Consider the following 138,407-nt stretch of genomic DNA (forward strand, 5'->3'; position numbering starts at 1 on the left):
TATCATGCTGAATTCGTGATAAAGTACAAGCAGGAGTTTGAGCGTGATCTTGATCCACAGACCTACCAGGTTTTCTACAGAAACAAAAGGCTAGCCAGTGAGGTTGTTCAGAAGACCTGCCCATACAATTTTTGAACTTCCCATTAAAGATTAAAGAGCATGACAGCATGTGAAAGTGGCATCAAGGTCTTCGTCTGTTAATGCATTTTTTAATAATACTTTTGCGCCATTTCAACTGCTGAAATTTTGTGAAAATCAGGTCCTGCCATCAAGGTCCATTGCCATCTGTTTTGAAGTTGCAACTTTTCCTAATTCGAAATCCGAGCTCGAGGAGGAGATTCTGCCTCTAGAGCAGATGAAAATGGAACCTATTACAAGTAGTTAAATGGAATCCGAATATCTATATCAGGTCAAATACAATCAGGAGCATTTATATGATACTATAGGAGCATTTTTATAAAGAACAATATGTTTAACATCATAAGGGTTTTGCTGGATTAGGTAAGAACCATCGGTCAGAGAAAATGAGGACAAAATAAATTTGATTGATGACCGAGTAATCTTTATGCATTTTATACTGTTTGATAAAAAAGATATTTTATAAATAAATCCATCAATTATACATCTATTCATTCTTTTATTTTATCATGTTGGGAAAATATTAATTTAAAATTTGATAAATAAATATGTTTATATTTAAATAATGAAATATTTTATATTTAATTTACTATAATTTTTTGTAATGTTATTCAAGATACGAGGTGGTGGTGTTAGGCCCAAAAAACTTTAATTATATTATAATTATAATTACTATTTTTTGTATATTTTCTTTTTATGTTAAAATTTTATGAAGCAATATTATAAATATTTTAAAGCGAATAAAGATGACAAAAATTTAGATGTTTTATATTGTAAGAGGAGGAAAATCTAAAAATATATATACGTCTTACATGTCCAATGCAATTTTTTTAAGTGAGCATTTATAAAATTAATTCATAATTTATTTTGTTAATTATTGCTAACGTATCTGATATACAATTTTGTAAATACATTAACTATTTTTTCAAGATTCATTTATTATTCATGTTGCTTTATAAATATGATGTGATGGAAAATTTTATTTCACCTATTTCATTGTGAATATTATATATGTTTTTTGAAATGTCTGATATTAATACTTGATTTTTTTAAATAATATATTTTTTTTGGTTCGATATTTAATCATTTTGGATAACTCGAGTACACAACAAGCCCAACTAAATATTGTTTTTAAAATTCAATAAAAATATATATTTTATTGTAATAATTTAACACTGTGAATATTTAAGAATAATTTATAATAAATTTTAATTATATTATTCAAGATACACGACGCGACGCCGAGAAACTTTAATTATATAATGATATTACTGTTTTAATCTTTTTTCTTATTATTTTAAAATTTTATAAAGTAATATAATAAATATTTAAAAATAAATTTAGTTAATATTTATTATTATCTTAACTGTACAAAATAATGATTTAATAGTAGATTCATAAAATTATAATTTCAGTTCCACACATGAAATGTCATTGTTAGATTAAATTATTTTATATTTGTCAATTTAATTTTGAGCAGAATATCAATTATTATTATATCTTTTTGTAAAAAATTCAATGAAAATAATAAAATATTATTCACATGTGAAACTCCAAAAATTCCGATGAATATATTGTAACATCAAAATTTATGTTGAAATGTAGCAATTTATTTACTGAAAATATGTGCAAAGGGTTTTGCGATTTGCAGTAAACTTTATCTAGGATTCGAGTGAGTTAGATACATTACTAGCAGACGTCTTTCGGATTTGTTTTTCGGTCTTTAGAGGTAGATTTCCTGCGCTATGAATTCTTAGTAGTCGGTCATAGCTTAACTGACTGGTTTCCAGTACTGGTGTTCAAGAAACCATAACGGACAGTGACAAGGAAAAAATGCTACCAAACTATGTGTCAACTGTCATGCTCCAGGTCACTTACTATTACAACCATCGACAAGACAGTAAATACGTTTACTTGCTGTGCAAAATAGGGTTGTTAACGAAACGAATATTTAATGAAATATTCGGTATTCGAATTCGTTTAGTATTATTCGTGTTCGTTTATTAACAAATACAAATACGAATTCAAATCTTAAAAAATATTCGGTTCATTAACAAATACGAATTCGAATAGATAAATATTCGTATTCGCTATTCGCTTAATTATTCAGAAATTAAATATTATATATATATATTATTTTATATTATATATAAAAATATTATATTTCTTATTTAATAGGATTATAGATTATTTTGGAACCAGATATTAAATTAAACCAGCCCTGTCCATATACTAAAAGGTTGAGCCAGTGAAAGTTATGTTGCATGATCTTAGAGTCTGTATGATTAGTATTTTATAGTTTGCTTGAATTGGTGTAGTATGAGAGTTTATTACTTTTGTCACGAGCTAGCACTTCAGTTATTTAGTTCCTTTTTGTTTTAAATGAGTATCTTAAACGAATATGAATAGTTCGTGAATCTAACCGAATCCGAATACGAAAACAAATAATTATTCGGATAATAAACGAATACAAATCCGAATATATGTATTTAAACCGAATACAAATACGAAAATTAAGATATTCGTTTCGAATTCGTTTCGTTAACAGCCCTAGTGCAAAATGCATTATGAAGAACTGATTTATGCAGGCACTTAAAGATAATCAAGGATCAGTTTTACTGTATGTGCGGCCAATGATTTATGGTTATGATTCTCCAATTTCAAGATTAATGCTCTCACCGTCTATAACAATACAGCCAATGAATTATGATCATTATTCTCCAATTTCAAGATTAACGTCGTCTGATATTAAATTCTGACAAATGAATAAAACATCACCGAGAGATTAATATTAGATTGTGGGTTAAAGAATAGTATTTGTGATTCATAGCACCATGAACATCATTTGGTAATTTAAACACTGTTTGTTATAATTAAAAACACATTACAATCAATTAATTAAATATTAAAATTCAAGCGTTACCCGTGGCGAAGCACGGGCCAAATTGCTAGTTAAAAATAGGCTGCCAAATTTGTCGAAACAAAAGACCCGACCCGATTTAATAAACAGCAACCCGGAAGAAGCTCACACTTATCACTTCATTCACATAGTGAGTATCGAAAAAACATACTCTCTCTATCCATTTTCTCTCTCTAGACTTGTGCCCCTCTCTCTCTAGAACCTGTGTATTTGTGTGAGTAGGACGATCTTAACGAGGCTACTACGCCTCTCCATACTCGCTCATTAAATTATATATACATACAACTATACATACACTATTTTATATGGGCTCTATCTCCCCTTGTCACTCTCATTCCAAACCCATATAAATATCTCTTCATTTGGTGATCAGGAGCTGTTTTTAGTGATTCTCTAGCTGTTTCTTGATTGCCCAGATTCGATTTTGCCTCACATTTCAATCCTAGGGTATGTAATTGTGAAATTTTCAGGATTTTAATGTTAAAGATTGTGTTTTTTTGGATTGGTCCTTTTGGGTGTTTTTTAATTTGTGTTTTGTGGTTTGGCATGTTTTAAAAATTGAATCTTGATTGTTGTTTTAGTGGGTTTAGTTTTGTTGTGTTGATTAAATTTTGGGTAAAATTGTAGTAGTTGAGTTTGGGGTTTAAGATTATAGAAGTACTTGTACTAGTGAAATTGTGTTGAGAATTGTGTAAATAATCGTAGCAAAGAGTTATTTTTAAGCATTTGCACTCTTTCTATGTTGCTTTGTGCTAAAGTGCTGAACACAAATTTGAACTTGGCCGTTCTTAAAATGATCTATATGTTTGGTAAATCTTATAATTGTGAATTATGAACATTATGTATATGCTCAGGATCATATGGAATCTTTACTTATATATTTAGTGAATCATGGATGCGTGCATTTAATGAATCCAGAGTTTTTAGGCTAAAATGGTTCTTTATGGAAAATGAAAAAAATACTGGTATTAATGTGTTTTATTGTGTATATATTTTGTGAATTTCCGAGGTTTATAGAGTTTATAGGGTAAAATGGTTTTGTTGTGGAAAATGACTATTTAGTTATATGATGGTATGGGAAGATTGGTGCTTTATAGTTTCTGCAGTTCAAAAATGATATTTGGGTCTTTTTTGATTGTAGGTTGATAATTCGGAGTGATTGTAATCTGAATTGGGAGAATGGCTTCGGTTTTGCATCCTCCGGTTACTGGAAATTTGGTTTCAGGAACTTCGGCTTCAGACCTGCTGCAAAGCTCAAGTAATGGTGTAAGTGGTGTGCCTTTGAGAGCCCTAGGAAGAGCACGATTGGGCATGAGTAAGAGGGAATTTGTTATCATTGCAAAGGTAAGGAAGGGGAAGAAACATGACTATCCCTGGCCCGATAATGCGGATGAAAATGTAAAAGGTGGAGTTCTAAGTCATCTATCGCCTTTCAAGCCTTTAAAAGAAAAACCAAAGCCAGTTACTTTGGATTTTGAGAAACCTCTTATGGACCTACAAAAGAAAATCATCGATGTATGTTTTCTGTTGATTCGATTTCTCTCTAATCTGTTGTGCCCTTGACTGATCAGAATTCAGAAGTATATCATACTTTTGTTTAAGACATGTTTTGCTTTGGGTATAGGTGCAAAAGATGGCCAATGAAACAGGTCTCGACTTCACAGAGCAAATTATCTCTCTAGAAAACAAGTATCAACAGGTATTATTAATCTGTACATTGCACCCACCTCGTACATATTGCTAGATGAGTTAACAATATATGAAGTACTACACTTAATTTAAGGTAATTTAAAGATCTTGCGTTATATATTAATATGTTAATATTTGTGTCTCTGTGTGTGTGTGTCTCTGTGTGAGTGTGTGTGTTTGTGTTTCTATACGAGCCTCATGGTATTTTAAGCTCATTTATTTAGGGTTATATTGTCCACTTGTAGCTCAGTAGCAGCAAAGATTATAACTTTAATTGAGCGACAAAGAAAATGGTAGTTTAATTTTTATTTATTTTTATTGAATGAATGTCAGACATGAGTGCATAAAGTTGTGTAAACCAAAAACACCAGTAGTATTGGATATTATTATAGATATGGCAAATTGTCAATTGTGTGTCAACAGGTTGTACGTTTGGTTATTCTTAATGCAAGTAGTAATTTTTTATTACTTGTTAGGCTTATTTGTTGCTGCCTCTTAAATTATAATAAGATAGGAGTCAGGCTAGTGAAACTTCGTGTCTTGATGTTGAGTTTCTCAATATGAACCAACCTTATTACTTAATCAGTAATGTGTAAATAGCTGCAATGAAACATGTCGTGTACAAGTTTTGCAAGATATGCTCTTCTAGATGTTGATATTAATGAGAATTTGTTGTTAGACTTATAATGCAATACTTTGTTTCGACAAACATTTCTCTTTCAACACTTCTCAGTTTGATATATAAAATGCAGGCTCTGAAAGATCTCTACACACATTTGACTCCAATACAGCGTGTAAATATTGCACGTCATCCTAATAGGCCAACGTGTCTTGACCACATCTTTAATATTACTGAGAAGGTATTGCTAAAGGGTTTATGAATTTTAATGCTTATATTTTTTCTTTAGTTAGACTAAAAATGATATGCTAAAAGACCTCTTAGTATGTTATTTCATATCTTTTCAGTTTGTAGAGCTCCATGGTGATCGAGCAGGGTATGATGATCCTGCAATTGTCACGGGTCTTGGATCTATAAATGGAAGAAGCTACATGTTTATTGGTCAACAGAAGGGTAGAAACACAAAGGAGAACATCATGCGCAACTTTGGAATGCCTACTCCCCATGGGTATGTATATATGGAGGTGACATGGTTATCTCTTTGTTCAGTGTATTATGATCTGAATGTTGGCTGCTATTGGTGAAGAGAAGTCCTTAACTCTATCTTCATAGACAGCAAGGAGAGTAAAATATATGGGTAGCACGATTACAGGATATTCAGATATAATTTCTACTTCGAACTTCCGGTGAGGTTCTTGTTAGAATTTGATTCTGAAAGAAAACGTTCTGTTTTCAACAGCTACAGGAAGGCTCTGCGCATGATGTATTATGCAGATCACCATGGATTCCCTATTGTTACTTTTATCGACACTCCAGGAGCATATGCTGATCTTAAATCCGAGGAACTGGGCCAAGTATGTGTACACTCATATTCTAATGAGTAGTTCTGTGATGTACATCGCTCTGAGCTTGATTGCACCAATTGTGTTTTCAATTTTCTTACAGGGTGAAGCTATCGCTCACAATCTGAGGACCATGTTTGGTCTGAAAGTGCCCATTGTTTCCATTGTCATGGGAGAAGGTGGGTCTGGTGGTGCTCTGGCCATTGGATGTTGCAATAAAATGTTGATGCTTGAAAATGCTGTCTTCTATGTTGCCAGGTACATGGAGAACATGCAATTGCTAGATTTAATGTTCTCTTTATTGGTCCATTAGTGCCAGATTAATAATCTTAATAGTAGACTTTGCTTAACTTATTACATTTACATGGACTATTTTAAATCAGTGTGGATACTCTTTGTTTAATAACCATTTTGTGGTTTTCTCTGAACTCAGAGACGCCTTTGCATCTTTTTCAAACAATTTTGCAAATACATAGTCCCTATCAGCAAACCAGCTGTCACGGTCTCCTATTCAGGAAAAAGTATCTTATTGAGTTATTTTCTTGACCAACTCGTCATCTATATAATTTTTACTTGCTAGGCTGCAGTGTTGTTGATTTCATATTTCAAACTGATATCCTCAAAATAGTATATATATCATGGCTGTCCAAATTAAAAGGGATATTCCAAAGCTTTTAACCTACTAAACCAAGAGCTTGACATGTGATTGACAGTACCCTTTGTGAATGGTGGTTAGTAGTGTGATCTTGAAGTATTTCTGCTGTGTCTGTTAGTTTCTGTTCCTCTTTCTACATCCGCTGTCATAAGAACTAACATTCATACTTTTCATTTATAAATTGAAGTTTTGAATCTTTTGATTATTCATGAAAAGGCAATTTTTTCAAAAGTAATTCGAAAAATTTGGAAAAAATTATAATGCAACTCCTTTTCTATGTTAAGCTAAGGGACAAGGCAAGTGGTATACCACGAGCTAACTCATGTTTAAGTACATTTCAAAAGAAAAACGTCATGTAATTGGACAAGGAAAAGGTAAAATTTATCCTTCAATTTTCCTAGTATTTTTATCAACGTGTATGTTATATCCTGATTGTGAAGTGTTTAGCAGAAATTTAGTAATGGTAACCTGTTTTAGCCAGATGAATACAGTTGTTTTTATTACCTTGAAAGATACCTCCAGAATCCAGATCTAGTGTATAATATTGATGATGTTATCTTTTGTCTTCATATCCGTTACAGTCCTGAAGCATGTGCAGCAATCTTGTGGAAGACTGCCAAAGCATCTCCAAAGGTTTTAAGAACACTTTAAGTTTCAAATATTGGCTAGTTTGACTGACATGGATTAATTTGCTAAAGCATAGTTTACTTTTTTATTATGCAGGCAGCTGAGAAGCTTAAGATAACTGCTACTGAATTGACTAAGCTGCAAATTTCTGATGGCATTATCCCGGTAATGCTCTATTCTATCAAAATATCTTATCTAGATTCTGTATCTTGCCCTCTCCCCCAAACACATGCAGACATACAGGCCCTTGCCCACTCCCACACATGCAGAGACTCTTCACTTATAATAATTGTTATATACAACTGAAGACTCAGTATTCAGAACTGTGATGGGAGAATTAGAAAATGTGCTACTATAGTGACTTGGATTATAGATCATGACAAAATGTTCATGAATAGCCCTAGTAATGTCTTATAACACAATTCACGAAATATTTACTGCTCCGCATATTGAAGTTGATTATGCAACCAGTTACTCTCGTTTTGATTAATGAAATAAGCATATAAATTTAATATTGAAAGAATCCTGTAAACTGAAATTATTCAGCAAGAAACCAGTCTTTCAATTATATAAGTTGGAGGGCAGTCTTACGGTTTTACCCTCTTTCTCCTGTTTATTCTTCCAAGGGTTAGAATCCTTGTTTCCTCGTATGTTTTGTGAAGTTAAATTCTATTTATTTCTCTCACGCAATCTTGCTGCTTCTATACTACTCTGGATCTGCAGTTCTGCACTGGTTAAATGTAATGAAATTATTTAGACTCTTCCTCTTCTTGTATCAGGAATTGTTTTACTCTCCCTTTAGGTTTCACATATTTCAATTACTATGTTTTTTAATAAATTGCAGGAGCCACTTGGTGGTGCACATGCAGATCCATATTGGACTTCACAACAGATAAAAGCTGCAATTGTTGAATCAATGGATGTGAGTACATTCGACTTGGATTATCTGCAAGATTACTATAATCCCCCCCTAATCTGTGTTTAATTTATGGCTGTGTAGGAACTTTTGAAGATGGATAAAGAAGAATTATTGAAGCATCGGATGCTAAAGTACCGTAAACTTGGTGGTTTTCAAGAAGGAATTCCACAAGATCCCATAAAGAAAGCGCATATGAAGAAAAGAACAGAACCCAGTACTCCCAGGCCTGGAAACTTAGAGTTAGAGAGCGAGGTTGAAAAATTGAAAGAGCAAATTCTAAAAGCAAAGGAATCATCTGCTGCTCCTCCAGACTTGGGTATGAATGAGATGATCGAAAAACTGAAAAATGAAATTGATTATGAATATTCAGAGGCAGCTAAAAGCTTGGGATTGTCGGATAAATTTGTGGTGTTACAAGAAGAATTTACAAAAGCAAGGAATTCAAAAGACCAGTTGATACAACCAGCTCTACTGGACAAATTGCAGGAGCTCAAGGATGAGTTTAACCAAAAGCTGCATACCGCTCCCAACTACAAAAGCCTAGAAACTAAGCTCGACATGTTAAAGGAAGTATCTACAGCCAAGAGTATATCCGAAAAGAACAAGGGAGCATCTCCTCTTCAGTTAGAAATCCAAAAGAAGTACAAAGAAATCTTGGATCAGCCTGCCATAAAGCAGAAATTGGAGGCATTAAAGGCTGAAATTAAAAATACAGGTTCATCTGGGATTGAGGGCTTGGACCAGGACTTGAAGGAGAAAATTGGGCAGGTGCGGAAAGATATTGAATCAGAACTTGCTGATGCTCTTGAGCCTTTGGGATTGCGTCTTAACAAAGTCCCTGTGCCAGTTAAAGAAAAAGTGGATGAACTCAATAAAGAAAGTATCAAGATAATTGAAGATGTTATCAGTACCTCATCAGATTTGAAGCGCAAAATCGAACTATTGAAGATAGAGGTGGCCATTTCCGGAAAGACACCTAGTACAGAATCAAAAAGTAAGATACAAGCTTTAGAGCAAGAAATAAAACAAGGAGTTGAGAAGGCTATTAGTTCGTCAGCTCTGAAAGAGAAGTTCGAGAGGCTAAAGGCGGAGATTGCTGAAGTTACATCTTCTGAAGGAAAGGATGGGAGCGTACTTCCAGGGTCGACTCCTGAAATTAACTATGAAGCTAACCGCAGCTATTCTTGAGGTAAATTTTTTATTATCATTCATCGACACTAAATTTTACCTATCCTCAGCCTTCTGTGTGGCTGTTTATAGTGAAGGACCCCTGTATATACTGACTGAAATTTGCACCGTCTGCATGTAACTGGAAATATCTAGTTGAAAAGTACTAAAACTAATCACTATTTGTGATTATGTCAACACATGGGAATGTTTTTTTTTAATATATTATGTTTTTTTGTTTTGTTTAGCAGACAGGTGAGAGTTGAGGAATGAATCACACCGGTTGATGAATCTGTCGAAATCAAACTACATAAAGGCTTACATACGACAGAGCTTTCTTATATCTCAACTCGTGAGCAGGCCCTAGTTTTCATTCAGTGGAAATTTAGATTATATTACAAAGTAGATAATTATTCAACAAACTTCCCCTTTTGGTTGAGATTCTGACTTTTTGTTCTTTTACATAGTAAAATTTTAAGCGTTTTTATGTTATCGACATGGATAGAAAATAATGTATAAATTATGCTGTAGTGACGGTTTAGAGAAACCTCAAGTTGTGTTGTGTGATTGGTCTTCTCTGCACCCTTTGTCATTGTCTTGTATTATTTGCATCTGGAAAGTTCTTTATTAGCATATCAAAATGTTGTAATCTCATATCAAAATGTTGTAATCTCCTGGTTTGCAATGTCTGGGTGTTTGTTATCAGGTTGGCAACATAGAAACTGTAGTTTGGAAAAGAATATACATGGTACATGTATATATGCAAATTTGAATGAAATGAGTTGAATATGCATGAAACCTCAAAGTAGTTGGTTTCTTGATTAATATGAAAGTATGTGTTATTACAAAAATATTTAGTGATGACCTTTTTATGGTTTATATTTTCTTACAGCAATTTTATCCAATTAGAATAGTAATTATTACTCCCTCCGAGCCAACAGTGTATAATATACATTGGGTTTGGGCATGGAGGTTTAAAAAAAATGTAATTTAGTGGAGAAAAGTGAAAAATGTAGTGGAAGTGGTCGAACTGATCAATATTTAATATATACAGTGAGTGTATTGAAAGAATTGAGTGTGACATTCATATAAGAAAAGTGTATATAAATGAATGTGACCGAGAGAATATTTTAGAGCAATTTAGTTGATCGATTCCGATCGAACAATATAGTTCTCATAAAAATATTTGTGTAATGGTCATATTTTTAGGAATTAGGATAGTTAATTTGATTAATTTTGATTGGACTTGATTATCGTCGACAATATATCGAGGATTTAGATTATGGACATGTTATAAGTCCCGGCAATAATATGACACTAAGTGCTTGTTTGGTTGACATCTAGATATGTGGGGAGTAGAAATTCCTAGGAAATAGTATTTGATGAAATTGTTTGGTTAACATTAACTGGGGAAGTGTAAGTTGGAATTTTAAATGCCTACAAAACATAGGAAGTTATTGACCTAGACAACTTGCACTTCCTGTAGGAAGTTAAAACCTATCTATCAACCAAACACAAATTTTAACTTCCCTTTTATTATAATTTCCATAATAATTTCAAATTACATAGGATTTAACTTCCTATTGGTAACCAAACAAGAACTAAATAATGTGACAAACTTATCTCTTGATTATGTTCATAAACCAAACACAAATTTTAACTTCCCTTTTATTATAATTTCCATAATAATTTCAAATTACATAGGATTTAACTTCCTATTGGTAACCAAACAAGAACTAAATAATGTGACAAACTTATCTTTTGATTATGTTCGATTACCTATTATTACCTATCAGGCTATTACTATTTTGTTAGAACTCATTTTAGTAATTTTTTCTTTTTTTTTGCTAATTGATTAGCACACACACGTGGAGAATCGAACTCTCGACCTCCCACAAGGGGTATAAGAGCTCTATCACCACACCAACACTTTGTTGGCTCATTTTAGTAATCTTGTTAGAACTCATTTTAGTAATCTTTTCCTCCAAAGAGGAGCTGACAAAACTATCTTCGTACAACCTCCAAGATTATTAACACCTTTTCTTTCTTTTTTTTTGTGTGTGAATAAGTGCATGGCCATACACCATACTTATTCTTATTCATAAGCATTCACTCAACTTGCCAATGAAACACTATACATGAAAACGAAAAACAACAAACAAAAGCTTCGTATTATAATCATTTTTGTCATTCATCAAACACTATTCTTTTGTCAATACACAAACGGAATCACAGCTTTTCTCTTCTTCGGATAATCCTCCCCGAACTTCTCCAAATACCACCTATGATTAGCACCTGCTCTTGGCACTAAATTAGCACAAGTATAAGCAAAAAACCCGAACCCGACCCGAGACCCGCTCATCATAGCCCACCCGGCCCATTCCACAATCTCCCCAAAATAATTAGGACAACTGACCCACTCAAACAACCCACCCCTGGGTATTTTATACCCACCCCCCTCACTCTTCAACCCCAACAAAACCATATCTGACCGTACATTCACCGCCATACCGCTCACAAAAACCACCAACCCGCCGGCAAACCGCCACCAAAACCACTCATCCCCCTCAAACTCAGCATAATGAGAAACCCATCTCGCCTGCAAATACGCATTCAACACATTAAACCCAAACGCCATCCCCGCCACACTCACCGGAAAACCACTGGCGGTTTTCCGGCGCCGGATTTTCAAGTATTGTCTTAAAGGGTAAATTACAGTGCGGTGAAAATAGTGAAACAGAAAGGGTGAAATGAGGATATGGGCTTTTGGGTCATGGTAATTTTTGCCAAACGGGAAGATAAAGAGAGTGAGCCAGAGAGTTGGGCTTTCCATGAGGAACCAGGCCAGCGGTGGAGAGATGGTGGGGCCCCAGCCCTTACGGTGGTGTTTGCCATATGGGGCAGTGAGGAATTGGCAGGCTATGAAAGTGGGTGGGCCCATGATGAAGAGAGTGAGGAGAGAGGCGTTGAAAAGAGACTCATCGGAAAACTCCATTGATTTGTTGGTTTGCAGTGAAAAGTGTGTACTACAAACGATCTATATATACAAAATGGAGGGGGTTTTTTTTCACATCTTCCTTTCATTCCTTCGTTACTTTTAAGTTAGGGAATTTGATTTTTACGCGTAATTTTTTCAATTTTTTTCTAAATTAGTGTTTATAATTTATATTGTTGTTTATAAAAAAATTTAAAAATAATAAGTGAAGTATGTTTTTTAATCGTCTTAAATTACATGCAAAAAGTTAAAGTGACAAATAAAAAGTTTAGATTTATCTAATTTTTAAAAAATATAATCAAAAACTAAGAACTAAGACAATTATAAATCTAAAAAGTCAAAGTTAAGTTTACAAATCTATTTTTTAAATTATTTTTTGATAATATTTTCTGGAAATTGTTTTTAATATTTGAGCTGAACATTATATTATTTTTTGAAAAATGTTTCTGTTTTTTAATTTTCACAAATAGAAAATACTTTTTAGTTATGAAGTTGAAGGTTAATTGTGTAATCAGAAAATGATTTTTAAAATCAGGAAATATGAAAATATTGTTGAGAAAGAAAACAATGTCTCATATTCATTAGTTACACTTATAAATTTATGAAAAAAAATAATTTTTTTTAATGATCACAAGTTTGTGTATTGTAGATGCCATGCAATAATAGAAGAATGTGCAGAATTTTATAAAATATAACATCTAAAATAAGAAATTTATAATATAAATATGGTGAAGAGCGATTTTTGCAATATTTTTGATTAATATAATTTTTTATAAATTTTTAAAAGTAAAAACCAGAAAAACATACTACTCCCTCCGTTCTTGAATATCCGTCTTTTGACTTTTCTGCACACATTTTAAGGTGCTTGACCCTTCCGTTCTTGAATATCTGTTTTTTGACTTTTCTACACACATTTTAAGGTGTTTTGACCAATGTTATTTTCAAGTATTTTTTTTATGAATAAAAATGTTGATATAATATTTTTATTTGGAAAAAAAATTTCAAAAATAATATCTTTAACTGTATAGTCAAAAACACTTTAAGAAGTATTTAAGAACGGAGGGACTTTAAGATAAGAAAGAGGCCCATAGCCCCAGCCATCGAGATGTGTTTCAGCGGATCCGGACATACTCATGAAGGGAATATCTAGGAAGTTAGAAAGGGTTGTCTTGTTCTGCTTTCCGTGGTATGGTTTGGCCGACAAGTTATTTATAAATTAAAAAGTATAAATTTTAATTTATATATTTATATATTTTTTGATATTTATAATTTGTTATTAATAAAAATAATTAATATAAAAATAAAATATTTAAAATTATATTTTCAAATTAAAGTTTTTTCTGAAAATGAGATATTAAACTAGCTAAGGATTTTAGAATTACAACTTTTTTAACATCCGCAACAGGAGTCAAATGATCCTCAATTATGAGTGAAGAGCTCCTGTTTGCTTGCACAAAATATTTCCAGCATCACACAATGTTATTTTTGTTTTTGTCCTAAAAGGTAAATTTGATATTTGTTTTAATTCACTGGAAATTTATAATATCTATGTACATTATGTTTCAGATTTTCAGTATATTTTTTGTATAAATGGAGTCCGGAGCTCAACTTTTCTGGATAATTTAATATACAGACTGAGAAAAAGTCAGAAGCATTTCTCTAACTTGCAGGAGGAAAGCCCAAATCTCTTAGACTTTTGGGCTGCCCAAACCCCTATTTTGGGTTAGCTTGCAATGGTTCCACTGTCGAACTCAATAGTCAATAATGGTGGTGTTTGTTTGCAATGCTTGTTGTTTCTGCTTTTCTTGACCCGTCTGTGTAAAGAAGTAGAAGCACTTTTAAGAAGTTGAGAATGCTAGATTCTCTCTCACAGTTCTTCTTTTCCAAACACTTCATTAACTTATTTACTTCTCATTTCTACTTAACTTCTCTACTATGAGCAAGAAGTCACTTCTTTTAAACTAACCCAAACGGCTCCAATAATTAGTTACTTATTTCATCCCATATTAGTAATGCTATACCATACTATACATACTCAGTATTTCCACTTAGAGCAGGGTTATGATTAATATGACTTATGATTAATACTCCCTCCGTCCCACCCATTTCTTTACACTTCCTTTTTGGGATGTCCCACCCAATTCTTTACATTTCAAAACTTACCAAAAATAGTCAATGGGTCCCACCACTTCTCCACTTTTCTTTCCTTTTCACACTACTTTTACTCCACTATCTTCTTTTTATACATTAAAAATCAATGGGTCCCACCACTTTACCCACTTTTCTTCCTCTTTTCCACTACTTTATACATATTCCTTAACCTCTGTGCCCAACCCATTTGATAAGAAATGGGTGGGACGGAGGGAGTAATCTTTTAAGACAAGCATAATCATCCTATGTTGATCCCATATTAGTAATCTCTTTTGAAAAATAAGGTATATTTAAAAAATTTACTTTAATTGCATATTTTAAATATTACTTATATTTATTATATTAGTTTCACATATAAATATAATCAATTTATATTGGAAATGATAAAAGTAAGAGAATAAAAATAAAAAAATTAAATACAAATTTGTATTAGATGCAGAGATATACAAGTATTATAGGATAAAATATTTTTCAAAAGAGGAGGGGGACGAAGAGAGCGTAAATTATAATCCTCGAATACAAAAGCTGAATCCTACTCATGTAAGAATATTATTCATAAAACCAAGTAAATAATAAAAACTATCAAATCACATTGTAAAAATTAGGAAAAGAGAAGAATCTTTGAATGTGTAAACCCTCTCTTTTCCTAAAATTTTCACAAAACACACACTTTTCTAACAGCTCAATGGGTCATTCCACTTTACCATAAAGAAACAAAAGCAGAGGAAAGCAAATGAGCATGGTTGCTTTTTTCTTATCATTTCACCTTTGAAAACTTCAATTCATCTGATGATTTTCATGCAATTCCATTATAAAAGAATAACTCTAATTTTAGGGAGAAGCTCTTTTTCTTTGAAAACTCAAGGCCTGTCAGTGAGGAGTGAATGCTAGTGGGAGTATGTTACTCACACTCTAGAAACATTTAGTATAGCAAGCTAAAGATCTGGTTGGAATATTTGTAAATCCCTAAGAAGGTATCCCTAGAAAAATCATGTTCTTGTTTGCTTCTATAAATGCCTCTATCTTGCTTTACTAACATGCCAAACTCTACATTCTTCCTTGGGATTCATTCACTCTCAAAGTATGTTTTTAATCATGTCATGAAGATAATCCAGTTATTATATAGCCCTATATGTGTGGATGAAGTAGCTATGTATATCCCACTAATCAAGTAAGACGATGATCTAAAAAGTGTGAATCATACTTAATCAGACTTAATCGAATCAATCAATGATTAATCAGATAATAATCAGATAATCATATATTTAATTATTTTTGTGAGATAAGAAATAAAATTAGTTGATGATTAATTGAGATTAATCACCTAATTTTAGAATGCGATATAATATATAGTATAAGTTTATAATTAGGATTAGTATATATGATAAATTTCTGAACATGAAATTGTCCAATATAATTTCAGGTCGAATTAGATATTTCAATATTAGTATTGGGTTTGAACTTGTTTAACTCGATTAAATTAATTTTCATGTTAAAATTTATAATTTATTAAAATGTTCGACTTGATCTCAGTATAAAATGTTGGGAAACAAACTGGTCGAGAAAAACAAAAACTTGTCATATTAAGAAGTGGGAAAATGTGATTAGACATGGGGAAATTCAAATTTCGAACTCGTGTAGTAATCAAAACTCGTCTCGACTAGTTGGCTAAAACTTGACTAGGTTCAACTCTCTATAATCGTGGCTTTCGGGGACAATCTCTGTGTATAAATATTATTCTTGACAATAGAGCTAGGAAGTATTATTTTGCATAGGGACAAAGATTACAACTTTTGAGAATGCACATCAAACACATGCAGCTCAAGATAGGAATACTCGAGCTTACTAAGCTATACCTACACGGAAAACTCCATGATTGCTCTCATCCTTTCACTTGTAATACAAACTCACATTTTAATATTCGTCAAAGTTACTTGGAATTGTGTAATTCTGAGTCTTACAAAAGATTTCAGGGTTTTTCTAGTGTATGTCCATTAATACATACGAAGCACGAAATTTGATATGTTCTGGAGATTTTAATTGGTGTGGACGTGTGGTTGTTGTATTTGCAGGGACAGGGAGGATCCATCATTATTAAAATATGATTTGCAGGGAGCCAATCAAAATCTCTCAAATTTATAAAATTTCGCGCTTAGTATGTGCCAATGGGCACACACTAGAAAAACCGAAGATTTTATATTTCACCTGCTTCTAATTACATCTCCAATTTTGAAAAAATTATATTTGATTAAATTAATTCAATTTTTGCTGAATTTTATGAATTACTTATGTTTTAAACTTGATCGGAAAAAATACAAAATAAGACATATAATTTGAAACGGACAGAGTAAAAAGAAGCTATTTGCAAAGCTGTTTATTTTTAAATTCGGCCACAACAAACAAACAATAATAACAATTATTCAGAACTGCTCTGCAATTGCAGCAAATTAGTGAGTTCTCGCCACATACAAAAACGTTGCGACAAAATAAATTAATTTCAGCTCTGAATTCTGATCAGCTCTGCTAAAGCCTAAATGTTTACGTATAAAACTGATAATATTGGTTGTGTTAGATTAGGAGATTACATGGCGTTAGGTCCCAGAAGAATTATGCATAACGATTCTGTCAGTAGTTATATGCACCAGGGAATTTCTTTCTGTTTGTAATGCATTATGCTATGGCCTATGCATGCAGGCCAGGGAGCTGCCATGGCAGCCACAGAATAATGTACATAAACATGTCAGCTGCTCGGACGAGAACTAAAATGAATCACCAAATTTATATGATTGTTTCGAATTGGTGGAACTCGAATGTAAAATTTCTTAATTTCCCTCTGGAAGTGTATCTAAGTTGTAGAAAGTATTAATTGTTGACAAAAGAGTCAAGTTTCGATCCCTGCAGGTATGGAAAATATTTTATTTTCGTTATGATTGTCAGGAAATTACACAATTTTACCAAAATTTATTAGTTCGTCTTTTTCAGCCGTTCATTTACAAATGATCGGTTGTACATCAAATTTAAGAAAAATAAATAAATAATGGGAAATATAAGAGATAAAATGATGGAATTAATTGACATGTAAAGAGGCATTACAGTGAAGCACACTAGCAGATATAATTAAAATTTTATTATTTTTAATAGATGTCGAAATGCAAAACGTTTAAAAATCATCAAGATAAAAAAAATATAAAAAAATGATTGAGATTGAAAAAGTAATTTATAAGAACTAAATTTGCCTAACGACAAATGGATTCAATAAATTTTGGAGTCGGACCAAAAATTTAAACTAATTTAGTCGCTTCGATTCCGACTGCTACGTACTGTCTCATCGAATTATTAAATACCATGCTGGCGTTGATGGAATAATGGGCTGTGTGGAGAGCAGAAGTTGTTTCTGATTTATATTTTTTCTGACTCGTTTGTCTAAATAAGCAGAAATATTTCTAAAAAATTGAGAGTGCTAGATTCTCTCTCAAAATTTGTGCTTTTTTTCAAATACTTTATTAATTTATTTACTTTTCACTTTTATAATTTTTTTATTTTAAATAAAAATTCATTTTTTTAAATTTTCCCAAACGACCCAATGTATTTTGTCTCGAGGATGCGATGCCTAACAATTTCTCTGTAGGCATGTGGAAACAAAATAAAGACTTTTATATAGTGGGTTATGATTAAATAATGAGTTCTTTATTTCAAAAGCTGTGCTCGCACAAACACAAATACAGAGGTGTGTCTGCGTATGCATGTGCGTTAAAGCCCCTTGTTTCGATCATCCTTTCGCATTTTCTGTGATTGCTACTCCCTTCTCACTTCTCATATATGATGAGTAATTATATTTTCTTACAGCTTCGTGGCAAAATTAGTTATTATGAAATGATTCTACACATTTTATTACTTCTGCAGGCACGGTTTAGAAATTGTTTCCCGATCTGTATCAGTGTATGGGTGCACATAATTTACTCATAATTATTGCTGAGTAGAAGTGAAGAATGTTCAAGCCTTTTTTTGGGTTCTTCTGAAAACGTAAATCTAAAATTACGCATTTTGACAACGACGGAGATTCGAAGTTGGGACCGAATATCTGATGAAAATTTTTGTTTCAGATTTTCGGAGTTTTTAGAGCCTGAAATTTAAAGGAAAATGCCTGAAATTATTTAAATTTGGAAATAAAATTGTCATTTTTTGATGTAATCACTATTATTTGCAAATATGGTAATCATGGAGCTTATAGTGTGATCCAGGCAGTGTTCTAAAAATCGGTCTAGGCGGCCGCCTAGGCGGTGCCTAGGCGCTAGGCGGCCCCGAAACGCCCCGATTCGGTGCTAGGCGGTGAATTAGGCGTTTTTTTACAAAAATCGGTCCTAGGCGGTCCACATACCGCCTAGGCGGTCCAGGCGGCCAATAACAAAAAAAAAAGATTTTTAATAAATAAAATCGAAAATTATGATTTTATTATAAAAAATTAAGTATTTACTTGTACTTAACTTAATATCCTATAAAACAAGTAAAATGATTAATTTTATTTAATATTTCTTACATTATTTATAAGATAGTGGTTGGTATATATTTGTTTAATCAATGATTTTGTATTACATGTATCAAGTATTTAATTTCAATATATGATATTATATTGTTTACCGGCTAGTAGTGAAAAGTAGATAAAATCATTAAATTATGTTTAATTATAATAATTTAAAAATAATATATGTCCGATTAATGCTCCGATTAATCTTTCCGATTAATCCCCGATTTCCCGATTAATCGCTAGAAGGTACCCCGACCGCCCTGGGACGCCTAGCGATTTCTGGAACATTGGATCCAGGGCATTATGATGGACAACATTATGTTCTATAATTGCTTGCAAAATTTAGTGGAACTTATATGCAGGCGTGCATGTTGCTTTTTATTCATTTCTAAGAGATGTTAACCTATGTTTAAATCATCATGAGAAATGAGAAATAAGAGTTTGTTTAATTGAGTTTAAAATTATAATGCGAAGAGTTGGGATTTTAAATAATTTGTTTGGATAATTTTGATTTTACTAATAATTCATGAGTTACTAAAAATATAATAATGAAAATAAGAGTGATTTACACTAATTTGGGATTATGGATAACTTTTATCCAAAAAAAGGTTTTGGAAAATTAATCATGATCTCAAATTTCCGTCTTTTAGCCAGTCTGTTAATTATTTATGATCTTAAGTTCACCTCTAACTTACTCCCTTCATTCCAAAATAATAGTCGCTTTGACTTTGTACACGTATTTTGGGGTGTAAAAAAACGTATCTTTACACATTATTTTTAAAAAATTCTTTTTCTGAATAAAAATAGAGATGTTAAATTTTTATTCAGAAAAAAAAATTCAAAAATAATGTGTGGAAGTATGTTTTTTTGACACCTCAAAATACGTGCACAAAGTCAAAACGACTATTATTTTGGAATGGAGGGAGTATTACACAAACAATATTTTTCAGCATAAATCGAAAATGACTTAAAACTCGGATTTTAAGTGCAAACAAAGACCACCAGGATGGTAATTTTTCAAATTCGGAATATCCGAGGCTGGTGTATCGTTATGTTAAGCCAACAATTCATCGTTATGTCATCGATAATAGTATTGTAATATTGAGGACAGTTATAGCTCCTATAAAAGTTTGAAAATAACAAAATCTAGGTAGGGAAACATCTCTGCGCAGAAATCTGGACGTCAGAAATAAAAAAATTAGTTGTGTGCTTCTGATCCTATTCACATGAATCGTGGAGTTTTCACTAAAGAACAGATCTGGTATTTGAAAAACAAAAGCCACAGAATCCCTCAAAACTGCCATACACATAATCTTCTGCTTTGCATGCTTGTTGCAGTGTTTGTTTATTGTCATATTTATTTATTATAACCACTATATACGATAAATCGTGAATTGAAAATAACATGACACGTTCAGCTGGATTCAGCAGTTACCTCTTTCAACAGCTTTGGTCTGCATTCAGACAGATGGTCCACACTTTCACTTTTTCCATAGTCACTCTTGTGTTGTGTCATGACTCATGTGTACTAAACATGCATGCATGTATGAAGCCTGAAGAATTGTTTTTGCACAGACAAATAGACCGCACCAGTGCTGCACGGAGGTTTACATGGAATATATATACGCATACAGGGTTCTACTTCAGTACAAACTACTGAAATATAAATCAATGCGAATTAAGTAGAATGGTAAGGATTTTGGGACCGGAAATGAACCCCGAAACGGGCCTAGACGGGGTCTAAGTGAGCCAAGTAGGGTCGGGGCGGGGACTAGTGGGACAATGATGGGGTTAAGTTTTGACTATTAAGGTTGTCTAGAGCCTGTCCAGAACCTTTACGGAGCTTTGGCGAGGCCCTATATGGGTGAGGGTGGGCCGTAGATGGATGATGACATATAAGCGGTGCCGTGGTGGATAATGTCATTTAGGCCATCTCCAGCAGTGGTGATCTAAAAATCCAAATTTAGATCACCAACAGATCCAAATCCTGATCCAAATTTCTGATCCAATCCAGCAGTGTGATCCGAATTTTGATCCAAATTATTATTTTCATATTATATTACATGAATATATATTATATTAAACTATTTATTCTTAAGTTTAATATTTAATAATTTGTAACTATTTATATTATAATTGTCAATTTTATTTTATGGATTTAATGTACTTTTATTTAAATTTTAATGAAATATTTTTTTGCATATTATTATAAGATATATTCTAAATATAATGTTATTAATTATTAATTACATATTATATTAATTAGATAATTAAAATAGCACAAATCAATTTTAAATTCAATAAATTGAAATTATACAAATAACAAAATCATTATTATATTATTAAACCAAGTGATCCAAATTTGGATCAGTGAACAGTGGTGATCCAAATTTGGATCAGTACTATTCACTGATCCAAATTGGGGCAGGATTTGGATCACTGCTGCAGCAGAATTTGGGGTAATCTGCCCCAAATTTGGATCTTTGGATCACTGCTGGGTTTGCCCTTAGGTATAGTTTGTCTTGGATTAGTATTCTGGTTTTTTATTTTAATGGTTTTTATTTGAGTAATTGCTTACACATATAATGTATCAAGACTAAAATTTCGAGATAGCGGATGTTTTGTCGATATCTGTTGAAATATAGTATAAGATTTATAAAAAAAATTCTAACATTTTAAGATTTGAAATAAACTGACAATTTTGAACGGGCATTGGTGCAAGTATTTTGATTTGCATGGACCACGGCTCACACATAGAAGAGAGTATTTTGAGTAATAGGCCAGCTTAATATATATGAGCAATTGAGCATCAGTGCATGGTGCAGTGTTGTTGAGGTTCTCTTAAAGTTGGGACTTGGGAGGTTCAATTATTTCATGCATCAATCATACAAGGACGAATTCAGGAGGGAAAGAGACAAACCAGGAGCCTTCCCTGTTGCTTGCATTCGGTAGCCTTCGAAATTCTGGAGCGTGCGCTAAATTATATTCGCCTCCGTTTTAGATTAATTTTTTTTTAACTTCTCACTTCTTTCGGAGAAACTTCTTAAAATTATTCCATTTTGTTTACGTAAATAGGTTAAGAGAATCGGAAGTTCGTTTTTTTATTAAAAAAAATCGCCGGCTCCTTTCACCCAAACAGTTGCACCGATTTTTAGTGGCAACAATTCATCTTAAACTTGTAAATAGTGAATAATTATTTGAAGCTGTAAAATTGATCGTCTGCTAGCTCGAAACGATGATCCCTACCGACCAAAATATATTCCTTAAAAGAAAATCTCGTCGTAGTCATGTGAGTTAAAAGGAAGTAAATGGGCCCTCGTGAATTACGACAGAAGAAGTGGGTCCGACAGGCCGACTAACTCGGTCCGAGTCCGGCGTGCTTTTTATCTCGTGACCCACCGCCGAGTCTTATCGTCTCTCGGAAACCCCGTCAATTCTTCTTCATTTATTGTTTGGACTTTGGTACACTGCAAATATTTTTAAATATTTAATATCATCAGTTATTCACAGATGATGCTGAGTGCTTCCATTATTATAACCTTCAACAAATCAGGATAAAAATTAATAATTCATCTGCATGATTTTTACTTATATTATTTTTATAAAATGAATATTTTATTCAAATTAAGATATAATTAATAAAATTATAAAATATTTTTTAGTTAAAATCAGAGATTAATCAAATTATTTTTAATAAATACAGAATGTTTAATATTATAATTATAACTCGATAAAACTCTCTTATTAGATTAAAAGTTTTAATTTAAGTTTCTGTTACCGTATCCCTGCAGTAGTTGGTTGGGAACGATGTAGAATTTGGCTTCCTACATTAAAACTGTTTTCTGATTTAAAATAGATAAATAATTTTAACAAAATTAGATATGATGTTTGATCCTATCTTCGAAAATATTCTTTATAATGTATGAGAAAAATACTTTTTTCATACTATTTTATACCTTCTTTTAATGTCAGTGTCCAACTCGGTGTAAAGGTTCGGCATCACTATTATTTACTTAGGACGTTTGGCTACGGCTTAAAAGTCCGGCTCCTGAATTTATAAATTAAAAGCACTTATTTCATACTGTTTGTGTAAAAAGTCAAAAAACACTTATAAAAAACTGTGAATACTTTGTTTCATGATTTTTACTTATTTCCTAAACACTTTAATCACTTATCAATCATAAATTGCTTGTGGTTTCTACTTCACTTCTAATTTTAAACAAAAAAACACTTACATTAAATTAACCTAAACTGCCCTCAGACTAATGTAACTTCTTCTAACCAAATTTTGGCTAATGTAAATGAGAGTACAATAAATAATGGGAATGACATGTCATTTCGTTATCTCGCCGACTCCGACACAAATAAGACTTACCTGACCTGGGATCTCTTTTTCTTTTCCCAGCAAGACTACACGTACTACATATAGTATCATTAACACACACACTTTGTGTATGTGTGTCCTAGCCACTGCTCATTTTCCTCGGGGCAATAGTGTGGACTCTGCATATATCATCTCCTTTTCATTCATTTGGCAAGGGAGACACAAATTTGAACATTTTTTCTAAAATAAAGCATAGCTATTTCCGGAATCTACATTATATACCAATGGATTTGCAATTTGCTGACAAATACATGTTTTCAGTTTCATTGATGGCTTAGCTTTGTTGCGGAAAAAACATGCCACGGAGCCTGACCCACTGGCTTTAGCCGCTATATTTTCGGCTAGGTGCGGAAAATATATGAGCCGCTCTGGCCCCTCTCGGGGCTGGGTAAAAAAAAATCTGAAATTATGTGCGAATTTTAAATTAACATCCTTCGCTTAACATTTTAATATAATTCAATATATATATATTATTAGAATTAAATACGAGTATGATTGAATAACTCGAGTGATTAAAACTCCATCGTCTAGTTGCCCCGGTGTTGGATTCAACTTTGACTCATATTGAAAATTTCTAAAAACAGATGCTCAAGACTATAAATCATATTAATTAAAAAATTACAAAATAAAGTCTGTCAAATTTACTTATATATCTTTGCTCCTCTCACATTCTTATAATCCAATTGATAAAACTGTGATTCTACACCGCATCAAGTAATGATCAAGAACACAACACAGATTTAGAGCAGAAAACTAAATTGCTTGAAGAAGAAGAAGACATTGTTTATACACAATTGTTTGTAGGCAAAGGTTAAGTTGTTAGAAATAAAAGTGGCACTCTCCCTATCACAATGATGTTACAGTATAAAGTAGTGGAACTAACAAACTAGTAACTAACTTGCTGAGCTGTCAACATGACATGGACAGCTGGAACTATCCAAAAGGTTCTAAATGCTGAGCATCAGCTTCAACAGCTTCTCTCAAGTTAGGGTGGGATGAAGAAGAAACTTCTAGCTCGTGTAGTAAAGATTTAAAGTGTGATGAAGGAGATACTTTAGTAAATATGTCAGCCAGCTGAGACTTGGTGGGAAGATAAGTCAATTGAAGCAATCCTTCTAACACTTTGTCTCGAGTGAAGTGACAATCAAGCTCAATATGCTTGATTCTCTCATGAAAAACAGGGTTCTTGGCAATGTATAAGGCACTCTGATTATCACAATTAAAGGTGACAGGTTTAAGATTAGTAATGCCAAGATCCTCCAGCAATATAACAGCCCAAGATACTTCAGAAGCTGCAGTAGCCATTGCTCTATACTCAACTTCTGAGGAAGACTTTGAAACAGTAGGATGTTTCTTTGATTTCCATGTGACATAAGAATTCTCAAACAGTAATACATAACCAGCAATGTACCTTTTTGAATCAGGATAAGAAGTCCAATCTCCATCTGAAAATGCTTGCAAAGTAAGGGTCTGTTTGGGAGTGCTGTTAAAAATTGTTGTGCTGGTAAGATAAGTGCTGTTGTAGAAATCAGATAACTGTTTGGTAATTTTTTGATATTTACTTATTTTGAGTTATAATATAAAATAATAATAATGTTTTGGGTGAGGTTTTATAATGAAATCTATAACAGCATTCTGCAAAAGCTGAAAAGCAGCTTTTTCCAAAAGCATGGGAGGACCTGCTTTTCTAACAGCAGCTTTTCAGCTAAAAGCTGCTGTTCGGAAAAGCTGCTTTTCGATTTACCAAACAGTTTTTCACCCGCTTTTCAGCAAAAAGCTGCTGTTGCTGTCTGCAACAACAACCCTAAAAAGTACCTAAGATTGTCTGAGAAATTGAGGAGAATTCCTTGATCATTCTGTCCTACGGTTGTTACATTTACCTTCGAGCTATCTTGTTCAGATGGCATCACATGTCCCTGTTTAGACTTGTGTTGTTCTTGAATCGAGATGTCAAGCATAAGGTTGGTGCAGGTGATGTCTCCTTTCTGTCTTTTCAGGGAGAGAGCGAACTCTTCCCAAGACTTCGGGAGCTTTTAAATCACGCTCATAACCTTGAACTTTTCAAGGAGGTCCATGTTGGACTCCTTCAAAGCATGCACAATCATCTCGAATTCATGCACCTACTCCGTCATGGACTTGTTGTCCACCAACTTGAAATCAAGGAACCTCGCCACAGAATACTTTTCCAACCCTGAGAGTCAGTATTGTGCGTGAGGTCCAGCTTCTCCCATAAGAGCTTAGCATTGTAGGCATCCGATGAATAAACATCGAATAGAGTGTTCGTTAAGGTTGCCAAAATGGCCGCCCTAGCCACCCCCATCCTTATCAGCCCACATTGCATAAGCCTTAATAGTTTCAGCTTTAGCTTGATCCACAATCGGTTTCTCATACTCCACAACAAGCCACAGACCCTTCATCGTCAACCACAACTTCATCTTTTTCTGCCAGCGAGCAAAGCCAACACCACCATTGAATTTCTCAAGCAAGCCTGTTAGTTCAATGGGTTGTGGGAAACGATAAGTGGTCCAATCAATGACCGCATCAGATCCACCAGAACCACCAGTAACGGTAATAATAGATTCATCAACCATTATGTTAAATATTATATAACAAATTATCTCTTTAAGAATGTTGGAAGTAATCAGTATTACAACAACATGGAAGCAGTTATATAAAATATTTAACATGCCAAGGCCAAGTCCAATATTAACGAAACAAAACACGAAGGTATATAACATGCATATCAGTATATAAAATGACAAAGATAAGACAGAAGACATACTTGTCAGCATAGTTATCACTATGTACAGAACAAAGGAAAATAACAGCTAAGTCGTCAGGCCTTGCACTAACTCATGAATGTTCTTGAAGAGATAATTTCCCCACTTACACTATGTTGGGATGCCTGCAATTTCCCACTTACACTATGTTGGGAGTTTGGGGAGTTGCTTAATTTCTGATGGATTGAAGGGGGGAAGTGAGTTGGGGTCGTAGGGTGTTAACGACGGGAGGTGGCTGGAGTAGCGAAACGCTGCCGCGGCGGAGGTGGCTTCGCTGCTGTTGCAGTGGCGCCAGAGGAAGAATGGAGAGGAGAGGTTTTTGTTGGGGCACCACCTCTAACGGTGGTGACGCGGCAGCGAGGGAGAGAGGTGGTGAGAACTAGAGAGAGGGAGAGACGAGGATGGAGAGTTGCGAGGGTGGAGAGAAACTAGAGAGAATGAAGGGATGAACGAAGGAGATGAAAGAGAGAAGTGCGGGGGAGGTCGCCGGATTTTGGCCGGAAACTGGGGTAGAGGCCGATTTTCTCAAATCCGTCTTGGCGGATGTACAGATCGGGCCTCTACGAGTCTAGCCATGGTGGTTATGCAAGCATTAGGGTGTCGCCAGAATTTGGCCGGACGGTGGTGGCCACCGGCAACAGCCATTGAAGGTGAAGCTTGGTGAGGAAGATGGTGAAGGAAGGAGGTGAGGGTGAATATCTCACAAATAATTTAATGAATAATTAAAAGAAATAGTAAAAGAGAGATAATAAGATGTTAAAATATAGTATATATATAAAAGCTGTTGAAAAACTGATTAAGCATGTTAATTACAATTTAATCTAACGCCGTCACGCTTTATTTGACGATTGTACACTAACTATTAAACATTTTAAAGTGTTGTATTTCATCTGTAGGATATGGAAGTGCAGTATTGAAAATGTTGGAACGATTAAAGCAGGTACACATAGTGCACTTTTCTCATAAAAAAATAAAAACGTGTGTAACGTCTCAATAATATTCAAAACATTCACAAAACGTCTGATTCATCTTTAAGATATAAAATCATAATTGTTTTATCTCATATTTATCCACTACTGATATACTACTTTTAGTTAAATGTATTTATTATTTATCAGTGTTACTGTCTAGATTCAATAACTCTGTTAGATAGTACACACTGTCAAGACAACAACTTTTAATGAATCCGTATGACAGTACAGGACCATGCTATCAGACAACAATTTTCAAGTGCTATCATAGTTACGTGACAACAACTTTCAAATCTACTGTCAGCTGACAATAACTTGGACTCTAGAGTTACTACTGATAAATTAATTCATTAAAACAGCAATATATACACCACAGACAGAGAATAAAATTCCTCGCTAGGCCGTCTCGCGTACGTAAGACGCCGAGACATTCGCCCAAATCGCCCTTCGACTGTCCGGTGCGGTATGTGGCGAGGCGGCGGCGCGGGTAAAGCACATAGCAACACCATACACCATTACACACCTTAGTAGTTGTACACTACCCTTGTGTGTTCTATATAAAGCCATCAGCCTACCTTATTCTCTTCTATGTGAGACAAATAACCCATTCTCATTTGAAGCTCTTTCAAGCTACCAACTTCAACTCTATTTCTCTATGGATTTCATTAAGAAAAATTCTTAACTCCATACATAAAAATTTAAGTTCTCACAAACAACTTTCAATCATTAAATTTTGAAATTAACATTAAGAATATAATAAATTATATCCTTAAAATCCCAATTTTTTCAACATATTCTTATATTTTAAATTTCATACACATAATATCCTTTTGTGCCTTAGATGTTAGTCAAAAATTAAATTATAACGTGCCACTATATGAAGTCAAAAAATATTGATATTTATTTCGAAAAGTTAATAACATATAAATATAATAGAGAATATTTTTTGAATATTTGTAGATGTTTTAAATTACATTTTGTTCATATATTTTTAAACATAATTGTTATGAGCATTGAAAGCGCGAAAAATTGAAACTTGATTGATTAGTTAAGTCATTCACATAAATTTTAATATTTAGTTAACGATATGTTATACGTGAAATTTAGAATATAAAAACACCATCCTGGTCATAAATAAAAGAATATCAAACAAAAAATATTAAAAATATAAGATTATCGGTGAGAATATCCAAAATAAAAATAAAAATGACATTAGCTTGGGTGGCCACAATAATACATCCAAAACTCGGAGATATCATTGTCTGCATAATTTGAGAAAATTATATAATCGACTATTGATGACTTGATGTACTAAAAGAAAAAGAAAAAGGTAAGCCAAACAAAAAGAAACAGCAAGCCGGAGCAAGAAAAAAAGCGAGGGGCCAAAATTAAAGTAAAAACAGCGAAACGAGCCTGTTTTGTGTACTTAAGCGAGAGTGAAAACAACGAAAGATTACTGATTCCTAATTCCATGTCTGACTATCCGGAAAAATCTTAAATTTTTATTGTATTAGATCCAAAAGTTATTTACATCTGTGACTGTGTCTAGTATTTTAAAAACGAATTTTCTATGGTGTTCCCAAGGGCACACAATAGTCACTAACTCACATGAGAATTTTAGCTTTTCATTGGTGGATGGACAATAAATGTAAATGGCCCCCCTTTATTCACATCAATTCCACCAATCAAAACAAGCTATTTTCATGAAAGTTGGTACTTATTGTGTGCCCTTGAGCACACATTAGAAAGACCGTTTTAAAAAAATCGTAGTTAAGGACCAATTTATAATCCTGCGAAACCTATCTGTCATATTTAAGATTTTTGAGTACAAAAAATATATCCTTACGATAATAAATAAATAGTTTGATGGTGAAGCTTCCAAATTCTGCATAACAAAAGCCCCACAAATGAAATTAGAGGTGCTGTTAGAGTAAATTTTAAAAAAGTGCTTTTTATTTAAAAATAAAGAACTAGACTAGAAATGAGAAGTAAATTAAGATTTATAAGTGATTAAATTGTTTGGTAAAAATATAGAAGTACTAAAATAAAAACTAACATTTTTAACTTTTTATAAACGAAATTTTTATAAGTATTTTTGTTTTTGACACAAATGAGTCAACAGAAATAGAAGTCGGCTTTTTTGACAAAAAAAAGCTAGACGCAAGGGTTGCCAAAGAGTCACAGAATATAGGGAAATTATTGTTGGTTAATATATTTATAAACATGCTAATTAATAAAAAAAACAATTTTGCAAAGGAAGAAAAGAAAAGGAGAGACCCCAGCTTCCCCTTTCACTTTGGCGATGGCGTGAATTACTTTACCTTTTTTCTCGACAGGAATCTTTGAAAATCCAAATCCCCTCTACACAAAACAAATTTTAAAATTTTGCAAGAAAGCGTATTAAAGTTTCTTGCTTTTGATTTTGCCACTATGTCCACAGTTAGCCTAACCAAGTTCACATTGTTCTTCCGCGAGACCGTTTGTTTGGGCTTGGTTTTAATCTATAAAATGTTTGTTTGCGTAATAAGTTAGGAGTTTATCTAAAATCAAAATTAAGTCAAAAATTGATTTATAACTAAAAGCTAGTTTGAGATATTTTTTAATAATTTATTTTTTATTTTTATTTTTGATAAAACTACCCATAAGACATAATTTACTCATAAATTATTTTTATTATTATTATTATTATTAACTCATAATTCACTAATAACTCAAAAATTAACCAAACATGTATTTTAAATCCCCTACTTATCATATTAATCATAGTCATGTTAAGTTATCTTAAGTTATAAATCATGTTAAATTATAAGTTATAAGTTTAGCGGACGCACTCTCTCTCGCCTTGCAAACCCAATCTAATCCATACTCTAGGAATTAAATAAATTAACAAATATTTTTTTCATTTCAATCATTTTAAATTTTTTTTTATATTGTTTGAGTTGTAAAAAAATATATTTTCACATATAATTTTAAAAAATTTATTTTCCTTAGTAAAAATATAGATGTTATATTTTTATTCAAAAAAAATCTAAAAAATAATGTTCTTCCACCTCAATTTACAAGTAAAAATCATATTTGTTTTTGAAACAATGTAAAAACTTAAAACGATTATTATTTTAGAATGATGGGGTATATTGTTTTTATACTTCATAAGAGCATTTCCAACGGCGTTAACCATAATAGTTGGCTAAATTGGACATGTAATACATTATGTAAAATTTGTTGAATCTGTAAGATATTGTGCTTCGATGGTATTGGGTACATGAGTTGGCTATAATTTAAAAATAATATGTTATTAAAATTTAGATCGTTATAAATAGAATATATCGGTTTGATATGGTAATAAACGACATGTAATCTTCTTACAAATCTGTAAAGGTTCGACAAATTTACTTATTCACAGGATGTTAACTATAATTATACACAAGGGATTGATATAGTTGGAGTGTCGTTTTTGACTATAATTTTTTATTATTAATATAATAATTAAATTTTTAGTTAAGGGCTTCTCAGGTTGGTGATGCTTTTTTTTTTGTCCTTTTTGAATATGAATCCAGATTTTATTGATCATGAAAATCAAACAAAATACAATCTATAATTATAATCTATAACTATGATCAGAATAAAACTTCTGTCAAAAACACGATCAGGATACACACGTGACGCTTTAAACCTATGTAATATCAATAATTTTGTAGATAATGTCATAATTGAAGTTAACAATGCCATTTTGAATTTACAATTAGAACGGAAAGTAGAATGTAATTTATCAAGTCACAAAAGACACTTTTGGTTTTTAGCATCTCTACCTAATTCTCGGTCTATATTGTGAAGCAAAGCTTAAAAACAAAACTAAATGAAACAAAAAACAAAACAAAATAATTTATCCCTGCCTTTTTTCCACATCCCTCTCTCTCTCCTTTTCTCTCAGTCTCTCTCGAAACACACTCACACTCTCTCTCTAGAAAACTGTCCGTTGGAATTCAAGAACCCAAGAACATCTCTCTCTCCCTCTCTCTCCCAATCTCTCTCTCTCTGAGTTCACACACTAAAGACACACTAATACATATATATGATGATCACATTGTACCACCGGCCCTAATGAATCCCACCACCGACCCACCTGTTGCTCAGCCACCGCGCTCCTCCTTCAGCTGCGACGCCCACCCACAAGAGCAATTCACTGGCTTCTGCCCCTCTTGCCTGTGCGAGCGACTCCACACTCTTGACCAAAACGACGTCGCTTTGCCATCTTCCTCCACTTCGCGCCGCCCCTCCTTTTCTTCCATCAAATCCATCCTCAAACTCACCACCAACAACAATTATAATAACAATGACACCTCCAAGAATGTGAAGCCGGCGAAACCCAGCTCCGGTTTCTTCCCGGAGCTGAGAAGATCCAAGTCTTTTTCGGCTTCTAAGAATGAGAAGTTCTCGGGGGTGTTTGAACCCCAACGCCATTCTTGTGACGTTCGGGGTAGAAACACTCTTTGGACTCTCTTTAGCCTCGACGACGAGGCGAAAGTCGTTGAGGCTAAAGAAGGTCATAGCCTCATTTCCGGGGAAATGAAAGGTTCATTTCCCGAAGAGAATGAGGGACGGGTAGAAGAGAATGAGGGGATTGAGGAGGAGGATGATGGAATTGAGGAGATTACGGAGATTAGGGCTATACGAGAGCCGGTGATTTGTGAGAATGTGATTGAGGAGGGTTTTAGTAATGAGGGGTTAGTGAAGATTAAAGATCATTTGGATCTTGAGAATGATTCTCAGGTGAAGAAGGGGTCGAGTGGGATGAATTTCTGGTCAGCGGCTTCGGGGTTTAGTAAAAAATGGCAGAAATGGGTGAAACAGAAGAGGGTTAAGAAGTCGAACCGGAGTGGTGGTGGTTCTGGTTTGGCTACATTGCCTGTTGAGAAGCCGATTTCTAGGCAATTTCGCGAGACTCAGTCGGAGATTGCTGATTATGGGTTTGGGAGGAGATCTTGTGATACTGATCCGAGGTTTTCGCTTGATGCAGGTAGGATGTCTTTCGATGATGGTAGGTATTCGTTTGATGAGCCGAGAGCCAGTTGGGACGGGTATTTGCTTGGGAGGAGCTTTTCTAGGCTTCCGCCTATGGTGGAGGATGTTGCTGTGGTTCATGTTCCGAGGATAGATGCTAATATTCCGGTTGTGGAAGAGGATACTTCGAGGTCTAGTGGTGGTAATGGTGTAGATGAAAATGTTCCAGGGGGTTCGGTTCAGACTAGAGATTATTATTTGGATTCTTCGTGTAAGCGTAGGAAGAGTCTTGATAGGTCGAGTTCAATAAGAAAGACTGCGGCTTCTGTGGTGGCAGAGATTGAAGATATGAAGGTGGTTTCTAATGCTAAAGTATCGCCTGCGACTATAGATTATGTTTGTGGGGGTAAGGTGGTGAATGGTGATAGAGATTTGAGGGATTCCAACTCTAATTCGCTGAGAGATGACTGCTCAGAGACCTTTGAACTAGGTGCTTCTGTTATTGAGAATAATGGGGAGGCAAAAGGGTCAAAGAAGTCACGGAGGTGGAGTTGGAATATTTGGGGGTTTATACAGCGGCGTGGTGGAGGAAATAAGTATGAGGATGAAGAGAGGTATAATGGTAGAGGAAATGGTGTTGAGAGGTCATTTTCAGAATCGTGGAGGGAAAATAATAGAGGGGGTAGAGGGAGTTTTAATCGGAAGGTCTTTCGAAGTAATAGTAGTGTGAGCTGGAGGAACTCAAATGGTAGTATGAGGAAGTCGACTGTGGAGTCGAATGTTAATGGGAAGAAGAAGAAAGAAGAGGTTGTGTTGGAGAGAAATCGCAGTGCAAGGTACTCGCCGCCAAACCATATTGATAATGGCCTCTTGAGGTTTTACTTGACACCGCTGAGAAATAGCAGAAGAGGTAAATTTGGGAAGAGTAGGTCCAATAATTCCCATTCTATGGCAAGAAGTGTTCTGCGGCTCTACTAAGATCAAAGGTCCTTACCCTATGCCTTATTTCGTTGTTTTACCGTGCTATTGCATTTGTTGTGCAAGATTACATGGTGTATTCGGAGCGTCTTTTATTGCATAATTTGTTTACTTGCATTCTCTTTATCATGCTTCCTAAATAGTGATGTAATAAGAAAATAATGATATTAAATTTTCCTTTCTAACAGAAACCGGGTGTTTGATTATATGGTTACATGTATGACCTTATCTTGCAAGTCTATGCGGTGCTGGTTGTTACAACTTACCAAAATTAAAATACCCGGCCTATGTTTCCTTTTGTAATTGAACTTAAATACTATGTTGTCTCTTTATGTTGTCCTGATAGCCTGATATAGACTTCACTTATGCTTATTCCCTGTTTGTCGTAGCTTGATTGCGTTAAAATGGCAAATAATTATAGGAAACTTTAGGTAATAAGTTCTTGGCATTTATTTTGCACTACTTTTTTTCTTCTTTTTTTTTGATTATATTTGTAAATCATCTTGATATTTTGCCTTACTATTTACTGTTACAATCCTTAAATTTATATATCCTGCCTCGTCACTTTTTGTATATTTTTTCTGTTTAGATGTATGTGAAGAATTCACTTTTTCTACTTCAATAATGTCCCAGAAAAGTTTGAAATTACTAGGGGTAACAAGTATGAAAGTGCTAGGGGTAGTTTGCCTCTCATAATTGTATACGAGAATTATATAAATAGCAAAACATTGTAGCATTAGAAAAAGCAGATAATGTTGGGAGTGGACAAAATGGTTTGAGCATAATGAGCGGACAAAATGTTTCCTGTATGCAATTTGATTATTAGTACTAAAACTGACACGTTGAGCGGACTAAACTTTTGAAATTTAGGCTGATGATGTACGTCATGACTATTTCAGTATTTCTAATCTTTGCTAATGTTTTTTCTGTTTCCTTTGTATCTTCCCCTATGGTGCAGAGTTTTAGGTTCTTCAGTCCTCCACATAGCAGAAAACCGAAGCTGAATTTTTCAGTATCTGAAATAATGGGAACTTTTGAGCTTCACATACTACAGGGAAAGGGGAGAAGGAATAATCACGGACTCAATTACAAATAGAGGTATTGTGACCGTGCTTTTGAGGAACACATGCTTTCGTTTGCTTCAGCAACAGATCTAAGTAATTATATAAACGCTTCAGCTCTGGCTACAGAAGGTGCAATTGTAGTGTAAGTTGTACAAAAGGTTACCGAGTAAAATGTCTGCAATCCAGTCAATTCCAGTTGTTTGTAGGATGAGTTAAATTCCATTTTACCGTATTTTGTACTTTCTTTTATTGGGGAGGTCTGTAATTTGTTGTGTTAATTGGTTTATTATAAGTTATGAATTAATGGAATGGTCACTCATTGGTTTTGGTTTATCTGTCTTGCTGTACAGTTGGTAATAGAATGATTATATGTTTATTTCATGTAGTATCTGTTGACTGTTGTCTAAAATATGTTACGTCGTGTATAAATGAATGCTTAGAACTCATGTCTATAAATTATGACAAGACTTGGCTTATTTAAACTAGTTTTTGGATAAAAAAATGAATTTTGGTTGGGAAAAAAGCTTGGTTTGATCGAGGAGAAGGTAGGAGTCAAGATAGCCTCATTTGGTCGGAGTCGGAGTCGGAGTCGATATAGGCTTCCAAGATGAAGATTTGTATGGTTGGAGTCGGAGGTCTGGAGAAGCTTTGTACCATACGAGGTGAAACGGATTTGTTGGCTGGAGACTTTGCTTGGCTGGTCGGAACAAATAGAAATAAGTTTGATTGCCAAGGAGATTATATGTGTTGAAACAATTTGATAAAGCACAGATAAGAAAATGTACTGATGGCAAAGACTTGACACAACACCGGGCTTTGAGCCAACTTTGATCTCTTTTCCTTTTCATCTTTATCACTGTATTTCTAAAATGGAACAGCAAGTTGGAGGTGTTTTTGTGTCACTTTTGACTTTATTAGCCACAATGTTTTGATCATAGAGCTTTTACATGGACACAACTTGGTGAAATTCTTCTTTGGTAACTACCAAGTATGTGAATTAGTACCAAATGTTTCATTCTTTTATGGTGATTAAATCATTGCTGCTTCTTTGTTTTCTTTGCTGGCCCAATGGGATTTGAGCCACAAGCTAATTAGAACATGATTTGTTTTTTTGGCTTTTTTCTGGTCAAAAAGTCCTTTGCCCTAGCACATTTTTATAGCACTTTAATTTAATTGTACTTTCTGGTTTTTACTCCATGAATTCACATTGAGTTGGAAGTCTTTATCATACTTTCATAGTTTCATTATTTATTCCACTTGTATTATCATATATTGAAGGTTCTGATTTCATAGGAAACTGTTTTACTGAAAAATATGGACAACATTTTTTGCTTCGCAAAATTATAACATTTTTTTAATAGAAAGGTCCTATGTGCTATTAAGTTAAAACGCATTTTTGACATTATAAATGTGATATCAGCGACAAAAAGTATACAAAACATATATTTTTTATACGAAATATATCTTTATTTGTTGTCAGGGTGTTAGTCTATAAGAGCAAATCCGACACTAAAGTTAAAATAGATGTAGTTATTGCTATAATATGAAATCTCCGACACTAAAGTTAAAATAGATGTAGTTATTGCTATAATATGAAATCAACAAGTACATTTTGATGCTAAAAAAATTTCATACTCAATACATGATTTCTTGAAATCATTGTTCGATTAATCTCCAATCAATTTAATTAATCTTTGATTAATCATTGTTCCATAATTTCACCGATTAAGTCTGATTCCTCAGTTTTACAACACCGTACATGAATAAGAATATGATGATAATTTTTCTATCAATTTCAAGAAAAGTAGTGTAAAATATTAAAGAACAAATTAGTTCTCTCCAGCTGAGTAGAGCCTTTATCTTATAAATAAAAAACTCGGTACCAAATAATGGGCTGATTTCTGGTGCAAAACCCAAATTGAATCAAAGCCCAAAACGAATCCAAAACTCCTGCTTTCGCCTGGGGTCCTGGATCACTTTTTCACACTCGCAGTGTGGGTAAAAATTGAGCTCATCTCCCGCGGTAAAAAGGTACACATACAGTTATGCTTAAATGTTAATTCGTGTTCTTGTTTATGTCTTGTTAATTTTGTACTCAAAGTATTTGTTTGTGTTTAGGATGTTGACAGCAAAGCTCGTCGTTTTTCTTGTAGAGTTTAAGTTTCTTATGTGTACTAGTTATTTAAGCTTAGTGCACTGATATGAATATTGTGTGGACTACAAAGATATTCTCTCATTTTTCTTTTTAATAAAAATTTGATGTTTAGGTTTTTATAAAAAAAGAAAAATTTTAAAAATAAGTTATAGAACTATATTTTATATACGTCTTAAAATGCGTGTCGATCAGTGTGAAAAAACTGTAAAGAAATTAGAGGGACAGAGGAAGTAATACTTTTGTATTATCATAAGCTTGTTGCGGACGCAGAGAATTTCGCAATTCTCTAATTTTGTCAAAAATCTCGAAAACAAGTATTTATATAAACCAGTAACCACTAGACAAAGAAAAAGTTGGACCAAATGGAATTAATAGGTCAGTATTGTTTAAATTTTATTTTATTTATTATAATGGCCACTATTGCTACATGTTATTTATGTTTCGCTCGTTTTTTGTTTCAGTTGGCCTAACCGGGACTAAAGTTGACAGGATCTGAATAGGTTTTGGTACCTTGATGGAGGTGTAAGACTCTTTTTTATCATCATTGTTATGATCAGAAATACAGTCAGTTGCATAATGTAGTAAGCATCATATTGCATGCATTTGTCATGAACCAGTATTGCGGGATTGTTTTGAACATATTGACTCAGGTTCTTGTGTGACCATGAATGCAATTGCTAACTAATATTCTTCTCAAACTACCATGTTATGTTTTGATATTCCAGAGTTCGTTATTGCCAGAAAAATTAGGTTTTAGCATGTTCTGAATTCATGCTTCCACAGTTTCTTTATGAAAAGGCAGTGAAATGTTGTAGTAACTAAATTTGACTAAATGCCTGCTGAATCAGTCTCCAAACAAGCAACTGGTGAAATGCAAATTCTTAGTGAACCAAATTTACCAAAAATGTAAACTCGATTTATATTCCCATAGTGGGCATATGGTTTAGCAAATTTTTTCTGGGTTTCTGGGTGAGTGGGACTTGCCTCTGGGCGTCACTCATCGACCTACTAAAAAGATCAATGCATAGATTTGTTTCGAGATAGTTGGAGAAGGTTCAAGTTCATTTATTTTATCATATTTAATCAGTTGTACATTTTGCCTATCGATTTTTTTTCCTCGATTAGCTAGGCAAATATTAGGCGCCAGTTTCTGAAGTTCTATTTTCTTTGTACGCCTTACTTAGCTTGCATCTTAAAATTTTGCTCTAGTTAATTTTAACTTTTCTGCTTTGCAGGTATAGCTTCTTTTGTGAAGAAAGTTATTTTTAGTGATGACCATTTTCATGCATCAAATTTAGTTTCGTATGACCTTGGCATGGAATGTGAGCAATGGGCTCAAGTTTGTGCTAAAACAATCACTTTGGATGGGTTAGGTTTTTGTGCTAGATGGCTTAAGTTTTTCTGGCTATAACATGGAACTGCAGAAGGATGAATGGCGGAAGATATAGAAGTAGCAATTGATTTGTGAACATGCTTTTCTATATAATTAGTGCCCATTTTCCTTTAACAACCAAGTTTTGATTCATGTGCTTGAACGCAAATTATGCAACTTGAACATCTGTTTCTTTTTGCACCCTTAACATTTCTTTTTACGCTAGCAAAGTAATTTTCTGACGATTGTTGATGATAGCACCACTTTATAGTTGTGTTTTGCGTGTAAACATCACTAACTTTTAGTACCTAGAGTTATTCATCCTGATTGGCTGCATAAGAAGGTTCGGGAGAAAGAGGATAAATTTCGCCAAAGAAAATTGGTTGACATATTTAGTTCGAAGAACAAAAATGATGCTAAAGGACAGAGAGCTGTTGCTGATTCGGATAATCATGGAATAGGTGGACAGAACATAGAAGATATGGAAGACTTCAAGACCACTGAAAAAGTTTCTGCTAAAGGACCTCGACCCATTGTTCGGTGTTATAAAGTTAATAATGGGAAACATTCAGTTAAGAGTACCCAAGTGAACTCTTCTAATCAACACACAAATTATAACCAGAGCGTACATGAACTGTTAAGAACACAGCAAGAAAATGAAATCTGCATGAAAGATATAGACAGAAATCGGATTACCAAGGATGGCTTGATTTGAAGAAGAGGAAATGGAAAGAGGCCCGCGAGAAATGGAAGCGGCGAAGGTACCTATCTGACTTGCATTTTAAAAAAATGTCTTTTTTTTAACAAGAAAACTAGACTTTTGTTTCATTTCAAATTTATTGTAACAGCTCTTCATTAATTGGTGCCCATTATAAAGGGTTTGGCATAGAATACTTGCATAGTTTTGCAATATCAAGATTCGTACCATCTCAATATCTTAGTTAATCTAGGCGGTATATCTAGTAATTTGTCAAGAGCTTCTTTTAGTGTTCTAATGTAAGCTACAAAAGTGTAAAATCATCTTCATAGAAATGCATTGTTAATTGTTCAAAATTATGGCCCATGAGATTCATCTTAAGAAATTAACAGAGATCTTGATATGGTTTCCCCTTGAAGTTCTTATACTGAATCTACTGTTATGTTTAGTAAATTCTTCCTATTGCAATGTGAACAGATACTTCTTACTTAATAGGTTTAGTAGCAGTAGTTTGTTTGCATGTTGCAATGAATTATGCATTTTAATACAAATGGAAAATAGTTTGCATTGGATTGCCTCTGTTGTGCAGGTTGGACAATGCAAAAGATCCGCACCACACTTCTCAAGTCGCTGGACCATCAGCTGGAGTCAATCAGAAGCAAACTCGGGGAAAATCTGGGGTCAGTTTATACTTTGAGAAACAGGAATTGGCTCTAACGTGATCCCACTGGCAGGTGATTTGGCCTAAAACATTTTATCAACTCTTGTCTGGAATAAATCAATGCAGAAGAAATCGTGAAATAACACAACTTTATTATATACTTGCAACAATGCCATTGAAATATATTACCTACTTGGATAAGTCCCTCAAGTACGTAATTAGGGGCATTTTTTATATATTTTAAAAATCAATGCAGAAGAAGCTTAATTTTGGAACTCCTTTTAATATTGTAAAGAATGTAAAGGCTGTATTTGGAAAGGACAATAAAATGCAGCCATCAACATATAAGCAGAAACCAGAGGAGAAAATCACTAATGCTTGGGATGGATGGTATCACAAATACGTAGCTGTTTACGCTTTACAAAAAGCAGCAGTTGAGGTAGAGCTGTTTCTTTCTCACCAACGTCATACTAATGCTTATGTTTCTGAGATGTAATATCCTTGGGGTGTGCTTGGACTATACAACTTACAAAATTCTCCCAAAATATGCAATTCTCGTCTACAAGTTTATTATTATTGATTAAAATTGTAAATGGGTTGTATACTTCTTTCTACCAAACTTATTAGGACTTGATTTGATTACCAGGATGTAACGTAGTATTATCTGTTTAGAGTTTCTTTACGTAAGCTACCTAGAACTATAACACTTCGTATCAATTAATGATGGAACTTCTACATGAATTTAACCATTTTGTTCAATCATATTCTGTAGCTTATACCCAACATGAAGTTCTTTTGAGGAGCGCATAGAAGAATAGCTAAACTCAAGGAAACTGATCCATGGATTATGCAGAAGGTTAATTTTCAGAATTTCTGCACAGATGTCAACTTCATGATTCGGTGATCTTTCACAGTATATGATTATACCTCCCAAAACTATGAGATGTCGTTTCGTAATACGGTAGTCAAGATAATCTAACAATTTATAAAATTCTACACAGAAAGCAATTCAATAACTTTACGAGCTCAAAAAAAGAAAAAAGAGTATACCTCTTGCCAGTAGTCAGCTTTTTCTTCGATCTGACGAGATACTATTTTTCATACATATGATCCACGAGAGGATTAGGCTTAGAACAATGCCCAATCAAAAGTAAAAAGACTTGGGATCAGCAGTGTCCATACCTGGTTCTTTAATAGAACGATAAATTCTCTGAACAATCGGAATTATGTACTTGTGTCGGCTTCGCCCTATCTCCTGATCATCGTTAGTTTCTCCCTTAGCAGTGTTGCAGGTATCATTCTGGTAATATGTTGGTGTGTTGAAGTAAAAAGTTGGGTTCTAGGCATCTTTCCTGTCCTTCACACTTTGAAAAATACCGGTACAACTTAAGAACTTGTCATATGCACTATTTTCTGTGGGTAAGCTGCATTACTTGGCCAGTGAAGCTGGTTTCAAAGAGGAATTATTGTTGCATTTTCGTACATAATTCTTCCTTGTAAAAACATTGAAACTATCTGCAGCATTTTACAGAGAGTGTAATTTCAGGCAAACAAGTATCCTGTCAGTTGGTCGTTCCTGAGTCAATATTTATCGGGCTTCTTTACTGTTAGTGGAGGAATATATCATCTGAGCAAACAATTAAGTCTTGTCAAGATATCTAATATCTAGAATCTGACATGTTCGTTAAAATGTTGGGGTTAACATTTATTAGGCAACATCAATATCACCGGAACGAGTAATCATCGGAACATACGCAACACTTAGAGCATCTCCAGCAGCATCTTAGCCCATTCCTTAAATATAATATAAAATATTGGATCCTAGTGACTTAGGACAAGATTTTGTATTTCAACTCCAACAATGATCCTTATAATTCATTCCTTATTATTATTATAATAATAAATTTGGAAAGAGATTGATAAAAGATGGAAGGAAGAGAGAGAAAATAAGTTACAATAAGAGAGAGAAATGATTTTTTTATTAAAGAAATCAAATAAGGCATGGCTAGTGGGCCTTATTAATAAGGCATGGAAGGGGGATCCTAGTGATTTAAGTCACCTCTAAGACACTGCAGGAGCACTAATTTATGTCACATTCCTTATAATTGGACTTAGGACATGAAATAGGGAAGCTGCTGGAGTTGCTCTAAGCAGGAGTAGTATGCTTCCTTGTCTCTTCCTTTTTTCACCAAATAATGCTAAGACTTTGCATGGCCTATGTATTTAGCTTGACAAGAGTTGCAAATTCAAATCTGGTTTATATATTTCAGCATTACCACAAGAAAAAACCAAATTCACAACATTTTTAATTGTTAAAGAATCATATATATCTTAAGTAAAAGAAGAAGATGATGAATGGTGAAGGGAGCTACATCAAGTTGATCTAATGATAGTACAGAAGATGATGACAATATCAGAAGGAAACTATGCAGTAACCGATGCTAATGGTAACATCATGTTCAAAGTTAAGAGCAAAGTTCTGAGCCCTCGCGATCTTCATGTCTTGCTTGATGCTGCTGGTAATCTCGTAGTCTCTTTTCAGAAAAAGGTACGATATTTGTTCTTTCTTTTCTTTCTTCTAGGACTAATATTTGTAATGTAGTAGGTTTATATGAAACCAAATTGACACTTCTCTTTCAGATTATGAGTATGCTTAGTACCTGGAAAGTTTATAGAGGAGATAGCAGTGACTCCAAAGATTTAGTTTTCACAGTAAGGAAGTCATCTTTCTTTCAATTCAAGACTCAACTGGATGTCTTCTTAGCTTCTAACACTTCAAAAGATAACCGCGACTTCAAAATCAAAGGCAGCTGGTTTGAAAAATCATGTACTACCATTTATGCCGAAAAATCTCAACTGTCATTGCCCAGGTAACCTCTGCTAATCAACTACTTGTCTCGAAAATGCTTCACTATGTATAGAACTCTTATTTGGTTCACGAGGCCCCTGTTGCTATTTTATACAGTAACAAGTTTAATTTAACTTTGGTTACCTAATTAGGCTTCCTTTGTTTGGCGTAAAATACAAATTTCTTTATGGAATTGGTAAAAGAATAAGCACAGCAGCTATCTCACTACCAGTCAAATATCCTGTGTCTTTAATTAAACACTTACCTCATGAATTGATAAAGTATTAAATTTGAGCAGATGCACAAGAAGCATAAGAGTTAGTAGCATTGTGCTTGGAAAGGACAAATTTGCAGTTACTGTCTACCCGCATATTGACTATGCCTTCATCGTTGCTCTAGTTGTGATCCTGGAAGAAATCAATGAAGAAGGCAAAAATGGCGGCAGTGGCAGACTTCAGCGGTGCCAGTACCCGTTCTGTTGGCGGTTGTGGTGCTAGCTAACTTTTTAGTATGATGTTTTTCGAGTCATTTTGTGCCTATGTGGAGGACTTCCTCATAGGCCAAAGTATGTCCAAGTCCACCCTAAAAAACTGGGTCATCTTGATTGAATTCATTCTCTAGTCATTGTGCTTAGTTTTTAGTATGGTTTCCTAGTCATATACTAGGCTACCTGTACTTGCTATTTTCGGGCCTGTTTGGTGATATTTCATTTCAGTTTAGTTTATTTGTTAGCTCAGAACATTAGTGTCATTTGAGAGGGATGACTCTGCAGGTGAATGTATTTTGATTTTTACCAATGAAAATCATAATGCTTGCCACTTAACCATTCAGATTCAACTTTATAATGTAAGTACGTTCAAGAATTTATGGGGCAGGTTTCTATACAACGGTGAGTGCCGGGCAAAAAAATTACAGAACACTACAACTTACTGCATGTTGTTATCATTATTCAATCTTTTAATCTTCATTGAACTCATCAAATTGTAGCTTATGAGTTTGAACTATTCTCTTCTTATCAGAACCTTCCACGAAGTTTTTTATTCTGCAAAGTCTTAGTCTGTGTTTGGGTAAGGTTGCTTATGGCTTTTTCTGATAAGGAGCTGAATTCTACTTTTCTTGACCTGTTTGTGTAAAAAGCCAGAAACACTTATAAAAAGCTGAGAATGCTCGCTTTTGTTTCAGGACTTCTACTTTTTCCCATATAGTTTAATCACTTATAAGTCTCAATTTACTTCTCACTTCTGGTCCATTTTTTTTTTACTTTAAGCAAGAAGTAATTTTTCCTAATCTTATCCAAAAGGCCCTTTTAATTTTCAGAAATAGATGATGTCTAACCAGGTACAGGTAAACGGCTACACGCTTCTTGATCTAAGAATTGACCTATCATTGGTTAATCTCCTCTGTAATATAGTAATCAAACTACCAAGGCCAAGTCAAAAAGATTACAAACCAATTACCAACACATTATAGTCTTACAATCGGCTCAAAGATAATGTAAATAAAGAATTTATCTGAGGTCATCCGCCGAGTAGTATCAGAAAATCAAAAGAATACGCAACAGCATGACTGCATGGCCTATATATATTTAGTCCTAGCTTAAATGGACTTGCACAGTTATACCTGATTTCATTCGCGGAAGAAGACGAGTATGATGACGGGTCAAGGGAGCTACATGGCACCGGCTGAAGGAAATCCTGCAGTCGCTGTGGTGGGGCAACATTTTATGGTACCATATCCAGTTGATCTTACTATTGTACGCAAGATGTTGACGATATCAGAAGGTAACTTCGGGGTAACAGATGCTAATGGTAACATCATGTTTCAAGTTAAGGGCAAATTACTTAGTTTCCGTGATCGTCGTATTTTGCTTGATGCTGCTGGTAACCCTGTCCTCTCTCTCCAGCAAAAGGTATATTTTTTCTGTCAACTCTCTGTTATTAGAAGCAAGACTTTTGATTTTGTCCCCTGTTTTTCAGATGATCAGTCTACATAATAGATGGGAAGTTTACAGAGGGGATAGCAAAGACTCCAGAGATTTCCTTTTTACTGTAAAGAAGTCATCTCTCCTCCAAGTCAAGACTCAACTGGATGTCTTCTTGGCATCTAACACTTCTGAGCATAACTGTGACTTCAAAATCAAAGGCAGCTGGTTCGAGAGATCATGTACCATTTATGCCGGAACTACTTCAACTGTCATAGCTCAGGTATCGTGTAATCAATTAGAACATACTTCCATAATCAACTTCTACTTCGTTATATGGAGACCCTTTGTTTATGACATGATAAAGGACCAAAAAAAACAATTCATTTATAACTAAAACTTATTTGAGCACCAGACAAATGTTCTAGTGCCTGTTTGGTGAGAGGTACTTCCATTTTTTTTTTTTATAAAAAGCCGGCTTCTACTTTTCTTGATCCGTTTGTATAAAAAGCCAGAAACACATATAAAAAGTTGAGAATGCTAGCTTTTGTTTTAGGATTTCTACTTCTTTCCCAAACAGTTTAATCACTTACAAGTCTTAAATTATTTCTCATTTCTAGTTCACTTCTTTACTTTAAGCCATAAGCACTTTTTTAAGCTAACCAAATGGCCCCTAGTTCTTTTTATTTACAGCTTTTCTAATGAATTGATAATTATTAAATTTGAGCAGATGCACAAGAAGCATAGCGTTAGCAGCATTGTGCTTGGAAAGGACAAATTTGCAGTGACTGTGTACCCGCATGTTGATTATGCCTTCATTGTTGCCCTCATAGTGATTCTGGAAGAAATCAATGAAGCCCGCAGTAATGAAGGCTCCTCAGGTTATATAGAAAACCACCAATCCGATGTGGGACTTGGGTTGGAATTTTGATTCAAAATTGTAGCTGAAATATTAATTAGTTGAGTTTGTTTTAATGTTGGTTGATTGTAGAAATATTTGTAATTGATTAGGCTATATGAGTGGCACTATTCATGCTTATTTGTTGGATGTAAACTCTATATAAAGATTATTATGATGAATAAAAGAATAAGCTTCCACCTAATATTATATCTATCTCCCTCTTAATTGTATCTTAAAACCTACAATTTTAAGCAAAAAATCACTTTTTCTTTTAAGTTTGTCCAAGCGGCCCCAAATTTATCTGCAAGAAACAAAAGCCAAAATGTTAGAGTTAAAATTTTATAATAAAGACAAAGAAGACGAGTATGATGATGGGTCAAGGGAGCTACATGGCGCCGGCTGGAGGAAATCCAGCAGTAGCTAGCTGCAGTGGGGCAACAGTTCATGGTACCATACCCGGTTGATCTAACGATAGTAAGGAAAATGATGATGATATCAGAAGGTAACTTTGGTGCAACTGATGCTAATGGAAACATCATTTTCATGTTCAAAGTTAAGGGTAAATTCTTGAACCTTCGTGATCGTCGTATTTTGCTTGATGCCGCTGGTAACCCCATCCTTTCTTTCCAACAAAAGGTAATATCTTCTTGTACTCTTCTGTTACTATAACAAGATTTCTGAGTTTTGGGTTTCGGCAGTAGTTTGTTTGCATGTTGCAATGAATTACGCAATTTAATACAAATGGTTTGATAGTTTGCATTGGACTGCCTCTGTTGTGCAGGTTGGACAATGCAAAAGATGTGCACCACACTTTTCAAGTCGCTGGCCAGACTTTGAGAAACAGGAATTGGCCCTAACGCGATCCCACTGGCAGGTGATGGCCTAAAACATATTATCAACTCTTGTCTGGAATGAATCAATGCAGAAGAAATCGTGAAATTACACAACTATATCATATACTTGCAACAATGCCATTGAAATATATTACCTACTTGGATAAGTCCCTGAAGTATGAAATTGTTTACGCTTTACAAAAAGCAGCAATTGAGGTGGAGCTGTTTCTTTCTCACCAATGTCATACTAATGCTTATGTTTTTGAGATGTAATATCCTTGGGGTGTGCTTGGACTATACAACTTACAAAATTCTCCCAAAATATGCAATTCTCGTCTAAAAGTTTATTATTAGGCTTAATGACCTTTTAGCCCTCGAAGTATGGGTGAAAGTTCCGATGCGGCCTCGAAGTTTAAAAACGTACTTTTCGACCCTCAAAGTATCTTTGTCGTACCTTTTAGTCCTTTTTAAAAATACCGGTATAAATCGAGGGGATAAAATTGACAATTCATATTCGGGGTAAAGTTTGGGCGTACCTTTTAACCCTTAAAGTATACATCTCGTTCCTTTTAACCCCTAAAAAATACATTAAAATACATGAGATGTTCCTTTTAACCCTTAATGATTAATGCCCCTTTTAACCCTCACGTGTAAAATGTCAATTTTGTCCACCCCGTTATATACCGGTATACGCCATAAGGGCTAAAAGGTACGACAAAGATACTTTGAGAGTCGAAAGATACGTTTTTAAACTTCGAGGCCGTATCGGAACATCCACCCAAACTTCTAGGACTAAAAGGTCATTAAGCCTTATTATTATTGATTAAAATTGTAAATGGGCTGTATACTTTCTTTCTACCAAACTTATTGGGACTTGATTTAATTACCAGGATGTAACGTAGTATTATCTGTTTAGAGTTTCCTTACGTAAGCTACCTAGAACTATAACACTTCGTATCAACTAATGATGGAACTTCTACATGAATTTAACCATTTTGTTCAATCATATTCTTTAGCTTATACCCAACGAGAAGTTCTTTTGAGGAGCGCATAGAATAACAGCTAAACTCAAGGAAACTGATCCATAGATTATGCAGGAAGGTTGGTTTTCAGAATTTCTGCACAAATGTCAACTTCATGATGCGGTGATCTTTCACAGTATATGATTATACCTCCCTAAACTATGAGATGTCGTTTCGTAATACGATAGTCAAGATAACCTAACAATTAATAAAATTCTACACACAAAGCAATTGCATAACTTTACGAGCTCAAAAAAATGAGTATACCTCTTGCCAGTAGTCAGTTTTTTCTTTGATCTGACGAGAAACTATTTTTCATATGTATGTAAAGTTTTGCCTGTAAAACATTGAAAATGTAGAATTTTGTTTTTACCTTGTTCAGACAAAACTATCTGTAGCATTTTACAGAGAGTGTAATTTCAGGCAAACATGGTCGTTCCTGAGTCAATATTTATCGGGCTTCTTTAGTGTTAGCATGGGAATATGTCATATGAGCAAACAATTAAGTCTTGTCAAGGTATCTAAACTCTGACATGCTTAACAGATACTTTTGTCGTCCGTCCTTTTGCATAATTCTTACCCCCTCTGTCCTGTTGTATTGTTAACATCACTTTTTGGCATGGTTTTTAAGACCTTTATAAAATATAGTTCCATGAGAGGTTTTTAATAAAAAAATTCTGAATAAAAATTTAATGTTTTTATTTAGGAAAAAAATAAATTAAAAAAATATTATAAAACTATACTTTATAAGAGTGTCAAAATGCGTGCAAAATGCGTGTAAACAGTGAACGTTAACAACCCGCAGTGAGACGGAGGGAGTAATATGTCATACTGTCCGTACAAATAGCAGACTCACTGTTAAAAAATGAGATAGAGTACGTTATAATTTGTAGCATGACAAGATCTAGAGAATGGTTTGGTTGTTTGGCCTTTTTGCGTTTATGGGATAGGAAGCAAAATTATTCTAATCAAGAATTGAGATAATAGATCTAGATAAACAACTCGTGGAGTTTCTTAGGTAGTTTTCTTAATCTCACACATCTCTCTGCTCATTCAGCTGCATAATTTCAGTCCGAGGCAGGATTCCTTGATTTGGAAACCCTCTAATAAAACATTTAATTCTAGGGATGCATGCTCATTGATTCTTGATTTCAACTCCCACAATGAAACAGGTGGAAGCTCGATTTGGAATTTTATCTGGTCATTCAAGGTGCCCCCAAAACTACATGCCTTCTTATGGAAACTAGCCTGGGGAATCCTTCCGACAAACCTGTTTTTGCAAAACCGACTGGGCACTTCGAACCCATCATGTGCTTGGTGTTCTATGAGCGTGGAGTCAACATCACACTTATTTTGGGACTGTCAGCTGGCCGTCTGGACATGGGAGTTTATAGGCCGTTGGTGGAGTCAAAAACATATTGAGTTGAGAGCTGGGGTTTTCTCGCTACACTCACTGCTTTATCTGAAAGAAGCTAAATTTGTCAAAAATGCCTGGCATCTAGTGGTTACGGCGGCTTTATGGTCAATATGGCTCGCTCGTAATGAACTGGTTTTCAAGAAAAAACGAATTAAGAAGGTGGAATTGGAGACAATCATCATGATCAGAATCTCCAAATGGGGCAAGGCAGCAGCTGTAATGAACTTTGGGGAGGACCCTCTTTGGAAAATCAACCCCTGGGGTGCTCTGAAAATTCACCACCTGGCAGCCTCGAACTCCTTTTGGCAATATCGATATCAGAATTACGATCTTACTTGCATGGTTGATGGGGCATTTGATAATAATCAGTGGGGTCAGTTAGGTGGTGGGATTGGGGGTTGTATAAAGGATCGTCATGGCAAAACAATCTACTGTTTCTCAGGACCCATTAGTGCTCTTTCGGCCATAGAAGCTGAAATTAGTGCAATATTGCATGTGATGCACCACCTTCTCTTATGGCAATCCTCTAGCAAAAACGTGGTTGTGTGCTCGGATTCGGTGGGTGCAATAAATGCTATTTTTGAAGGCTTGGACATAAACTTCCCCCTGCTAGTTCCTAACTTTGAGGTTGCTTCTCTGCTCCGCAAGAATGTTACAATTCAATTTGTCCCCTCAGAATTAAATGACAATGCTGATAAGTTAGCTAGAGATGGTATCTGCAAGTCTGGTCTTAACTGTTTCTGGGCTGGATGATTGGGCTCACATTTATTTCAAGTCATGGCCCAGCACTTGCTTTAATTTTCCCGGGTCCTCACTCTCTCTTTTTCAAATTTGAAGCCTGGCTAAGTCTAGGTGCCCTTCCCGTTAAGCCTTTCTTTTCATAATCTTAGCGACGGCTGGATACAGTGTACTGGCCCCAGGGGGGATTTTCTTTCAGGTTATCTTCCCAATACAGACACTTGGTTATCTGCTGGTCTCTTCCTCGACGTCCTGTGTATTATCTGGTGTGTATTTTCCTGGAGCTTACTTTATGCTCTATTTATCATGTCTCTTTTCCCTCACTGCCTCTTATCCCTCACTGCTCCCCATCTCTTTCTTCTTTCTTCTTGTTTGGCACTGCTTATCTCTCACTTCCATCAATGGAGTTCATTTGGGAAATCCCGGATAAAGGCTATTACAAGATCAATGTTCATGTTGAAATAGTGCATGATCCTCTCAACAACACTACCCGGATGAGTGTTGCAGCAATCATTCGAGATGATAAAGGAGTCAAAGTCTGGGGCTCCATGGGCCCTGTTTCGGGTCTCACTGAAGAACAGGCCTTGATGGCCGGAATCCAAGCTGCCTGTATAGAAGCACTTAAGAAAGACTGGAATCTCATTCACATTGAAACCTCCAACCTCAATGTTTTTGACACATTAAGTGTTCAGGAACATATCGTCCTTCGTGAAGATCAGGTGGAGGCTTATGGTTTGTTTAACACTGTGCATGGAAACAACTTCAGGGAGGGCAAAAACAGGAGAGTAGCATGGATTCCTGATCATATGAACACTACTGCGCAATACATGGCTATTTATGGGCTCAGCCACTGCTCCTCCTTCTCTGAATGTCCTGGACTGTTTGGTGATCTGAAGTTCCACCTGGACAGAGACATGGGTCTTGTCCTCCCTGGTCCTGTAGGCGATCTGCCTGCAAATTTCGGAGATGGGGAGGTAATCGATGGTCCCCCTCCGCCACCTGCTGTGAGTCGCAAAAGAAAGAGATATGACGCTCACTACGATCATATGGAATTGGATGTGAATGAGGCTGAGATCCTTTTGAGTCTGAGCGACTGGATGAACCATCCTGATGACCTTTCTCCTCGTGCGGCTCCCAGCCCTCCTGCTGAGGCTCCTTTGCCCTTACCTATCTCTAAAGGTAAAGAAAAGCTCTATGAAAACTTTCCCTCAGCTGATGGAGGATGGACCATTCTTGGTAGTTCTGAGGAACAAAATCAGCTCAAGTTCTTACGTCACTTGCAAGCTTCGGTGGAGCATGAAGGGCCTCCCAAATCCATGGTTTACACTGGAGAGACCTCTAGGCTCCGTAGGGCTGCAAGCCTCTAACTGGGTTTCGACTAGGTGCAAGCAAATTCTCGGGGTATCTGCAATATTTGGTTGGTAATAGTTGTTTAATAGGCTTCCTGTAAGCCTATACTTTTAGCTTTTCTATGTATGCAGTTGGTAGATGCTGGACTATATCTTCTCTTTTGATCTAAGCAGCTTAGGTAGGTTCTCAGGAGCATAGTTTGTATTAGTCTCCTCTTTTGGTAGTACTCCACTTGATGTAAGATATCCCGAGAAATTATTAATGAATGGTGTCTGTTTATCAAAAAAAAAAAAATTTAATCCTGTATAATTTTTGCATCTATTTGGAGTGGGGTAGCCTTTTCATTTATCCTAGATTTTCTTCCCTGCCTGAGTATTACCTCGGTCAGTAAATCGTGGCGATGCCGTGGATCTATGACCTGGTGCAATTGGCACTAGGCTAAGAAAAAACCGAATAAATCCGAAACCGAAATCGAAACCGTCAACAATTTTTTTTTTTTTTTATATTGTATTTTTATTTCGTAAGTATAAATATTATAATATTTTGAATGAAGGAAGATCTTTTATTATTTTTTTTGTATATGTGTTTTTTAAACCGAACCAAAGTGATTGTAACCGAACCGAGATATTTAAAACCGAAATTGAACCGTAACCGAACCGGCGGTTTCGGTTTTAATTTTTAAAAACTGAGGGAGTGCGGTTTCAGATTTACTATGAAACATCACCGATCCGACATAAAATTCAGAGCTTATTATCTATTTGACTAGGGGATTTTGGGCTGCGTATGATTGATCAGAATAAAACTGAATCCTATTGATTTACTTTACACTAAATTCTTTAGCAAAATTTAAGAAAACTTTGAGAAGTACAAAATGGATCAAGAAAACTTAAGTACTCTGAGCCGCTAGTTAATTTGAATCTTCTTGCAAAGTTAGTTTATCTGGAATATGAGAAGTACAAAATGGATCAAGATTTTTTTTTTCTTTTCTGTGCATGTTAAAATTTGATAGCATTAGGCAAGGGAGGGTGATTTTAAACTTCTATACTTGCAAGTGCTTGAAGATGCTGGTTATAGGACCATTCCCCATGTTTTCTGCACTGTTAGGTACTTGATTTAGTAACAGATTACTTGGAAGTCTAAGTAATTATAATCAAGAAAATGTCCATCTTATACTATTGTTGCTCTTTTGTTCCCTTTCTATGTAAAATTATCTGAATGGGGTGATTAACATTGTTGGTTTCCGGACCAGCATGACTAACATTATTGGTTGCAGGTCTTTGCCGGGTCTGCTGTTATTCTATCTGGGTGAGATAAGAGCATGGTTGCTTCTTGCATAATTTTCCATCATATATGCATAGGCGGACCACTGACGTACATATGTATACACAACTGTTTACGGACCAATAACAGAACTGCCATCTTTTTATTACATATTCGAGTTTTTTTAATGATGGATGTATTATCTATTCAGCTGCTCTCCAAGTGATTACGCTTATTGATACATTTTGATTGACGATTTCTTTCCATCTTCTACTATTTTTGCCCCTATGTTTCGTTTCTATATGAAATTATCTGAATGAGATGATTCTGGTGTTGTCATCAACCCAGACGAGTATGTAATAAAGGAATAACACATGGACACCATGCATCCATGGAGGCAAGTCATCTTTCAATATAAGGTTATAGAATTCTAGTAAATAGTCTATTCTTGATTCTAAATCACATGTCAAAGCAAATAAAATATTACACACAAACAATGAATGAAAGAGAAAGTCTTCAAAGTCTACACCAAATTAAATTACATCCCGTGTTTGACATGTCAAACTGTGAATAAAGATCCAATTCCTCCAAAATATGCAATTGCCTAATGTTCAGCTAAAGCAAAATTGCCACTTTTTGTTTCATCACTTGTGTTACATGATAGGTTCTTTGCTAATTCAATATTATACCAAATTTAAGTACCAAATAAAAGGTTACTACAAACTATAAATAAATGGCAAAGACTTTCAACTACGAAGCCAAGCCTCCAAACTATGCAACTGCTGATGTTCTTAACCATGATGCCGAAGCTAAAGCAAAGTTGCCTCTTTTTAATTCTTAAATCGTCTTACACATGTCTTAAAAAAAGATTGGAGTGCTTCCATTTTCAATTGTCTCTTGCACTTTTCTTTCTTAAATGTGTAAGGATCTCATACCCTCCAACAGGCCCACTCGCCATTCCTACTATCAGCTCTACTTAATGTCCTCTTGTTCCACCTATCTCCAAATATCCTATATGGTGGTTCTTTAATTTCCATACATCAAACTTGAATAACCTACATTTCTCATTATCCGTAGGTAAGGTAACATCATCCAAGCACATCATACTCCCCTACCAACTAAGTTTGGTCCAATAAATTCGTGAGGATTTTCACATATAAACAAAGACGGGCCTTCATAAAGTGCCCGATCAGACACAAACTCTCCAAAATCATCCCCAGCACTCTCGAACTCTAGTATCATTACATCTCATGAAATACATTTCAGTTTCAGAGTTTTATAATCCTCATTATCAAGCCTACGACTGATAATTTCAATCTCATCTAGATTCAATTTATGAAGGGCATGAGCCACACTCATTATCAACCCATTATTACTAAAAAATTACTGTTGCATTTGTTAATAAATACTCCCTCCGTCCCAACCAATTGCATACATTTGGTTGGGACACGGAGACCAAGAAAAAGTGTAAATAATTATTCTACTTAGATGAAAAGTGGGTATAGTGGTGGGACCCATTTATATTTAATAATAGATTTGAGCTATTGGAGGAAAGTAGCGGGTGTAATATTGTTTATATTATTATAGAATGGAAATAGTGGAAGAAAATAGTTGGTGTAATGGTGTTTTATATTATAAAAGTTTACTATTTTTGTAACGTATACAATTGGTGGGACGTCCTAAAAGGATAACACGCTATGGAGATTGGGGGCAAGAAGAAATTGAGCTTCTACTGATCTTGTTCGGGTAAATCTTAGACTCCTCATGTATATAAATTTCATTTTTTACTTGATCTTCTTGTGATTGTGTCAATAAGATTTTTCATTTCATCTCCGGGGTTTCAATTTAATAATTTCAACATAAGCCGCTCTCCGGTTTACTAAGATACTACTTTCCTTATCCATACTCTATCACTCTCATGATTTCAGCTTCTATTTGGCTTCTATTTTGTTGTAGGTGTACATTGCACAGTTTACTGGATTTACATAATATAGTCGGCTCGAGTGAAATTTTTATGAATGGACATATGTCACAGCACGTCGCTATTACATGGTCGACTGGATCATTAACTATAGTATATTCAGTTGGATTTACCTAACTTTCTCATAAATAATAATTAATATTTTTAAATGTATTTGTAACTTACAAATATAATATCACCAATCAATATATCCTTTTGTAACTACTAATACATTAACTCATATATTTTTTAACCCCCACACAATATATTATTCTTAGTTGATTTATTTGACAAATCAAGTCAAATATACATCTTCCGTAATTTAAAACTACATTCTCACTATTTGTTAAAATGATATCGCGACTTAAGTATTTTGAAACATATGTAAACCAATGTGTCTAAAACACATTTCAATATAAATACATTTCATAAGAAGATTTACAATCATATTACTAATTAAAAATTGCATATCACGACGTCATTTTCGTTTCAGTAACATATGCATGATTTTACTTTCCCATCTTTTATACCCAAAAGTAATAGGTGTCTTGAAGTTAAATCTTATTATCATTATCACCTTAAAAATTTGCACCGACATAACCAATAATCTTAGACACGTCTGCCTTATTCCAATTTACAATGTAATATACATTTCAAATACTTGATCATAATTCTCTTTACCGCCTCTAACTAGCCTAGTCGAAATAACTATCCACTTATAAAATTCAATCGAATATCTCAACCAAAGTCAATCAATTACAAAGTACATCAAAATATCGAATATTTGACTACTCGTATATGTGATATTGCAAATTTTTACTTTTAATTTTTTTGACAAATAAAAAATGTTTAAATAATTATTTGTAAAAGTTAGTTATTTATGTTTTATTATATTATTTTAAAAATTAAATATAGTACTACTAGTACAACTGTACATCTTACTAGGGGTGAGTAAGAAACCGAATTAAAACCGAAATCAATCGAAACCGTTAAAAAACGATAAAAATCGAACCGTATAAAATCGAACCGAACCGAAATTGAAATTTTAAAAACCGAACCGATTATAATGGTTGCGGTTTCGATTTTAGGTTCAAACCGAACCGCAAAAAACTGAACCGAACCGTTTATAAATAAATATATTTAATAATAATAATAATAATAATAATAATAATAATAATAATAATAATACATATAAATATATTAATATCAACTTCATGCATAAACTGAATTTATCTAAGATCCCCCGATTTTCAAAACTTTGAGATTTCTTCAACCTCAAAAATATATGCAATGATGCATACAATTATATGATAATAAGTACTTTTAAAAAATTAGAATATTATTACAAGCAACATATTAATATTTTTGAAAGTAAAGTTAGAATATATGTTTAAAATATTAGAAAGTATACACATGGAATTAAGTGGAACAAATTTAGAATTTGTAAAAAATTCATAACTATGAATTGAAATAGAATGCATTATCACTTTTATGTCGAGGGATCTTCATATTATTTTGATCAAGGGTTGTTCATTAACCATAAACATAAATAGGAAATTAATTACTTTAATAACATTTTATTTATTGAATTCCAAAGTTTTTTTTGTTTTTTTTGCGGTTTTAAAACCGAAACCGAACCGATTTAACTGATCTGGTTTTCAATTTTAAAAACCCAAAGTTTGCGGTTTCCGTTGTCTGTGGGGGAAAGCTTTTGAGAGAGAAAGGGGATTGAAGTTAATCAAGTGGGATTTTTTTGTGCTCGTGTGTGTGTATATATATATAGAAGCGTGTATTTATGTGTGTCTATGATGGTGCAAGCGGGGTGTTCGCTTGTGTTAATGTGATGGTGGTGTGACTGAGGGATGAATTGCGAAAGACTATCATCACCTCTTCCGTTTTACAATCATCCCTGGTAATTCAATTCTCTTTCTTTGTACTCTAATTCAATCATTATCACTATGCAAAACCATACGCTTGTTTAATTTGTTTTTTTTTGTTTGTTCAATTACTACTTATTTTAGCTACTATATTCAATCTCAAAGGAGCAGAGAAATTTTGAGATCATTGTTGGCTTGTGAATGCAATTTATTTAGCGCCTGTTAATGTTTATCTCCCTTTAATCTTATTGTCTCGTGCTCTCAGTGGCGGACGCAGACTAGAAATATAAGGGGGGCCAGATGTATATAAACAAAGATGGGGGGGCCATATTTAGATTTTACAACTGATTATACAACTAATATACAGAGACTATATACTACTACTACTATGCTGCTGGAAGGATGGGGGGCCAAGGCCACCCATGGTCTTACACTCGGTCCGCCCCTGCGTGCTCTTCAATTTTGATAAATGTGTAGTACATGAGGCCTGGTGCATATCCTTTAGGAGGTCTAGTTCGTCCCCCTCTCATTGCAGGACCTTCCGCTGGTCACGGCAGAGGTGAATACCGTCCAGCCGGATCGAAAAATGCTCCTACTATGCAAAAAGGTCATGGCATGCCAGTTTGGGCCAACAATACACCAGGACATCGTTTCAGTAGGGGATTGAATTTCACACTTCCATCTTACAAGTAATTTTCACTTCGTTATCCCATATAGTTATGACTTATGGATTGATTATACTTCTTATTTGTTTCAAATTTGTTTATTTTGTATCTTCTCGTGCTTCTTTTATTGTGTAGTATATATAATTAGATTGGGTATTGGCTCTGATATTTGACTCAATTATGATGTGTAAATTGCCGAGTAATATATTATATATAAATAGATTGCACACTTGTTTAAATTTGCGTGACTCCTTTATTTTATTTTGGCATCAGGACTGTATTTGAAGTTGACACTGATAGCTTCGAAGAAAAGCCTTGGAGACTCCCTGGTGTTGATATATCAGATTATTTCAACTTTGATCTAAATGAGGAAGCCTGGAAAAATTATCTGGCATGCTTGGTTTGATGATTCAGTTATTACCTTCGCAGGACAATTTACTAGAGCATGAGCACTGAATGCCAGCTGTTGCAAACTCTGAAGAAAGGGCTGATTCGCAAGCCGTAATTTGTAAGAGCGATTTCGTTAATGCTACAGTTATTACCTACTCCAAAATTGTAAAATCAAAACTAGTGAATGCATATTTTTAACTCTTTTAGTTAAGCTGCATTGTTTTACCAGGAACTTAAAAGTGAGTCTCAGTTCTTTCTTTTTCTGTTCTGTGTGAAGCATCCATCTCAACTGAGATTTTGGTGATTGTAGTTATATTACCAGAAACATATGATGATGCAAAAACAAATTAGCATGATTATATAGTCCGAAGTATTAAGTTTTGCTTTGGGTTATACCTCATGCAATATAGAGTTTATACTTGCTAAAAAGGATGTGCTTGCATGTTGCATGATACTAAGTGTGTGGTGTCTACTTGCTATGTGGTAGGTCTTGTTTTTTCGATTTTGTGCTATTTATAGGTCAGGAATTAGAACTCCTTGGAAACAGCCTCTTCATGATGATAGGGATAAGGATGTGTATATCGGAACTGTCCCTATAGCATGATGTGAGAGTCTTGTGATATTGTGCACAAAGTACGACCTTTAATACATATACTTGCTATATGAACACAATGCTTAGTTTTACAATTCATATTTAAATTGGTGCAGTTTTGATATTGGAATACACTTTTGTTTTTTTTTTTTTTTTTTGGGGGGGGGGGGGGGGGGGGGGTGAGATTTGAGTTCTATGCCTCCATTTGCACTCGGATTACCTTTGCCCCTGCTGGGGCACTCCTTGAGTCTTAACACAGCTGCCCTTAGAAGGAGATCCAAGGGTTAAGCAACCCAAATCGTAGCAGATTAATCAGTGCAAGGCAAATATCCATCTAGTTTCTCTCTTCAACAATGGGTGACGTTTTCCTTATGTCTGAAGAACATTCCCTCATCTCTATTTCCCTCAACGTTACCTTGTAATTCTGCCTGCTTTTTTTTCCCCTCTTTTTTCTTTTGTCATATGAATTTGTTTGCCTTTGCTGATTCTTTAAAGGCTCGCATCTGGCATTGGCTTTGACCTTTTTGTGCATTTACTTCTTAGAAATTTGTCTGTCTGTGCAATAGTTTTGAACAATTAAACACTGCTTAGTTTTACAAATTTTATTCTATAGTGGTGCAGTTTTAGCTCAATACTATTGCCTGCAACACACACACACAGCTAAATTTTATAGTAAGCAATATTTAAGATAGAGCATCATGTTATATGAGGATTTGGTGATTTCAGAAATATCACTGGGCATGTATGACAATGCAAAAACAAAGTTGCTTGATTTATCAGTCCCAAGAATTAAAAATTTCACTTGGGTTTATTGGTCATGCTATATTTGCTTAAAGTAAGATTTTAATTGTACATTTAAATATCTTGAAGGTACAGAAATTTATCACTTTTGATTTTTTTTTTTGGTTTATTCTGCTTGTGTTTGGACAGTACTTAGTTTTACAAATCCTTTTCAAAGTGGTGCATTTTTTGTTTGACTGATACATATTTTAGCAGTATCTAAGATGGAGCATCAGTTTATTGGGGATTTGGTGATTTTCAGAAATATCACTGAGTACGGAAAATGATGCCAACAGAGTTGCTTGATTATCAGTCCCAAATAGTAAAGATCTCATTTGGGATTATTGGTCATGCCACATTTGTTTGTTGTTAGATATACCTGTTACATTTGAATAAACTGAGGCAAAAATATAGATGGGTGTCTTTTCTCCTAGGTTGCTAAAGATTCCATCATTTTTTATTCTCTTCTATCTCACCAGTGACCATCAAATTCTGCCAACATTTGTTCATTCTTTCTATTTCCAGTTTGTTTGATTCTGCTTGTTACTCAAAGGCTTTGCATCATATCATCTGAGGATTTGGTGATTTTAAAAATCTCACTAATCATGGATGATGTGCAAAAACAAAGCTGCTTGAATTATCTGTCCCAAGTAGTAAAAATCTCAAGCTATATTCTCTTCTATATCATGGCACAGTTAATGTAACCGAGGGAGATAGATTCATCACTCTCTATTTTCCTTGGTTTAGTGATTCCTGTGTTTGACAGTACATAAGTTGTACAAATTTTGTTTAAGGTGGTGCAGTTTTACTGTTTTAGTACTGCTAATACTGATTTAAGCATTATATTGTAAGAGCATCCTGTTATTTCAGGAGTGGTAATATTAGAAATGTCGCTGAGCAATTGATGATGCAAAAATGAAATTGCTTGAGCAATTGATGATGCAAAAACTAAATTGCTTGGTTTATCCGTAAGAAATCTTTATTCTTGTTAATAATCATGCTATATTCAAATGAAGCAAAAATATATATGGTACAATTAAATAGAGGCAGGGGACTTTCACTCCTTGTCTTCCTTGGTTTCTGCTTCTTGTGTTTGTTCTGTTTCTGATGCTATGCTTTGCTCATAGATGACTTGCGAGAGCACACCAATCAAGAGCACACCAAGAACCAGGGCTTTCCGGTAATCAGATGAAGATATCAAAGAATCGACAATCCCTATACTTAACAGACCAATTAGTGCAAGGTAGATATTTCTTCTAGTTTTTTGTCCGGCACTTTCCTTTATAGTCTGTTGTATTTTCTTTGCCTCTTTTATTGCCTCCCTCATCCCCTTCTCTTTATCGATAGGTGTCTTTTCTCCTAGATTTTTGAAGAACATCCCTTCATTTTTATTCTCCTCAATTAGACCTTCAAATTCTGCTAAGATTTGTTCGTTCTTTTCTATTTCCAGTTTGCTCGACTCTGCTGATTCTTCAAAGGCTTGCATCTGGCTCTCAAGATTCCCCATTATCTGCCAATCAAGAAATTAAAAACTCGAGTCATTTCTATTATGGAAATTTTTGAAGCAAGTAATTATCCAGAATTAGAACACACCCTGGCACTGGTTTCTTCCAGTTCTTTAAGAGCTTCTTCTCCTATCTGATCAATCTCAGCATTAGCTTCTTCAGCAAACTGAGTTAGGTAATCCGACCGCTCATCCAAAAAACCAGTGAGACGAACTTTTTGAGTTTGAAGCATTGCAATTTTGGCAAGCAATTCCTGCTTCTGCAAATCCCCGTCAGGTGTTGGGGCAGCTGAATCCGAATCATTCGACTTCGAGAGTAAGATGAAATTTTTCCTTTTAGCTGGTCTTCCTTTGTCAAAAATACCATGTTGGGTGGGAGTAAAGGAAGTGATGCATTTGAATGCAATCATCTTTATGATTATGTTTTGTAGATAAGAGTGAGTTACATGTCCTGGAAGCAGAAACTCAAGTGTTTTCAGCCTCTCATCTGTGGTATAGACTGTACATTATCTCATCTGAGCATTATTATTTATTTTATTTATTTTTATGATTGCAGAAGCTTGAAAGTGAAATGGAACACATATTAACAATTTGCCTAACCATGTTTTTACATGTGAGTTGGACATGTTCGATGGATAAAGATGTTTACTTGCTTGGAGAATTTTAATTTATTATGATGAAAGCTTAGATGTAGTACACGCATACAAGGCAAAAGAGGAATTGAAGCTGGATAAAATAACTATCTTGTAATATATTTTTTTATACTAATAATATATTGTCTTCCTTAATTTCTAAAACCCAAAAATAAACTCTGATACTTGAAAATTGTAATCTCCGGTTTCCATCCCTTCTGTGCTTTTGCATCTTTTTACCAAGTATATGGCAGAGAAAAGAGTATATGCAGAGAAGAAATGAAGTCATATTTATCCAAAGAAGCAGCAAGATATTATTATTTTTTATTTTTTTTTGATAGAAAGCAAGATATTATTTTAAAAAAATAAATTATTTGCTACTTTTGTATCCTTAACAAGAATAATATGCAAGAGAAAAGAATTAAAATAATGTTTACAACCGAAAGAAGAAGCAAGATGTTACTTAAGAAATACATCATAGATTTTGTTTGTCTTTTCCTATTTTTCAAAAATGAAATATTTAATTAAAAAAATTGTTTTTTTCCTGAAAATAAATAACTTATTTTCACAAATAAAGGGGGTCGTTTGGTGTGCTAAAAATAAGTGTTTTTCTGTTTAAAGTAAAAAATTAAGCAGAAGTTAGAAGCAAGATAAGAATTACAAGTGACTAAAGTATTTGGGAAATAAGTAGAAATCATGAAAGTATTCCGATACTTATTGATTTTTTATACAAATGGTACAAATTAGTGCTTGTAACTTATAAACCTAGAAACCGGATTTTAAGTCCCATCCAAACACCCAATTACAAGTTTAATATGAAAATATACTATCTAAATATACATATTTTTTCTAAATAAGTTTTTAACTTTGTCAAATATGTACATAATTTGCTACTTCATTTCAAGTCTTGAACGATTAAGTTGAGCATTTGATTTGTTTCACTTTGCGGCTTTCTCAATATCGAGAGACCGTTAATAAGAATATTAATTTTGACATTATTAGTCAAAGTATTTGATTTTGATTCTTTAATATGTACCTGATTTCTATAAACAAATCAGAAACTATGAATATTAATTTCAGTTTTTCTATGATGTGCTTATGCTAATCGCGAAATTTTTTATGTTTAGATCATTTTTATAGGCGCCTATTTCGTGGATGCCTCTGCATATACACTAGCCACATCAATAAAATCATTTAAATGCAAAAAATTTTGCGATGAGCATGTGTCCATGGACACACTAGACAAATCGTATTAATTTTGACATTGTTAATCAAAGTATCTGATTTTGATTCTTTAATATGGACCCTCATTTCTGTAAACAGATCAGAAAGTATGATTTTGAATAAAAATATCTAAGTCATGTGGATATATTGATCTTCATCCGTATCACAGGTTTATCCATTCTCAGATTCACATAAATTTCAAAATTTTCTTTGATCAATGTATTTCTCAACAAAACAAAATTCTCTTTGATTAGACTATTTCTCAACAAAAGAAGCAACACATCATTTGTGCTATTTTGTTTTTGCTAAGAAACTATTAGGAGGAAGATGTAATTCGGATACTTCAATAACAAGTAATTTAGTAATTGGAAGAAAGTTGATATGAAAAATATTATATTTTTTATGTCATGCAGGAGAAGGAGAGAGTTCTAATCCAGATCATAATTTTTGCAGTCTTATTTTTTTTTAATATTAAAAATCTATTATTTTCAAAAAGAAGATAGTAAAGAGACTGAGCGAAGAAGGAATTGAATAAAATCGACCGTGCCTCAAACTATTGTTAGATACAATTAAGTGATTGACATTCCAAAATTTTGCATTTAGAGAACATGTTGACAGATGCAACCAGTGGCGGATCTAGGATATTAACAAGGAGGGGGCTTCATTAATATTAAAAAAATTACCAAAGTTGAATCTTGCGGAAAGAGAGGGAAGCAGTGAAGCATTGCACTATTGAATTCGAGCAAGAGCAGCAAATCATTATTTTTTCTTTTAATTCATTCACTTCACCAGCGATTACGAGAGAACGTTAGATATAATATAATAGATTATTTAATAAATGGACTGGGCTTGCAATAAAAATGAAAAGGCTCAAGATAATTGAGGATGGTCTCATTTATAAAATACACAAAATTTTACAAAGGAAATAAAAATTGTTATAGACTCAGGGGTGGGCTCCTCCTGAGCCCCCCATATGTATCCGCCCCTGAATGCAACTCAAATAATCAGTGATTTTGTTTTGCATGCTGAAATTTTTGACTTCTTACAATACTCAAGTAGAATAAGAAGTTTCGAATAAAACCCCGAAAAATGTCAAAATACACCTTACCAGAAATTCAGAAAACAAATTTACATATATTTTATGAGGAATGTGAAGAGATTACTCACAAGGATTATGAGATTGTCAAGGTCAAGTATTAGTGTTGTATTAGTGTTTTTCTATCAGATGCTCCTTGCATTCTATTCTATCCAATTTCATTTTATTCTACTATGTTCTATTTCATTCAAGTGAATATAATGTTACCGTGCTAGTGTCCGAACATAAGACATGAATGATATAGTAATATGTGTGATATTAGTTCCGTTGTCCTATTCTCGTATTAACGGGATGGGCTGTCGCATTCAACGGCCCGCCCCACATAGAAGAGCCTAGTAAAAAATATATTACCTCGTGTATTCATACTTTTCCCGTTTGCTTTTATCACATTTACCAACACACAATTTTGTTCGTTAATATTTTTAATTCTGTATTAGTATTAAATATAAGAATTTCACCGTATTAAAGTACTCGTGAATACGAATTCAATAAGATCACTCGCGACTATATTTAGGGGTTGGTATTGTATCATGACTTTTAATGACAAATTTTGGGAGGATGACTTTAATGGATTTTATAGACTTTTAATGACTCTCTTTGACTTCTTAAGATTTCAAAAACAATTCATGACTCCCGAGACAATGACTTTTAAAAACTTTAACAGACTTTTTTTTTACAAATTCATGACTTTGAAATACTTTAATAGACTTTTATTAAAATCATAAATAGCATATCTGAAATCCTATAGAACTTTTGCTATACCCTCTCGATCTTTTGTTATACCCAAGTTGGGTGTATGTTCACAAATCTGGTGACTACAAAGTCGAGTGGGTGTATGTTCACAAATCTGGCGACTACAAAGTCGAGTACAAGGTATTATTGCTGTATTATATATACTATAATACTGTTTACTGAATCATATTTATAAACATAATATTAATCGTGATCTTGTATCATATTATCTTTAACAAAGGCAAAAAAAATCAAAACTATGCAAAACATTACCCAGGCATTTACTTTTTTTGTATCATTACTGTGCGGAAGGTAATATTAAAAATCAACGCTTGCTAATGAAGCAACAAGTGGTCAAGTACAGGTGAATTACTCGTATCCTTTGTGGCTTGTAAAAGCACATGTTGCACTTGTCACTCGTCATAAACCTTATGCATTCTTTTTCATCTTCCAGGTGTGGAGAGCTAGATTACTGATGTAGCAGTCCTCTGCAGTGAAATATCCTTCAATATCCGGGCACTAATACTACCACTATTGATGGCAATACAGCAAACACAATGATAATAAAGAATCATAATAGAGAAGAAAAGGAACTTTTTTCACAGAGGATGAATTGGAGAGACTTTTCGCAGAGGATGAACCCTAGGTTGGAGCGACCGGTTAATTGAGGGAAGATAAAGTCATGTCAAATCTTTTCAAGAATGGCCTGACAATTTTCTGAAAAAATATATGCAATTTCCATAGAAAGTCATTAAAAGTCTATCAATTATATTTTTCCACCAAAGTCATTGATATATTGAATAACAACTGACTTTTAATAACTCTTTAGAAGTTGTTATTCAATACCTTAAACTTTGAAAGATTTTTTAAAAATCCTGATACAATACCTCTTTACTTTTAAAGAGTATTTAAAAGTTGTAATTGAATACACCTAGATTTTAAAAGTCAATAAAAGTCATTAAAAATCATGATACAATACCAGCCCCTTAGTTTATAAATTAGATGTAGATTAGTAATTAACAATCCAACATATCAAACGAGAAACGTAATAAGAAACTGAGGGAGCAGAATCATATATGGATAATACAGCTCTCTGGTCACATCACCCTAATCAAAACAACTTGACAGTGATCAAGTGATACATAGAAATGGACGCATGTTTAGTTATACCCACCATTAAGTTTAGTTTGGTTAAACAGTCATAAAATCTCTCTGTTTCAAACATTTTATAATGTGTTTTAAGCTCAGCTGTTAATGTCGTCAAGAAGTTAGAAGACAGTGACTGTGGTGAAGTGAAATTTAGTGAACCTAAAGATTGAGCCGAGGAGTTGTTAGTAACACATGCATATATAGTTATAACCACCGTTGGTTCGGTTTAGTGAGCAAGTGGAGAGACCATGACTTTGCTTTCAAACAATGTATCATGAGTTTTTTTGACTAGCAGCACCTATGCATCTTGTACTTGCACTTTTACACAGCTTATCATAAACTCCATGATAACTAGTTTTTAACCACAATTAGTTACTCCCAGTCTCCCTCCGTCTCTGAAAGCTTTTCCCATTTAAAATGTCGGGACTGTTCATAACATGAGATAAATTATTAATTTACATCTAATCTATAAGCCTAAATATAATCATGAGTGATGTTGTTGGATTCGTATTTGTGAGTACTTCAATATGGTGAAGTTTTTATATTTGATACTAATACAAAATTAAAAATATTAATGATCAAAAGTGTGTGTTGACAAGCGTGACAGAGAGAAACATGAAAAGTATTAAGAGATGGAGAGAGTATGTAATTTGGAACCTGATAAGTTATCATTATCAAGCAGAAGGTACTTGCAGGCACAACAAACACCTGACGTAGCCGGCTGAACTTTTAAGATTTGTTTATGATGATTTTATATGCAAGTCCGGATATGTAAGCTACTCCCTCCGTCCACTCATTTCTATCCGTTTTCTTTGCACTGCTCAGCACACACTTTAATGCTTATATAAAGTATAGTCTTAAAACTTATTTTTAAAATTTTCTTTTTCTGAATAAGAATTTTGAGTATTAAAATGCGTGTCGCGTTCCCATCTCCCGATATATACAATTCAGGGGAACGAAGAAAGTATGATCTAACACAAGTATGTTTCGAGTTTCGAGTATGCTTCTTATGTGCTTCCTCTTACAATTTAGACTAAACCTGGAGATCGGTCCTGTTTGGGCTTTGGGTAAACTTAAAATAATGACTTACGACTTAAAGTAACTTATAGCTGACAGCTGATGTCTAAAACTTGATGTATGAACACATTAGGATCAGAAATACAAGTATAATTAACAATGTCAGCTACGACGATACACTTAATTAGGCGAGGATTTATCCGTTTAATGACACTGATAAAATTGACAGTTAGTACTTTATGTGACATGCAAGATATGATAATTGGAAACTGATCACCCCTTGATTATCTTGCTTTTTAGTTAAGAATGTTTTAAATCAGCCAACCAATGGATACTGACATTGCAGCAACAGCTTCAGTTCATTTGGTATATAAAGTTGAGCTGATCACTCATTCTTCACAGAAACAAGCTAGTTAGCTGCATTACAGCTTCATTTGAATCATAAACATCAGACACATTCTTTCAATTCAGACAGAAAAGACGACGATGGGGTCTTGGGTCCGCGTTTTGATCTTTGTGGCTAGTGTTCTACCCTTGTTAGTCCAATCTGAAGTTCGGAAATACAAGTTCGATGTAAGTACAAGCTTTGCAGGCATTTGACAGTCCACTGTTCAAAATATCAAATTATGCTTAAATAATTTTTAGATTTTTTTTCGAACTCTAATTGAAAACTAAACATATATGATGAATGCTTTTGAAGGTGGTGATGAGGAACACCAACCGGTTGTGTTCTAGCAAGCCAATTGTGACAGTGAACAACCGCTTTCCAGGCCCTACGCTCTTTGCCAGAGAAGGCGACACAGTCCTCGTCAATGTTGTTAATCAAGTCAAGTACAATGTTTCCATCCATTGGTAAGAACATATATTTGATTATATCACATGCATAATGATAATGATATTTGCAGTGCTACATTATTAGTCTTAACTGTCCCGATTTTTGTAAATTGCAGGCACGGTATCAGGCAACTAAGAACAGGGTGGGCAGATGGACCAGCATACATCACACAATGCCCTATTCAGCCTGGACAAAATTATGTGTACAACTTTACTATTACAGGCCAAAGGGGGACGCTCTTGTGGCATGCGCATATTTTATGGCTACGTGTGACTGTTCATGGCGCCATTGTAATCCACCCTAAGCTTGGGGTTCCTTATCCTTTTCCCAAACCCCACAGGGAAATTGTTGTCGTTTTAGGTAAGATATATCAAAGCTTAATGTGTTTTACATGGAACATCAGTATCTCATTATGTAATTTACTTGCGTTCTATAGGTGAATGGTGGAAATCGGACACTGAAAATGTGATCAATCAGGCTCTTAAATCAGGGTTGGCACCAAACGTCTCAGATGCTCACACCATCAATGGCCTACCAGGATCAGTCTCAGGTTGTGCATCACAGAATGCATTCCAGTTGAGTGTTGATAGCGGAAAATCATACATGTTGAGAATCATCAACGCTGCACTTAATGAAGAACTCTTTTTCAAGATTGCTGGACACAAGCTAACTGTAGTGGAAGTGGATGCCACATATGTAAAGCCATTTAAAACAGATACAATCCTAATTGCGCCAGGCCAAACCACCAATGTTATAGTTGATGCAGATCAAAACTCTGGCAAATACCTTGTCGCTGTTGCACCATTTATGGACTCTCCAATTGCTGTAGACAATGTGACAGCAACAGCAACTTTACATTATACCGGCACTCTTGCAAATGCTCCAACTACTTTCACAAAGCCCCCGCCTCAAAATGCTACGCCAGTCGCTGAAAACTTCATACAATCACTACGAAGCTTAAATTCAAAAACTTTTCCAGCACAAGTGCCATTAACAGTTGATCATTCCCTTTTTTTCACAGTGGGACTAGGCGTAAATCCTTGTCCTAGTTGCAAAGCTGGTAATGGTAGTCGAGTCGTGGCTAATATAAACAATGTGACATTTGTCATGCCTACTACAGCTCTTCTTCAAGCACATTACTTCAAGACCAAAGGAGTTTTCACCACTGATTTTCCAGCAAATCCACCTTTCCCTTACAATTATACAGGCACGCCACCAACAAATTTAGGAACCACAAGTGGCACAAAACTATATAGACTGCCTTACAATGCCACAGTTCAAGTTGTCCTCCAAGATACCAGCATTATATCACCCGAAAATCATCCTATTCATCTCCATGGATTCAACTTCTTCGCAGTAGGCAGAGGAGTCGGAAACTTCAATCCGAAGAAAGATCCTCAGAACTTCAATCTTGTTGATCCTGTGGAGAGGAACACAGTTGGTGTACCATCCGGTGGATGGACTGCTATAAGATTTCGCGCAGATAATCCAGGTAATCTAGCCATGTGTAACATCACAACACTTTTTCGGGTAACACTTAAAACAGAGGAAATTAACAAAAAAGTCTTATGTACATGCAGGAGTTTGGTTCTTGCATTGCCCCTTGGAAGTACACACCACATGGGGACTAAAAATGGCATTCTTGGTGGACAATGGAAAAGGCCCAAATGAGTCGATTTTGCCACCTCCACAAGATCTTCCAAAATGTTGATACAAATCAACAAATGTAATCAATAGAAGTTGCAGAAAATGAAATCAGAGACATCAAATGGAAAGCCAGAATATATAAACCTATAGATAACATAAAGAGATAAAATCAAGAATGAAGTGTGGTGAGATCAAGTAGTATTGGAACTTTATGACACATTTTTGAGTAGTTCTATCAGCAGGACTACAACTTAAAGCATATATGTAATTTTGAGATTTTCTTCTCATGCTGGTATCAAAATTCATAGTTCATACATGTTGCACTTCATTCCACTAAGACTTTTGTGGCAATCAAATCTGAACCTAAAGTCCGGAAATTTTTCACTTATTTCCCAGATAAGAACTTTAACAATATATGGTATCTCTGTCAATTTGTTTCTTAGTAGTTAACACTGCATTTTTTTGGCTACAGTTTATAAGCTAATAAGTAGTATCCATTCATAGACAAGTCCCAGGGTAGCGAGAATCAAATCCAGGACCAGGGACGACAGAGAATAAGCCCTCGGGCTATCCTGTCTTGCTCATCATCCGTATTTAAAATATTGTCATTGACTCGTAACAAATACAAAAACCAAAAACATTAGACTAAGTCGACATTATTACCAAATGTCAAAATGTTATGCTATTCAAATTAAGAAACTGAGTTAGGTACTTTGATGAAAGCAGGTTTGTGCAGTACAAGATGAATTAATGGAAAGTCTTCTCCAAGGCATATTTCTTGTGGTCTATTTGGTAGATGAGTAGCATTATTGACTTTGGTGGCGATTCATTGAATTACAACTTGTACAAGTGGCCCACATGAGCTCTTGCACTCAACCATGTGTGTTTTTATGGTAAGAAGGTAGGGCAAAAGAATCTTTCCACTTGTGGAAAGTGTCAAGTTCATTTTAATACTCATAACTTCCATTTTCCAACATATACCATTGAAATTTGAGTTGAAAACCACATTTTGTTAAGCAAGATTACCATATGAACACAGTGGTGTAATTCATATACCTTCTTAAAGCAAACCATGTTTGTGCATGAGCAATACAAGACTTTGTTGAAATATAACTTAAGATCCATTCGAGTCATTAATTGTCTCAAAGATGGGCGCCCGTGATCCACTCTTCAACCCAAAAAAATGGGATTTTGATTGAGGGGGAGTGTTGAAATATAGCATAAGATTCATTTTGGGGCCTCCTCGAACAACTTAAAATTTTAGATGGACTGGTTATCTAACAGAGTTTTGCTCTTAGAAGAGATGTTTAGAGTCCAGTTGGTTACAGAAATTTAAAATTCTAATGTCAAGAGTCGAATATCATCGGAAAGAGTCTAAACTCTAAATCTCGGACCTCTTACCATCAAAACAGATCGTTTTCCTAATCTTAAATTTAAAAAGGGTCAAATTATTCGATTAAATACGAATGCGCCTGTAATATAGGAGTAGAAAATTTTTCGATAATGCAGACTTGTTTTTTTCTTTGGTTGATCTGTCCTCACCACATCCCTTCTAAGCCCGCCAAACATTTTAAAAATGCAGAAGCTGATCAAACAGAATCTCCTGATATAATTTATGCTGCAATTCAACAAAAGTGAGAATAAACAAGTTCAACTATGACAGGGAACAATTCTATAAATTAATATTCTTTTCCTGTCTGCTTCAGGGAAAGACCATGGTTATCAACAATGGCCACTCAATTTAAATAAGCTCGAGGTGCAGCCCAACAACTATGATACTGTAAATTAACATATTCGTTTTCAAGTTTCGACATCTGAGCGTTTATTAGCACGTACCATGTCTGTGTCCGTCTGTGTCCGCTCTCTGCTCAGACTTGAACCTTTTATTTTGACAATGCAGTTTATCAGCACGTATCATGTATGTGTCCGCTCTTTGCTGAGACTCGAACCTTTTATTTTGAAAACGCAGTATTTAGTTTATCCTTATAAACATTTTGAAAAAAGTTCAATGGAGCCAACTTGTACAAAGTATTGTTAATATAGCCAATCTGCATTTACCAATGCAAATATTTTGATTGAGTACCATTTCGTACATTAGACTCCACATAATATATTTGTAGTGGCATGTTCTACCTAATCCAAATGTCTTTAACTAATCTCATAATAATTAAGTAGTATTTGACGTGTCTTAAGTCTAAACCTTCCTTAAGCTTAGCAAAGTTTCAGGAGAAAATCTTCTTTGGGAGAAGAGTAATCTTGCAAGCCATCAAAGCTAATATTCTATGGCTTGTGAGTTCTGACCTGTTTATCCAGGTTAACAACTTGTAACTAATTATAGAATTGTAAAATGGAAGAGAATTCATTCAGGTTTTTGCAACTTAAAATTCAAAGAACACATATTTTGACATTCAGCAATTAACTGAAACAGATGAGCAGCATGGGCATAAAAAAGTTGACAATTATTAGAATTTCTAGTCAAAATATTAGTAACAAGAAGGGAGAAGAATATCAGAGGAGACTTTCTAGAAAATAAATTTTCAAGAAAACTATCGTGTGGGAGTGCAAAAGGCAGCTAGTTCTAGAGCCCGTTTGCCGCTGCTTCTAATTTTAAGCTGATACATGTTTGTTCGTGCGATAAGCCAGAACTAACTTAAACTGAGAAATAAATCCGAAACTAACTTAAAGTCACAAGTTAGTTTGAATTACATTTTTCAGTGACTTTATCTTTATGAAATTTTTTTAATATAAAAGTTACCCATTAGTCATAAGTTACCCAGAAATCGTTTTTATTTGTATTATTACATTTTTAATAACCCATAAGTCGTTAATAAGTCAAAATTACTCAAATAGACATTTGAAACTCCCAACTTATCACATTACGTCACGTTAAACCATAAATCACAATTATAAACTCAGCGAGCTCCTAGTTTGATAGCAGCATGAAATATTTTTTCATTACCTATAGCATAGCTGATATTTTTCTCATTTTGGAACGAGAATTGAAGATCTGAGTTCTGACAAGGCAAATGTTATTCCGTTAAGTCTTTGATTCTTAACATTTTATCGCCAAGAGAATAATTTTATCCAACCTGTGTCGAAACTTCAAACTCTTGTTACCGAAAGAATACGAGTATTTGTAGCGCTGAATAATAATCATCAATTATATAGCACATACAACATGCACATGTTTTTACATCAAGCATAATAACTGACAAGGCCAGGAGTTTACAGCTAAATATCAACTCCACCATCATTCCCAATCCCTCAGATTCTTCAATTTAAAATTACTAATAGAGTCACAAAACAGTCATATGCACCTAATACAGCATCTACAGATTGCCCCTTTGGCTCTTCATTGGGCAGCTATGTTATGCGTGTGTGTGCATGATTAGATTACTTTTGCACACTTCCCCAAAACAACATCTCAGCCAATCACATTCCAACACCTGTGATCTTGCAAATCTCTCATTTCACTAGTACTGTACTCCCTCCGTCCCTAAATACTTTTCCTGTTTGTACTTTTCACGTTTGCCAACACACACTTTTTATCGTTAATATCTTTCATTTCGTAGTAGCATTAAATATAAAAACTTCACCGTATTAAAGTACTCGTGAATACGAATCTAACAAGATCACTCATGACTATATTTAGTTTTATAGATTAGATGTAAATTAGTAATTTGTCTCATGTTATGAACAGTACCGACATTACAAATAGGAAAAGAAAAAAGATACGGAGGGAGTAATATTTCTAGTCCTGTAGATCTCTCACAATCAAGTACAAGTTGCTGACAAACTTGGATTCACTCTTCTTTCAGCTCACTTTATTTATACCACTCCTTGTCATAAAACTTTTTGTGCTCACTGTTTTTTTTCACACTTGAGGGCCTGAGTTCAATATGCAGCTCTGTGTTGTATTTTTCACTCAGTTGATCAATTAATATCAACATTATTTTCTCTGGCTCTCTCAACTGTTTTCTTGTTTTTTCCTTTCTGAATTCTGATTCTTGAATTTATGGCTTTTAGATCTGGTTTTTGCCATTTATGGTATTAAATTTTCACACCAAAGATCTGATTTTTCTGCATCTCCTTGAGTTTTGGAGAGTTAGGTCTTCTCTAGATTCCTCATCTCATGCTTCTGTCAAAAAAAATTATATAAATTTATTTTCATGTTATTCTCTTTGAATATATGACTGCTCACTGAAACCACCAGTTCTTGTGCAGTTTATCTGGTGCAATTAAGTGGCAAAACAAGTAAATTTAGAGTTTCAGTTCTGTCCAATTATATTCAAAATTTGTGTCCTGATCATAGAAAAATGAATCAAGGTCTAGACATTTTGTCAAGGCCTAATTCAAGCTGGCTCTTCGAAAGCAAGCCAACAAAATGGACCTTAGAAGAGAACAAGCAATTTGAGAATGCACTAGCTTTGTTTGATAAGGATACTCCAGATAGATGGTACAATATAGCTGCAATGATCCCGGGGAAAACGGTGAATGATGTGATGAAACAGTACAAAGAATTAGAAGAAGATGTTAGTGTAATTGAAGCTGGATTGATCCCAGTTCCAGGCTATGCAAGTGATAATTCTTTCGAACTTGAATGGATTAATAATCAAGGCTTCGAAGGGTTGAAACAATTTTATGTTCCAGGTGGAAAACGAAGCCCCTCGGATCGGCCTTGTGATCAAGAAAGGAAGAAAGGTTTGGCATGGACAGAGGAAGAACACAGGTATTTAGTTTATTTTATCATAGTTTTAATCCACTTTTTTAATTTACTTTGTTAATCATATTTTGCCTCAATTGAAAATTTAATCTCTACTTGTGCAGTTGTGAACATTTTAAAAGGCTGTCTATGCATGATTATTATATACTTTAAGACAGTGAATTTATATTCAGTTTGTTATATATAAGCAGAAGTGAAATGGTTTGCAGGAGATTTTTTTTATGTATTGTATAAGTAGATATATGCAGACTTTAGTAATTTGTTGGCGTAGAAATGTGGTTTAATGGAATGGTAAATACTGCAATGTTTCATGCTTATTTATGCTTATGTATAAGTGGTGAACTATGGTTGATTGTTCTGTTTTCATGAATGAATTCAGGCAATTTCTGAGGGGGCTTAAAAAGTATGGTAAAGGGGACTGGAGAAATATTTCGCGAAATTTTGTGACTTCCAGGACTCCAACACAAGTTGCTAGTCATGCTCAGAAGTATTTCATTAGACAACTCTCCGGAGGCAAAGATAAGAGAAGATCAAGCATTCATGATATCACAACCGTCAATCTTGCAGAAGCCAAATCCACATCACCGGACAACCCAAAACCTCCTTCAGCGAATAAATTTATAGCAGTCGAGCAGCAGCATCAACAAGATTCCAGTAACATTGGCATGGGAAAAGCATTACATGACTGGAACATCCAAAATCAAGGAGCAGTCATGGCTTTTGAAATGCCAAATAGAATGAAGACTGAAGCTTTTAGCGGAAACTCTACTTATGATACGCGAAAAAGCTTTCTACAAGGGCCTCAGTTTGGTTTATACAATTCAGTTTCTTGGACTCAACCCTGACAATGAAGACAACCCTTTCAGAACAGGGGAGTTCTTGTTTTAAGGATCAATCAGGAGTTAAGCTAATGTACAAGGAAGTTAACCCCTTTTAACCAGGGGAATTCTTGTTTCAAGGATCATCAGGAGTTAAGCTAATATATAAGGATTTGCTTTTACACATTGCAATCAATAGATCAGTGTCTCTCGGTGAGCCTCTTTTTTATTTTGCAAGAACATTGGTATGAGTCCATTTTATGCAGCTAGTATGCATGATTGATCTGAATTTGGCACTTTAAAATCTTCTGTAGTCTTTTATCATGCAGTGCAATTCGTACTTAATTCTAATAAATTATATATATAAAAAAAGATCGTGCTTTATGTGATGGTCGTATATTATATGTATTAAAAAAGTCGTGTTTGTTGTGATTGTCAAGTGTTCTTTTGATACCTGAGTCTTTGCAATTGATTCTACTTATTTTCTTATATATCTTGATTTGTTATGTGAAGTTCATACGGTCTAGTAATTACTTACGCTTACGAGTTATGAGGATTACTCTTAATTTATTTGAGAATTTTAAAGAAGAAGACAACCATATTGCAATCGAGTCGAGCTAAATTAAACCCGATGTGCTCGCGCTTGACTTAATAGTTTAGGCTGAGTTCGACCAAGTCGTAATATTTAAACTTAGAAACTCGATCCGACATAAGTTCGATAGGTTTGAACGTCGCTCGGGAAGCTCAAATTTCAAGTGCAGGATATATTTAAATGCTAAATTTTAAATTTATATATAACAGGAGTATATGATATTAAAGGTTCGATTATGCCAACTACGGAGCTCAAACTTGGCTCGATAAAATATTCGAACAGTTCGGACTCATGTCTCGACCGGACAGTTGAGCCAAATGCAAATATTTTACGGGCTGAATTCGAATAGCACGCTACCTGTTTAACTAAGTTACTCCCCCCACTGCACATAACACAGACTGGGGCAAAAAAATAATGGATTCAGCTCTTATGGCTATTGGCTACACATGATATTATTATAGTTCAGAACTTTTTAACTCCGTTAAAAGAAAATAATATCGCCTCCACAATCTTTAAGATGATTGGTCATATCATGAGATGGTCAGTACAATTTGCCGAGTCAGAATGCACTCTGTGGTGAATATGATAGCGTGGTTATGCTTGTTTGGCTCCCCATTTCGAGTACTGGAGTAGGAATGAAGCTCCAATTTAAGAAAGAGTTTTTTTAATATGTTATTACTATTCAGACATTTTTAAAAGTCGAGAGGCTTGATCGTCAACCAACTATTCGGTCCGGATCCAATTTTTTTTAAGAACCGGACTAAATTGAATTATGTTTCCAACTATTCGGTCTGATCCAGACTGAATAGACAAAATTTCCAAAAAATTAGAACCGAACCAAATCCAATTCATACAGTTCGATTTGATTTTTGAGTTCCGGCTCGATTTTGCTATCCGAGTCTCTAATATCGTCCTTGTTAGTATTTCCCAGTCGAATTCATTGTATAACATTTCACATACATTGTTTAATACTCGATCGACATCTCCGCACTCCTGAAATTTAAACCAAGATCTGTTTCACTGTATGAATCAGCAAAATGCTAAAAAATAAAAAGCAAGAATCTTTACCACACTTAATTTATTAGATGCTTTCAATTTGATGACCCTGGTCATATAGAAAGGTTAAAGTAAAGGGATCTTATCATCTAAAAGTATAATTTTCCATTGTATCTTTTTCTTAATGTTCTAAGATTCTGCTTTTCAATACAATAATTAGTTCACATAGTGATACTTGAATCTAACTATCAGTATTGTAAAAGTGGTGATCAGTTTTAATCGGTGAAAATACTGAATAAAAATTAATCGGAGATTAATCGGATGCTTAATTGAACAATCGAATATTTAATCAGTCCGATAAATTACGAAACATGAATTAACTAGTGATTTACTGCCGACTTTTAGAAAAAAGCTAACTGCTAGTATTGTTTATCTTTTGTTTACACTTCTCTATAATACTCCCTCCATCCCAAATTAGATGGCCCCGTTGACTTTGGGCACACAATTTAAGGTTCATTGACCGCATAGATACGTGACTTATTTATAAAATTTTATTTTTGCAAATAAAAATTAAAATATGAAATTTTCATTTATAAAAAAAAATAAAAAAAAAAATTCGGAAATAGATGGTCAATGCACCTAAAGTTACGTGCCCAAAGTCAACGGGGACATCTAGTTTGGGATGGAGGTAGTAGATTTATAAACTTCTTAAGTAAACCACAAGAATGTCCCTACTTTCTTTGTTTCTGTAATGTGAATATATGTGCAAGTTGCAGAGGAAGCACTTTGTCAACTTGGCCACTAAATTCTGGTGTCATATTCCCCGCAACTAAAACAAGAACCAGGCTCACTTTCTCTATCCTAAATTCCAGGTTTGAATTGTCCCAGATTCTGTTATCTTGCTAATAAACAAATTAATTGAAGCTCACATATAAATTAACTTAAATTTTAACTGTGTGCCAGACAATTTGGGTCCTCATGTCATAATTTAAAATAAACAAAATTCCAGCATACATAAATGATTTTAAATAAAATATGACACCCACTGATCCACTATAGAAAACATGGAAGTCAAAACATAATTTGGTTTAACTATATTATTATTGGGAAATTTGCAAAATTTTCAGTTTATTCAAACTTATTTTCAAAAATACAGTCAAAATTGTATATGAAGTTGCAATACCGGTTGAAAATACTTGATTTTCAGGTTACAACAATTTCAGATTACGTGTATTATACCATATTTTTTAAAGAAAATATTATGTTTGTGCACTCAAATACATTATGTGATTTTTGTCCAGCAATAACAGTATGACACCATCAAGACTCCATTCAAAGCAACTCAATGGGCCTTGAAACCAGTTGAGGCCCAGATACTAATGATCTGAATTTGAGTGCACTTGTTTGATTGTGCATGCATGACAGAATAACTCCTCACAATTTAAGGGGGGTAGAGAATGCACTAAATTTAGCTTCTGGAGGCTCTACTTTGTAGGTATGGATTGCTAAAAATATTGGTGGAGGTTACATTGTGATTTACAAAGCAATTCTGGTGCAAAAATCAAATTAATATATGATTGCATCTTCTAATGATATTGCACAAAACTAATGTTCTGAAAACAAAAATCTGTCTCACTGTTTGAGGGAAAGAAGGGGAATGATAGGAGTGTTTTCTTTTTGGTCAAAAATAAAGTGCCATCTTCTGGCAAAACAGACAAACAGATTCTTTTTTTGACAAACAGATTCTTTTAGTCAGCAAGAATCAAAGATGAAGGGTAATTAAAGGTAAAGACATGATTTTTTTAATGATGCATATCAAAGGTATCAACTCCACAAGTTATGCTAACTTATTAACTGCAACTACTAGAGAGGAAGCTCAATATATAGCTTAAATGATTCATCTTTGATACCTTTAATATGCAAGAATATACATTTCTTCATTACCCAACCTTAGAGCATATTTGATATTTTAAAAAGCATGAAATTTGGTATAGAATTTACGGTAAATAATAAATGTCTCACACTGTAAATTGATATAATTTTATATTATTATCACTTTATGATAAAATATAAATTTATAAAATTATTACTTTGCAGTGGACATGGTCTAAAGACTGATTTGTGGACCTGCTAGTTCCCGTGTGTTCATCTTTTTCATCATTCTATGTTTGTGAGTGTATGTCTATTATCAACTTCAAAGGTAACCGAATCAATTTAATAAAAAGTACAAATTTTATTCACGTTTCAAATTTTTAAACGACCTACTATTATTTTCTATATTTGAATTAGTTGATATATTCATTAAGAGCGTATGTCTATATTTTCTACTCTTATATATATCATGAATTATTGCATTGAAAAAGTAAGAATAAAGTTGAGTTTCAAAAAACTATAATAAATATAGAGATTTAATACATTGAGAAACAAGAATAAAGTAGAGTTTCAAAAAAATCACAATAAATATAGAGATAAATTTATGTCGAAAGAAGAGAGGGACATGTAATATGGGACATGGACTTGTAAATTGAGACAGAGGAGTTACTAAATTTTGATCGGTCTCATCATTTTACCCACTTTTCAACTAAATTTTATTTCTTTTACTATCTTTTTCCTAATCTCCATGAAAATCAAATCAGCTCACTAAATTTTTTTTTTTTTTGACGAAATGCGAAGAATTTAATAAATAACTGAAACCCAGCCGAGACAAACCCTCGAACTGTCAATTACAACCTGATTAAGAAACAAAAAACGAGCTAAACATATAGCCGCTTTGTTTTCAGATCGTTTAACAAGTAGAATATTTAAATTCTTTGAACCAAAAAGAATTACAATCAAATCTCGAACAATCTAACCTACATCAGTTGTGAACATAGTAGCATCACAATCGACCTTCACATAAGCAGCAGCATCTGTAGCCCAATGTTCAGAATTATCAGTTACATCCACTGATATTGGATCAAAAAATGACCCCAAAACATGAACAATATTATGTCGTGAAAGGTGAGCTCTTGCGATATTTACCACCATGCCATATTTGATACAAGCCATACGGATCACCCAAAATATCATGTAACACCTTCTTGAAAACGTTACCGAAACCCATAACAAGACACACAAAAACATCAAAACAAACACAAACATCCCAAAAAGATGGGCACAACCTTGATGACAAGGTACTCAACAAGAACTCACCCAAAAGGATTAGATCTTGGTTTTATTGAAAAAACTGATAAATATAAGAGAAGATGGAAGATGATTAATCAGAAAGAGGGATGAAGGATGAAGAGCGGAGAAGTGGCGGCTAGAATTTTGGAAGTCGACTCTCAAAACTGCAAACCCTTATTTTGAATGTAGCTCACTAAATTTAGTTTCTTTACTATTTTTGTTATACTCCCTCCGTCCCATTTTAGTTGTCACATTTCTATTTTTGTTGGTGACCAAATATTATAAGTCACTCTTTCATTATTTTAAAAAACTGAAAATTATTTGTCAAAAAAAAAAAAAAAAACTGAAAATTACATCTTAAAGTAGATTAAAAGTTATTTCCGATGACATATTTTTTTTTATTTTTTTAATTGATAAAATATTAATGAATTTCAGCCAAACTTTGATCAATTTGATCGGCATAAACCCAAAAGTGACAACTAAATGGGACAGGGGACTGGGAGTATAAAATATTGGAAGAAAATGTCGAATATACAGAGGTCAAGTCAGCTTGTTCGATTTTACTGACCGTCCTCCTTTTCATCTCGTAAACAAAATGCTTAAATTTCCAAACCTACTTAATTCCTTTCATCTTTAATGGCTCCACCACTCATATATCTTTTGACCAAACCCCATTTTCATCACTTGATATTCCACTATAACTTACAAACATTAATCCCTGCTGTTAGTTTATTCTTAACCTCTAATCAAGCTAATCCAGAACATGTATAAACTTGTAACTAATGAGATCACGCATGACATCTTAATGAGTTAACATTTATTCCACTTTCGGAAAGGAATATTTTTTTAGAACTCTATTTTATTTGTCATATTTTTCTTGATTTAAATGAGTCAAATGTTATAAATTATATATCAGAAGGGGTGAACCAAATATAGTACTTGTTATATACAATTTGATATCATCATTTTTATTTTGATGATCGAATAAATATATTAGATTGACGAATAAATGTGAAATTTGCACTTTCATTACTTGAAAAACACATAATAATATTTTTTTTGGATTTATAATTTCCTCTAATCAGTAATTTTCATCTATCATGGATCATTCTCTATTTTTCTTTATTTCTTTCCACCTACCTATTCTTTAATCATATCTTAATTCCTCAATAAATACCTCTAACTACTACATACACCAAATCTGCTGCCTTGTACACGCACATGCACCTTCTCTATTTCTAAACTCACTAATATTGAACACCATGAGTAAAAGAGTGAGCTTCAGTTATGACTCTATGGCTGAAGATCCAAATATCTTCAACAAAACTGTGGTAACAGCAAAATCACTACAACACAAGGGCCATAATCGGCGTTCCGAATGCGACGTTCAGTCTCCGGAAAGCATCTCCTCCACCACCCCTAGAGCATTTTTAGCCGAGAAGTTCCTGAAACGTGTGGGAGCAAAGGTGACAAGAGCTCTGAGTATTGTATCTGCAAAAAGTTCTTCACGGAGGGAGGTATCTTCGTCGAATTTGCTACGGTCGAGGTCTGTTGCGCTTGATTCTCAGAGGGCTGAAGCTGTTGAAGATTGCATTGAGTTCTTGAATTCTTCTTCTTCTTTGCATAAATCCAACTCCGCTTCTTGAGTTTCTTTGTTCGACTATATAAGAAAAGTTTGCTTCTGGGTTGTAAAAAGGGGCAGTACAGTTATGTAATAGTTCTTCAGTTTTCATGTTATCTTCTAGAGACTGAAACTTGCATTCATCTTAACACAAGTGTTGTTTGTTAACAGCTTCCAGTGTTCTATAATTAGCAAAAGATCCTTGCAAATGAATTCTCAAGGAGATTCTCACTGGGCTGTAATATTTTTTCTTCATAATATAAAGTCTAGTGATCAAAGGAGTGCCGGAAAGATTAGGTACAACACTTGGATAACTCGATTATTAAGAAAGTAGAAACTGTCTGAAAAATCAAAAAAATTTCGATGCTGGTTAACATAAGAATTCCCTGACTGATTGCTGGACTACATAGCAATGGTACATATGAAAACAGTAGCTCCAAACCTAATGTCCAGATGTGCTACAAAAGAAATCTCGTGTAGGGTGGAAGCCTATCTGCACTGTAATAGAGATGCAACAAAAATATGATCAGCTTCCAGCAACTGGTGATACAGTTGCAGGCTTTGCATCCTCGGCCTTCTCATGTTCCTTGTTGAGCATCTGGAGAAACAGTGTTCAGACTATTAGGTCTGATCATCATATCATGTACAAAATATCTTGTTCTTATAACAATATTGAAACGTATAAACTAAGATATATAAATGTGGATCTATATTATATCAAGTGTATTAGTGCCCAGATATCTTCACACAGACAGAGAAGACATTTAGAATTTAAGATTTATATAATCGATACAACATAGATATACAACTATTTCCTTAAAATGAAATATAACAGAATGAATCCATATATCAAGTTTGATAGGAATACTAAGGCAGGACGACCATATAGACATGGTGTCAAGTAACAAGTAACGATGGTGTCATAGATATAATGGACATATAAAATTGTAATAACTAAACAAAATACAAAAGCCATTTTTATCTTGGTCTCACTATACTTGCAAAACTGAATACCATAAGAATGACATGTTAAAAACACGAGAAATTGATAGTAATATTATCCTTATTTTTTAAATCATAAAAACCCAACTCTAGACGTAATAGGCCAGAAGGCAGCCATTCAAAAGTTATGTTATGACTAAAACTTTCAAGTTAAAAATAATAACATGAAGTTTTGTAAGCAACTGGCGTTCATTATAAGTTATAACCAATATAACAACAATTGTAAAACAATTAAACCAACAATCTAATTACTCAAATGTTGACCTCTTATAATTAATGTAGATAAAACAAAGAATTTAAACACATACATAAACAGATATATGCAAGTTGAGATGGTTGGCTTTGCTTAATAATCGTCATCACTCATGTTATGACATTTTAAAATTTGGTATTTGAATGTCATTATGTAGTAACTATGCTTCATTCAAACTTATTATTATAAAACTTATGATTTAATATCTGCAAATGCGTTCAATTATATTATTAAATCATGCATAGGAAGGACAAATAGATTAGTCATTTTAAAGGTTCTTGGCATCGAGACTCGACTTGGCGTCAAAATAACCATGACTCACAAGCACACAGACCTTCACCAAGACTTAAACTAGCCCTTCTACTACAACTACTACGAAGAGGATAAGGGTATCCACTAGACTAACCACCTTTCATATCCACAGTAAACAATACTGGGAAGGAGATATGCTTAATAGTATCTCCAAAATGAACTAGCAAGTAAATAAAAACATTCCATGGAAATATATTGGAGCACTAAATTTTTACCAATTATAACTAGTCACACAATTATAATTCTTTCAGACATAATCTAAAGAAGTTGTAAAAAGTAAGGTGACATGATGTGCTTAAACATAAGTAAATGTCTAAGAGAAAGAGCACCTTGTTATTGATCAAGTTGTGGAGCGCTATGACACTTCGAATCAAAGATGAAAGATATATAACCAGCATCTGGTCATTTGTTTTTACTGCATGAATAGATATTATCAACGACAATAGGTATCACTGTCAGTAAACTGATATGGTTTTAAGTACAACAGTCACTTTCATTTTTACATTTCCTGAGTAACTTGCATACCTGCAAATGCCTTGATTAAATCAGCTACATTTAAATTGGGAAGAAGGTTGAATACATCCTGCAATTTCACAAATACAAGTTTAATAAAAAAATTGGGGGAGAAGGGGGGAAGGTACCACTATTAACTCTGACTGCTAGACTTAAACAAGTATATACTCCCCCCTGATCTATAAGCATATCAATATTGTTTAGCAGATGCCATGCTTTGTTATTAAAAAAAGAGCAATTGTTGGAACATATTTAACCACAAAATTTCATTAGTTTGGTAAATAAAAATGAGTATAATTTATACGTAGTTTAATACAAGGCCCAAAAGTTTAGACTCCATTCATTCCAATTTTCTTGACGCAAATGAGTTTCTTCTTTGTTCCCAAAATATACAGCCTCATAATATCATAAGAGCATATATTTAGGTTGATAAAAAAGTAATAATCAATGTGTTTTAGTACATTAACAATGATACGTCATACAAGTGTGGTAATTTGTCTGAATTCACTAGGTTAACTTTTCTCAAATATTTTATAGTTCTACGTTGCAGCAAGAAAAATACCTATTCACACTACTTCAGGTAATGGTTTAGAATAACGAAAATCGCAAAAGCCTTCAAACTTCACTACTTTGAGATTAAAAAAGAGTTCTAAATTACACATAAAACTGTGATTTCATCTCTATACAGGTTTCAGAGAAATTGAAATGAAAATAAATACTCTATAAGTTTAAGCTCATCGCTTTGTTTTTTAAAAAAAAAGCTTTAAGAGCATCTGTGTCATTAATGTTTTAAGCCACAATTCTTCCTCTGTCTGCTGTCATTTTCTTAAACTTCTCTTTCAAAATTGGTTTCCTATTCTTCCCTCTTTTATTTTTGGCAAGGGAATGAGGGCATTACAGGGAAGCATTAATGAACTGTATATGTAAATGTAAATTTATAAATTACCTGTAAATGGTACAAAATCTCATGATTTAAGGGAAGCTTTTCATCAATAACAAGATCAAGATAATTTCGTATCTCTCGTAGCCGAGCATCCAGTCCCTTTAAGGCTGCAAGTTTTCCTGTAACCTGCACAGGACAGTTGTGTGACATCAACAGTCAAGCCACAGTAATAGAAAAAGAAAAGGGAACAAGTAAATGCTTTTGTTAGTATTTATGATTATTCATCATCCAGTTTTTTAACATATATATTGATATATTGATGTAAGAAGTTAAGTTTAATAGATGATCTAGATAAGCAAAAAAAAAAAACCTCTGTTGCAAGAGTGCTGATGGTTGTATCCTTCACATCTCTCAGCAGGTGCTCCACTCCTGATCACAGTTTACATGTCAAATGTGTTAGAGTTAAAAGGAGGCATTGAGAAGGTCTGATATGCAAAAAAAAAAAAAAAGTTTTCACCTCACTGCTTACCAATTTCCTCAACCTCATGAGCAGCAATTTCTGAAGGCACGTGAACAAAAACTTTCTGGCTTTTCTGAGTAGCATTCTGTGACCATAAACATGATTAGCCCAATTTAAGGCACCCGGAATATTTTATTATCTTATTAATTCTGCAACAATGATACTACCTCCTTAACCTCTTCAACAGCACAGTAAGCTTTAGTAGGTATTCCTAATTCCTTGGGTTGCACATCAATGATAACTAATACAGGATTTGGAACGTAACTGTAATAACAAGAACTTAGTAATTAAGAACTATACAACAGATTAAGGACAGAGCAGTAAAATAATTAGAAAGAGAATGAAAAAAGGATTTTTCAAAAGGAGGGAAATTAGAAGTGGTTCCAACTATAAAATGCTATCAAAATAGGACCAGCGCATAAAAGGCTATAGGTGAGGATGGATTAATCTAAAAGGCAGGTTTTACCTCCCCCCCTTCTCTCAGAAAAGTATAGTTACTCTGTAAGCATAATTTACTCCCAGATGCTTGTAAAATAATAATATAACTTATTACGAGTCCCTAAAGCTCTTCTGCTTGCAGCCAACAGAAGAATTTTTAACAACATATAATTGCAAATAACAAGCTCATATCCGCTATTCCAACAATATAGAACTTTGACCATTAAAGATTACATATCAAAGTTCTGACCAAAAAAATAAAGCTCTAGAAACACCTACAAATTTGAACATTTATGATTTATATAAACAATTACAGAGCTACTGAAACCACACAAAGTTTCATAGAAAATAATATAATGAAGATCAAAGTTATAATGTCATAAAAGTTTTTTTTATATAAATGATGTCCTCCTGGAACACTCCCCATTCCTTCAGTTCAAGACTTTCCAATTTCTGTACAAGACTGTTGTGCAACTTTTTCCAACAGAATTTCATATACAGCTGATATATACTAACCTATATAAAGTGTCTTTTATCTTTCTAAAACTTCTTACCTTCGCAGGCTAACTATTAAATATTATAGGAGCATTTGAGGATCATATACAATACACATAATTCTTACTCGTTAAATAAAGCGTGAACGTCCAAGTCATTTTCGCGCAGCTTAGGGCCTGTACTATACCACCCAATGACATGCTCCTTTGCTGTTATGATTTTCTAAAAGTTAGACAATGACATGGGTAACAAATACTTAAGAAAATGGAAACAATGCATATTTGAGCTACTAAGACAGGTTGTAGTACAAGCTACTAAGAAAGGGTGTGGTACCATTTATCCTCTTGAACATAGAAAACATTGCCTCGTGATAATTATGGTCAAGAAACCATATGCTTGGATCTTTATCATCCTCTTCAAAGGGCACTACAAAATTAAGATTAGAGCATTTAAAAAGGGAGCTAATAAGCAATTAGGTCACAACTTTTCACACTAAAGGAAGTAACAATCTAGGTCATTAGTAAAGGAAGAACCTCTTCCAGTCACTTAATACATGCATGAAGTGGTCCGTTCAAGCATAGAGTAATTTTTTGCTAACCCGGAATTTATGGAAGATGCCTTCAGTTAAATCAGATACTAGTTTTTAGCAAGCCCTACATTACTAGTTTTTGAAACTTTTTATAGTCATCCCTAAAGACTCAATCCATCATTAAGCAATGAAGTTTAATGTAAGCAGTATATTTGATTGCAGATAATCCACAACCTTCGCTGTAAACAAAAGGGCATGATGCGATTTCACAAAAATAAAGATAACACTGAACAATCTGTTAATCACATAGTAACAGCAACAACCAGCTTCGGCATCCAACAAGTTGGTAACCAATTTACTCTATATAATGAAAATGTATATTAATATATACATATGTGCTGTTCAGGTCGTAAACGGGTTAATTTAGTATCACAACAAAACCAACCCACAAACTACGGTTTCTTAAATTAGTCAAACCGGAACCCGAGAACTTCATTTTGATTTCGGTTCGGATTGGATTAAAATAAAGTTAATTATTGCCATTTGTGCGGTTGAACGCAACTCGTGGTCACTCCGTGCACTCTGCTCCAATTAAACTAATTCCCAACTGGTCATCTACAAATGCCATTCTATTTTAAGCCAAAGCCGATAAACCTAAAACCGAATTTCCACTTACCAAAAACACGAAAAAAACATTTAGGATTTTTAAAATTCAATAAAGATTATTAGAATTTTATGTTTTCTAGAATCCCACCATGATTTACGGGATTTTGAAGCATTGTGCTTAAATCTTATCAACTCTACATCAACTCTGCGACATTTTATCTAAAATCTGTTAGACTCCACACAAAATCAAAATCAGATACAATCCATTAAAATTCATAGATTATTACTAAAACATCCTAACTTATCGAAAAACCCTAACATCCTCGATAATCAGTCAAATCCACAACGAATCAAACAATTGAGTAGACAAACCGAAGAAAAGAGATCTGAGAGAGAGAGAGAGTATATACCAGCATAGCTATTGGTGACGTCGACAGTGCCTTTGAAAGAGCTGCCGAGAAGCACGCCGACGACGCGCTTACGAGTGTCTTTGGCGACGCGATTGTAATTGTCGACGATGCTGAGAAGTACGAGGGGGTGGACTATCACTTTCTCGATCGGTCGCGCAAGTATCTGCTGCGACTTTATCACATCCATTGCTTCGATTACTTTCTCTCTAGCGTTGCTATGCTATCTAAACAAGTCTGCTGATGGACTACAAATGTATCGTATTCTCGACTCTCGAGGACTTTCGAAAAATTGTTAAAAGTATTTCTTTGCACAGTTTTACGATGGCCAAGTGCTAACCAAAAACTGAAATGGATCCGAATAATTGAACCGAATTGAATAATTTTGATTTAGTTTTTTTATGAAAATTTTGGTTGATTAAGTTTTTGTTATTATCTAATTAATAATCTGATCCAGTTCGATTATTCAAAATATTAATTTGATCAAATTAAAATAAATAAATAATGATTTTATATTTTTAAATAACATATTTTGGAATTTTTTCCAACTTTTTTATTCTAGTTCTTTTGATGTTGTAATTTGGAAGTAGAACTCCAAAATTTGGAGTAACACAATAAGATATCAAAGAAATTGGATTAATACATATTCATTGTAGAATTAATTTCTAATTATATTTTCCATACATTATGTTTTCTACGGTGTCCAATCAATATTTACCACTTATGTTAAAGTGAGTGGCATTAGTATTATTGGGATGTACTTGTATATCTATTACTACAAGTTTTATTTTGAAATACGGATTTTGAATAATTGAAACCGAACTAATCGAATTATTTCAGATCGGTTCGGTTCAATTTGAGACACTATTTCAGTTAAGTTTGATTTACTAAAAAGATCATATTTTAATTTTTAATTATTTCAATTCGATTTGATTTTCACCAAAACCAACTAAATGCTCACCCCCAACTTATCGAAGGGCACTATTTTATTTAAAATCTCAGAGACCGTGTATAGTGCTAAGCATTCGATCAGTTTGGCCTAGAACCAGACCGACCCTAAAGAATCAAAAAATGAATTAACCTTTTTACCTGGACCGAACCGGACCGAAAGATGATAGCCGATTGATTTAGTAAAGTGTATAGAAGGGGCTTTCAACTGATGAAGGTTGTTAAGCACATCAGTTGAAACAGTCATAGAAGGGGCTTTCAACTGATGAATTATTACTAAACTCTAAAGAGAATATCACTAAATTCTCCTTATTTTACAAACTAAAACCCAACTGAATTATTACTAAACTCTAAAGAGAATATCACTAAATTCTCCTACAACCCCACCTTCTTCTCCAACCCAGCCTGCCTCCACCTTCACTTCCAACAACTTCATGCCGCCACCCCATCCATGTCCGCCGCCTCTCCATGTTCGCCTCCACCATATCTACAACCAACGAATCCCACCCACCTCCACCACCTCCACCTGCGGCATCTTCCATATTCTCTATAGAATTCAAAAGCCGATTGCAAGTTCTTGAATTTCTGGTTCAAAAACGGTATCTTCTCAGCAACACATGCGGAAATGTAGCCCATGCTCTGTAAATCTTGTAGCAATTCGGATTCTCTACTATCCATGACTATATAGAATTAAAAAGATATAGTGATGAGAAGAACTCGTATCAGGCGAAATATAGTATTCTGCTTCTATAATTTTATGTCTTATACTATTCTGCTACTATAATTCTCTGACTAACCTTTTTCGGTGAACTCGAGTTCCTCATCTGCCATGGATTTTAAGCTTGTAACTGAAGCTTGTAACTCGGTGAAAATGGACATTCAGATTCTTTCCATATGTATGCACGAAGACAAAATAAATTATCAAAATTAAAAATCTATCTAAACATGGAATGTATTATTGATTGAATATGTGGATATGTATATTACTAAACTGCCCTCTATAAATTAGATTTGATTGCCTTTTTAATAAATCACAATTAAAAACATGATTTTAAGATGAACGGTGATTAAGTGGGTTCCTCGGTTTTCTTGATAGGTTGGGTTTTCTTAGGATCTTTCTCCTATTTTATATATATAGGGGTGGTTTTCTGGTACAAACTTACAAACTTTATATAATTTGAGTTCAACATTTTTTTAACATATTTCGTTGAACATCGATTAAAATTGTGTAGGAGAAGTACATAAACTAATTTTTTAATGTAAGAACTAAGTTAAACGTATTATATAACTAATATTTATGTTTCCACACCCTACCCAAACCCTGGAGGTATAGTTTAAGCATCTTTATAGATATATTCAACACAATGATAATAAGTGTTCTACACCCGATATTGAACCCCAGTTATAAATGTGTTGAATGCACGATTTAATTATGCCTTATTTATAAAAAATTGTGATGTTTTTTGAAGAATTTTCAACATGGAAACTTTTTATAACTAAAGATTAACAAGATGGGAGAATAAAAAAAAGTTTGTAAATTTGTAACTTAAAAAAGTTTTTATTTGATTTTATTCCTATATATATATATATATATATATATATATATATATATATATATATATATATATATATATATATATATATGGAGTCCTACTCCAATAGAAACCAAATTAGCCTAAAAACTAAAAACCAGTTTCTGGACAATTTTTTATCACTATTTTTAACTACAGAAATCACTAATTTGTACATAACATATCACTAATTTATATATAGCATATCTCGCGAATATAAATATATATACACACACATATATGCAACGTATATTACCATCATCTTCACCCAAATCGTAATAATGGACCTCTTACCACCATTACCAGACGTTTCTATGACTTGCCACCATTGTCTATCATCACCAATAGTCACATACACTTTTCATCATAACTTACAAAACTAACGACTACTTACCATCATCATACAACTTCTCTTGTGGCTTTCTACCGCCAAGAACCTTCCTACGGATGAAATTGATCATCTATAATCATTATCAATAGTTTAGATAAGTAGATTTTCTCAATTTTGATAATAAAAATCGTTGTTTACAAACTGTATAAAAATAGTGATTAGTGCAGTATAAATTAGTGATACCCGTGGTCATAAATAGTGGTAGGGAAACTGGTTTCTAGTTTTTATTTTAAGAGTGGTTTCTATTTGATCATGAGCCTATATATATATATATATATATATTGTCACAAGATACATTCTCGTATGATGAATTATATCAAAATACAAGAGCCGCTACCAGGAGTTTCTTTCGTTCAAGAAAGTTTACCATCTAACTCTTGGACAGAGGTGACCGGGGACACTTAGATTATAAAATTTTAATGTTCGATAAGAAAACAACTAATAACGAAATTGGATTCGTTGGAATTCATATTGTAATTAGCATTTGCATAACAGGTCCCGCTATCATTCAATTTTCCGCTCGTGTACCCTGAAAAAATACAATACAAATAAAAGAACGTAATAAGTTCATACAGACAATAAAAGAATATAACTATCTAAAACGATAGAGGAAAAGAGTCAACGAACTCATAATTAAAAAGGAAAAAAATATGAAACAGATGACTAAATAAATGACTGGATCAATTATCCGATTGATAAATACTACGTGCAAAGCACTAGTCTGGTTCACAAGCGACTAACACTAAAGTCAAATTTCGTACTGTCTTTGTCAACAAATATTGATCAGTTGGTTCCAAATTAGTTATGCTTCAATAATTATTGATTATAAATAATCAACCGACATAAACTGGATTCTTCTGGCACTTCAACTGATTCAAAAACACTCTTGCAACCAGGCTTTAAACTTTATTTATCACAAAGGCCGAGGTCTGCCATTGTGATCTTGAACAGACTTTAGGATTCTTTAATATTCTAATTCTTTGTATTTGCCTTATACTCAAAACTTAATGATTCCTCGTATATCTTGCTTCAACGGTTGCACTGAAACCTTCCGAGTACTTAGACAACATCTTCATTGCTTTCACATTCTTGAATACTTCAATCTTTATTTTTCTCTAAGACATGAACATATTAATGAACTTCCTCCAGTGAACTTATTCCTTCAATACTATAGATGGCTTCTTAAACATTTGTCGCCGTACCTTCAGATTCCTATGCAGGCGCAATATTATTTACTTGCATGTTTTATTGTTGAGTTATCATAATTATGTGCCATATATGGTTGTCTTTACATTTAGACATACAAATCAAAAAAACAATCCTGGCCTTATTATATTACACACACACACACACAAAAATATGAATTTTATAATTTCACGCCGGCCCAGCCCATAATAGTCTAACCCATTATAAGCTTTTATCTCTTCCTTACCATATCCGCCCCTTTATAAGCTTTTATCTCTTCCTTGCCATATCCGCCCCTCTTTCCGAGAATCTCACCTCTTTCACGATCTAGCGATTTGGTAACTTCTACTATAAATCTTCAAGTAAGTCTTTTATAATTTGGTAGCATATTATCAATTAATCGTCAAGTAAAATTGTTTAATCATAGTTCTTGTGTATGTAGATCTTGATGATATCTTGTGTTATTCTGTGTTTACATATCTTGTTACCCAGTGTCATTGTGCTAGTAAATAATTGATATCATTTTGATATACATATATAGGCCAACATTCCAGGGAGGTACTCCTTATGTGGAGTTACATAGTACATCATTGTAAATCATCAATTTTATTATTAATTCTATTATAGAATACATAGAATACATATAAACGTGATTCTAATATAGAATACTATAATATATATCTATTTTAAGTAATTTAACACTTAAAATTTAATGAAAAAAGCATATTTTCGAAACTGATTCTAGAACAGAATAAATCTGGATGATTATTATTCTGTTATAGAATCATGTTGAGATATTGCATAATTTTAGATGATTTTTTGGGATAGAAAATTGCATAACTTTTTTTTTCTGTTTAATAATCAAAATTTGTAATTATATTCTATAAAAGATATAATAGAATATATATTATGTATATATTTATAATGGTGTGCTACGTAACTCCATATAAGAGGGTATGCTATGGAGTGCTACCCATATATATTATATGCAATTCAGTATACATACTTTTAAATTTATGTTGGAGATGTGAATTTATTTACTCATCACTTTCATTACAATCATTAAGAAGGATAATTTCTAATTACCGTCAAATGCCGGAAGTTTTGAGTTTGTATCATGTGTATGATTACACACATGCGGAGGTGGTCATGCGATTGTTAGTAGAATTTGGAAAGAATAATATAGGGCTGTTCACGAACCGAGCCGAGCCGAGTTTTGACCGAACCGAGCCGAGCTTTAATTTTTTTTCTGACTAGCCGAGCCGGGCCGAGCTTTTTTATCGAACAAAAATTGTGTTCAAGCTCGGCTCGTTAACTAACTAGCTGAACACGAGCTTGTTCGCGAACAAATACAAGCCGAGCCGAGTCGAATCGAGTCGAGCCGAGCCAGAAAAAAAATAAGGACAAACCGCTAGTTGACTCTTAAAATAGCTAACCAAATAATTTTAATTTTTTTAAACTTTGTTTATATCACTAAAATGTATATATGTTAACATCCATACGGTTGGATCGGTAAGAAATATTTTTTAAAATATTGAAACACTAAATTAGGATTAAACATTAGTTAGCGGTACTAGTTAACCTTCTACTTGACTGTTAAAATAGCAAACCATATAAAATTATTATTTTCCGAAATTTTGGTTACATCACTAAAATATATATATATATATATATATATATATATATATATATATATATATATATATATATATATATATATATATATATTAATTATATGTTGAATTCTGAGTTCAATAACATATATAAATTATAAAAAAAAACCCCGAAAATATTACATTTTTTCGAGCTTTAACGAGCCGAGCTCGAGCCGAGCTCGAGCCGAGCATACTAAAAGCTCGGCTCGAGCTCGTTTACTTAAGTAACAATTTTTCGTGTTCGAGCTCGTTAACTTAACGAGCCGAGCCGAACGAGCTCTTAACGAGCCGAGCTCGAGCTTGTTCGCGAACAGCTCGGTTCGTTAAACAGCCCTAGAATAATATGTCAAGGTTATCAGAGCATCTCAACAAGACTCCTAAATCATTTTTTAATAAAATATGTAGCTCCTACTACAATATATTAGTTATTTTTGTAAAAGCTTGTTGAAGTTTGATGTATTGTGACCGGTGGATTGTCAACGTCCACGATCTAGTCGCACAGTCGATTTAAGTGATACATAACACTATACAGCTCCTAAAAACATTTAAAACTAATCTTTTGGAGTTCTAGATAATTATAAATTGAGATGGATAAACTCTAAAAACCTAAACCTAGCCTATCTCAAAAACCTAGGAAATTATTATATAAAGGGTTCTACCCCTCATAAATAGAATTATTTTTTGGCTTGATCTTTCATGAGCATGAAAGTACATAGGCATCTCCTAAGGATCATCTTAGTTCCGGTACAAGAGAGTAGACATTAAAACTTGACACTCACTATTCACGATCATTGATCTTCAACTAATTTTCATCCGTAACAAAAGTGGAATGTGTGTCCCAATGACAACGATCCAAAAGTTAAAAGTGTCAATATTGAGCCCCTTGTGAGTGTATCAGTAAGGCGCACAAGTCCGAAATATTACAAAGAATAGTAATATAGCAAGGCATCAAAAGTTAGTTGTAGAGCTATTACACAAATATTAAAAATGCATGAGGTGAAATTGGGATACACATTCTCATTTTTTCATTAATCTGTTAATGATTTTATTTATGAATACTTGCTTGCTTGAAACTAAATAAGTTAACCTCAGAGACATAACAAAAATAAAGTGTTAAAATCTAAAACTTATACATATAAAGTTAAAAAGAACTAAAAATATCAATTAAAAAATTACCCTAATGTTGAACGCCAATAAAATCGCATACAACATTGTCGACCAATAAAATCACGTAAAACATTTTTAGGCCGTTTTCTTTGGAAAAACATAATCTAAAAACAAAACCCCATCATATCCGTTCTACATAAGGTCTACAAGAGTAATGATAAGATCTTACATTCATTTAAAAGAATGAAGAAGCAGTTTGCTAAAAGACTTATGACTTTTGTGAGGGTGTATTGATAAGATATGTGAAAAAGCATTATAATAAAGAAAATAAGATGTGATATCATAAATTATTGTTTAAGTCACTTGTATTTTTTAATAATTCCAAACCTCTCAAGATTGTCGCTCCCAAATCAAATAAATTGTGAGATCACATTTTCTTAGAGTCTTACACAAAATTTTCGCGGTAGAAGAAATCAAATGAATACTTGGCGAAAAGAAGTAAAGGGAAATTAATTCTATTTTACATGGTAAATCATTATACTTTAAGTAGTAGATAAATATTCATATTAGTATAAATGTGTGTAAATAATATATATATATATATATATATATATATATATATATATTTATATGAAAATGATGTAAATATGCGTTGAGAAATGAATTACTAATCTAATAAATGAATATTAAATGATTAAATTGTACTAATTAATTTATTAAAGAACATCAATATATATCAAGAATGATAATCCTAAACTACAAGATATATAAATCCTATCAATTCCAATAACTAATCCACTACTTTTATCCCTCCAAGAACTCCAATCATATATCATATTCTCATGAAAGTTTGCATTCCTTCCAAATCTTCCCAATGTTTTCCTGAGAATCCTGGCAGTTTGCGAATATTATACCATCTTGGCTCTTGCCATCATATTTGATATATTAGAATATGGATGTCCATGAAATCAGTCAAAGCCTCTGGTCTTTTCCATTAAGAGGCCGTTTGGAAACTTTCATTTCATTTCAAATGATGAATTTTAAATGAGAGTTGTCATTTCAAATCCTCGGATTTATACTAATATTTGAATGTGTGGATTTCAAACGAATTCCAAATCCAAATTCCCAAACATGTTATTTGACCAAATCTAGAATTTCAAATCAAATCCAGTTTCCCAAACAAGCCATAAATGTTTTTGTTGCTTCTTAATTGTGAGTTGTGTCCAACATATATTACTGTACTTTTGTTACTCTTATCTTTCGAGGGTCGTATCAAATTCGACAATAGACTAGAACAACAACAGATTAGCTTACTTGATGTGTGCTACAATTGTTGCTATTAAATCTGTTGCTTTCTGCACCTGTCTAGCATTTTCTTTTAACATTTCTGGTTTTCTTAATTCTTGTCAGATGATGACAAGGGACTTCAAATTATCTTTGAAGTTGAGGGAGCCAACATCAATATATGAGTTATCAGATGATAATCTCAGTGAGATATTCTTTAGACTGCCGGTGAGAGTTCTTTTGTGCTGCCAATGTGTGTGCAAACGCTTTAGCAAAGTGATCACCGATCCAAAATTCAGAAAAATCCAAGTTAATCGAGCCATGGCTTCCAACACCACTTCTTTTTGTTTGGTTCATCTTATTGTAAGTGATTTTAGTGATATATGTGGCAGTGTTGAGAATTTCAAACATCGGTATGATCACATTCTTCTGGAGAAGACACATTGTTCTGCATCCTCTTCTTATCTGAGGCTCAGCAACCCCTTAATATCTGACATCTCTATAGTAGGTAGCAGTAACGGTCTTGTGTGCGCTAAACTTGAGTCCCTCGCGGATCAAAATGAATCAAACATGTTGATCTGGAACCCTGTTACCAGAGAAAATCGCTTCGTTGCTGAACCAAAAAGGCATTCCCGGCCCACGAAGCGAAACCGGTGGTTTCTTAGACACGGCGAGCTAAAGCTAAAAAATGATGGTTCACGATTTAAAAATGTTCTTGCGCATGCATTTAGTTTCACACCCGGAACCAATGATTACAAAGTGGTAAGAATCACTTCTTATAAGGAGCCCGGTGAAGCTATAGTCATTAAACTGGAGATTTTTAACATGAGTACTGACAAGTGGAGTACGTACCAGATAAAAACTCTGCAATGTCGTGAGATCGATCATATGCCTCAGCAGGTCGATCCCTCTATGCTCTTAAAAATGATGCGGTCCCACAATACCCGGTCTTTAAAAGGGGCATTTCATTGGCTTTGTGATGCCTCACTAGGTGCAAGTGGGAATGATACCGCAATCTTGTCAGTTGGCCTTGAAGCAGAGCAATTGAGATTGTTCACAGTGTTGGATTCTAATAAAATTCCTCGTCTAAAGTCTGGGAAGCTAGATTGTATGAATGACTCGCTATCATTGATTGTTCCTAATTATTCAAGTGGTCCTTGCCCAATCATTGATATATGGGTGATGAATGACTATGGGGATCGGAACTCCTGGATTAAGAAGTACTCTGTCAATCAGTTTCAAGGACGTGGAACAGAGCCAATAGGATACTGGAAATATGATCTCTTCCTGATGGCCAATTTGACGAGGAATCTATCTTTATGCTTGTATAACCTCAGAAACCAAGAAATGAAGTCCTTCCCAGTCCAGTGGCATTTCTACACTGCTGCTTTTTATGATTATGTTGAAACATTTGAAACAGTCAGACCGGCGATTGCAACTACAGCGGAGGCTGTCTAGTAAGGTAATATACTTGCATCTATTTACACCACAGAGTGTATCTTTACCACCTTGCTGAAGAATACAAATTATTCCAGAATTGAAAAACGAAAACAAAAATTTGTGTTGCATATCAACACAAATCGCTATTTGCAGTATATCTTATATGTAATACATACATATAAACATTCAAACTAGCAAGTCACTTGGATCTTTTCAAGTACTTTGTTCATAATGTGTCACTTACAGAACTCTCAATTTGCCCAAATTTCTTCGTTATGGTGCATTTATGGAAATGATTATAGCGTGACTTGTTTCAGAATTACAGTTTCATATTTCAACTTTAAAAGCGTTTTCTTGAGTTTTTTCAGGACTTCAGTTTCCTAATGCTTAATTATTTGACTTTTAGGTATGAAACTGAAGCTTCTTGAGATTTTCTGAGGATTGTACTTGAAAGGCACCAATTTGTCAAGTCCACATGAATCTTGGTCCGAATATGCCTTCAGCTAAAATCTCATATATGTTCTTTTAATTATGCTCTCTATGGACATCATTTGTAACTTTGATTGCTGGCTTTGTACAAGTTTACTCTTTTCATTTTAAGTTTTAATATTGTTGCCGACCTTGTATGAAAATTGGATTTTGTTGGTATATTCCAGCCATCTTATATATATACAGCTTAAGTTTGGAAATCGGACTACAGATATTATAGGGTAATGGTGGAGCATAAAATTATATATTATTCGCTCCTGCTAGATGGCAGCATTTACAGACCAAAATGCAGATAATGATCAGAATGAGCAAAACCATTATATTGTGTCTGTTTGAGATGAATAAATTTGGAAGAATGAAATGAAATTTAAATTATGTTATGGATGATGGCAGTGAGGTGCAGCCCAGGGGATTTTTTTTTCTTTTTTACCAAAATTTTCTATAATATACAATGATAATATTTGTTCTTCTCTCTAATAGTATAAGCATTTTAATATATTTTTTCAATATATAAATGAAAACTCAAAAACCAAGTACGGTTCTGTCTCAAAATTCGTAGCTTTCTTTGTTTCTCTATTTACGTTTACAAGCTTTTGCCGTTCGATGTGGCTTATTGGACCACCTTTGAGCTAAAGAAAGTTTCATACGTTTCGCATGGGCTATAAGATCATCCAAATCTGGAATTGAAGATATGACCAAAATAGTGTAAAACTGAATTAGCATAAAATATACCTCCAAAATTTGGATCACTGTTGGAGGATAATTTGAGATAATATGTCCCAAATTTGGATTTTTTAATCAATGTTGGGTTTTCCCTTAACATATTGCTATGTTTCTATGCATTAAAACTATTTTTCTTCTTCTTAGTATTCATAAATTGCAAATTGTATGTGAATTACTTGTTAGTTTACATAATTAAAAATTGTAATTCATAAGATTTTATCTTTATTTTTTTTACTATTCTTTATGCATCGTTTTAATGAAATACAAGGACTCTAATTAAATATTATGGTAGATGTGTTTGAAACACGGAATATTGAAGTCTAAATTAATATATATATATATATATATATATATATATATATATATATATATATATATATATATAAATCTTACATATATTACACACACATACATAACATATGTGTCAAGAATATATATACATATATGTCATATATATATATATTATATTTAATTATATATACATATATATATATATAACACACACACTAACACACATATATATTGGTCACCTCTAGATTTAGCTTTCTGTGGAAGTTCTGACACAAGCAGCAGAGACTAGCAATACATGACTGAGGCTTTGATTTTGGCTAGGCTTGACTCTGAAACAGATGACTAAATAAATGACTAGATCAATCCTCCGATTGATAAATACTACGTGATCTGTATGTGCTTATGCTTAGTGCATTGGTCTGGTTCATAAGCGACTAACACTGACGTCAAATTTCGTACACTCAGCAATCATTGATCAGTCGGTTCCAGATTAGTTATGCTTCAGTTGTTGATTATAAATAATGAACCGATATAAACTAGATTTTTTTGGCATTTCAACTCAATCAGAAATACTTTTGCAAATGTGAAAGTCTTTTAACTTTGTTTATCACCAAGGTCGTGGTCTGCCATTGTGATCTTGAATAGACTTTTGGATTCCTTGCTAGTTCTTTGTATTTGCTTCATACTCAAAATTTAATGATTCGTGATATATCTTGCTTAAAGGGTTGCAGTGGAACCTTTCGAGTACACTCTTGAATAGTTCAATTTTTATTCTTCATTGAGACATGAACATGATAATGAAGTGAAATTATTCCTTCAAGGCTATAGATGACTTCTTAAACATTTGTTTTCATATCTTTCCTATGCGGTCATAGTATTATTTACTTGCATGTTCTATTGTTGAGTTATCATAACTATGTGACACATATGGTTGTCTTTATATTTAGACTTACAAATCAAAAAAAATTTATAAATTTTTTATTCTTTATTTCCTACAATAAGAATTTAAAATTCACTAAATAGAAATTTAAATCAGTGCAAAATACTATTAAATATGAGAATAAAATCTTATAAATATATATATAGAAATGTATATTATCGTTTATAGTCAATTTTTAAGCAAATTGTGAAAATTCAACCTATAATGATCACTTCTGGAAGATTAGGAGACTTTGAGATCTATAAAGGATTATGTTTATATGTATTTTTTGAAACAATATTGTTTAAAGAACTTTAATAAATATATATTAAGGTAAATATTATGACACATGTACGTATAAATAATCATCCAAAATTTAGTTAAAAGTTCAGATATAAAATTATATCTCAATAGTGCATAATGATGTTTTCACCTGGTGACTTATTTCCCTTAATTCTCTAAACTACAAGTCTAGTCGCGCTCTATATATAGCAGTTGTAGCAATGGTCAGGTACATACATCTACCTCACCTTGTTAAATTTCGTGTAGAAAAAATGGTTTGAATTTGTAAAATATCATATATAGCTCCCAATCTGTGATAATTTTTAAATCTAATTTAATATAACACCAAATATGATATTATTAAAAACGTGTTCGCATTGGTTTACTACGGTGAATGAATACAATCTAAGAACTTTAGTGTGCTTAGGGCTGTAAATGAGTTGATACGCTCGATAACTGCTCGGTGTTCGGTTCGAAAAAAGCTCTGTTCGAGCTCGGTTCGATTCATAAACGAGTCGATCTTGAGCATAATTTTAAGGTTCGTTTTATAAACGAGCTGAACTTGAGCACAGTAGAGTTCGATTCGATAGTTCGCGAACAAGTTCGAATTATATGAGTTCGTACGTGAACTTGACTCGTGAGTGTAGTTTGTGAACTAGCTCGTGAACATGATTTATTATGAATTTATGATTCCTTAGAGCATAAATTAAAATATTGTTAGAATTTTAATATATATTTTTTGATTAAATTAAATAACAAACAAGCTCATAAATAAATTTATAAGCATAAGCTAGCTCCTTATTAAAGTTTATTAAACAAGCTCGTGAATAAAATTAATGAGCGGTTGGTGAACAAAAATTCGTGAGACATGTTCGTGAGCGTAAGTTAATGAGCGGTTCGTGAGAAAAAGCTCGTGAGACATGTTCGTGAGCGGTTCGCGAGCCGTTCGTGAACAGTGTTATTCCTTAATAAGTCGATCCTCAAACAATATTTTTGGCACTACCCAAGCTCGAGCTCGAGCTCGCTTATTTTTTAACAAACGATACACGAACACTTTAGAGTTCGGCTCGGCTCGACTCATTTACACCCCTAAGTGTGCTGACATATTCATCAAGTGTCCGGAAGCAAAGACATACATAGCAGTCAGAGGGCAGCATAAGATGAGGCACCCTTTGGACATCGTACTATAGATATTATAAGGTAATGGTGGAGCATAAAATTATTATTTTCCCCTTCTTCGAAATATGTTATATGGCAGCATTGTTGTGTTTAGTTGTGTTTAGTTGAGGTGAATGAATTTGAAAGGAATGGAATGAAATTTGAACTATATTTAGCTGAGGTACCTTTTGTAAAAGTAAGTTGTACTTCAGAACTGGGGATGCAAACATTGATTAGTCGGTTCCAGAATTGTTATGCTTCAGTTGTTGATTACAAAATAATCAACCGATATAAATTGGATTTTTCTGGAACTTCAACTAAATCAAAAATACTTTTGCAACCCTGAAAGTCTTTGAACTTTGTTTATCACCAAAGCTGAGGTTTGCCATTGTGATCTTGAATAGACTTCAGGATTCTTTGATATTCTGATTATTTGTATTTGCTTGATACTCAAAACATGATGATTCCTGATATATCTTGCTTCAAGGGTTGCACTGAAACCTTCCGAGTATTTAGACAATATCTTCATTGCTTCCACAATCTAGAATACTTCAAAAAATTTATTCTTCACTGAGACATGGACATATTAATGTAATTCTTCCGGTGAACTTATTCCTTCAAGATTATAGATGGCTTCTTCAACATTTGTCTTCGTATATTCAAATTTCTATGCAGGCGTAGTATTATTTACTTGCATGTTCTTCTGTTGAGTTATCATAACTATGTGACATATATGGTTGTCTTTACATTTAGACTTACAAATCAAAAAATAAATCATGGCCTTATTATATTATTATATATATACACACACAAACACACATATGAATCTTATAATTTCACACCGGCCCAGCCCATAATAGTCTAACCCATTATATGCTTTTATCTCTTCCTTGCCATATCCGCCCCTCTTTCCGACGATCTCACCACTCTCACGATCTAGCGATTTGGTAACTTCTCGAGTAAATCTTTAGGTAAGTCTTTTAATTGGTAGCATATTATCACTTGATCATCAAGTAGAATTGTTAAATCATAGTTCTTATGTATATAGATCTTGATATCATGTATTGTGTGTTTACATATCTAGTTATCCAGTGTCAATGTGGTAGTTAATTATTGATATCATTTTGATATACATACATGTTATATGCAATTCAGTACACATACTTTTAGATTTATGTTAGATATGTGAATTTTATTTGTTTATCACTTTCATTTTAATCAATAAGAAGGAGAATTCCAAATTACCGTCAAATGCTAGAAGTTTTGAGTTTGTATGTGTATGATTACACACATGCGGAGGTGGTCATTGCATTGTTAGTAGAATTTGGAAGGAATAACATGTCAAAGGTTATTAGAGCATCTCAAAAAGACTCCTGAATCACTTTTTAATAAAATATGCGGCTCTTAATAAATTAATATCATGAATAACGGGACAACTATAATCTTAATACTTACTCCTTAATTATATTTTATTCTTATAATTTAAGAAAAAAGTTGTAAATATAATTTGTGGTGAAGTAAATATCATATTCATGAATAAAAAGTCAAGAGAACCTAGATATTATTTAAACGAGAAGAGAGATAAGGTGCTTTTAAATTTATAAAAAGTTTTAGGAGTCTATTGGAGACTAATTGACATCCTCTTTAAATTTAAAGTTATCATTTTTTTCAAAGAAAAACCTTTTGAAGATATTCTTCTCTCTATCCTCTTAATATTAATAATTACTATATGTTTAATAAGAATAAATAAATTTGGAACCTCCCATAAATTCTTCTCAGAGTATTAATCAAAACACTTATTGATATATCCATTTTGTCCCAGAATCCACATGCTTGTGTGTTCTTTTAGCTTAAAATATATTAAAATAAAAAAATGTGATGCATATAATTTAAACTCAGAACAACTTTTAGAGCCAAGTAACATTTTAATATTTTAATGGCCGGTAAAATATTCAATACTATAACCTTAAGTTCATAATTATATTCATCATGTTTTAGGGCTTGGTCCCGAGTTTTTTAAGAAGGGGAGTAAAGGGATGGAAAGGTGCTTTCACTTGCATCCCGTTTTTTGAGTGAAAGTTTTGGATTGAAGTTCTCCTTAAATTGCATTCATTTGCACTTGTTTTCGTGATTCTAAAAAACTTGGGAGCACACAAATAGGAGCGAAAATTCTATAAGTCTACTTCTTCACTTGCTTTCCACCTTATTTGTAACTCAGGAGCACGGTGTTATTACCCACAATAGAAGTTGATATGGAATACAATAATAGCTCACTAAATTAATTATTAGTTAAGGCCTGATTCTTGATATATATTAGTTATTTTTGTAAAAGCTTGTTGAGGTTTGTTGTCTGGAGCCGGATCTAGTATCACGATTACACAATCGATTTGAAGTGATATGTAACACTATCCAATTCCTAGAAATATTTGAAACTAATCTCTTAGAGTTCTAGATAATTATAAACTCAAGTGATATAGAACACTATACAACTCCAACAAAAATTTGAAACTAATCTCTTAGAGTTCTGGATAATTATAAACTCAGATGGATATACATTAAGAACCTAAACCTAGTCTATCTCAAAAACCTAAGAAATTATTATTATATAAAGGGTTCTGCCCCTAATAACTACAACTATGTTTTTGGCTTGATCTTTCACGAGTATGAAAGTACATAAGCATCTCGTAAGGATCATCTTAGTTCTGGTACACGAGAGTAGACATTGAATCTTGACGCTCACTATTCACGATCGTTGATCTTCAACTAATTTTCATCCGTAACAAAAGTGGAATGTGAGTTCCAATGAGAATGATGCAAAAATTAAAAGTGTTAATATTGAATCCCTTGTGAATGTATCAATATGGCGCACAAATATAACAAAGAATAGTAATATAGCAAGGCATAAAAAGTTGGTTTTAGAGCCATTACACAAATATTAAAAATGCATGGACTGAAATTGGGATACACATTCTCATTTTTTCATAAATTCGTTAATATTTTTATTTATAAATACTTGCTTGATTAATACTAAATAAATTAACCTAAGAGACAAAACAAAATAAAGTGTTAAAATCTAAAATTATATTTTATATGAAAATGTCTATATATGAAAATGTGTGTATATATGCATTGAGAAATGAATTATTAATCAAATAAATGAATATTTTATGTTATAAAAGAACATCAATATATATCAAGAATGATAATCCTAAACTACAAGATATATAATTACTATCAATTGCAATAACTAATCCACTACAGATAATCCTAAACTACAAGATATATAATTACTATCAATTGTAATAACTAATCCACTACTGATAATCCTAAACTACAAGATATATAATTACTATCAATTGCAATAACTAATCCACTACTCTGATCGAATCCCTCCAAGAACTCTAATCATATATCATGTTCTCATGAAGGTTTGAAGTCCATGATCTAACATTAAAGCTCCTCCCACGTGTGTCTTGGCCTCCTTTTTTCTCGTGTTATTATCCCTTATTCATATGGGAGCTGATGACATATGTCTCCTTCAAACATGACCAAAACATCATAATATACCTTCCCTTCACAACTATAATCAGTTGACAATTTATTAAACATGGCGCATCCACAGATTCATTGTAATATCAATCTCTGAGGACATTCTTATTGCCCAAGACCAAGGGCCATAATCGAACTACTATGACCGCAACTTTATAAAACTTTCTTTTAATTTTAGAAGAATTATTTTTCACCTAATACTCCTTAAACCTACCTCCAATTTAACCATTGTGATTTTACGATTTGATAAGACGAGTGCCGTTATTTATCTATCTTTACTTCTTTTGAAATAATAGAACCTAAAATCAAATACATATACATGATAGTGTTCCCATCATCTATGTATTTGCATGTGGAATATATCTAGTATTGATGTCTCCCTCCCATCCCCCCTTACTCGTTACAACCATCCCTACCTCTTTACCAGGAGCATTTTGTTTAGTTATATTTTTTTTGCATATTGATGGAGCAATATCAGTCTCTAGCTTTTTAAATATTACTTGAATATAACAAAACAATTTCTGTGGATATAGTTTTAATGTTGTAATTACTTGTAGAAATTATATGATGATAACAAAGATTTGTAATTATTTTCAAATCAAGACATTTTTAAGCGTTCACTTCATTGGAATGGATTGATGATTTAAAATTTAGCTTGTTTGGTTGGTCAAAGAAATGAAATGGACCATTCCCACCATCGTTCCATTCCATCAATGTTGTTGAATTTCATGCATCCAAAACATGTGGGATGAGTTCATTCATGTTACACGCAAAATTTTCAAAAAAAAAAAATTACTATATCTTTCTCTGAAACTCATCTGAAAATTAAGCATTTAAATCTCTCTTACATTTTTCAAAATCAAAATATTATACAATTATATATTATTTTACATTCCATTCTAGTTAAATTTTACTTCAAAGAACAAATGCATCAAATGATTATGCCATTCCACCATCATTCCATTCCTCCCAAGTGAACGCAATCTTCCCATGTTTTCCTGAGAATCCAATTATATATAGTTGTGGACCACCAACAAGTATAATTGATCATCAATAATCGACCACATATATTTAACATATGTAGATCTTCTCAATTATGAAAAATAAAATTACTGATTAGATTGTATAAAATAGTGATTATGCCGTATAAACTAATGATTCCTATAGTTGTACAGTGATCGTTGAACTCATTTTTAGTTTGTATTTAACAATTAGTTTGTATTTAATTTTTTGCATTTTCCTTTTACATTTCTATTTATTTATAATTCTTATTTTATCACAGAGCGGCAAAAAATGACAAGGGACAGCAAATTATCTTTAAGGAATTTGAAAAGGGAGCCAACATCAATATATGACTTATCAGATGATAATCTCAGTGAGATATTCTTTAGACTGCCGGTGAGAGTTCTTTTGTGCTGCCAATGTGTGTGCAAACGCTTTAGCAAAGTGATCACCGATCCAAAATTCAGAAAAATCCATGTTAATCGAGCCATGGCTTCCAACACCACTTCTTTTTGTTTGGTTCATCTTATTGTAAGTGATTTAAGTGATATATGTGGCAGTGTTGAGAATTTCAAACATCGATATGATCACATTCTTCTCGAGAAGACGCAATTTTCTGCATCCTTTTCTTATCTGAGGCTCAGCAACCCCTTAATATCTGACATCTCTATAGTAGGTAGCAGTAACGGTCTTGTGTGCGCTCAACTTAAGTCCCTCGGGGATCAAAGTGAATCAAACATGTTGATCTGGAACCCTGTTACAAGAGAAAATCGATTTGTTGCTGAACCAAAGAGGCATTCCCGGCCCACCAAGCAAAAGCGGTGGTTTAAAACTTTTCATGCTCTTGCATTTGGTTTCACACCCGGAACCAATGATTACAAAGTGGTCAGAATCACTTCTTGTAAGGAGCCCGGTGAAGCTAGAGACATTAAACTGGAGATTTTTAACATGAGTACTGACAAGTGGAGTGCATACCAGATAAAAACTCTGCAATGTCGTGAGACCGATCATATGCCCCCGCAGGTCGATCCCTCTATACTCTTAAATATGATTCGGTCCCACAATACCCCGTGTTTAAAAGGGGCATTTCATTGGCTTTGTGATTCGTCACTAGGTGCAAGGGGGAATGATACAGCAATCTTGTCATTTGGCCTTGAAGAAGAGCAATTGAGATTGTTCACAGTGTTGGATTCTAATAAAATTCCTCATCTGAAGTCTGGGAAGCTAGATTGTATGAATGAATCGCTATCAGTGATTGTTCCTTATTATTCAAGTAATTGCCCAATCATTGATATATGGGTGATGAATGACTATGGGGATCGGAACTCCTGGATTAAGATGTACTCTGTCGATCAGTTTCAAGGACTTGGAATGGAGCCAATAGGATACTGGAAAGATGATCTCTTCCTGATGGCCAATTTGGCGATGAAAGATGGATATTTATGCTTGTATAACCTCAGAAACCAAGAAATGAAGCCCTTCCCAGTTCAGTGGCATTTCTACACTGCTGCTTTTTATGATTATGTTGAAACATTTGAAACAGTCAGACGGGCGATTGCAACTACAGCGGAGGCTGTCTAGTAAGGTAATATACTTGCATCTATTTACACCACATAATGTGTGTTTACCACCTTGCAGAAGATTATAAATTATTCCAGAGTTGAAAAACGAAAACAAAAATTTGTGTTGCATATCAAGTTTAATTGCTATCTGCAGAATATCTTATATGTACATACATACATATAAGGCTTATTTCCGTTTTAACCCTCAATGTTTGGGGGGTGTATCGGCCTCAATGTTTTAATTCGGCCGATTCAACCCTCCAAGTATTAGATAAGTTCCAATTAGCCCTCATAATGGGATGAAGCAAAAGAAAAAACGGTATATAACGGACGGTAAACTTGACAATTACTTTTGAAGTAAAGTTTGCTCGTTCCTTTTAATCCCTAAAGAATACACTAGATGTTTCTTTAACCCCTAAAAAATACATTAAAATACATAACATGTCCCTTTTAACCTTCAATGTTTAGTGACCTTTTAGCCCTCACGAGTGTGAAATTGTCATGGTTGCCCATCCGATATATACTATTTTTTGGTACGAGAGCTAATCGGAACATATCATATACTTAAAGGGTTGAATCAGATGAGTTAAAACATTTAGAGTTAGAAGGGCAGTTAGCGTACATATAAACATTCAAACTAGCAAGTCACTTGGATCTATTCAAGTACACTGCTCATAATGTGTCACTTACAGAACTCTCAATTTGCCCAAATTTCTTCGTTATGGTTAAAAGGGTTGGAAAATAGTAGAGTTAAAAGGGTTAAAGTATATATAGAGAGCAAACACATCTGTAAAAAGGGTTGGAAAATAGTAGAGTTAAAAGGATATATATACATTATGGTTGTAAGTATCAACAGGTGCATTTATGGAAATGATTATAGCCTGAGTTGTTTTCAGAATTACAGTTTCATATTCCAACTCTAAAAGCGTTTTCTTGACTTATTTTCCAAGGCCTCCATATTGGCGTGTAGATTTTCTTGATATAGTCTTGGCCTGCACCATGTTGCATAACAGTGTGAATTAAAATTAGAATGGGCTTCCTGTAATTGAACATAACAGTTTCTTATAATATGATTCCCAGTTGTCAAACAATTCTTTTGTTCTTGTTATCCTCTGAAAGCTTAAAACTGTCTCCTTATATTTTTGTCACATCTGCTGCTGTTTCCTAATGCTTAATTATCTGACTTTTAGGTATGAAATATGAAGCTTTCTTGAGATCTTCTGAGGATTGAAAGGCACTAATTTGTCAAGTCCACATGAATCTTGGTCCAAATATGCCTTCAGCTAAAATCTCATATATGTTCTTTTAATTATGCTCTATGGACATCGTTTGTAACTTTGATTGCTGGCTTTGCACAAGTTTACTTCTTTTCATTTTAAGTTTCAAGATTGTTGCGGACCTTTTATGAAAATTGAATTTTGTTGGTATATACTAGCCATCTTAAATACGTTAAGTTTGGAAATGGTACTATAGATATTATTATAGCGTAATAGTGGAGCTTAAAAATATAATTAGCTCCTTTGAAATATGGCATATGGCAGCAATTATATTCACAAGGAGGATAATTTGTTCCCATGATCTTATTACTATAAAAAACGTTGAATCATATATAGGTAAATAAGCACATTCAGATTAAACAAAATCATGTTTTGTCCTATAAATACCTTAAATGATATCTATTTTCATATTTATCATATTTTTTTAATCAAAAACAGATTCTGCAGCTTTTACATATTTATGATTTTTTTTAAATCCAAAACAAAAATTACTTATAAATTTTAATTCTAAAAGCATATAAATCCCACAATTATAAAATCACTATTATTTAATTTATTTTCTTAAACAACATACTAAAAAAATAATATTATGCACAAAAGTATTTATATCAAAGAAATAGAAAATAAAATATAAAAAGTTAATATCACAAAATTATTTTAATCAGAAAATTTCAAACATAATCAAATATGGTAAAAATAAATTATTACTTGAACACACATACGACAAAAATGCTAAATTGACTAACCCGGAAAAACATAGAGATGGAAGCACCAAGTTCCTGTCGTTTACCTTGAAGCAGCCAACTTTTCTTAATCCAAAACAAATAATGCCTTGTGAATGTGTCTGAGGATAAAAACAAGCATACCATATTTCATCAAGAATATGTCTAAGATACACAAGAAAATCAACAAAAAATTTGACTGTAATATATGATGTCACACATAATATCACAATACTACTAAACAAGCATGAAGTCAAAGGTTGAAAATAAGGGATGACCAAAGGACCACCAAGATCTTAGTATTACACAAGTAAACCGACTTAAAAAAAAGTATATAAGTTCATATTTATTTTTATTTAATTGAAAATTCTGATTTATTATTGCTAAATAATTTTTTAAAACATTTTAAATGTATTAAAAATAAAATTTTATAAAATAATTAAGAAGACCCCGTGCGCGCTATAAGCTAGTAATGATCGGAATGAACAAAACCATTAGTGGTGTTCACTTGGATGTAATTGAATGAAAAATTATATGGATATTTTATGAAGAAAGAAAAAAAAGTATGAGATAATAGTGACTAAATATGAATGAGTTTGAAATTCTTGTAATAAAGATCGTATAGAAACATGATATTCATGAAATGGAATGAGCATTTGGTTAGAATCTAGTTAAGATAGAAGGAATGTAATGATTGAAAAGATGAAAATCAGAGGTACTTTCTCTAATCAACCCTATATTAGAGTACAAAATCCATTCAATTCTCTCTCTATTCCATTCCATTCAAGTAAATACAACCTTAAATTGTGTTTGGTTAAGGTGAATAAATTTGGAAGGATCACAATGAAATTTGGACTATGTTATATATGAACAATGGATGTGGGCCGCCGCTGAGGGGAATTTTTTTCACCAAAATTTTCTATAGTACACAATGATAATATTTGTTCCTCTCCCTAATAGTATAAGTATTTTAATTAGATTTTTATTATATAAATAACACTCAAAAACCAAGTACAATTTTGTCGCAAATTCGTAGCTTTCTTTGCTCATCTGTTTACAGGCTTTTGCAGTGGATTTGGCTTATTGGACCATCTTTGAACTAAATAAAATTCGACAATTTGATTTTTTTATTTAGTACACAATTTAAAAGTTAAAAAAATTTGATTACAAAATTGAAATTAAAAAAGCTAAAACTAAAGTCTAAAACCAAAGTCTAAAATTAATTTTTTTTTAATGTATATCTTTTATCGAGTCGAGTTTTTAACGAGTCGAGTCGAGTCGAACGACTAAAAAGCTAGGTTCCACTCGTTAAACTTATCGAACATTATTGGTTGTTCGAACTCGAGCTCGTTAAGCAGCCGAGTCGAGTCGATCGGCTTAACAACCAGTTCGGTTCGTTCACAGTCCTATGTCTGAGGCGGCTTTGACTTTGACTTGGCTCGACTCTGGAACAGATCACTAAATAAATTACTGGATCTATTCTCCAATTGATAAATACTACGTGTAATTTTATATGTGCCGACTCTTAGTGCCCCGGTCTGGTTCACAAGCGACTAACACTCAAGTTAAACTTCGTACCATCTTTGTCAGCAAACATTGATCAGTCGGTTTTTAAATTAGTTATGCTTCAGTTGTTGATTATAAATAATCAACCAATATAAATTGGATTCTTGTGGGCACTTACAGAATCACAAATACTTTTGCAATCCTGAAAATCTTTGAACTTTGTTTATCACTAAGGCCGAGGTCTGCCATTGTGATGTTGAATAGACTTTAGGATTCCTTATATTTTGATTCTTTGTATTTGCGTGATACTCAAAACTTAATGATTCCTCATATATCTTTCTTCAAGGTTGCACTAAAACCTTCTGAGTACTTAGACAACATCTTCATTGCTTTCACAATCGATATTTATTTTTATTGAGGCATGCACATATTAATGAATTTCTTCCGCTAAACTTATTTCTTCAAAACTATAGATGACTTCTTCAACCTTTGTCTTCATATCTTAAAATTCCTATGCCGACATAGTATTATTTACTTGTCTTGTTATATTTTTGAGTTATCATAACTATGTAACAGATAAGGTTGTCTTTACATTTATACTTACAAATTAAAAAATCAATCTTGGGCTTACACACACACACCAAATATAAATTTTATAATTTAACGCCGGCCCAGCCCATAATAGTCTAACCCTGATTATAAGCTTTTATCTCTTCCTTGCCATATCCGCCTCTCTTTCCGAGGATCTCACCTCTCTCTCGACATAGCGATTTGGTAACTTCTAGAGTAAATCTTCAAGTAAGTCTTTTAATTGGTAGCATATTATCAATTAATCATCAAGTAAAATTGTTAAATCATAGTTATTGTGTATATTATAGATGTTGATATCTTGTTTTATTGCGTGTTTACATATCTTGTTATGCGGGGTAATTGTGCTAGTTAATAATTGATATCATTTCGATATACATATATATTATATGCAATTCAGTAAACATGATTTAAAATTTATATTAGATATATGAGTTTTATTTACTTATCATTTTCATTTTAATCATTAAGAATGCGGAGAATTTATAATTACCGTCAAATGTTGGGAGTTTTAAGTTTTTATGTGTACGATTACACACATGCGGAGGTGGTCATCTCATTGTTAGTAGAATTTGGGAGAAATATTATGCCAAGGTGATTATAGCATGTCAACAAGACTCCTAAATCATTTTTAAATAAAATATGTGACTCCGAGTAAGTTGTAATACCCTGAATAACGGGACAACTCTAATCTTTATACTTACTTTATTATTTATATTTTATTCTTATAATTGAAGGGATAAGTTGGATATATAATTGGTGGTGAAGTAAATATTATATTCATAAACAATAAGTCAAGAGCACCTAAATATTATTTAAAAAAGAGGAGAGATAATTAGATGCTTTTAAATTTTTAAAGAGATTTAGGAGTCTATTGTAGTCTAATTGACATCTTCTTTAAATTTGAAGTTAACAGTTTTTAAAAAAAAGAAGCCTATTGGAGATGTTCTTCTCTCTCTTCTCTTAATATCACTAATTACTATCTATTTAATATAAATAAATAAATTTGGAACCTCCCATAAATTCTTCCTTTTACATTTTCCTTTTACATTTCTGGTTTTCTTTTACATTTTCCTTTTACATTTCTGGTTTGCTATTAAATCTGTTGCTTTCTGCACCTGTCTAGCCTTTTCCTTTTACATTTCTGGTTTTCTTAATTCTTATTTTTATCAGAGAGTGGTCAAATAATGACAAGGGACTTCAAATTATCTTTGAAGTTGAGGGAGCCAACATCAATATATGACTTATCTGATGATAATCTCAGTGAGATATTCTTTAGACTGCCGGTGAGAGTTCTTTTGTGCTGCCAATGTGTTTGCAAACGCTTTAGCAAAGTGATCACCGATCCAAAATTCAGAGAAATCCATGTTAATCGAGCCATCGCTTCCAACACCTCGTCTTTTTGTTTGGTTCAACTTATTATAAGCGATTTAACTGATATATGTGGCAGTGTTGAGAATTTCAAACGTCGATATGATCACATTCTTCTGGAGAAGACACATTGTTCTGAATCCTTTTCTTATCTGAGGCTCAGCAACCCCTTAATATCTGACATCTCTATAGTAGGTAGCAGTAACGGTCTTGTGTGCGCTGAACTTAAGACCCTCAGGGATCCAAATGAATCAAACATGTTGATCTGGAACCCTGTTACCAGAGAAAATCGCTTCGTTGCTGAACCAAAGAGGCATTCCCGGCCTCTTGCTCATGCATTTGGTTTCACACCCGGAACCAATGATTACAAAGTGGTAAAAATCACTTCTTATAAGGAGCCCGGTGAGGCTATAGGCTTTAAACTGGAGATTTTTAACATGAGTACTGACAAGTGGAGTATGTACCAGATAAAAAGTCTGCAATGTTGTGAGATCGATCATATGCCCCCGCAGGTCGATCCCTCTATGCTCTTAAAAATGATTCGGTCCCACAATACCCGGTCTTTAAATGGGGCATTTCATTGGCTTTGTGATGCCTCACTAGGTGCAAGTGGGAAAGATACAGCAATCTTGTCATTTGGCCTTGAAGAAGAGCAATTGAGATTGTTCACAGTGTTGGATTCTAATAAAATTCCTTGTCTAAAGTGTGGGAAGCTTGATTGTATAAATGACTCGCTATCATTGATTGTTCTTAATTATTTAAGTCGTCCTTGCCCAATCATTGATATATGGGTGATGAATGACTATGGGGATCGGAACTCCTGGATTAAGAAGTACTCTGTCGATTTTCTAGGACTTGGAACGGAGCCAATAGGATACTGGAAAGATGATCTCTTCCTGATGGCCACGATGAAAGATAGATATTTATGCTTGTATAACCTCAGAAACCAAGAAATGAAGTCCTTCCCAGGCCAGTGGCATTTCTACACTGCTGCTTTTTACGATTATGTTGAAACATTTGAAACAGTCAGACGGGCGATTGCAACTACAGAGGAGGCTGTCTAGTAAGGTAATATACTTGCATCTATTTACACCAGATAGTGTGTCTTTACCACCTTGCTGAAGATTATAAATTATTCCAGAGTTGGAAAACGAAAACAAAAATTTGTGTTGCATATCAACTTCAATTGCTATTTGCAGAATATCTTATATGTACATACATACAGAACTCTCAATATGCCCAAATTTCTTCGTTATGGTGCTTTTTCAACTTAAAAAGCATTTTCTTGAGTTATTTGAGGACTTCAGTCTCTTATTATTGTTTCAAAAGCTTTTTCCTTGTCTGAAGAATGAAACTGACTCATTGACAACATAGTTTTTTGACTTGAAACTTGCAAAAAGTTGATCCGGAAAAAATCAAACTGTGCAATCTTGATCTTTTTAATATCAATCACTCCAATTCCCATAAGCTATGAGCTACATACAACTTCCTTATATTTACATACCGCTTGGGACCAAAACCTGATAATATTTGTTCACAATGTGCAAATAAAGCTCGACCATGTCATAAACTTTTCAAAGGCCTACATATTGGCCTGTAGATTTTCTTGATATAGGTTTAGCCTGCACTATGTTGCAGAACAGTGTGAATTAAAATTAGAATGGGCTTCCTGTAATTGAACATAACAGTTTCTTATAATATGATTCCCAGTTGTCAAACAATTCTTTGTTCTTGTTATCCTCTGAACTCTAACGATCCGTCGTAAGTTTAGGCGCATAGGTTATCGGTCGTAAGTTATCCGTCGTAAATGGTCATGTTTGTTGTAGCCTGCTTCTGTTTCCTAATGCTTAATTATTTGACTTTTTTAGGTATCAAAGCTGAAGCTTCTTGAGATCTTCTGAGGTTTAAAAGGCAGTAATTTGTCAAGTCCACATGAATCTTGGTCAAAATATGCCTTCAGCTAAAATATCATATATGTTCCTTTAATTATGCTTTATGGACATCTTTTGTAACTTTGATTGCTGGCTTTGTACAAGTTTACTCCTTTCAGTTGCTTTATGGACATCTTTTGTAAATTTGATTAATGCTGGCTTTGTACAAGTTAACTCTTTTCATTTTAAATTTCAAGATTCTTGCCGGCCTTTTATGAAAATTGAATTTTGTTGGTATATGGTAGCCATCTTAGAGCATCTCCAACCATACAAAACCTTTGGCTAAAAAATGAGTTGGCATTCCAAAATTAAAAAATATAACCAACGTCCTGAAACAATAGCACTCCAACCACACTAATCTCTTATCTATAATTTTAGCCAACCTCCTAGGGATATAGTAGATGGCAGCATTTATCGCAATTAAATTATTAAAAATAATTTTAGCCAAAATTATTTTTCGCTCCTTCGAAATATAGTAGATGGCAGCATTTATCGCAATTAAATTATTAAAAGTGATTATACGTGTAGTCATGTTTCGAGAGTGTTGATGCTTGAGAGAGATTCACATGTTTCTTGATCATTGTGATTACTTTAACTTTAAAGGCGATTTTGTGTAAGCACGGTGAACCTGATTTTCATACGATCCACATTTGACCATTTACACTACAAGCATGATTAGGTCATAAACCAGAAACCATAAACATGATACTAAGCAAACCAGAAAAAAAAATGAGAATTTGGGTGTGGCTTAGAGTGTTTGATTGAGTGGTGAAAAAGTTGGGCCAAGTTTGGGTTGATCAAAATAATATACCTTGGCCTTATAATATTGTGATATACATATAAGTATAAGCATTTTAAAAATCTCATATCAGCCCGACTCATAATAGTCTAACCCTAATAATACAACAAATAGTACGCTACAATGTATTTTGTGTGTCTATAGATTTTTGTTTAAACTCCTATAGGGAATCACTTGATATTCACTTTAATATCTCATTAATAATTTTAAACTTAGTTAAGTATGCATAAAATTTATTTCTCATGGCAGTTCCAGAGTTGTCGTAAAATATCTCTTTAATTTCCTCTTTTAGAATTAAAAAAAACATTTTTTTAATTAGACAAATTATCGATATTTCTGACCAAATACATGTTAATTAGAAGTAACACGTGCTCCTAGAAGTAATGTAAGCTTCTCGTAGTTGTTCGAAATAAATATTTCTAAAAAATGGATACTTCCAACCAGCATATCTCAGTGACTAGTAATGTAAGCTCTTTTCGTAGTTGTTTGAAATAAAATTTCTAAAAAATGGATACTTCCAACTGCATGAGCCAAAAGTTAGTGGGTACCTACTATTTACACATTTTCTTATCAGTTCTCATCCTCCTCGTCTATTTTCTTTCATTCTAAACCACATATACTCTTTACTCTATTGTAATGTATATTGAGCAATGAATCAAGGCGGAATTTATGTTCATATCTTCTTATCAACAATGTGAGTGTTTACAATTTTAAATAAAACCAACTCTTAAATACAAACATAAAACCAGTTTCCTAACCACTATTTATAACTACGGGTATCACTAATTTATACTGCACTAATCATTGTTTTATACAGTATATAAACAATAATTTTTTATTATTTAAAATTGAGAAAATCTACGTACCTAAACTAGTGACGGTAGGCGATAGTGGTAAGTCATAGAAACGGCTGGTAGTGGTGGTAAGTGGTCCCTTATTATGATTCGGGTGAAGATGGTGGTCATATATATAAGAGAGGCTTGTCATCATAACTTGCTATTACTAGTGATTATTTACCACCACCACACACCTCATCTCGTCATTTTTTTTACCATCATAGACCTCCTACAACTATAATTGATCATCAATAATCGATCAACAATAGAAAACATAAGTAAATTTTCTCAATTACAACATTAAAAAAAACTAATTTGACTGTATAAAACAGTGATTAATAGCGTATAAACGAGTGATATCTGTCGCTATAAACAGTGATGATGGGAGTGATTTCTAGTTTCTAGAATAACATTGGTTTCTATTTGATCACTTGCCTATATATATACATATATACATACATACATATATATATATATATTTGAGAGATATGTTATATACAAAATAGTGACATGTGATGTACAAAATAATCATTACTGCAGTGAAAAATAGTGATAAAAAATTGGGTTTTTAGTTTGTAGCTAATTTGGTTTGTATTGGAGTAGGAAACTATATATATATATATATATATATAGGTGGGTTCTGGTACAAACTTACAAACTTTCTGTGTTCAACACATATATAATCTGAGTTCAACATTTTTTAACATAATTTGTTGAACATCGATTAAAATAGTGGTGGAGAAATACATAAACTAATTTTTAAATGTAAGAACTAAGGTAAACGTGTTATATAACTAATATTTATGTTTTTAGACCTCATCCAAACCCCAGAGGTATAGTTTAAACATCTTTTTAGATATATTCAACACAATGATAATTAGTGTTCTACACCCGATGTTGAACCCCAGTAATTAATGTGTTGAATGTACGATTTATTAATGCGTTATTTTTAAAAATTGTGATGTTTTTTCAAGAATTTTCAACATGGATACTTTTTATAACTAAGGATTAACACCATGGAAGAATAAAAAAAAATTTGTAAGTTTGTAACTTAAAAAAGTTTTTATTTGATCCTATCCCTATATATATATATATATATGGGGGATAAATTCAGTGGAGTACCACTCTACGAGGTACATATTGGATTACTCATGTATTGCAACACATACTTCATATGTTATGCAATAATTTGTAGACTTAAATATATTTTTACCATCGAAGTTTCATCCGGTATACACCATAACCATCCAAGTTTCAAAATATACGGTTCGGTCAATAATGTTTCTTATTAGGTACGTTTCGACCACAACCGGGTTGCACAAATGAGAACCGGGAGGAAGTGCAAGTCACTTGCGGTTCACGAGAGTGAGTGGTAGGTGGGGAGGAAGCATACAAGGAAGTGCAAGTCACTTGCGGTTCACGAGAGTGAGTGGTAGGTGGGGAGGAAGCATACAATGAATCCACTGTAACCCAAAGGCATGAAATTAGAATTTAGCAGCCTAGTAGAGTACGATGCAGCAAATTTTCGCAAGACAAAAAGATGTTTAATTAATATTTAGAAATTATAATTTTTCTTTTGCTTGGATTACTTCCATATATGTATCTTTTAAATACTGTATCTATTCACTTTTTAAAAAATAAGTATCTATTCTAATTTTTAGAAATTTCTCTAGATTTAAATTATTTGACATTTAATTAGATTTGCCAAATTTTAAAGAGTTGAATTTTGAAGTATATGATGTTTATTTAATCTAGTTATATATATTTAAGTAGTTATATATTAAGCTAACTTTAATATGTACTCTCTTGTTGTTTATATTTATATTATATTTATTTAATTTTTAGATTACAATGTAGACTTAATCAATTGATACTTAAATAGTTAAACAATTAAAAAAGGTTAAATAAATGGATCTATCTTATCGAATATTTTTGGATTATTATGCATTTGTTAGACTATTTGATTAGAGATATTTTATAATTGAAATGTATTATCATATTTTATATTTAACCATTTCCAAAATATATATATATAATTTTTAAGCAAAATTTTTATTTTAAATATTTCTAAAACTTGATTAGTTATTAATAAAAATTAGAAAATATTCATTTGCCGCCCCAATTAGGACCCGGAACTCTGATTAGGACCCGGAACTCTGATTAGCTATTTATTTCATTTCGCAATTGTTTAATACACCATCTAATTAGCTAACAAAATCTCCAAATTAATTAACAAGTTTAGTCAATCACATAACTCAAGTATGCAATTTAGTACAAGTAGAACACTAGCAAATTGTATGTCGATGATGTTGAGTAAAGCTGCAATGGAGCCCCTGGACTAGGACTCGCTTTATAAACCAAGTAATCGCTGCCATGATTAAGAACTACCCTTTTGATGTGGCATCAAATGGCACTACTAGTGGTGATTAGTTACTGAGTGTTGGAGTGGTATCTGAGATCCTGAGATGGGTATCTAGGTTATTCTTTCGGTCCCCGCGGTCTGTTGGGCGTCAGAAAGGCTTTCGACACCGGGCTCCTCTTAAGCAGAGGAACCTTGGTGATGAAATAAGTAGAGCTGTTAAGGGTGCCTGTGTTCTTGGTTGGGCGGAGTATAGAGATTTTGGGGAGGTGAAGGTGTGAAGTGAGGGTTGAAGAATGTGGTGGAATTTTACTACCGGGTCGAGAGGCGATTTGGGTTTCAGCATAATGAAATAACTGCAACGGTTACGTGTTTGATTAGAGTTCTGGGTGAAGAGGGTTTGGCGGATCAGGCATTGGCGGCGTTTTTATCGGATGAAGCAGTTTCATTGTGAGCAGGATGTTTAGTGTTTTCTCACTCTCCTGAACCGCAAGTGACTTGCACTTCCTCCCGGTTTTCACTTGTGCAACTCGGTTGTGGTTGAAGCGTATATAATAAGAAATATCACTGGTCGAACCATACATGTTGATACTTGGATGGTTATGATGTATACCGGGTGAAACTTCTAAGGTAAAACTATATTTAAGTCTAATTTGTAAGTCAAATATGTTTCTTGACATATCGTATCACAATTACTACTTCATACGAGCGTACTTAATCCATTGAATTATTTTCTCATATATGTATATGTACATATAAGACTAAACCCCAAAAGATATTACAACTAGCATTTAGAATAAATAGGAAAATTAAAGTGCTTTCAAAAACATATTTTGATTAGACCTATAATTACTATTATCAAACACGAGAAAAACATTATTTCGATTTGACTAGGTACACAACAATATTTAACAAATAAAATCTTAAAGTTATTTGTAATCACCAATTTTTAGGGATTTAATTATTCTAAACTTGCATATTCAATTTTTTTATATTTTAAAGTTCTCCACCAAACCGAGGTCCGCTCATTGTATAGTTTTGCCGTGTTAGTCTATTCTTAGTTGTTTTATCCAGACGATTTTGCTTTTTTAACCTCCATGCTATCAAAAGTATGTTATTCTGGCGATTTCGGTTGTCACATGTATGACAATTTGACATATTATGTATTGTAAAAATGTGATTACATATTTTTCATGGATTGTTCGAATTTGTTTATCTATTTAATGTTTTATAAGTTTGATGTTGGAAGTTGGTCTCACCTCGTCTTTAAAACCATAACCATTGGGATAAGATCTAGTACCAATCAAACTACGATTCATAGACATCTACACAACACAAAAAGTGACATATAAATCAAACATAAAATTTAGACTAATATTGAATTTTTCATATTCAAAAACCATGTTTAAATTTATTCTATTTTAATGAATGCATATGAAAGTTCAAATAAATCATATATACCTACACTTAGACATTAATATATGAGTCACATATGCACACAACATAAATTTAGTTCAAAATTAGCTTTACATAGATATATAATATTAACAAGTTATTTATCTAGAATCGCAAATACTCACATCATGAAAAGAAGATATGAACTAAAAATATCGCCTTAGGTTCTATGGAGTCTGAATTTGTGCTGGAGTTTTGGAGTACCAGTCATAATTTTATAGTTTAATAATAAATATTATATTTGATTATCCAAATATATATAATTTATCATATAAGTAGGCTTAAATATAGTTATTAATTGATCATTAACATATTTCAACTTTAACAATCATTAAGATCATTATTCTGGTTATGAGGTATATTGTTAACCATAGTATTATGCGATTTATAAAAGTTATTGTTCTACCTTTCGATTAGAACGATTATGTGGAAGAAACTAATCTGCAGATTGTTAAATATTTTCAAATATTATAAAATTTAGATAAAAGTGACGACATTATGTATCATCCAAATCTGGACTATAATCAATTTTGGACTATTATCCATATGGTAAGATGTCGAGTTTTTCTGTATACCCAATTGTGTGAAAGTTTTTTAATCTAATTTTTTAATTCTACAATATTTATAAATATCCGACAATCTGCCGATTATGTTCTACCACGTAATCGTTGTAATCTGAAGGTAGAACAATTACTTTTATACATCACACGATACTATGTTCTATAACATAACTCATAAGCAGAATAATGATCTTAATTATTGTTAAAGTAAACGATCTTAAACTCAACACTAACCTAACTAGCAAATATGTGAATTTGCTTAGGGGTTTTGAGTTTCCACTAGGGTGGGAAAAAATTGGGCCAGTGGTGAAACCAAAATACTCAAACTCGGCCTGTTATACTAATAACATATAGTACTACGTGCATTTAAAATTTACCTCAGCCCAACCCATAAAGAAATATAGTCTAAGCTTGATATGTTTTTATCACTTCATCTTCAAACCCGACCTCTCTGGATCTCGCCTCTTTCACCTTCTAGCAATTTGGTAACTTCTCGAACCCTTCTTCAAGTAAGTATCCGAATTTGGCAACACATAATCAATTATTCATTCAGTAAATATCTCAAATCTTAGTTTGAATAGATCTATCTTTGTATATGTATCTTGTTATCATGTGTCATTGTGTGTTTACATATCTTTTTATCATGTGTTCTGTTTTAGTTAATATTTGATATCTTTTCAATTGAACTACAGTTATTATGTGTGTAATAACATGATTATATTATATGCGTTGTAGTACATGTAATATCAAATACTTAGAATTGCAAGTTTTACTTATCGTATTCATCTAAATTATGTGATTGATGATTTTGTAAGGTTGAAGTTAGTATGGGTAGGGGCAGAAAAATCATATTTACTCAGAGAACTCGATATGAATTTGACCTTTAAAATACGAATTTGAACAGGTCAGAGCTTTTTAGGTTTGTGTCGGTTTTAGATTGACCCGATACTGACGAGGAAAACATAAGTTAATTCACAATTGGTATCGGAGACTGATTTCAGCTGGATCTCCCCAAAAATCATTTGAATTAATTTATCGATATATTACCCCAAAATAGCAAAACAATTGTATCCCAAGATTAATAAATTTTAATTACAATTTGTTTGTTATTTACTAATTAACATTTGTTATAATATTTTATTAAAATATGATCAATATATGTATCTCGAGAGGGTCTCCATATAAGATGTTATATTATAAAAATTAATGATATTTCTTATTATTTATATAACATCTATTATTTAAATTAATTGCCTGTCCCTTTTGGCGGGGGGTACACAGGCATTTTCTCCGCCTATATGATCTTGTTTAACTCACACCTGCAGCCTTCTTTCTATGATTTAGTTTCATTTTTGTTCAATTTATTGTGCTTAGCAAGCGTACTTAGATTCTTACAAAAAATATATAGAAGTTGTTTATAACGGTTTAAGAGTTTATGTGTTGGTCATTGTTCCGATCGAGCACTCTTTTTTCATTGCCCCATTCCGTCTTACCAAACAAGACTGACTTCTTACCAACCCACCAAGGTAGGGGTATATTATTTTTAATTATGCTATGTATGTATTTGTTAAAGCTTTTCATATAATACTTAATTATTATTTAATAAATCTAGCATTACTATTATACTAAATTTTATTAAACGATTATATTATTATTATATGTCTCTTACTATTCATTATTATTTTATTTACATTTTTGTTTATACATTCTAGTAGTTGTTGTAACTCTGAAATGATAAATACCATACAGATTTATTATAATATTTTTAAATTATCACATATATTTTTTTTTCATAATTTTAACTAAAAATATTTATTGTTAGATGTGCACACCGCACAAACTGCACCGCACCGCATTGCATTTTTATGGTGTTGTTTACGTGGTTTTTATTCTAATGTGGTGCGGTCGCGATTTGAGTATTCAACCAAACCGCATATGCAGTTTGGTTTGCGGGAAAAACTGCACTGCCCACACCGCGATCACCCCTGCGCGAAGGGAATTTTCTGTGACAAAAATTTTCCTTCATTTTTTTACCACCACTAATTAAAAATCCTTGATCCGTCCTCTTTGGTACAAAACTGACCTCCATTATATATATATATATATATATATATATATATATATATATATATATATAGAGAGAGAGAGAGAGAGAGTCCTACTCCAATAGAAACCAAATTAATTTAGAAACTAGAAACCAGTTTCTGGACAGTTTTTAATCACTATTTTTAACTACAGAAATCACTAATTTGTACATAACATATCACTAATTTATACATAGCATATCTCGCAAATATAAATATATATATATACACACACATATATGCAACGTATATGACTATCATCTTCACTTAAATCGTAATAATGGACCTCTTACCACCATTACTAGACGTTTCTATGACTTGCCACCATTGTCTATCATCACCAATAGTCATATACACTTTCCATCATAACTTACAAAACTAACGACTACTTACCATAATCATACAACTTTTCTTGCGGCTTCTTACCTCCAAGAACCTTCCTACGGATGAAATTGATCATCTATAATTGATTATCAATAGTTTAGATAAGTAGATTTTCTCAATTTTGATAATAAAAATCGCTGTTTACATACTGTATAAAAACAGTGATTAGTGCAGTATAAATTAGTGATGCCCGTAGTTATAAATAGTGGTAGGGAAACTGGTTTCTAGTTTTTATTTTAAGAGTTGTTTCTATTTGATCATTAGCCTATATGGAGTTAAGTTCTATGGAGTACACAAAAACATTGGAGTATTGGAGTACAAGTCTTAATTTTTTAGTTTAATCATAAATAATATATTTGATTACACAAATTTATATACAATCTATCATTTATAAGTTGTCTTGCACATAATTGTCTATCAATCTTTAATATCTTTCAACTTTAACAAGTATTAACATTATTGTTCTGCTTATTAGTTATATTGCAGAACATAGAGTCCTTTAATGTATAAAAGTCATTATTCTACCTTTTGATTACAATGTTTATGTTGTGTAGAACATAATGTGCAGTTTATTAAATGTTTACGAATATTATTGAACAAAAAAATTGAAATTTAGATGAATAGATTACATTTTATCCAACTTTGTACTCCAATACTCCAATATATTGTGTACTCCATTGAACTTTACTCTATATATATATATATATATGTGTGTGTGTGTGTGTGTGTGTGTGTGTGTGTGTGTGTGTGTGTGTACATACATGTATACATATATATATATATATAAGCAATTACTCAAATACAAAACTAAATTACAAACGAAGAAAAAGCACCCCTAAACGACATCATTCACCATGTATGTGCCATCATCCACTATATATGACATCACCCACCTACAGCCCACCTCGCCCCACTCAATCCATGTCGGGATGAGGTGTGTTGTATGGTAAATATTAGTAGTAGTGGCACGTTATGGTGGTAAATGGTAATAGGTCAATCATGATTGTAGGTGATAGCGGTATGAGTGGAAGAGGTTGATAACGATGTGTAGTTCATCAATGTAGTATGAGTGAAGATGATGATGATATACATCGTATATATCTGTATTTTGTATATGTATATTTGTGAGATTTTTTATATAAGAATTAGTGATTTGTGGGGTACATTTGCAGTTTAAAACAGTTATCAAAAATTGGTCAGGGGGACTAATTTGCTTATTTGGTTTATAGTAGCGTAGGATATATGTAAGCATGTTTATTGCTTGTATGTGAGTGTTTAATACTTTAGAATAATATACAATATTCCTCTGTGTTGTAAATATATTTACTAATGTTGGTTCATGGTTATATATAGACAAATTTAATTTTTTTCAAAGGGAGATACACTTGTTTGGCATGTATGTGTTCAATATTCCTCGAGCATTTCAGTATTTGTATGTTATAGAAGAATGGTTGTGTACTTCAATTTACTGGTTGTGTACTTCAATTTACTGTGGATCATCAAATTATGTGTAACAGTTTATAAATTCAATATTTGAGAGTGTATTTTAATTTAACAGTTAATAAGTTTGGGTAATATTTTTTTCCAGAAAATGCCTTCTAAACGCTCCCTTGAACAAGGCAGTAGTGCGGGGACTGAAATGACGCTACCAAATCCAAAAGTACGTATCAGGCATGCTATACTGGAACAGAGAGGGTCGAATGGAATAGTGAGGACGACGTACTTCCGAATGGAAAATGGGGTGAATAAAATCTTGCGGATAAAGTACTCCTCTGATGAGAAGAAGCAAGATTCATCCCCTAAATCTGGTAAGGATTCTCATTTTCTGAAAATTTCTGATGATGCAGAAGAGACACTTCTGAATGAGATTGTATCATCAGGTGAAGGGAGTGGAAGTAGGGTCGAACCAGGCCCGGACTCAAATTGAAGACTGGATAGAGTGCTCCTCATAGCAGTCGCTTATATGGAGCCTGGGAGGCAAGGAAAAGCTGATTCCTGTACTTTGCTTCTTTGTTTAAAATTCTCTCTTCGCAATCTCTGGTTCTTTTGAAACATTTAAAGAATTTATATTTGGAGAATGATCTTTGTGGATTTAAATACATGGATATTTAAATATTTTACTTTATATATTTGTCTAAATCATGCCCTTTAATTTGAGTTGTTATTGATCTTTTTCCTTATAAAATAAAAACATACTGTACACAACTTTAACCAAGATTATTAATCTAGATATGTATATAGAATTAGTTTATATCTAATACTCACCGTTGGTTCAGTTTTTAATATTTAATTTTAATTGTATTATATACATATAATATATATACGTATGTGATATTTTGATTAATACATAAATTTTGTTTTTTATTTATATTTGTATTAGTATTAGAATTGGATGTGCAAAAATATGAATTTTAATAAACTGAATACCAACTTAAACTAATATAAACTCGTAAACAAAAAATAATTACCGGAACTAACTTAATTAAAATGGGATAAACCACTGCATCGACATATATTGATCCCCTAACAATATGCACCCCTGACATCATGCTGGCTGCATACCCTTCATCTTCATCAGAGGACTGCACCACCTCCTCCGTTACCTCATTCATCTCCTCGACTTCCCACATCAGTTCCTCATATTCATCTTCTGAAACAACATATATCGAAATCTCCCCCTCCATGTCCCTATGACTAGTAATGTAAGCTCTTTTCGTAGTTGTTTGAAATAAAATTTCTAAAAAATGGATACTTCCAACTGCATGAGCCAAAAGTTAGTGGGTACCTACTATTTACACATTTTCTTATCAGTTCTCATCCTCCTCGTCTATTTTCTTTCATTCTAAACCACATATACTCTTTACTCTATTGTAATGTATATTGAGCAATGAATCAAGGCGGAATTTATGTTCATATCTTCTTATCAACAATGTGAGTGTTTACAATTTTAAATAAAACCAACTCTTAAATACAAACATAAAACCAGTTTCCTAACCACTATTTATAACTACGGGTATCACTAATTTATACTGCACTAATCATTGTTTTATACAGTATATAAACAATAATTTTTTATTATTTAAAATTGAGAAAATCTACGTACCTAAACTAGTGACGGTAGGCGATAGTGGTAAGTCATAGAAACGGCTGGTAGTGGTGGTAAGTGGTCCCTTATTATGATTCGGGTGAAGATGGTGGTCATATATATATAAGAGAGGCTTGTCATCATAACTTGCTATTACTAGTGATTATTTACCACCACCACACACCTCATCTCGTCATTTTTTTTACCATCATAGACCTCCTACAACTATAATTGATCATCAATAATCGATCAACAATAGAAAACATAAGTAAATTTTCTCAATTACAACATTAAAAAAAACTAATTTGACTGTATAAAACAGTGATTAATAGCGTATAAACGAGTGATATCTGTCGCTATAAACAGTGATGATGGGAGTGATTTCTAGTTTCTAGAATAACATTGGTTTCTATTTGATCACTTGCCTATATATATACATATATACATACATACATATATATATATATTTGAGAGATATGTTATATACAAAATAGTGACATGTGATGTACAAAATAATCATTACTGCAGTGAAAAATAGTGATAAAAAATTGGGTTTTTAGTTTGTAGCTAATTTGGTTTGTATTGGAGTAGGAAACTATATATATATATATATATATATATATATAGGTGGGTTCTGGTACAAACTTACAAACTTTCTGTGTTCAACACATATATAATCTGAGTTCAACATTTTTTAACATAATTTGTTGAACATCGATTAAAATAGTGGTAGGTGGGGAGGAAGCATACAAGGAAGTGCAAGTCACTTGCGGTTCACGAGAGTGAGTGGTAGGTGGGGAGGAAGCATACAATGAATCCACTGTAACCCAAAGGCATGAAATTAGAATTTAGCAGCCTAGTAGAGTAGGATGCAGCAAATTTTCGCAAGACAAAAAGATGTTTAAATATTTAGAAATTATAATTTTTCTTTTGCTTGGATTACTTCCATATATGTATCTTTTAAATACTGTATCTATTCACTTTTTAAAAAATAAGTATCTATTCTAATTTTTAGAAATTTCTCTAGATTTAAATTATTTGACATTTAATTAGATTTGCCAAATTTTAAAGAGTTGAATTTTGAAGTATATGATGTTTATTTAATCTAGTTATATATATTTAAGTAGTTATATATTAAGCTAACTTTAATATGTACTCTCTTGTTGTTTATATTTATATTATATTTATTTAATTTTTAGATTACAATGTAGACTTAATCAATTGATACTTAAATAGTTAAACAATTAAAAAAGGTTAAATAAATGGATCTATCTTATCGAATATTTTTGGATTATTATGCATTTGTTAGACTATTTGATTAGAGATATTTTATAATTGAAATGTATTATCATATTTTATATTTAACCATTTCCAAAATATATATATATAATTTTTAAGCAAAATTTTTATTTTAAATATTTCTAAAACTTGATTAGTTATTAATAAAAATTAGAAAATATTCATTTGCCGCCCCAATTAGGACCCGGAACTCTGATTAGGACCCGGAACTCTGATTAGCTATTTATTTCATTTCGCAATTGTTTAATACACCATCTAATTAGCTAACAAAATCTCCAAATTAATTAACAAGTTTAGTCAATCACATAACTCAAGTATGCAATTTAGTACAAGTAGAACACTAGCAAATTGTATGTCGATGATGTTGAGTAAAGCTGCAATGGAGCCCCTGGACTAGGACTCGCTTTATAAACCAAGTAATCGCTGCCATGATTAAGAACTACCCTTTTGATGTGGCATCAAATGGCACTACTAGTGGTGATTAGTTACTGAGTGTTGGAGTGGTATCTGAGATCCTGAGATGGGTATCTAGGTTATTCTTTCGGTCCCCGCGGTCTGTTGGGCGTCAGAAAGGCTTTCGACACCGGGCTCCTCTTAAGCAGAGGAACCTTGGTGATGAAATAAGTAGAGCTGTTAAGGGTGCCTGTGTTCTTGGTTGGGCGGAGTATAGAGATTTTGGGGAGGTGAAGGTGTGAAGTGAGGGTTGAAGAATGTGGTGGAATTTTACTACCGGGTCGAGAGGCGATTTGGGTTTCAGCATAATGAAATAACTGCAACGGTTACGTGTTTGATTAGAGTTCTGGGTGAAGAGGGTTTGGCGGATCAGGCATTGGCGGCGTTTTTATCGGATGAAGCAGTTTCATTGTGAGCAGGATGTTTAGTGTTTTCTCACTCTCCTGAACCGCAAGTGACTTGCACTTCCTCCCGGTTTTCACTTGTGCAACTCGGTTGTGGTTGAAGCGTATATAATAAGAAATATCACTGGTCGAACCATACATGTTGATACTTGGATGGTTATGATGTATACCGGGTGAAACTTCTAAGGTAAAACTATATTTAAGTCTAATTTGTAAGTCAAATATGTTTCTTGACATATCGTATCACAATTACTACTTCATACGAGCGTACTTAATCCATTGAATTATTTTCTCATATATGTATATGTACATATAAGACTAAACCCCAAAAGATATTACAACTAGCATTTAGAATAAATAGGAAAATTAAAGTGCTTTCAAAAACATATTTTGATTAGACCTATAATTACTATTATCAAACACGAGAAAAACATTATTTCGATTTGACTAGGTACACAACAATATTTAACAAATAAAATCTTAAAGTTATTTGTAATCACCAATTTTTAGGGATTTAATTATTCTAAACTTGCATATTCAATTTTTTTATATTTTAAAGTTCTCCACCAAACCGAGGTCCGCTCATTGTATAGTTTTGCCGTGTTAGTCTATTCTTAGTTGTTTTATCCTGACGATTTTGCTTTTTTAACCTCCATGCTATCAAAAGTATGTTATTCTGACGATTTCGGTTGTCACATGTATGACAATTTGACAGATTATGTATTGTAAAAATGTGATTACATATTTTTCATGGATTGTTCGAACTTGTTTATCTATTTAATGTTGTATAAGTTTGATGTTGGAAGTTGGTCTCACCTCGTCTTTAAAACCATAACCATTGGGATAAGATCTAGTACCAATCAAACTACGATTCATAGACATCTACACAACACAAAAAGTGACATATAAATCAAACATAAAATTTAGACTAATATTGAATTTTTCATATTCAAAAACCATGTTTAAATTTATTCTATTTTAATGAATGCATATGAAAGTTCAAATAAATCATATATACCTACACTTAGACATTAATATATGAGTCACATATGCACACAACATAAATTTAGTTCAAAATTAGCTTTACATAGATATATAATATTAACAAGTTATTTATCTAGAATCGCAAATACTCACATCATGAAAAGAAGATATGAACTAAAAATATCGCCTTAGGTTCTATGGAGTCTGAATTTGTGCTGGAGTTTTGGAGTACCAGTCATAATTTTATAGTTTAATAATAAATATTATATTTGATTATCCAAATATATATAATTTATCATATAAGTAGGCTTAAATATAGTTATTAATTGATCATTAACATATTTCAACTTTAACAATCATTAAGATCATTATTCTGGTTATGAGGTACATTGTTAACCATAGTATTATGCGATTTATAAAAGTTATTGTTCTACCTTTAGATTAGAACGATTATGTGGAAGAAACTAATCTGCAGATTGTTAAATATTTTCAAATATTATAAAATTTAGATTAAAGTGACGACATTATGTATCATCCAAATCTGGACTATAATCAATTTTGGACTATTATCCATATGGTAAGATGTCGAGTTTTTCTGTATACCCAATTGTGTGAAAGTTTTTTAATCTAATTTTTTAATTCTACAATATTTATAAATATCCGACAATCTGCCGATTATGTTCTACCACGTAATCGTTGTAATCTGAAGGTAGAACAATTACTTTTATAAATCACACGATACTATGTTCTATAACATAACTCATAAGCAGAATAATGATCTTAATTATTGTTAAAGTAAACGATCTTAAACTCAACACTAACCTAACTAGCAAATATGTGAATTTGCTTAGGGGTTTTGAGTTTCCACTAGGGTGGGAAAAAATTGGGCCTGTTATACTAATAACATATAGTACTACGTGCATTTAAAATTTACCTCAGCCCAACCCATAAAGAAATATAGTCTAAGCATGATATGTTTTTATCACTTTATCTTCAAACCCGACCTCTCTGGATCTCGCCTCTTTCACCTTCTAGCAATTTGGTAACTTCTCGAACCCTTCTTCAAGTAAGTATCTGAATTTGGCAACACATAATCAATTATTCATTCAGTAAATCTCTCAAATCTTAGTTTGAATAGATCTATCTTTGTATATGTATCTTGTTATCATGTGTCATTGTGTGTTTACATATCTTTTTATCATGTATTCTGTTTTAGTTAATATTTGATACCTTTTCAATTGAACTACAGTTATTATGTGTGTAATAACATGATTATATTATATGCGTTGTAGTACATGTAATATCAAATACTTAGAATTGCAAGTTTTACTTATCGTATTCATCTAAATCATTTGATTGATGATTTTGTAAGGTTGAAGTTAGTATGGGTAGGGGCAGAAAAATCATATTTACTCAGAGAACTCGATATGAATTTGACTTTTAAAATACGAATTTGAACAGGTCAGAGCTTTTTAGGTTTGTGTCGATTTTAGATTGACCCGATACTGACGAGGAAAACATAAGTTAATTCACAATTGGTATCAGAGACTGATTTCAGCTGGATCTCCCCAAAAATCATTTGAATTAATTTATCGATATATTACCCCAAAATAGCAAAACAATTGTATCCCAAGATTAATAAGTTTTAATTACAATTTGTTTGTTATTTACTAATTAACATTTGTTGTAATATTTTATTAAAATATGATCAATATATGTATCTCGAGAGGGTCTCCATATAAAATGTTATATTATAAAAAATAATGATATTTCTTATTATTTATATAACATCTATTATTTAAATTAATTGCCTGTCCCTTTTGGCGGGGGGTACACAGGCATTTTCTCCGCCTATATGATCTTGTTTAACTCACACCTGCAGCCTTCTTTCTATGATTTAGTTTCATTTTTGTTCAATTTATTGTGCTTAGCAAGTGTACTTAGATTCTTACAAAAAAAATATAGAAGTTGTTTATAACGGTTTAAGAGTTTGTGTTGGTCATTGTTCCGATCGAGCACTCTTTTTTCTTTGCCCCATTCCGTCTTACCAAACAAGACTGACTTCTTACCAACCCACCAAGATAGGGGTAAATAAAAAACCGCTCAAACCGCATAAACCGCCTGCACCGCAAAACGCGGTTTTTAATTTTCATGGTGGGGTTGCGGTTGAAATTTTTCACAAACCGCGCAGTGCGGTGCAGGTTGCGATTTGACATTATATTTGTGCGGTTCAAACCGCACCGCACCGCAATGTATTAATATATATAAATATTTTAGTAGGTTTTAGATAAAATTATATTATGTACATGTGTATATTATTTTTAATTATGCTATGTATGTATTTGTTAAAGCTTTTCATATAATACTTAATTATTATTTAATAAATCTAGCATTACTATTATACTAAATTTTATTAAACGATTATATTATTATTATATGTCTCTTACTATTTATTATTATTTTATATACATTTTTGTTTATACATTCTAGTAGTTGTTGTAACTCTGAAATGATAAATACCATACAGATTTATTATAATATTTTTAAATTATCACACATATTTTTTTTTCATAATTTTAACTAAAAATATTTATTGTTAGATGTGCACACCGCACAAACTGCACCGCACCGCATTGCATTTTTATGGTGTTGTTTACACGGTTTTTATTCTAATGTGGTGCGGTCGCGGTTTGAGTATTCAACCAAACCGCATATGCAGTTTGGTTTGCGGGAAAAACTGCACTGCCCGCACCGCGATCACCCCTACGCGAAGGGAATTTTCTGTGACAAAATTTTTCTTTCATTTTTTTACCACCACTAATTAAAAATCCTTGATCCGTCCTCTTTGGTACAAAACTGACCTCCATTATATATATATAGAGAGAGTCCTACTTCAATAGAAACCAAATTAACCTAGAAACTAGAAACCAGTTTCTGGACAGTTTTTAATCACTATTTTTAACTACAGAAATCACTAATTTGTACATAACATATCACTAATTTATACATAGAATATCTCGCAAATATATATATATATACACACACACACATATATGCAACGTACATGACTATCATCTTCACTTAAATCGTAATAATGGACCTCTTACCACCATTACCAGACGTTTCTATGACTTGCCACCATTGTCTATCATCACCAATAGTCATATACACTTTCCATCATAACTTACAAAACTAACGACTACTTACCATCATCATACAACTTTTCTTGCGGCTTCCTACCTCCAAGAACCTTCCTACGGATGAAATTGATCATCTATAATCGATTATCAATAGTTTAGATAAGTAGATTTTCTCAATTTTGATAATAAAAATCGCTGTTTACATACTGTATAAAAACAGCGATTAGTACAGTATAAATTAGTGATACCCGTAGTTATAAATAGTGGTAGGGAAACTGGTTTCTAATTTTTATTTTAAGAGTTGTTTCTATTTGATCATTAGCCTATATATATATATACATATATATATATATATATACATACATATATATATATGTATATATACATACATGTATACATATATATAAGCAATTACTCAAATACAAAACTAAATTACAAACGAAGAAAAAGCACCCCTAAACGACATCATTCACCATGTATGTGCCATCATCCACTCAATATATGACATCACCCACCTACAGCCCACCTCGCCCCACTCAATCCATATCGGGATGAGGTGTGTTGTATGGTAAATATTAGTAGTAGTGGCACGTTATGGTGGTAAATGATAATAGGTCAATCATGATTGTAGGTGATAGGAGTGGAAGAGGTTGATAACGATGCATAGTTCATTAATGTAGTATGAGTGAAGATGATGATGATATACATCGTATATATCTGTATTTTGTATATTTATATTTGTGAGATTTTTTATATAAGAATTAGTGATTTGTGGGGTACATTTGCAGTTTAAAACAGTTATCAAAAATTGGTCAGGGGGACTAATTTGCTTATTTGGTTTATAGTAGCGTAGGATATATGTAAGCATGTTTATTGCTTGTATATGAGTGTTTAATACTTTAGAATAATATACAATATTCCTCTGTGTTGTAAATATATTTACTAATGTTGGTTCATGGTTATATATAGACAAATTTAATTTTTATCAAAGGGAGATACACGTGTTTGGCATGTATGTGTTCAATATTCCTCGAGCATTTCAGTATTTGTATGTTATAGAAGAATGGTTGTGTACTTTAATTTACTGTAGATCATCAAATTATGTGTAACAGTTTATAAATTCAATATTTGAGAGTGGATTTTATTTAACAGTTAATAAGTTTGGGTAATATTTTTTGCCAGAAAATGCCTTCTAAACGCTCCCTTGAACAAGGCAGTAGTGCGGGGACTGAAATGAGGCTACCAAATCCAAAAGTACGTATCAGGCATGCTATACTGGAACAGAGAGGGTCGAATGGAATAGTGAGGACGACGTACTTCCGAATGGAAAATGGGGTCAATAAAATCTTGCGGATAAAGTACTCCTCTGATGAGAAGAAGCAAGATTCATCCCCTAAATCTGGTAAGGATTCTCATTCTCTGAAAATTTCTGATGATGCAGAAGAGACATTTCTGAATGAGATTATATCATCAGGTGAAGGGAGTGGAAGTAGGGTCGAACCAGGCCCGGACTCAAATTGAAGACTGGATAGAGTGCTCCTCATAGCAGTCGCTTATATGGAGCCTGGGAGGCAAGGAAAAGCTGATTCCTGTACTTTGCTTCTTTGTTTAAAATTCTCTCTTCGCAATCTCTGGTTCTTTTGAAACATTTAAAGAATTTATATTTGGAGAATGATCTTTGTGGATTTAAATACATGGATATTTAAATATTTTACTTTATATATTTGTCTAAATCATGCCCTTTAATTTGAGTTGTTATTGGTCTTTTTCCTTATAAAATAAAAACATACACAACTATAACCAAGATTATTAATCTAGATATATATATAGAATTAGTTTATATCTAATACTCACCGTTGGTTCAGTTTTTAATATTTAATTTTAATTGTATTATATACATATAATATATATACGTATGTGATATTTTGATTAATACATAAATTTTGTTTTTTATTTATATTTGTATTAGTATTAGAATTGGATGTGCAAAAATATGAATCTTAATAAACTGAATACCAACTTAAACTAATATAAACTCGTAAACAAAAAATAATTACCGGAATTAACTTAATTGAAATGGGATAAACCACTGCATCGACATATATTGATCCCCTAACAATATGCACCCCTGACATCATGCTGGCTGCATACCCTTCATCTTCATCAGAAGACTGCACCACCTCCTCCGTTACCTCATTCATCTCCTCAACTACCCACATCAGTTCCTCATATTCATCTTCTGAAACAACATATATCGAAATCTCCCCCTCCATGTCACTGGTAAATCCTAGCAAGCCCTTAATGATTTATGAATCTAAACTTGTTAGTATGACAGATTCATACTATGTGCATCCCGAATTATATATTCAAGCACATGCATGGACTATATAGTATCTTCCTCTCGGAAGGAAATCTATTGGCGGTAAATAGGTACCAAGATAAAGTACAACTCAGATGGACAGTTGAGAAATTAAAGGTTAGATTGGTTGTCTTCGGTAATCACCACGTTGAAAGTATTAATTGTACCCAAATATTGGCACTAGTAGCAAAAATGGTGATTGTTCTGGTTTTCTTTACTACTTATGCATCAAAAAAATTGGAATTACATCAAAGGGATATATATCCATAACGCCTTCTTGCATGGTGATCTTGATGTGAACGTGTATATTAAACTTCACAATATTATGATACTAAATTTGTGCATTCAAGTATGGTTTGTCAACTTTGTTAGTCTATATATGGCTTACGATGGTCATCTTGTTGGTTTGATCAATTTGTTGCAGTCCTGAAATATTTATATGTATGAAGGGGGTGTGCAAATAAATCTAGTTGCTTATGTTGACGACCTAATTATTTCTAGCAATATTGATTCTCATGGATTATAGGCATTCAAAGATTATCTTAGCTCTTGTTTTCATCTGAAAGATCTTGAGCGCTAAAATATTTTTCAGGGATTGAGGTGGCTCGTAGTCCATAAGATTTAGTTTTGTATCAGTGAAAATATGTTTGTTGATATTATTTTTGAAGCAGGTTTATTTTATTAAGCCTGGAACTTTATCGATTCAAAGAATCATAAATTTGTCCATGGTTCTGGTGCATACGACACCGAAATTTTTCATACATGGTACATATTTGTTCACATGTTTTACAACATCCTGGATAAGAGAATTGTAATGCAGCACAACATACAATTCATTATTTGAAAGGTGCCTGGTCAAGAAATTTTACTTTAAATAAGTGATTTGTCTCTCACCAGATGATAATCATTCTACATTACATATTGTGCAAAATCCAATGTTGAGGTGGATTGTCACTTTGTACATGATGCTATTCATAGTGGTCTTAGAGAACCCAGAGTGCTGCAGTCCTATTTACAGTTTTCCACTTATTATTTACTTGTGACGCAGCAACAATTGGGTTAGCGTAAAAAGTGGCCAAATCCATCCAATGCTAAGCCCACTCACAATATTTTATGAGACCTGTTTTATTTTTATTGTATTATATTATTATATATTACAAAATTTCCTGCATATTTACAACAATAACCGTATAAAGTAAAGATTTAAAAAAAATGGAACTAGGACGAGCTCACGATAGTGGAACGCTGTCCCGTTTGAATTGACAGCATGTAGTGTTGTAAGAGTCCCGTTTCCAATTGACAACCCAGTTCACAGTATCATATGGGACTACGGTGTGGATGGTCTTATATCTCCTTCCTTATGATACATACAACTGAATAATTGAGGGGCATTTCACCAAAATTGTTCAAAGAAATAATTTGACTTTTATCTTAGTAGGTGAGCATCACTCATTTACATGCTCTAACTTGAGACTTTTATCTTAGTAGGTGAGCATCACTCATTTACATGCTCTAACTTGAGAGGGGTATCAGACCCTAAATTATGTGTTTATGAGATTCATATTTAATTTTGCTATTTTTTATTTTATTGTTGTAATATTGGAGTTTATATTACTTTAAACATATTTATTGAAAACTTATCATAGCGACAGACTTACTGATATTTAATTATGGGTTTCCTCTTCTTGTAGTCGTAATTATTGTACAGCTTCATGAAGTTCAAATTGTCAAGATTGAGCTGCCAGATGGTTCGCGAAGATGGTTTAAGCAAATAAAATTGGTGGCATTTGTAGAGTCATATGCATTAACAATTCACTACAAGAAAAACGGGTAAATTTGACCGAAAAAATCGGTCAAATTTAGTTAAATTTGACCGCCCGCGGTCAAATTTAGCTAAATTTGACCGATTCATGTCGGTCAGTCATAACGTCGTCGAATTTAGCAAAATCGGTCAAAATTAGCTAAATTTGACCGAATATTTTTGACCGACTAAATTTGACCGCTTAAATTTGACCGAAATTTCGAAAATTTTAAAATTTGAATTTTTTCAATTTCCCGCTTGAAAATTTGGATTTTGAATTTTTTTCAATTTGCCGCCTACAATTTATTAAATTTGACCGCATTCGGTCAAATTTATAAATTTGACCGAATGCGGTCAAATTTCAAATTTGACCATATCTGGTCAAATTTAAACCTGGACAGAATGTATTTTGCTACTTTGTGGTATATTTTTGTGTGCGAATTTTAATAATTTATTTGGTAAATTCACATAATATTATCTTACTAATCAACATATATATCACATAATTCTCAAAATTATATACCTTATTAACAAAAAAAAAATCGTAATGAAATTCATGTACATTAAGAATTTTTCTATTTACAAAAGAAATGTTACAAATTTAATATAAATTCCTAATTGGATTTTGTAGTTCCACTTTGTTCCTTATCAATTTGGACGTAAATTGTGACTTGAGATTTTTGGTCGACGGAGTTGTTTCTCGGACGCCGAAGTTGCTTGAGTTGCCGGAATTCCTCCCAAATTACCATTCCACGAGTTAATTTTCTTGGTGATATTCTTGTACAAATCATGTTATTGTAGATAGAGATTGTGTATGTATAAATATATACGGTTATGAATGTGTATGTAAAAGAGGGGAAGAGGTGAAGATGGAGTCATGGAGTCATGGAGATGGGGAGGGGGAGATGGAGTCATGGAGTCATGGAGATGGGGAGGGGGAGATGGAGTCATGGAGATGAAGATGGGGAGGGGGAGAGAGAGAGAGAGATTTGGAGAATGGAGAGTGTATTTAGGTTATAATGTGTGTTTGTATGTATATATAGGATAAGGATATGTTGTGATGATTTTAGACCGTTGGATTGTTGTGTTGGTATGTTAAATAAGGACCATTAGATGTGTTTCACGCGGATTGCTGACATGGCAATAAATTTGACCGCTGGCGGTCAAATTTAGTTAAAATTGACCGTTGGCGGTCAAATTTAACTTTGGGCGGCAAATTTCCCTCACAAAATAATTCGAATTATTTGAATGTAAATTTGACCATCGCTGGTCGAAAATGTAAATTTGACCGATTTTGGTCAAAAAAATTTAGTAGATTAATTTCAAAAAAAGCAAAATAAATATATAATCATTTAATTAAATTACTAAAAAAAAGGTGCTAAATTCAAATAGTATTATCTTAACATCTATATGTCTGGACTGTTGAAAATATCATTTAAAAAATTTATTTTGTTAATCAGAAATGAATCTCATTTTAAGGAGTAGTACTTCTTAATATATTTTTCTTATAAAGTCATGCAAGTCAAATTTCATATCTTTTAATTATTTTTTCACGTGATTAAAATCAATATATTCGAACATCCGTACGGTTGGATCGTTCAAAAAATAATTTTAATAATTTATTTTGTTAATCAGGAATGAATGTTATATTAGGATTACAACTTCTCTTAATATATTTTTCTTACAAAGTCATGCAAGTCAAATTCAAATCTTTTAAATTGTTTTTCACATGACTAAAATTAATATATCATAACATCCGTATAGTTGGATCATTGAAAAAGTAATTTTAATAATTTATTTCGTTAATCAGGAACGAATCTCATTATAAGGAATAGTACTTCTTACTGGATTTTTCTTATAAAGTCATGCAAGTCAAATTTCAAATCTTTTAATTATTTTTTCACATGACTATAATTAATATATCTGAACATTCGTACGGTTGGATCGTTGAAAAAATCATTTTAATAATTAATTTTGTTAAATGGGAATGAATCTTATTTCAAGAAGTAGCACTTCTTACAAGATTTTCTTATAAAGTCATGCAAGTTAAATTTCAAATATTTTAATTATTTTTTTACATGACAAAAATAAATGTATCTTAACATCCCTATGGTTGGATCGTTGAAAGAATCATATAATTTTTCTTTTATTAATCAGGAATAAATCTCATTTTAAGGGGTATTACTTCATACTGGATATTTCTTATAAAGTCATCCAATTCAAATTTCAAATCTTTTAATTATTTTTTCACATGACTGAAATCAATATATCTCAATATCCGTACGGTTGGATCGTTCAAAAAATCAACATATGTTAATATCCGGAATCAATCTCATTTTAAGGAGTATGACTTCTTACTGGATTTTTCTTTTAAGGTCATGCAAGTCAAATTTCAAATCTTTTAATTATTTTTTCACATGAATAAAATCAACATATGTTAATATCCGTACGGTTGGATCGTTGATTAAATTATTTCAAAAAATTATTATATTAATTAGGAATGAATCGCATTTTAAGGAGTTGTACTTCTTATTGAATATTTCTTACAAAGTCATGCACATTAAATTTTAAAATTTTTAAATTATTTCACACGCCTAAAATAAATATATTTTTATTCATATTTAAAAATTTACAAATATTTAAAATTTAAACTAATTAAATTTTAACATGTAATGAAAGTAATTAGATCTGGGAAGGATAAATTTGACCGCCAGCGGTCAAATTTATAAATTTGACCGAAACTAGTCAATTATTATTCAAAAAATTTCCACCACTTCAAGCGGGAAATTTTGCCGCCCAAAGTTAAATTTGACTGACTTCATTTTTGACCGAAGGCGGTCAAAATTAATGACGTCAGCCCTAATTTATTTTAGAGAGAATTTTCCCTCCTATTTTTTTGGGGACCCGCATACTAAATTTGACCGGATAAATTTGACCGGTGCTAAATTTGACTGGTTTTGGTCAAATATGAAAGCGGTCAAAAATAGTCGGTCAATTTTAACCTTGACTTGATATCATATGAAGTTGACTTTAAATTTGACTGCTAGCGGTCAAAAATAAGCCGGTCAAAAATAATCGGTCAAAAATACCCGGTTTTTCTTGTAGTGATTATAACGGATGAAAATATCATTACGGAAAAAGAAGAGAAATGAGTTGATTGCATGATTACAAGTAGAAAATTTTAGGATCGCTACGACCTGCTAGATCGATTTGATATCATAAAAAAAAGTTCAAAAAGTCTATTGTGACAAGTCGCTAAGCACTAACTAAGCTACTATCTAACAGATTAAACTATGTATAATGTTAAGAACTTAATTGTTCAGCATCATCCAGTTACCAACTACTTCTTACATGCGTTTATCAAGATTTAATTATATGGGTTTCCTCCTTGCAGTTGTAACTATTATATATCTGCTTTTATCAAGATTTAATTATGGGTTTTCTCCTTGCATTTGTAACTATTACTTTATATATCTGTATATCTGACCACGAACTACTTGCAGTCTTTTACCAATATTTAATTATGGTTTCCTCCTTGCAGTTGTAATTATTGTATATAGCTTGATGAAGAAGCCCAAATTGTCAAGTTTGAGCTCCCTGAAAATTTGCCAAGATGGTTTAAGCAAAATAAAATTGATAGCATTTGTAGAGCCATCAGCATTCACAATTATAATTGATGAAGATGTCATTACGGATATTTAAATGATCTACCGTTCCTGTTCTTACCTGTCATTACGAATATGCTCAATGATAAGATCCTAATCGTTTAATCATTTAGCATCATTTGATCACCATCATCACCATCTCCTTCAGATCAACTACTTATCTCATGAGTTTTTATAAGCCCCCGGTATGCATCATCTGATCACTAACTAAAACTA

The 138,407-nt window shown here is 33.1% G+C and overlaps 14 protein-coding genes and 1 long non-coding RNA gene across 40 annotated transcripts in view; 12 read left to right on the forward strand and 3 right to left on the reverse strand.

Moving 5' to 3' along the window:
* The window catches only part of LOC108219077 (uncharacterized), a 5,267-nt gene extending 4,783 nt beyond the window's left edge, over positions 1–484 (forward strand). For 13 of the 23 annotated variants that reach the window (XM_064092386.1, XM_064092375.1, XM_064092384.1 and 10 more), the window contains one exon: positions 1–484. This exon is cut by the window's left edge and continues 83 nt beyond it. In XM_064092386.1, the coding sequence (XP_063948456.1) occupies positions 1–135 (135 nt within the window). In that variant the 3' untranslated portion in view covers positions 136–484. The other 10 variants (XR_001806540.2, XR_010291391.1, XR_010291392.1 and 7 more) reach the window with 6 other exon arrangements.
* Positions 485–3,152: 2,668 nt separating this feature from the next.
* On the forward strand, positions 3,153–10,158 carry LOC108218841 (acetyl-coenzyme A carboxylase carboxyl transferase subunit alpha, chloroplastic). Of its 2 annotated transcripts, none has more exons than XM_017391964.2 (12): positions 3,153–3,505; positions 4,200–4,573; positions 4,683–4,757; positions 5,500–5,607; positions 5,714–5,874; positions 6,106–6,220; positions 6,312–6,466; positions 7,445–7,496; positions 7,587–7,655; positions 8,335–8,412; positions 8,491–9,598; positions 9,828–10,158. In XM_017391964.2, the coding sequence occupies exons 2-11, from the start codon at positions 4,238–4,240 to the stop codon at positions 9,595–9,597; spliced, it is 2,256 nt and encodes a 751-aa protein (XP_017247453.1). In that variant the 5' UTR covers positions 3,153–3,505; positions 4,200–4,237; the 3' UTR covers position 9,598; positions 9,828–10,158. The 2 variants fall into 2 exon arrangements, with proteins under 2 accessions (XP_017247453.1, XP_017247455.1); XM_017391966.2 differs by having other exon boundaries at positions 3,201–3,505; positions 9,825–10,158.
* Positions 10,159–11,722: 1,564 nt separating this feature from the next.
* On the reverse strand, positions 11,723–12,647 carry LOC108217691 (steroid 5-alpha-reductase DET2). The gene has a single exon (XM_017390572.2). The coding sequence runs from the start codon at positions 12,569–12,571 to the stop codon at positions 11,789–11,791; it is 783 nt and encodes a 260-aa protein (XP_017246061.1). The 5' UTR covers positions 12,572–12,647; the 3' UTR covers positions 11,723–11,788.
* An 18,597-nt stretch (positions 12,648–31,244) lies between these two features.
* On the forward strand, positions 31,245–34,758 carry LOC108219154 (protein OCTOPUS). Its single transcript, XM_017392449.2, has 2 exons — positions 31,245–33,369; positions 34,320–34,758. The coding sequence occupies exon 1, from the start codon at positions 31,484–31,486 to the stop codon at positions 33,359–33,361; it is 1,878 nt and encodes a 625-aa protein (XP_017247938.1). The 5' UTR covers positions 31,245–31,483; the 3' UTR covers positions 33,362–33,369; positions 34,320–34,758.
* Positions 34,759–41,462: 6,704 nt separating this feature from the next.
* Positions 41,463–43,692, forward strand: LOC135151997 (protein LURP-one-related 15-like). Its single transcript, XM_064091306.1, has 3 exons — positions 41,463–41,858; positions 41,951–42,180; positions 42,457–43,692. The coding sequence occupies exons 1-3, from the start codon at positions 41,697–41,699 to the stop codon at positions 42,653–42,655; spliced, it is 591 nt and encodes a 196-aa protein (XP_063947376.1). The 5' UTR covers positions 41,463–41,696; the 3' UTR covers positions 42,656–43,692.
* Positions 43,693–43,707: 15 nt separating this feature from the next.
* On the forward strand, positions 43,708–45,182 carry LOC108218087 (protein LURP-one-related 10). The gene is made up of 3 exons (XM_017391009.2): positions 43,708–44,067; positions 44,135–44,362; positions 44,810–45,182. The coding sequence occupies exons 1-3, from the start codon at positions 43,807–43,809 to the stop codon at positions 45,008–45,010; spliced, it is 690 nt and encodes a 229-aa protein (XP_017246498.1). The 5' UTR covers positions 43,708–43,806; the 3' UTR covers positions 45,011–45,182.
* Positions 45,183–55,233: 10,051 nt separating this feature from the next.
* On the forward strand, positions 55,234–59,919 carry LOC108215564 (uncharacterized). 3 transcript variants are annotated; one of them, XR_010291395.1, is made up of 6 exons: positions 55,234–55,472; positions 55,915–56,126; positions 56,376–56,610; positions 58,735–58,832; positions 58,992–59,107; positions 59,315–59,919. It is a non-coding gene; the product is annotated as an uncharacterized LOC108215564 (long non-coding RNA). The 3 variants fall into 3 exon arrangements; XR_001805952.2 differs by lacking the exon at positions 58,735–58,832 and having other exon boundaries at positions 55,805–56,126; XR_010291396.1 differs by lacking the exons at positions 55,915–56,126; positions 58,735–58,832 and having other exon boundaries at positions 55,235–55,472.
* On the reverse strand, positions 58,802–59,778 carry LOC108215563 (uncharacterized). The gene is made up of 2 exons (XM_017388062.2): positions 59,458–59,778; positions 58,802–59,374 (listed from the first exon to the last, which is right to left on the reverse strand). The coding sequence occupies exons 1-2, from the start codon at positions 59,776–59,778 to the stop codon at positions 58,922–58,924; spliced, it is 774 nt and encodes a 257-aa protein (XP_017243551.1). The 3' UTR covers positions 58,802–58,921.
* A 5,683-nt stretch (positions 59,920–65,602) lies between the features above and the next one.
* LOC108216754 (laccase-4) lies at positions 65,603–68,015 on the forward strand. Its single transcript, XM_017389594.2, has 5 exons — positions 65,603–65,791; positions 65,919–66,070; positions 66,169–66,413; positions 66,490–67,545; positions 67,634–68,015. The coding sequence occupies exons 1-5, from the start codon at positions 65,705–65,707 to the stop codon at positions 67,762–67,764; spliced, it is 1,671 nt and encodes a 556-aa protein (XP_017245083.1). The 5' UTR covers positions 65,603–65,704; the 3' UTR covers positions 67,765–68,015.
* A 3,490-nt stretch (positions 68,016–71,505) lies between these two features.
* On the forward strand, positions 71,506–73,537 carry LOC108216321 (transcription factor DIVARICATA). Its single transcript, XM_017389054.2, has 2 exons — positions 71,506–72,429; positions 72,803–73,537. Exons 1-2 carry the CDS (start codon positions 72,017–72,019, stop codon positions 73,266–73,268), a joined length of 879 nt encoding a protein of 292 aa, XP_017244543.1. The 5' UTR covers positions 71,506–72,016; the 3' UTR covers positions 73,269–73,537.
* Positions 73,538–79,256: 5,719 nt separating this feature from the next.
* On the forward strand, positions 79,257–79,640 carry LOC108217120 (uncharacterized). Its single transcript, XM_017389969.1, has one exon. The coding sequence runs from the start codon at positions 79,257–79,259 to the stop codon at positions 79,638–79,640; it is 384 nt and encodes a 127-aa protein (XP_017245458.1).
* A 268-nt stretch (positions 79,641–79,908) lies between these two features.
* On the reverse strand, positions 79,909–85,888 carry LOC108215817 (26S proteasome non-ATPase regulatory subunit 7 homolog A). The gene is made up of 10 exons (XM_017388399.2): positions 85,577–85,888; positions 84,365–84,457; positions 84,159–84,240; positions 83,266–83,362; positions 83,108–83,183; positions 82,949–83,007; positions 82,642–82,764; positions 81,708–81,765; positions 81,512–81,597; positions 79,909–80,213 (listed from the first exon to the last, which is right to left on the reverse strand). The coding sequence occupies exons 1-10, from the start codon at positions 85,761–85,763 to the stop codon at positions 80,142–80,144; spliced, it is 933 nt and encodes a 310-aa protein (XP_017243888.1). The 5' UTR covers positions 85,764–85,888; the 3' UTR covers positions 79,909–80,141.
* A 7,859-nt stretch (positions 85,889–93,747) lies between these two features.
* LOC108217121 (F-box/kelch-repeat protein At3g06240-like) lies at positions 93,748–95,804 on the forward strand. Its single transcript, XM_064092147.1, has 2 exons — positions 93,748–95,176; positions 95,561–95,804. Exon 1 carries the CDS (start codon positions 93,748–93,750, stop codon positions 95,170–95,172), a length of 1,425 nt encoding a protein of 474 aa, XP_063948217.1. The 3' UTR covers positions 95,173–95,176; positions 95,561–95,804.
* An 8,054-nt stretch (positions 95,805–103,858) lies between these two features.
* LOC108217122 (F-box/kelch-repeat protein At3g06240-like) lies at positions 103,859–105,148 on the forward strand. Its single transcript, XM_017389971.2, has one exon. The coding sequence runs from the start codon at positions 103,859–103,861 to the stop codon at positions 105,146–105,148; it is 1,290 nt and encodes a 429-aa protein (XP_017245460.2).
* Positions 105,149–109,358: 4,210 nt separating this feature from the next.
* Positions 109,359–112,734, forward strand: LOC108218105 (F-box/kelch-repeat protein At3g06240-like). Its single transcript, XM_017391026.2, has 3 exons — positions 109,359–109,432; positions 110,396–111,661; positions 112,462–112,734. Exon 2 carries the CDS (start codon positions 110,410–110,412, stop codon positions 111,655–111,657), a length of 1,248 nt encoding a protein of 415 aa, XP_017246515.1. The 5' UTR covers positions 109,359–109,432; positions 110,396–110,409; the 3' UTR covers positions 111,658–111,661; positions 112,462–112,734.
* Positions 112,735–138,407: the final 25,673 nt, after the last annotated feature.

The sequence above is a fragment of the Daucus carota genome, chromosome 4 (genome assembly GCF_001625215.2).
Source record: "Daucus carota subsp. sativus chromosome 4, DH1 v3.0, whole genome shotgun sequence".
NCBI classification, from domain to species: domain Eukaryota; kingdom Viridiplantae; phylum Streptophyta; class Magnoliopsida; order Apiales; family Apiaceae; genus Daucus; species Daucus carota.

What these genes read in the sequence shown, in the direction of transcription:
- LOC108218841 (XM_017391964.2), top strand. Translation starts at nt 4,238, where the DNA reads ATGGCTTCGGTTTTGCATCCTCCGGTTACTGGAAATTTGGTTTCAGGA. An exon ending in CTGCCAAAGCATCTCCAAAG is followed by an intron (nt 7,497 to 7,586) that starts GTTTTAAGAACA and finishes TTTATTATGCAG; the next exon opens with GCAGCTGAGAAGCTTAAGAT. An exon ending in CAATTGTTGAATCAATGGAT is followed by an intron (nt 8,413 to 8,490) that starts GTGAGTACATTC and finishes ATGGCTGTGTAG; the next exon opens with GAACTTTTGAAGATGGATAA.
- LOC108217691 (XM_017390572.2), bottom strand. Translation starts at nt 12,571, where the DNA reads ATGGAGTTTTCCGATGAGTCTCTTTTCAACGCCTCTCTCCTCACTCTC.
- LOC108219154 (XM_017392449.2), top strand. Translation starts at nt 31,484, where the DNA reads ATGAATCCCACCACCGACCCACCTGTTGCTCAGCCACCGCGCTCCTCC.
- LOC135151997 (XM_064091306.1), top strand. Translation starts at nt 41,697, where the DNA reads ATGATAGTACAGAAGATGATGACAATATCAGAAGGAAACTATGCAGTA. An exon ending in TAGTCTCTTTTCAGAAAAAG is followed by an intron (nt 41,859 to 41,950) that starts GTACGATATTTG and finishes CTTCTCTTTCAG; the next exon opens with ATTATGAGTATGCTTAGTAC. An exon ending in TCTCAACTGTCATTGCCCAG is followed by an intron (nt 42,181 to 42,456) that starts GTAACCTCTGCT and finishes AAATTTGAGCAG; the next exon opens with ATGCACAAGAAGCATAAGAG.
- LOC108218087 (XM_017391009.2), top strand. Translation starts at nt 43,807, where the DNA reads ATGATGACGGGTCAAGGGAGCTACATGGCACCGGCTGAAGGAAATCCT. An exon ending in TCCTCTCTCTCCAGCAAAAG is followed by an intron (nt 44,068 to 44,134) that starts GTATATTTTTTC and finishes CCTGTTTTTCAG; the next exon opens with ATGATCAGTCTACATAATAG. An exon ending in CTTCAACTGTCATAGCTCAG is followed by an intron (nt 44,363 to 44,809) that starts GTATCGTGTAAT and finishes AAATTTGAGCAG; the next exon opens with ATGCACAAGAAGCATAGCGT.
- LOC108215563 (XM_017388062.2), bottom strand. Translation starts at nt 59,778, where the DNA reads ATGATTGCATTCAAATGCATCACTTCCTTTACTCCCACCCAACATGGT. An exon ending in TGGAAGAAACCAGTGCCAGG is followed by an intron (nt 59,375 to 59,457) that starts GTGTGTTCTAAT and finishes CTTGATTGGCAG; the next exon opens with ATAATGGGGAATCTTGAGAG.
- LOC108216754 (XM_017389594.2), top strand. Translation starts at nt 65,705, where the DNA reads ATGGGGTCTTGGGTCCGCGTTTTGATCTTTGTGGCTAGTGTTCTACCC. An exon ending in GGAAATTGTTGTCGTTTTAG is followed by an intron (nt 66,414 to 66,489) that starts GTAAGATATATC and finishes TGCGTTCTATAG; the next exon opens with GTGAATGGTGGAAATCGGAC. An exon ending in ATTTCGCGCAGATAATCCAG is followed by an intron (nt 67,546 to 67,633) that starts GTAATCTAGCCA and finishes ATGTACATGCAG; the next exon opens with GAGTTTGGTTCTTGCATTGC.
- LOC108216321 (XM_017389054.2), top strand. Translation starts at nt 72,017, where the DNA reads ATGAATCAAGGTCTAGACATTTTGTCAAGGCCTAATTCAAGCTGGCTC. An exon ending in TGGACAGAGGAAGAACACAG is followed by an intron (nt 72,430 to 72,802) that starts GTATTTAGTTTA and finishes GAATGAATTCAG; the next exon opens with GCAATTTCTGAGGGGGCTTA.
- LOC108217120 (XM_017389969.1), top strand. Translation starts at nt 79,257, where the DNA reads ATGAGTAAAAGAGTGAGCTTCAGTTATGACTCTATGGCTGAAGATCCA.
- LOC108215817 (XM_017388399.2), bottom strand. Translation starts at nt 85,763, where the DNA reads ATGGATGTGATAAAGTCGCAGCAGATACTTGCGCGACCGATCGAGAAA. An exon ending in CGTCACCAATAGCTATGCTG is followed by an intron (nt 84,458 to 85,576) that starts GTATATACTCTC and finishes TTAATTTTGTAG; the next exon opens with TGCCCTTTGAAGAGGATGAT. An exon ending in TATGTTCAAGAGGATAAATG is followed by an intron (nt 84,241 to 84,364) that starts GTACCACACCCT and finishes AAATCATAACAG; the next exon opens with CAAAGGAGCATGTCATTGGG.
- LOC108217121 (XM_064092147.1), top strand. Translation starts at nt 93,748, where the DNA reads ATGTGTGCTACAATTGTTGCTATTAAATCTGTTGCTTTCTGCACCTGT.
- LOC108217122 (XM_017389971.2), top strand. Translation starts at nt 103,859, where the DNA reads ATGACAAGGGACAGCAAATTATCTTTAAGGAATTTGAAAAGGGAGCCA.
- LOC108218105 (XM_017391026.2), top strand. Translation starts at nt 110,410, where the DNA reads ATGACAAGGGACTTCAAATTATCTTTGAAGTTGAGGGAGCCAACATCA.